We start from the raw sequence: 115,734 nt of genomic DNA on the forward strand, positions 1-115,734 counted from the left end.
CCCCTGAACTCCTACTTTCCTCCAACGAATTTTCATGTAGAACACCCCCTCCCAACTCCCCCCTTTTCCCTATAAAAGCAGACTCCCTTCCTTTGCTCTCTAGACTTGCCTGTAGTTCCTCATAGATTATGACCCCGGAATTGCAATTCTTCTGTTCCTGGATAAACCCATTTTGGTGATAAAATAACCCGGTGTTTTATTGGTTTTAGTTCAGCATTATACAGCTTGATAGGTTTACATGAAGTGAACATGCCGTGTAATCAGCACCTAAATCAAGAAACGGAAAATTATTTTTTTAAAAGGGGGTAGGGTGGAAAAAACAAACAAGAAAAAAGAAAACGGAAAATGATAAGCCAATCCAGAGTCTCCTCCTGTCCCCATCTAGTCACTACCTCTTCCCAGGGTAATAACCCTTCTGACTTCTAACCTATACTCTTTGGTATCTGGCTTCCTTCACTCAACATTAGATTTGTGACATTTAGTTGAAGTTCATTCATTCTCATTTCTGTGTAGTATGGCACAGTGTGACTAAACCAGGTATTGGTGCTAATGAGGAGCAACTAGAACTCTCCTACACTGCTGAGAGGACTATTAATTGGTCTAACCGTGTGTATTGTGATTTATATTAAGAAATACATATTTGGCCTTTGTCCCTGTACCTTGCACTGAGCTCCTAAAGCCCTAGGACTTTCCTAAGTGATAAGAGCTATAGATAAAGGTGCCTTTTCTTATTCATACAAGCCCCTTTCAACCACACCTGAGTTTATGTTAATGAGGTGACTTTTGGAAAGCCACAAAGCTGGTTGCCAGGGGAACCAATCAGGACATAAGAGGTTTGCAACTTTTAGTCCTACTCCCCAACCCCTAGGAGAAAGGAGAAGGGCTGGAGATTAGCTTAATCACCAATGGCCAATGATCTAATCTAATCAATCGTGCCTATATAGTGACACCTCCCTAAAAATCCCTGAGCTCTGGGGTTTGGAGAACTTCTGGGTTGGTGAATAAGAAAACATCCATGTTCCCAGAAGGTGGTACACTCCAAACTTCAAGGGTTAGGAAGCTTCTGTGTTGTGTGTTTTTTTGTTTGTTTGTTTGTTTTTTGGCCTCTCCACATGGCTTGAGGGATCTTAGTTCCCCAAACGGGGATTAAAGATTGAACCCGCACTCTCGGCAGTGAAAGCGCGGAGTCCTAACCACTGGACCACCAGGGAATTCCTGAAGCTTCTGTGTTCTGTGCTCTGGATCCTTCTGGACCTTGCCCTATGCATCCCTTCATCTACCTGTTCTGTTAGCATTCTTTCATATCCTTTGTAATAAACTGGTAATCTTCTAAGTAAACTGTTTTCCTGAGTTCCGTGAGCCACTCTAGCAAATTAATTGAACTGGAAGAAGGGATTGTGGGAACCTCCAATCTGTAGGTACTTGCCAACTTCACTTGAAGTTGCAGGTGGGCCGTCTCCTGGAACTGAGCCTGTTAGGGAATCGTTGACCGAAACCGCCCGCCTTGGCTAGACATGACGATAACCACTTGCATGAGTTGTTTCGCAGCAAGAGGTCCCAGTAAGGATCAGGGTGCTGCCACCGAAAACTAACTGGGAGAATGCGGGAGGGGCCCAAAGGAGGGAGGACACGCCAGCCCATAGTATGTCTTGTAAAACTAACCCAGAAGAATTCAGGAGGGGCCAAAAGGAGGAGGGAGGAGATGATATGTCCTGCCAACCTCCCAGAAAGCCTCATGCTGGAATCCATCTTGGCTGAGAGATGTGTGCGCCTCCAGGAAGGACCCTGAGTCAGAATAATTGGCCAGAGACAATCGGAAACTAACCCCATCACTGTAAAACTTGAGACTGCGAACCATGTGACAGAGCAGTTCTCCTGGGTTCCCTTACCCTGTTGCTCTCCACCCAGGTGCCCCTTCCCAATAAAGTCTTTTGCTTTTGTCAGCACGTGTGTCTCCTCGGACAATTCATTTCCAAGTGTTAGACAAGAGCCCTCTCTCGGGCCCTGGAAGGTGTCCCCCTTCCTGCAACGAGCCCTTAACTTGCAGGATCTCATGCTAACTCCAGCTAGTGTCAGAACTGAATTGAAGTGTAGGACCCCATGCCGGTTGGAGAATTGCTTGGTGTGGGAAAACCTCCACGCATTTGGTGACCAAAATACAGAAGTATTCTAGTAGTGGAGAAACACAGGAGTTTCCTTAGAGCCACTTTGAAAAATAGGCTGGCAGTTATCAACTACAGCTGAACATACACCTACACCAAGATACAGCAATTCCAACCTGTGAAATAAAATTCATGTTTTATGGCAAGATAAGAAAAATTTAAACATAAAAATTTTTTTCTCTGCCCTTTGGCCTCCTCTCTCCCCTCTGCAGCGCACTGTGTATCTGCATTAGGCATCGACCAAACCTCCCCCATTGGCAGAAATACCTGCTCTACCATAAAGAGAAACATTCTCCAGGCATCAACAAGACAACTCCTTAAAAGATAACATTCCTTCTGGATCTTGTAAGGGGCCACATGACACACCACTTTGTACTCACAGATGTGGATTGTGCAAACTATCTATGTCATTTAATGTACAGTCTTCTGTCTCAAAAACCTGTATAACTGTGCTTTGACCTGTAATGGGTGGAACAGTTCTCAGAGCTTTCTGAGAGGCTGTTCCCAGGTTATAATCTTCCATTTGGCTCAAATAAAATTTTCCATTTCTTTCCTAGATCAACTGATTAATTTTTTTCATTGACAAACCCCAAAGTATATATCCAACAAGTGCATACAAAAGGCACAAACAAGATTAGGGTTAGTAAATGCAAACTATTACATATAGAATGGATGGACAATAAGGTCCTATGGTATAGCACAGGGAACTATATTCAGTGTGATAAACCATAATGAAAAACATGTAAAACTGAGAATATAAAAAGTATAGGGCTTCCCTGGTGGCGCAGTGGTTAAGAATCTGCCTGCCAACGCAGGGGACACGGGTTTGAGACCTGGTCCGGGAAGATCTCACATGCCGTGGAGCAACTAAGCCCGTGCGCCACAGCTACTGAGCCCGCGTGCCACAACTACTGAAGCCTTTGCACCTAGAGCCAGTGCTCCGCAATAAGAGAAGCCACTGCAACGAGAGGCCCACGCACTGCAACGAAGCGTAGCCCCCGCTCGCAGGAATTAAAGAAAGCCCGTGCTTAGCAAAGACCCAAAGCAGCCAAAACTAAAATAAATAAATAAATTTTTTAAAAAAATAACATATATATAAAACAGTCACTTTGCTGTACAGCAGAAATTAACACAACATTGTAAATCAACTATACTTCAATTAAAAAAAATTTTTTTTTAAAGGTACAAACAAGAATGCTTACAGCAGCACTATTCGAAAGAGCCCCTAACTGGAAACTTCCTAAATGCACATCAATAGTAATCCAGACAAATTGTAGTGTAGTCACCACTTTTGAGAGCCCCTGGATCACTGCATTATAAGACCCAAATGGCAGAGTCCTTTGCACTTGTAGGGACCTAGGGCAGGCCATCTCAAAATATACCTCAACAGCATATTGATTATTTCGAATGAAAGTTACTGAAAAAATGACTGATACAAGAAGGACACTTTGACCTTCCTCTCTGTCTCCCTGAAAACAGGAAATATATCTCCCACGTGAAAGGTGTCTTCCCTGTACTGAGAGGTAGAAAGACTCCCTTATCACCAGAGACAGGAAATTCAGGGCCAAGAAGGCTATATAAACAATATAAACAGTTACTTCTTTACTAATTTACTACCCAAGCCCAAACTTTGCTTAAATTCCTTAGTAATGAAGCACCGAAACCTAAGTTTCTTTGTTTTGTCAATTTCTCTCCAATTTACTGTTTCTTTGTCTAAAAGAAACAATTTTGTCTAGAAGTTGCCTGTTTTGGCCACTTCTTAGGTTCCATTTCTATGAGACCTCCATGGGCAAGGATTAAAATGTGTCTCTTTTTCTCCTGTTAATCTGTTTTGTGTCAATTTTATTACTAATCCAGCCACAAGAACTCAAGAGAGGTGAAGAGGGAAATTTCCCCTCTCCCATACACTATATCTTGGACCAGCTAGAGAACCTCCTCTTGCATGGGGCTCAGAAGCTTTAGAGTTTTCTTTGCTGATGAGTGAGAGCAAGTCTCCCAACCATGATGCAAATTGCCTCCAAAACTCCAAGAAGGCCTCCAAACATTTTGGCTTTTTTGTAGTGCGTGGGTGGGGGAGACACAAGTTTCAGCAACTCGCCTTTTGTTTTGGAAAAAAAATTGCATTCCAACATACCTCTTCTTTTGGATCTCCAAAACATCTTTGAGCTGGCAGGTTCCTGTATTTTTCTGAGACAGAGCCTTCTGTAATGCCCATAAGTCTAACCAATGCCTCCACGGCACCTGTTTCATTGTACTCTTGGAATATCATAATTCTGGCAAAAGATTTGTTTTTTCTAGTTCCTGGGGTGGCTCTAGGATGGGTTCTTTGCGCCACGGATGAGCAGCCCTTTAGAGAGAAGACACATCACACGGTGTAGAAGCAGCACCAGAAGCTGGCTCCAACCTCTGGAAACCCTGGGGAAAAAAGGAGACCATTGGCCAAAGAGAGACATTATGGTGTGTTGGATCCTACTGATTGCCAACCCAATAGCGATTTCCACCTTTCTTGCTAATCCAACCTTGGATTTATTGGGGAGGTTGGAGGTAAAGAAGTCCAGTTTAGGAGGTGATCCTTGGTCTACCTAGTTCTTGAGGAGATGATGTCGCCCCCTAGAGGACATTTTGAAAATTATGGAGGGAAATTATTTTTGGTTGTCAACTGATTCTCAAGGGGACAATATTGCTCCCTTGGGGGTGTTTTGGAAATTTGCGTGAACTTTTGGGACATCACAATAATGAGGAGGTTGTTACCGGCACTAGAGGATAGGGAGTGGGGATGATAGGATGTCCTGCAACATTACACTGGTAATGAATGATTACCTAATGAACGCAGTTAAAGATAGTTCATAAATAATGGAAAGAACAGCTTACACTAAGGTATATTAAGCTGTCATGCTGAACTTTTCCAGTTCTTTTGGAATTGTGTGCATAGCAAAGTCATGGTAGACTCCTGGAAATTTACAAAATGTATACCACTATGTTTGGGGTAATAAAATGTTTTGGAACTTGATAGAGATGGTGGTTGCCAATGGTGGTTGTACTAAATGCCACTGAACTGGTCACTTTAAAATGGTTAATTTTAGGGACTTCCCTCCCAGTCCAGTGGTTAAGACTCTGGGCTTCCACTGCAAGGGGCACGGGTTCGATCCCTGGTTAGGAAAATAAGATCCTGCATGACATGGGGCGGCCAAAAAATAAAATAAAATGGCTAATTTTATGTTATGTGAATTTCACTTCTGTAAAAAAAAGTTTAAATAGATATAAATTTGAGAATATATCATTACATTGAAATTTCTCTATAAGCTTTAGAAAAGTATAAGGGGAAAGAGGGAAAGGGGACACTTAGATGTTGAATGAGTCTAGAAGTGCAGAGAAAATAATTTATAGAGCAGTTAGCTTTACTTTTCAGGGCTCTTTTTAACAAAGTGATCATTTGACAAGAGTTACTAAATACTCACAGGTAAAGACTCAGGTCACTCCCTAACCAAATGCAAATGAGTACATGCCATGGATCTTTAAGGTCAATTTCAAGGTCAACATATTAACAAATCATTCAACGCTAAGGATCTGTTTTCGCTCTTCAAAAGAGATTGACTCCTTTATTTTCCTTTCTATGATCCATTTACATTTCTCTTTAATAATATAAGGCAACTCAGCAAAAGTGTTTATTTCCAAAGGTTTATGCAAAAGATACTTGATATAGCCCTCTGCTGCCCAGTCATTCCATGACTTCTAAAAGTCTTTCCTGCACAGAGATTATTTGATCCTGTCATTGGATCATTTGATCCTGTGATTGGAAATAGTAGCATGGCATAGTTCGATAGCTTTAGATCAGAACTTTGAAAAAAGTTAAAAAAAAACCCAAAACCTTTTTATTATGGAAAAATTCAAAGATACACAAAAATAAAGGGAAGAGTAAAATGAACCCTCATGTCCCCATCATCCAACTTCAACAATTATAAACTCATAGCCAGATAACCAACAAGGACCTACTGTAGAGCACAGGAACTATACTCAATATTTTGTAATAACTTATAAGGGAACAGAATCTGAAAAAAATAGATATATATGTATGTAAAAAATGATACAAATGAACTTATTTACAAAACAGAGACTCACAGACATAGAAAACTGTAATGGAAAAGAATCTGAAAGAGAATATATATATATATATATATATATATATATATATATATATATATTCAGAATCACTTCGCTGTACACCAGAAACTAACACAACACTGTAAATCAACTATATTTCAATTAAGAAAGAAAGGAAGGAAGGAAGGAAGAAAGAAAGAAAGGAAGGAAGGAAGAAAGACACCAGTCCTATTGGATTAGGGCCCACCCTAATGATTTCATCTTAATTTGATTACATCTGCAAAGACCCTATTTCCAAGTAAGGTCACATTCATACGAAGCAGGGATTGGGACTTGAACATAACTTAGGGGACACATTTTGACCCATAACACTTCATACAGATGTGAATTCATCAATCTGTATAATGAAATGTATGTACTTTATCATATTATACTTTTATTAAAACATATTATTTTTTGGGACTTCCCTGGTGACGCAGTGGTTGGGAGTCCGCCTGCCAGTGCCGGGGTGGGGGGGGGGGCACGGGTTCGAGCCCTGGTCTGGGAAGATCCCACATGCCGCGGAGCAACTAAGCCCCTGCGCCACAATTACTGAGCCTGCACTCTAGAGCCCACGTGCCACAACTACTGAGTCTGCATGCCACAACTACTGAAGCCCAATGCGCAAAGCCCTGCTCTGCAACAAGAGAAGACACCACAATGAGAAGCCCGTGCACCCCAACGAACATTAGCCCCCGCTCGCTGCAACTAGAGAAAGCCCACGTGCAGCAATGAAGACTCAACGCAGCCGAAAAAAAAATAAATTTATTTTAAAAAATTAGTTTCTAAATCTCCATGTATTATTTGACTCTCATAGCTTCTAAACAGCAGACCGTGTGTACAGAGTGGCTCAGAAAGTGTATTGACTCGTAATTTCCTGGTGGTTCAGTGGGTAAGACACTGCACTCCCAATGCAGGGGGCCCAGGTTCGATCCCTGATCCAAGAACTAAATCCCACATGCATGCCGCAATTAAAAGGTCCCATGTGCTGCAACTATGACCTGGTGGAACCAAAATAAATATAAATTTTAAAAAAATTTTTTTAAAAAGCAGACCCATGAGAGATACCCAGAGCTTAAGCCAATGTCTTTTTTTTTTTTTAATCAACGTATAGTTGGTTTACAATGTTGTATTAGTTTCAGGTGCACAGCAAAGTGATTCAGTTATACACTTTTTTGGAGAATGTTTTCGCTTATAGATTATTACAAGATATTGAGTATAGTTCCCTGTGCTATACAGTAGGTTCTTGTTGGTTATCTAGTTTTTATTTAGTAGTGTGTATATGTTAATCCCAAACTCTTAATTTATGCCCCCAATCCAATGTCTTTTTTTGTTTGTTTAGTTAATTTTTCTTTTTTTATGGCCTTGCCACGCGGCTTGCAGAATCTTAGTTCCCTGACCGGGGATCGAACCTGGGCCCACGGCAGTGAAAGTGCTGAGTTCTAACTACTGGACCGCCAGGGAATTCCCCCCAGTGTCTTTATTTATTTATTTATTTATTTATTTATATAAATTTACTTATTTTTTTATTTTTGGCTGTATTGGGTCTTCATTGCTGCTCGTGGGCTTTCTCTAGTTGCGGCGAGCGGGGGCTACTCTTCCTTGCAGCGTGCGGGCTTCTCATTGCAGTGGCTTCTCTTGACGCAAAGCACCGGCTCTAGGTGCGCAGGCTTCAGTAGTTGTGGCACGCAGGCTCTAGAGCGCAGGCTCGGTAGTTGTGGCTCACAGTCTTAGTTGCTCTGTGGCACGTGGAATCTTCCTGGACCAGGGCTCCAACCTGTGCCCCCTGCACTGCCAGGCGGATTCCTAACCACTGCGCCACCGGGGAAGTCCCCCCAGTGTCTTTTAAATAGCCCTAAGGGTTACATGGTTCTAACAGGAAGAACAGGAAAAGAATTCAGGCTAGAATGAAGCAGGACTTAGATCTTTCTTCCACTGTTCTCCACAGTGACTGCAATTTAGAATCATCTGGGGAGCATTTTGTAAAAATCCCAATGTCTCAGCTCCACCCCGGACCAATTAAGCAGTCTCTGAAGGTGGGGCCTGGGCACTGCCTTTGCTAAAAAGCTCTCCAGATGATGCTAATGTGCAGGTGGGTGAGAACCGCTGCCTTGGTTAACGGTGAGCAGTCACCTGGGTGGAAGTAATTATGTAATCCTTAAACCCAGGAGCCTGCTCTACTGAATCACTGGTCTCCAACCCTTTTAAGTTACACAGTCTCAGTTTGGGCAGCTGTTCTGATTAGCTGTTGCTAAAAACCAAACTGCCCATGGGTGTATATCCAAGAGAAGTGAAAGCTGTCTCAAAGAGATATTTGTGCACCCGTGTTCACAGCAGCACTATTCATCCTAGTGGAAAAGGTAGAAACAACCCAAATGTCTATTGATGGATGAATGGATAAACAAAATGTGGTACGTACTTACAGTGCAATATATTCAGCCTTAAAAAGGAAGGAAATTCTGGGCTTCCCTGGTGGCGCAGTGGTGGAGAATCTGCCTGCTAATGCAGGGGACACGGGTTCGAGCCCTGGTCTGGGAAGATCCCACATGCCGCGGAGCAACTAGGCCCGTGAGCCACAACTACTGAGCCTGCGCATCTGGAGCCTGTGCTCTGCACCAAGAGAGGCCGCGACAGTGAGAGGCCCGCGCACCGTGATGAAGAGTGGCCCCCGCTGGCCGCAACTAGAGAAAGCCCTCGCACAGAAACAAAGACCCAACACAGCCAAAAATAAATAAATAAATGAATTAATTAAAAAAAAAAATAAGTGTGAGCTACTAATAATAACTACCATCCTGTAGGAAAATCCAAATGAAAGTCTCCATTTAAAAAAAAAAAAAAAAAAAAAAAGGAAGGAAATTCTGACACATGCTACACATGGATGAACCTTGTGGACCTTATGCTAAATGAAATAAGTCAGTCACAAAATGATAAATACTGTATGATTTCACATATATGAGGTATCTAGAGTAGTCAAATTCATAGAAACTAAAAGTAGAATGGTGGTTGCCAGGGGCTGGGTGGAGGGGAAAATGGAGAATTGTTTAATGGGTATAGAGTTCCAGTTTTGCAAGATGAAAAATTTCTAGAGATTGGTAGCACGATGAGGTAAACATACTGAACAATACCAAACTGTACACTTAGAAATGGGTGAGCTAGTACATTTTATGTGATGTGCATTTTACCACAATTAAAAAAAAAACTTCCCTGAAGTTTAGTGGCTTGAAGTGGCAACAATCATTTGATTATCTTTTTTTTTTTTAAGGTGGCTGACATTTATTCTTTTTTTTCAAGACAATTTTTATTGAAGTATAGTTGATTTACAATGAGGTATTAGTTTCACTTGTACAGCAAAGTGATTCAGTTATACGTATATATTCTTTCTCAGATTCTTTTCCATTATAGGTTACTACAAAATATTGAATATAGTTCCCTGTGCTACACAGTAGAATCTTGTTTATTTTATATATAGTAGTGTGTATATTTTAATCCCATACTCCTAATTTATCCCTTCCCCCCTTCTCCCTTTGGTAACCATAAGTTTGTTTTCTATGTCTATGAGTCTATTTCTGTTTTGCAAATAAGTTCATTTGTATCTTTTTTTAGATTCCACATATAAGTGATATCATATGATATTTGTCTTTCTCTGTCTGACTTGCTTCACTTAGTATGATAATCTCTAGGTCCATTCATGTTGCTGCAAATGGCATTGTATCATTCTTCTTTTATGGCTGAGTAATATTCCATTGTATATTTGTACCACATCTTCTTTACCCATTCCTCTGTCGATGAACATTTAGGTTGCGTCTATGTCTTGGCTATTGTAAATAGTGCTGCTATGAACATTGGGGTGCATGTATCTTTTCGAATTAGAGTTTTCATCTTTTCCACATATATGCCCAGGAGTGGGATTGCTGGATCGTATGGTAACTCTATTTTTAGTTTTTTAAGGAACCTCCATGATGTTTTCCATAGCGGCTGCACCAATTTCATTTTATTATCTGTTACAGTATTTGTGAGTCAGGAATTCAGGATGGCTGATTCTGGCCTGGGACTTCTCATATGACTGCAGATCATATGATTAGAACTGGAACAGTGGATGAATGGAGAGCTAGGGGCTGGGCAGGGACCTCTCCATCTTTGTGTAGTTTCAGGGTTTCTCCACACGGTGTCTCCTCATGGGCTGGTTGGGCTTCCTCTCAACATGGTGGCCTCAGCGCAGTAGGACTGCTTATCTGGCAGTTCAGGGCTCAAACTCAAGTGTTCTCATGAACAGGGTGGAAGTGGCCTCCTCTTTCCTGACTTAGCTCGGAAGTTAAGCAGTGTCCCTTTTGCCACATTCTATTGGTCAAACAGTCGCCAAATCCAGTCCAGTTTCAAGGAAGGAAACATAGACCTCCCACCCCTTCAATGGGAGTAGTGTCAAAGGGATGTTGCGAGAAGAGTATGTAGGATGAGAGATATTATTGTACCCATCTTTGCAAAATGCCATCAGCCACAGTGATGATCAAGACAACTTAGTGAGGGACTTCCCTGGTAATCTAGGGGATGTGGGTTCCATCCCTGCTTGGGAAACTAAGATCTCACATGCCACGGAGCAGCTAAGCCTGCGCACCGCAACTACTGAGCCCGCGTGCCACAACTAGAGAGCTGGTGTGCCTCAACCACAGAGCCCAGGTGCTCTGGAGCCTGTGTGCCACAATTAGAAAGAAGCCTGCATGCTGCAACTAAGACCAGATGCAGCCAAAAATAATAAATAAATAAATATTGATTTAAAAAAAAAAGAGAACTTAGTGAATCCCCTTGTCGCCATAATTTTTTCCCTAGTTGAAATCATTTAACCCTGGGGAATATCTGGAGTTAAATATAGAAATGTTCAAGTGATCCAGACCTCAGGAATGAATTTTTTAAAATTAATTTATTTATTTATTTTTGGCTGCATTGGGTCTTCGTTGCTGTGCACGGGCTTTCTCTAGTTGTGGCTGAGGGGGGGCTACTCTTTGTTGCAGTACGCCGGCTTCTCATTGTGGTGGCTTCTCTTTTTGCGGAGCATGGGCTCAAGGCATGCGGGCTCAGTAGTTGCAGCATGCAGGCTCAGTAGTTGTGGCTCGTGGGCTCTAGAGCACAGGCTCAATAGTTGTGGCACATGGGCTTAGCTGCTCCGTGGCACGTGGGATCTTCCCAGACCAGGGCTCAAACCTGTGTCCCCTGCACTGGGAGACGGATTCTTAACCACTGCGCCACCAGGGAAGTCCCAGGAATGAATCTTTTGGTTTAAGGAATTTGTGCATATTTGGTTTTTTATGTACCAGAAATGTTTAAGAGAATCTGGCCTTTCAGAGTTTCCTGGTGAGATCTGTAGTTCTCAAAAAAAATTCTCAAAACTTTTCCCTGCATTTATTTAAAGACCTGGGATGACTAACTCTAAAATGGTTTAGCAAAAAAAAAATTATATATATATAAATATATATATAATGTGTGTGTGCATGTGAGAGAGAATAAACGTGTCAAAACTTAAAATTAATGAATCTACATAAAGTTATGTAAATATTCATTGGACTATTTCTTTTTTTTATAAATTTATTTTATTTTTATTTATTTTTGGCTGCGTTGGGTCTTTGTTGCTGCGCATGGGCTTTCTCTAGTTGCGGCGAGGGGGGCTCCTCTTCATTGCAGTGCGTGGGCTTCTCATTGCGGTGGCTTTTCTTGTTGCAGAGCATGGGCTCTAGGCATGCGGGCTTCAGTAGCTGTGGCATGTGGGCTTCAGTAGTTGTGGCTCGCGGGCTCTACAGTGCAGGCTCAGTAGTTGTGGCTCATGGGCTTAGTTGCTCTGCGGCATGTGATATCTTCCCGGACCAGGTCTCAGACCCATGTCCCCTGCATTGGCAGGCGGATTCTTAACCACTGTGCCACCAGGGAAGCCCTCGACTACTTTCTGTAAGCTTGAAGATTTTTTTTTTTTTAAGCTTGAAGATCCAAGTTTTTTTAATTGGTTAACTTCATCTTTGATTTATTGGTGTCACTTTTTCCCTTCATTAGAATTAAAAATTAACTATAATGATACAAACATATCAGTTATATAAATCAATATCATAAACCATAACTTAACTAATTATGAAGATACAGTATACTATAACTCATAGGACAAAAAAGGGCCCATTAAAAGTCCCAAATATAAAATAAAAATTTTTGACAGAATAAAATAAAATTAAAATGATCAAATGGCTCTTCTCATTCTGTCCCTGAACTTCAAACCGTCTGCACCTGCATCTCATCCTCTAGAGTAAGATAAGGGGTAAGGTCATGATTGGAGGCTGAATTGGGGGTCAGGAAAGCAGTTAGGAAAGGGCCTTTCTTAGGGGGCCCAGCAATATTTGGAAGAAACATGACAAATCTGAAGAGGCATGTGCTTCCCAAACTTGCTCATTTCAAAGACAGCGTCAAATTATTCTAAGCAAAGCAGTGCTCATTCTGGAAGAGTTGACTTGCATCTTTAGTGCTCAGGATCCTGAATTTTTTTTTTTTTTTTTTTTTTTTTTTTTTGCTGAGCCAGTGGCTTGCAGGATCTTAGTTCCCCAACCAGGGATTGAACCTGGGCCCTCCGCAGTGAAAGCACAGAGTCCTAACCACTGGACCGCCAGGGAATTCCCTAGGATCCTGAATTTTTTACATTCTCTATTTGCCTCAAAGTACAATGATCACACTATTGCAATTATCAAATAGATTTCCAGGCTTAAAAAAAAATAAAGGGACTTCCCTAGTGGTGCAGTGGTTAAGAATCTGCCTGCCAGTGCAGGGGACATGGGTTCGAGCCCTGGTCCGGGAAGATCCCACATGCCGCAGGGCTACTAAGCCTGTGCACCACAACTACTGAGCCTGCGCTCTAGAGCCCGTGAGCCACAACTACTGAGCCCCTGTGCCACAACTACTGAAGCCTGTGCACCTAGAGCCCATGCTCCATAACACGAGAAGCCACCACAGTGAGAAGCCCACACACCTCAACGAAGAGTAGCCCCTGCTCGTTGCAATTAGAGAAAGCCCGTGTGCAGCAAGACCCAACGCAGCCAAAAATAAATAAATACATAAATAAATTTATGAAAAAATAAAATAAAAAGACCATACACAAAACTAATTCAATGTTATATGTCAATTATATCTCAGTTCTTTAAAAATTCATGATCTGGTTTCTCAATGATCCCTTTGTCCCCTGGGGTCACCATGGCACAGTCACCTGACTTCTTTTCGTTCCTCCCGAGTCTGTTTGGTCATTACTTCCTCTGAGAGATGTTCCCTAAAACCACAGTACAAAATACTCCCCCTAGAGGTTATATATTGCCTAGCACAGGGCTGGGCATTGAGGACGTCCTCAGGGAAATGTAAATGAATGAAACTATCAGAGAGACTAAATTCAGAAAAATGGAGAGTGAGTTCACATTCTCAGAATATTATTTCCTGACTCCTACACTAAGCCAGACACTGTCATAGCTCCTTCTTTTCCTTGACAGCACTTCTCAAAGTTTCTGTTTATTTTTCTGCCACTTTCAGCAGAGAAAGGAACTAAAGTCAGGGAGAGAAAGAGAATTGGGGTCGGGCAAAAACGGAGAGAATAGAAGAGAGAATTGGGTGGGGAGAATATTCGGGTTATCTAATGCTCTGTAGCAAGTGATCAGCAACCTTGCGCCGCAGGGCTTGCTGGTTCTTAGTTCCCCAACCAGGGGAACTGGGGCCCCAGCAGTGAAAGAGGCCAAGTCCTAACCACTGGACCACCAGGGAATTCGCAGCAAACAATTATTTTGCTTACAGATCAGCACTTTGGGCATGGCTTGGCAAGAATGGCTTCTCTCTCCTCCCTCTGGGGTGACTTGACTGTCTGCCAGAGGATCTCCTTCCAAGACGGCTCACTCACGTGGCCAGCAAGACGGTGCTGGCTGTTGGCTGGGGCTGTTGGCCAGGCTGAGGGTCAGAAGCTTTGGTTCCTCTCCATGTGGACGTCTCCATAAGGTGCTTTGTCTTGTGCTAGTATGGAGGCTGGGGTTAAGAGCAAGTGTCCCAAGAAACAGAAAGTGGAAGCTGACCACTTCCTTTTTTTAAAAACAGCTTCACTGAGATATTTGCAGACCATGCAATTCACTCATTTAAAGTGTACAATTCAGTCATTTTGGGTATATTACATTATTAATTTTTTAAAAATTGTGGTAAAAATGTATAACATACAATCCACCATTTTAACCATTTTTAAGTGAACAATTCAGTGGTATTAAGTACATTCACAGTGTCATGCAACCATCACCACTACCTACTTCTTTTTTCATCACCTTTTGTATCTGGGTTCTTTCACTTAGCATAATGTTTTCAAGGTTCATCCAAATTGTGGCATGTATCAGTGCTTCATCCTCTTTTATGGGTGAATATTATTCCATTGTATTGATTTACCACATTTTATTTATCCATTCATCACCTGATGGATGGATTTCGTTGTTTCACATTTGGCTATTGTGAATAATGTTGCCATGATGATTGGCATACAAATATCTGTTTGAGTCTCTGCTTTCAATTCTTTGGGTATATGCCTAAGAGTGGAATTGCTGGGTCCTATGATAATTCGATGTTTAGCTTTTTGAGGGGAGGCTGCCCATTTCTTAAGGGCTGGACTCAGAAATTGGCCCAGCATTCACTTCTATCATATTCTATTTTTTAAAAAATTTATTTATTTACTTATTTATTTTTGGCTACGTTGGGTCCTTGTTGCTGCACGCGGGCTTCCTCTAGTTGTGGCAAGCAGGGAATACTCTTCATTGTGGTGCCAGCTTCTCATTGCGGTGGCTTCTCTTGTCACGGAGCACAGGCTCTAGGCGCACGGGCTTCAGTAGTTGTGGCAGGTGGGCTCAGTAGTTGTGGCTCATGGGCTCTAGAGCGCAGCCTCAGTAGTTGTGGTGCACGGGCTTAGTTGCTCTGCGGCATGTGAGATCTTCCCGGACCAGGGCTCAAACCCGTGTCCCCTGCACTGGCAGGCAGATTCTTAACCACTGCGCCACCAGGGAAGTCCTATCATATTCTATTGATCAAGCAGTCATAGAGGACAGATTCAAAGACAGGGGACATAGATTCCTGCCCCCCCCCATACAAATGAAGATTATCAAAGGATTTGAGGACGTTTTAAACCTCCCACAGAGAGTCTGGGAGGGAGGGGTGGTGGTGAGGGCCAAGAAGAGACCCTCAGGGAGGCAGAGTCAGACAAAGAGGACGAACTTAAACTCTGGGTCTTGGCAGGTGCAGCCCATGCTCTCTGCCTGGGGTTCTTTCCCTGCTTTGGTAGTTTTAACCTTTATTGACTCTGTAAAGCTCAGCTGAGAGTTTACATTCTCAGAATATCTTTTCCTGACTCCTACATTAAGCCAGACACTGTCATAGCTCCCTCTTCTTTTTCCTGACAACACTTCTCAAAGTTTCTATTTCTTTTTTTTCTTAATTGAAGTATAGTTGATTTACAATGTTGTGTTAGTTTCATATGTACAGCAAAGTGACTCAGTTATATATATATATATATATATATATATATATATATACACACATATATATATTCTTTTTCAGATTCTTTTGTATTATAGGTTATTACAAGATACTGAATATATTTCCCTGTGCTATTCAGTAGGTCCTTGTTGTTTATCTACTTTACATATAGTAGTGTGTATATGTTAACCCCAAACTCCTAATTTATCCCTTCCTCCCCTTGCCCCATCCCCCCTTTACTTTTTCTTTGGCTGTGCTGTGTGGCATGTGGGATCTTAGTTCCCAGGGATGGAACCCGCACCCCCTGCAGTGGAAGTGCAGAGTCTTAACCACTGGACCACCAGGGAAGTCCCCCTTCATTTTTTTTTTTTTTCCCCTTCATTTTTATTCGACTAATTTATCTCTCCTACTGGGCTGTGACTGCCTCTTAAGCAGGAGAGTGTCCATTTTTATCATGACTGTATCCCCAGGGCCTGGCACAAAGTCCAATGCATAGTCGCGATTTGGTAAATATTTGTTGAGTAGCTGAGTTTGTGAATAAGTCTTTGACTGATGAAGAACTGTCTGTCTCCGCTACTAGAGTGTCAGCACCACTCAGGGCAGATCTGTTTCCCTTGTTCACCTTATTTTCACCGGGCACGATGCATAGTCGATGGGGTAACTTGCCTTCAAGATGGTCCCCAAATGATCCTTGCCCTCTAGTAGTAACACCCTTCTTGTCATCCCCTCCCATGATGAACAGAGCTGGCCAGTGTGTGGCCAATATGATATTGGTGACAATGTGTGAGTTTCAAGGCTGAGGTATAAAAAGCATTCCCGCTCTCAGCTTACTCTGAGGATCACTTGCTCTGGGGGATGCCAACGCCACGTCAAGAGGACACTCCAGCAACCTGGTGGTTAGGCCCAGAGGGAGAGGAATTGAGGTCCCCAGCCACCAGCCAATATCAACTCGCCAGCCATGTGAGTGAGTCGCTTTGGAAGGGGAGCTGCCCCACCACCGCGACCATGCCATCAGAACACTGTAGTCCCACGTGTCATCTGACCACATCCCCATGGGAAACCCTGAGCCAGAACTGCCCAGCCAAACAGCTCCTGAATTCCCAATTCACAGAAACTCTAAGAGATTATAAATATTTATTGTTGTTTTCAGTCCCTAAATGTTTATATAATTTATTCCGTATCCATATATATATATATATATATTTTGGCTGTGTTGGGTCTTTGTTGCTGCGCGCGGGTTTTCTCTAGTTGTGCTGAGCGGGGACTACTCTTCGTTGCAGTGTGCGCGCTTCTCATTGCGGTGGCTTCTCTTGTCACGGAGCATGGCCTCTAGGCGCGTGGGCTTCAGCAGCTGTGGCACGCGGGCTCAGTAGTTGTGGCTCACCGGCTTAGTTGCTCTGCGGCATGTGGGATCTTCCTGGACCAGGGCTCGAACCCATGTCCCCTGCATAGGCAGGTGGATTCTTTTTTTTTTATATATAAATTACTTCAGTTTCATTATCTGTCTTAATTTTTATTTATTTATTTTTATTTTTGGCTGTGTTGGGTCTTCGTTTCTGTGCGAGGGCCTTCTCTAGTTGCGGCAAGCGGGGGCCACTCTTCATTGCGGTGCGCGGGCCTTTCACTGTCGCGGCCTCTCTTGTTGCGGGGCACAGGCTCCAGACGCGCAGGCTCAGTAGTTGTGGCACACGGGCCTAGTTGCTCCGTGGCATGTGGGATCTTCCCAGACCAGGGCTTGAAGCCGTGTCCCCTGCATTGGCAGGCAGATTCTCAACCACTGCGCCATCAGGGAAGCCCAAGCAGGTAGATTCTTAACCACTGCGCCACCAGGGAAGTCCCTCCATATTTTTTTGAATGATATATTTTTTTAAAATATTTATTTATTTATTTGGCTGTGCCGGGTTTCAGTTGTAGCATGAGGGATGTTTACGTGTGGCATGTGATCTCTTGGCTGCAGCATGTGGGATCTAGTTCCCTGACCAGGGATCGAACCCAGGCCCCCTGCATTGGGAGTGTGGAGTCTTAACCACTGGACCACCAGGGAAGTCCCTTGAATGATATTTTGACCTCTGATGAATCGCTACCCTTTTCTGATTCTCAGAGTCATACTGTAAAAGCGGAGGAAATATCTATCTCTGAGGTTCATAGGGTATGTACCTCACTGGACAAGGTCAGAGCACATAGTAGGAGCTTAATGTACCACCAGCAGTATAACCTCCTGAGGAAGCACGTGGGCCTGCATTTGAATCCTAGCTTCACTACTTCTAAGATATAAGACTTTGTTCAGGCCACTAATATCGATACTTAACTTTGCTGGACCTCAGACTCTTTAGCTGTGAAATGGGAATATTAAGGAATTTATCCACTCTTGCAAGGGTTAGAGAAATAATCCATGTAAAACCCATTTAAACTCCATGAGAGGGCAGCTATTTTAAATTCTTATTTAAAAATTTTTTAAAAATTTTTTTACTGCTCTATCCCTAGCACAGAGACTGATGGTTGACAAGCACTTTTTTTTTTTTTTTCGGGGGGAGAGGCCTGTGCCAAGAGGCTTGTGGGATCTTAGTTCCCTGACCAGGGACTGAACCAGGGCCCTCGGTAGTGGGAGCGCAGAGTCCTAACCCTGGACTGCCAGAGAATTCCCAAACAAGTTCCTAATAAGTATTTGTTGAATGAATAATAAAAAGGTATTTTGTCTAGGGAAAATACATATTAGCTATTACTAACCTACAAGATTCCCCACCTGCTTCATATTATGATTTAATCTCTTGCCACCCTCTCACTCTGCTCCAGCCACCCTGCCCTCTCCACAGCTCAATTACATTAGCATGTGCCAGCCTCAGGGCCTTTGCAGCTGCTGTTCCATCCAGGAATGCTACATTTCCCAGTTATCTACCCAGCTTGTTTCTACGGTTCCTTCAGATCTCTGTTCAACAGTCACTTGTCACCCTGTAGTCCCATATCCTGTTTTCATTTTCTACAAAACATTTATTGAGGGCCTGATTTATATATTTTTTCCTTTGGGCCCTCCTCAAGGGAACGTAAGTTCCATGAGGGCAGGATTTTATCTATTTTACTCGCCACCCTATTTCACAACATCCCCGTTACCGGGATTTCCGCAGACGCTCCATTTTACTTACTGAATTGAAGGCCTCATAAACGACCACTTGGGTATCCTTGTGGGGCCAGAAGCCGCGCGGATTTTTGGCCAGGATTGGCAGGAGACTCCATCACGTGACTGGCTGATGCCCGCCCACCTCGGAGGCTAAGGAGGTCCACGTGGTTCCAGGGTCCAGGAGCGGGCGGGGCTTGGAGAAGGTACTGCGCAGGCGCGATCCCTGGCGCAGGCGCAGATGCGGCCTGGGCGCGCGGCCCGCGGCGGTTGGCGGCTTGTGGGGCCGGCGGGCGGTTGCCGTGAGCAGGACCAGAGCTGCGGCGGCGAGAGCCGGCGCCATGGTGGAGAAGGAGGAGGCGGGCGGCGGTATCAGCGAGGAGGAGGCGGCTCAGTATGACCGGCAGATCCGTCTCTGGGGATTGGAGGCCCAGAAACGGTCAGGGCCGGTGCGGCTTGCGGGACTGAGGGTTTGGAGGGTGGTCTGGCCTGAGGCGTTGGGGAGCCGGAGGGTTTAATTTGAAGAGAGGAGGCGGGAATCGTGTACCCGGCCGTGGTCGCCTTCATGAGAGGACTGGAGGGGTTGATTTGGGATGTTTCCTCGGAAGGTATGGGAAGAGGGAACGTCCTAGGTGGTGGGAGGGCCGTTCCGAGGAATTGGCGACCTCTAGAAGGGGAGCTGGGGGAGTTCTGAGAGATCCGGAGGATGCAGACTCAGGAACTCGACGCCCGAAGGGAGCGATGGTGGCGTTTGGATCGGGGTTGGGGACTTAGGGAAAAGGGGGGGCCAGGAATGCATGGAAACGATGAAAGTGGGGGGGCATAGTTCATTCATTCATAGGTAGTGGAAACCTGTTCTCTGCTGGATGCTGGAGAGACTGGCGAGCCCAACAGATGCGAGCTTACATTCATTCTTGTGGCCTCTAAGGGGTGGGCCAGTCTGAAAGAGTGAGGGTTTTTTTCGAGGAGTTTTGGAGCAAGTAATTTCAAGTGAGGTTCCTGAGAGGCTCGGAGAGTCTGGCGGGGCTGGAGGTACCCGAAGAGATTGCTTGTGTCTAGATCTGGGGGTGTGTCCCGAGAGGACAGGATTGGGGATACCTTGGGCATGGGGGAGTAATTTTAGGAGGGGATGAGGTCTTTGAAAGAGGTGGTCGATATGATCAGATATTTATTGAGCACCTGCCACCGGCGCTGAGCGGGTATTAATGAACTAGGCAGACTCCTTGCCCACTTGGAGCTTACGTTCCGGTGGGGGAGGCAATACACATAAAGAAATAATAACATATTAGGCAATGCAAGTGCTAGGGAGAAGAAATAAAGCAGGGAAAGAGGATCAATAAAGGATGGTGAGGTGGGAGAGCTATTTTGATAGGGAGGCCAGGGGAGGCCTCTGAAGAGGTAACATTGAGCCTCGGACCTGTATGAAAGGAAAAGCCGTGTGGCCATCTGGGAAGACCTTTCTAGCATCGGGGACAAGTGTAAAATCCTAGAGGCCAGACAGAGCATGCTTGACAAATGAGAGCAACAGGGTGGCTGGAACCAAATGAGGGGTAGCTTTTTTTTTTTTTCTGTTTTAAATTAATTAATTGATTTATTTTTGGCTGTGTTGGGTCTTCGTAGCTGCGCGCGGGCTTTTCTCTAGTTGCGGCGAGCGGGGGCTACTGTTGATTGCGGTGCGTGGGATTCTCATTGCAGTGGCTTCTCTTGTTGCGGAGCACAGGCTCTAGGCGTGTAGGTTTCAGTAGTTGTGGCACGTGGGCTCAGTAGTTGTGGTGCGCGGGCTTAGTTTCTCCACGGCATGTGGGATCTTCCCGGACCAGGGCTCGAACCCGTGTCCCCTGCATTGGCAGGTGGATTCTTAACCACTGCGCCACCAGGGAAGTCCCAGGAGGTAGCTTTTGAATTCTAAGTGTGCTGGGAAACCTGTTGGAGAGTTTTGAGCAGAGGAGTAACACGATCTGAGTTGTGTTTGAAAAGGATTGCTCTTGCTGCGTGGAGAACAGGTGGAAGTGGGCAGAAGTGGAAATAAGGATTCCGCTTAGGAGGCTGCTGCGGTAATCTCCTTGAGATGCAAGTAATGGTGGCTTGGAACTCTAGGGAAGGGGTCAGATATAGATTCTGGATATAATTTGAAGATAGAGGGGACAGGCTTTGCTGAAGGATTAAATGTGTGGAGTGGGAGAGGCAGAACTCAAGGTTGCCTCCAAGGTTTTTGGCCGAAGCAATTGGAAAGATGGAAGTGCCTTTACTGACTGAGGTGGGGGAAGAATCAGCAGTTCTCTTTTGGACTTAACGTTTTAGCTGTTTACTATACATGTAAGTAGAAATATGTGAGTGGTTGAGTTCAGTGATGAGGTCTGGGTGATGGGGGGTGGTTATGTGATGTGCGTGAGTACAGAGGGCAGAATTAATTGATCGAAGGGTTGGGGAGGCAGGCAGGTCAAGAGGTTTGAGGGGCGGGAGCTTCTAGAACTTTTTGGTGAGAGAGCGTGTGTGGTGGGTGGGGTGAGGTGGGGGTTACTTCAGGCTCATTTCAGGTGTATGGAGCCTTCTGTGACTGGGGAGGAGGGCGCATTAGGAGGCATTAGCAAGCACTGGTCTGAGGGTTGAAGGCACCTGAAATAGAAGACTGGGGATTAAATGATGAGAATGGGCCTGAAGACATAGTGTCGAATGAGTCTAGGAACTGCCGTTTGAAGGAATGGTAGGGGTTCCTGAAGGGTTGAGAAGGGTATCCTAAGTGTACTAGAAGGGTTGAGAAGGGTATCCTAAGTGTACTAGAAGGGTTGAGAAGGGTACCCTAAGTGTACTAGAAGGGTTGAGAAGGGTACCCTAAGTGTACTAGAAGGGTTGAGAAGGGTACCCTAAGTGTACTAGAAGGGTTGAGAAGGGTATCCTAAGTGTACTAGAAGGGTTGAGAAGGGTATCCTAAGTGTACTAGAAGGGTTGAGAAGGGTACCCTAAGTGTACTAGAAGGGTTGAGAAGGGTATCCTAAGTGTACTAGAAGGGTTGAGAAGGGTATCCTAAGTGTACTAGAAGGGTTGAGAAGGGTACCCTAAGTGTACTAGAAGGGTTGAGAAGGGTACCCTAAGTGTACTAGAAGGGTTGAGAAGGGTACCCTAAGTGTACTAGAAGGGTTGAGAAGGGTATCCTAAGTGTACTAGAAGGGTTGAGAAGGGTACCCTAAGTGTACTAGAAGGGTTGAGAAGGGTACCCTAAGTGTACTAGAAGGGTTGAGAAGGGTACCCTAAGTGTACTAGAAGGGTTGAGAAGGGTACCCTAAGTGTACTAGAAGGGTTGAGAAGGGTACCCTAAGTGTACTAGAAGGGTTGAGAAGGGTATCCTAAGTGTACTAGAAGGGTTGAGAAGGGTATCCTAAGTGTACTAGAAGGGTTGAGAAGGGTACCCTAAGTGTACTAGAAGGGTTGAGAAGGGTACCCTAAGTGTACTAGAAGGGTTGAGAAGGGTATCCTAAGTGTACTAGAAGGGTTGAGAAGGGTACCCTAAGTGTACTAGAAGGGTTGGTCCCAGGCGTTGGGGGCAGCAGGTGGTTTTGTCTGAGGTAGGGTAAAGTTGGTGAGGATTAAACTGGAATTAGTGAGGGAGCTGTCAGAGGGGTAGGAATGAATGATTTATCTGAGGAGCATTAAAGAATGGATGGAGGGCTCCTGAGGGAGAGGTGACCTAAGGGGCAAGTCAAAGTCGGGGTATGGAATTCTTGGGAGGTGGGAGTTATTCTGAGGAAGTGAAGATGTCCAGAACTCAGCGGAGAACCTAAAAAGGATTGGCTGAGGGTCCTGGGAGGGTAGGAAGGGGTTAGCTATAATTTGGAATCTATAGATTTGTATACAGTCTTACAGAGTTGATTAAAGTGCTCTATTGTCCCTTTTTCAGCTGAGTCTCATAGCAGCTCTTTGGAGAAGGAAAGGCAGTGATTTCCTCCTCTGTACAGAAAGGAAGGAGGCTCCACAAAGCAAATTGACTTGTCTCTAAGGGAACTCCAGGTGGGATAGGAGAACTTCGGGGACTGGGGTTCCTTGTGAAGTAGAAAGCAGCCTGGGAATCAACAGACTGCATTCTGGCTACAGTTTTGCCTCTGACTCTATAATGTTGGACCAAGAGAATTGGAAGGGAGACAAATAATAATAAAAAGGGTCTTCAAGGGAACTCATACAGTCTGGAGGTTAAAAACTGGTGTGTATCTCTCATACAATGTTTTAAGTTTTTTGAAATTAGTTGCCAGCATTTAAAAATCTAGAGAATTGGCCAAATTTGGGACAGTTTGAGCATCAGAAGGAATAAAATCGACTTCACTTAGAAATATTTAATAATGTGTCTTCTGATGTAATGAAATAAGAACCTCAGTGCATCATCTTCAATGTTTTCTGCCTAGATATCATGTTTTCACAGAACAGAGGAACAAATTAAAGGACACCATTGAGGTAATGATGAGATGTCCAGAATGTGGGACATTTTACAAGACGACTGCCCTGGTTCTCTTCCAGAAGTCAATGTCATGGAAAAAACAAGCATAGGGACTGTTCTAGATTAAGAGAGTAAAGGGTGGAGCCAAGTGCAAGGTGTAACCCTGACTGGATCCTGGTTCAAAAAGAAAACTTCCCTAAAAAACATCTTTTAGGCAATAGGGGAAATTTGAGTATTCAGTCCTGTTAGATGATATTTGGGAATTATTTTCTAGATGTGCTAATAGTGTGGTTATGAAGGAGAATGTCATATTTTTGGAGCTGCGTGCTAAAGGTGTGAAGTGCTGTGATGTCGGCATATGGGTAAAGCCAGTAGGGCAAAATGTTAACGGTTCTTTCTATTTTTCTGTATGTTTGAAATTTTTCATAATGAGAAGTTGGAAAGATGTGTCTGTCTCCCTCCCAACCAACCCCCACCCTCCCCACATATGGAGATTTCACAGTTTCTGATTTCTGTCTTTTGAAAAATAGTAAGGTCAGACATCTCCACATTGGTTGGAGCTAAGCAGAGGCTGCCTCTTTTTTTTGGCCGCACCGCGAGGATGCGGGATCTTAGTTCCCCAACCAGGGATCGAACCTGCGTCACCTGCATTGGAAGCGCAGAGTCTTAACCACTGGACCGCCAGGGAAGTCCCGAGGCTCTTTTACACAGAGCCTGGGCTCTCTACTTGGCCGTTGTCTCCCGCAGCTCTGCTTCACTCATTGATAGAATTGCCTGGCCCCTGTAAGCACGTGAGTTTGCATCTCTTGCTGTGGCGCCGAGCCCATTTTGTGGATGAGGTTCAGAGAAGGGAGCCACCTGTCCCAAGGTCACACACCAAGTACATAGAAGAAGGAGGACTTGAATCTAAGCCACTAACTTCAGGTTCACTGCTATTTCCACAATAGCTCATTTGCCACAATGGGAGGCTCATTCTTTCAATCAAATGAACATAAAGGAGAGTGTTGAAGCTGGCAGCCCTGTATGTTCTCAGACTGCGTGCTTCAGCAGTTTTTGCACCGACTTTCACGACAAAGCCATGTCTAATTTTTCTCCTTCCACTCAGCGGTCATTTATCCCCTATCTAAGAGTGAGAAAGGAGGGTGACTGAGAAGAGAGAAGTAGAGGATAAGCTCCATGAGGACAAGCACTTTATAAATGTCCAGTAACTAAGATGTGGGGTTTGACTGTTCTCTATTAAATTCCCAGTGCCTGCAAGTATGTAAACATTCAGATATTTGTTGAGTGGATGAAATGATTGTACACTGCAAAGACCTAGGAAGTTCAGAAACCTGGGTTCATTTCCCAGCTCTGCTAACTAGCTCTCTGACCCTGGGTGAGTCACAACAGTTTCTTTTTTTTTTAAATTATTTAATTAATTAATTAATTTTTGGCCGTATTGGGTCTTCGTTTCTGTGCGCGGGCTTTCTCTAGTTGTAGCAAGCGGGGGCCACTCTTCATCGCGGTGCGCGGGCCTCTCACTATCGTGGCCTCTCTTGTTGCGGAGCACAGGCTCCAGATGCGCAGGCTCAGTAGTTGTGGCTCACGGGCCTAGTTGCTCCGCGGCATGTGGGATTTTCCCAGACCAGGGCTCGAACCCGTGTCCCCTGCATTGGCAGGCAGATTCTCAACCACTGCGCCACCAGGGAAGCCCCAACAGTTTCTTGGCCTTAGGTTCCACATCTGCAAAAAAGGAGGGGTGAGTGAGACTAAATCTTTAAGGACTCAACTGAAGTTTTGACTTTACAGGAAAGGGGCTCCAGAAACTTCCCTGTTTTCAGGCACTCATTACCCTACACTGCTGCTGTTCAGACAGTGCTTCAGTTGGTTCCATAGGCACCTACTTGCCATGAAAGTGACTGAGCGTGTACTGGAGGCCAATCCTGGTTGTTTCATATAAGGATCAATTTTTTAGTGGTTAATAGTTGAGTTTGAATCTCAGCTCCAGAACTTCATAGTTATCTAACCTTGGATACGTTTCTTAACTTCTCTGTGCTTCAGTTTTCTCACTTATCAAATGGAAATAACAGAATCTGCATCATAAGATTATTGAGAAAGAAATGAGATTATGCATGAATAGAGTCTACGCACAGAAAGCATTCAGTAAGTTATAGCTACCATTATTTGACAAGTATAAATCACCAGCCACAAAATAAGGGAAACTAAATAGGAAATAGGTTGAGATAAGTGAGATAAAGTAGGCGTCAGTGGGATGAGTGGAAACTCCAAAAGGACAAGGAAGACTGTAGGAGGAGCAGATTTGCCCAAGCAGATCGAGGTGAGGAACAGTCTTAAGTTCTGTCTTGGATTCTGACAGGACATTTAAGTAAGTAAAATGAATGGGCAGTTGGATGGAGCAGGATTGTAGATTTAAGTGAAAAGTACTGTACTGTAAGTGAAGAAGAGAGTATTTTTAGAAGGAGAAAATGGTCAGATCTTCCAAGTGGCCCCATCATTTTTCTGGTCACAGTGACCAGAAACCTAGGAGCCTCTGTCCTTTCTGTCCACATCCAGTCTATTGGGAATTCCTCGAGGCTCTGCTTCAAGCTCTGTCTCATTCTCCTTTCTTAGTCCAAGCTACACCCATCGTCTCAGATCACCTCAGCAGTTCCTCCCTGGTCTCCCCTGTTCCACGTGTGACTCTTTATAATCCATCCTCCACACAGCAGCCAAACTGATTTAAATTTAAAAAACAGATCACAGCAGTCCTGCTTAAAGCCTTCCAGTGATTTCCTGTATACTCAGATATTTTAAGATCCGTTGCCTTTCCTGCCCTGCCTTGTCCGACCTTGCCCTGCATCTCCCTGGCTCACTCCATTCAAGCTGCTTGTATCTTTATGATCCTCAAATATGCTAAAGCTCTCTCTGGCCTCGGGGACGTTGTGCTCGCCCTACTCGAAATCATCTTATACAGGATTTTTGCATGACTCACTCTCACGCATTAGACTCTCAATGTGGTTGGAATATGAATTTGGTCGTCTTCAGAATTTTTAATCATGAGTGGAATTCATTGGCTTGACTTACCTTACAGTATGTATTGTGAATTCAGATTGTGGTGTAAAGACTGGTTCCTTCCCAGAAATTGAAAAGGTATTCTCATGGCAGCAGAAGTAGAGAGGAGAGTAAATCAGCAAGTATTTATTTAGAAGCTACTATATGCAAGGCAGCATGGGGGAGACATTGAGAGAGGGAAAAAAAAATCACAGATCCTGGTTAGAATTGAATTTGGGATCCCAGCTCTGGCACCCGTTAGCTGTGAGAGCTTAGACACCTTTTCTGAACCTCAGTTTTTTTCCTTTCTCAAGGCAGACGTGGATCCTTTCCTATGGAAACGTGATGGCCTACTTGGGGGCCTGTGGAGCCACTTGGCCTTTTAGGGAGAGAAATTGTATGCAACATTTAGGATGTGTGCTTTTTTTCTGAGAGGAAAACGGTGAAGAACCATAATCAAGGTTTCAGTGAGGCACTGTATGTACTGTACCTAGCTCAGTGCCTGGAACTTAGCCCTCTGTGGTTGGTAATTACTGTCACTGTTGTTACCAATAGACTCTATACCCAGTATGTCACAGTGTAATTTTTTTATAAATTTATTTATTTATTTATTTTTGGGTGTGTTGGGCCTTCGTTTCTGTGCGAGGGCTTTCTCCAGTTGCGGCAAGCGGGGGCCGCTCTTCATCGCGGTGCGCGGGCCTCTCACTATCACTGCCTCTCTTGCTGCAGAGCACAGGCTCCAGACGCGCAGGCTAAGTAGTTGTGGCTCACGGGCCCAGTTGCTCCGCGGCATGTGGGATCTTCCCAGACCAGGGCTCGAACCTGTATCCCCTGCATTGGCAGGCAGACTCTCAACCACTGGTGCCACCAGGGAAGCCCCATGGTGTATTTGTTTTAAAATAAATTTTATTTATTTATTTATTTTTGGCTGCGTTGGGTCTTCATTGCTGTGTGTGGGTTTTCTCTAGTTGCGGCGAGCGGGGGCTACTCTTCGTTGCAGCGCGGGCTGCTCCTCGCAGTGGCTTCTCTTGTTGCGGAGCATGGGCTCTAGGTGCGCAGGCTCAGTAGTTGCGGCGCATGGGCTCAGTAGTTGCGGCTCACGGGCTCTAGAACGCAGGCTCAGTAGTTGTGGCGCCTGGGCTTAGTGGCTCCACGGCACGTTGGATCTTCCCAGACCAGGTCTCAAACCCGTGTCCCCTGCATTGGCAGGCGGATTCTTAACCACTGCACCACCAGGGAAGTCCTGGTGTATCTATTAATTCAATAGCAATTGGAGTAACAGTGTGGTAAGTCCCGAGCACAGTCATAGATGCTAGAGATACCATGGTTTCTGGAGCTTACTGACATTATAATGGAGGAACGAGCAACGAACACATAAACAAGTAGCAAAATTCCAGATAGAAAAGATGTAGACCTATTTTGGATTAGGTGGCCAGTGTGGACTTTTTTTAAGGAGGGGCAGTTGAGCTGAGACCTAAAGAATGGGTCATGTGAAGAGTTAGGGGAAGAAGCAGAGAGAACAGCTAATGCTAGAGTCCTACGGTGGGAGCAAATGTGACACTTTCTGGGATCAAGGAAGGCCAGCCCAGCTGTAGGCAAGTTACTGGGGCGAGAGTAGGATGAGACAGGCAGGAGTGGTATGCAGGGCTGTTGGTAAGGAGCTTGCATGGGAACCATTGAAAGGTCTGAGCAGGAGAGTGGCGTGGTCAGGTTTAGAAGCTCTCTACCTGAGATGGGGACAGTGGATTGTTGGGGGGCAGGAATTGGAAGCAGGGAAGCCAGGTGTCAGGCTCTTGTGGTTTTATAGGTGAGAAATGGTGGCTCAGAGTAGGGCTGTGTGGCTGTGAAGATGGAGGGAAGTGGTGGACGACGCTGCTGTGAATAGCATTGTACATGATTTTTGTGCCCACGTGAGTATTTCTGTAGGATTGATTCCAAGAAGGGAATTGCTGCATTAGAGTCTGAGTAATGATAGCCAACATCCTTCAGTGCTGACTATGTGCCAGGTACTATTTTAAGTGCTTTTCATGTAATTGAGCCATAAATAAGCAGTAATCTCAGGGCCCCTAGAATGGTTAAGGATTAAAAACATAAACATGATATTCAGTGTTTGTTGGCAGTTGAATTAAAAAACCTCCCAAGGGACTTCCCTGGCGGTCCAGTGGTTAAGCCTCCAAGCTTCCACTGCAGGGGGCATGGGTTTGATACCTGGTCGGGGAACTAAGATCTGGCATGCTACGAGGCATGGCCACAAAAACGAAACAAAACAAACAAACAGAACCCCAAAACCCTCCCGAGCAGTCAGAGTCTATGGAGCTCTCTAGGATGGAGGGATCCTAGAGAGGCCATGGGCTGCATGTGATTTATGTCAGAGGCATTTATGTGGAGCAGTTGCTTGAAGAGTTTAGAGGGTACTCGCCTGAGTCTGCCGTGATAAGGACTTTTTGAGGAAATGGCATTCGAGTTGGGGTTTGAAGTCTGGAGGAAAGGCTTGACTAGGCAGAGAGAGGAAGACAGGGTGCGTTTCAGGTGTGTGGAACGTTGTGTTTTAAAGTCTGCAGGGTTTAAAGTCTGATTTAAAGTTTGCAGCTGGCAAACATGTATGCAAAACCACCTGGCATCCTCCCCATCATAGAACAGGTGCTCCATAAATGTTACTTGAGGGGCTTCCCTGGTGGTGCAGGGGTTAAGAATCTGCCTGCCAACGCAGGGGACATGGGTTCGAGCCCAGGTCCGGGAAGATCCCACATGCCGCGGAGCAACTAAGCCCGTGCGCCACAACTACTGAGCCTGCGCTCTAGAGCCCGCGAGCCACAACTACTGAGCCCATGTGCCACAACTACTGAAGCCCGCGCGCCTAGAGCCTGTGCTCCACAACAAGAGAAGCCACCACAATGAGAAGCCCGCACACCGCAACGAAGAGTAGCCCCCGCTCGCTGCAACTAGAGAAAGCCTGTGCACAGCAGCGAAGACCCAACGCAGCTAAAAATAAATGAATGACTGAATGAATGAATGAATAAATAGCTTCTCTTGTTCCTGCACTGATTCTTTTTTTTTTTTTAAAGACACACACACATACACATTTGAGGGTTTTTTTTTTGTTTGTCTGTTTTTTAAATTAATTAATTAATTAATTAATTATGGCTGTGTTGGGTCTTCGTTTCTGTGTGAGGGCTTTCTCTAGTTGTGGCGAGCGGGGGCCACTCTTCATCGCGTTGCGCGGGCCTCTCACTATTGCGGCCTCTCGTTGCGGAGCACAGGCTCCAGACGCAGAGGCTCAGTAATTGTGGCTCACGGGCCAAGTTGCTCCGCGGCATGTGGGATCTTCCCGGACCAGGGCTCGAACCCACGTCCCCTGCATTGGCAGGCAGATTCTCAACCACTGCGCCACCAGGGAAGCCCCTCAAGTAACTTTTATGGAGCACCTGTTCTGTGATGCCAGGTGGTTTTGCATACATGTTTGACCAGGTCGTCGAGGAGATTAAATCATGAAGTCAGAATTGGTATCTCCATTTTACAGATGAATAGACTGAAGGTCAGAGAGGTCGTGCAGTTTGCCCGGGTCACCCAGTTAGGAAGTGGCAGAGCCAGAAGTCAAGCCCAAGTCTTCACACCTGGAGGGCATTAGTGATGGGCCCTGCCCGTTGCTGAAGGAGCAGCAAGGAAAACAGAGCCTGAGGAGAAGTTAGTGGGTTTGGAGATGAGGGAGCCATTGGTAACGTTTGAGGGTACAGATTTCCCAGAAGTGAGTGGGGCCGGTCTAGCTGTATCCTTGAGGTAGATACAGCAGTCAAACAGCAAAAGACTGTCATTCAGAATGAGAGGGACCGTGGAACCTGGAGTTCCAGGCACATCAGTGTTAGGACCAGGTGAAGGGAGGGCTCGCAGGCTAACAGTGATAGAGCAGAGACCTGGAAGGTACAGCTAAATGCACGGCTGCTCAGCCTTTCTAATGCCACAGGTTTGGTATGTGCACGATGTTGTCTTTGGAAACATTGCTTATTTATTATATGTGCTGATTCTCAAGGGATTGGAGTGACTCTGGAAGGCTGCGTGGCTTCCTTCCCTCTCCCCTCTGCTGGTGTAATGCTATCAGTCTGTGATAAGAGACCTGCTCATTGCTAGCATCTCTGTTATTTACCTTGCTTGTATGCCCTAAGCCCTCTGCCCAATTATTCTGGTGAAGTGGAATTGTCACTTGAAAGGCTCCTGTCAGCTAGGCTATGGTTGGTAGTGGAAGGGCCGTGTAGAAAAAGCAATAATGGAGAAGCTGAGCCCCAGACATATGCCTATGTCAATGTTCTCTCCCTCCCCCCCATCCCCCGCTATTTTACCCTTTGGTCATATCACTGAAGGAAATCCCAAATCTGCTAGCATCAAGAATCAGTGCAGGAACAAGAGAAGCCACCGCAATGAGAAGCCCGCGCACCGCAACGAAGAGTAACCCCTGCTCACCGCAACTAGAGAAAGCCCGTGTGCAGCAATGAAGGCCCAATGCAGTCAAAAATTAAAAAAAAAAAAAAAAAGAATCAATGCAGGACTCGATTTTATCAGCCATCATTCCCATTAAAGACTTCTAGCCTGATGACATGCAAGTGTCCATAATTATTAGAACCATTTTTGGAAAAGAGTTTCTGCATGTTCTCCTTAGTAGTGGTACTTGATGAGAATGGACTCATTTCATAAATTAGGAGCAAACTCATTGGTCAGCAGAACTTGAATTTAGGTGAGACTATTCTTAGTTCTTACTAATGCTTTTCAGTGTGAATAATCATACATTTGCTGCAAAAATATTAATGAGTTTGATTACAAGGTGCTGCCTAAGATCCTGATGGGGTTTTTCATGATATATGATGCAGACTCTTTATTTCCTTTTTTTTTTTCTTGTTTTCTTTTTTTGGCCTACGGCACGGCTTGTGGGATCTTAGTTCCCCAACCAGGGATTGAACCCGGGCCCTCAGCAGTGAAAGCACGGAGTCCTAACCACTGGACCCAAAGGGAATTCCCTTTATTTCCTTTTTCAAATATGAAAAATTCTGATTCTGAAACACTTCTGGTTCAAGGGATTTCGAATAAGGTATTGTGGACCTATACTGCTTTCTGCTGACCTCAGAGTTAAGTCCAGACTTCTCTGACTACTTTTTTTTTTTTTAATTTATTTATTTAATTTATTTATTTTTGGCTGCATTGGGTCTTCCTTGCTGTGTGTGGGCTTTCTCTAGTTGTGTGCGTGGGCTGCTCTTCATTGCGGTGTGCGGGCTTTTCATTGCGGTGGCTTCTCTTGTTGCGGAGCATGGGCTCTAGGTGCGCGGGCTTCAGTAGTTGTGGCACGTGGGCTCTAGAGTGCAGGCTCAGTGGTTGTGGCGCATGGGCTTGGTTGCTCTGCAGCATGTGGCATCTTCTCGGACCAGGGCTCGAACCCGTGTCCCCTGCATTGGCAGGCGGATTCCCAACCACTGCGCCACCAGGGAAGCCCTACCATTTTTTTTTTTAAGCCTCATCTTCTGTCACTCTACAGGCTCAGAATGAGCTAAACGCTTCCCAGATGCGCCCTCTTTCGTGCCACCTTGTGTGTTATAGCTTAAATAGTACCCCTTCTCCCCTTCTCTTCTGCTGTCACACTAGTCCAAGCCGTCATCCTCTCTCACCTTAACTGTGACACTCTTCCCCTTCCAATCGCAACCCCGCCCCCACCGCATGGCTTTCCGTCATGTTTAGAATAAAATCCAGAATCCTGACAGTGCCTGTAAGAGCCTTCATGATGTGGCCCCTGACTCTGTCTACAGCCTCATCTACCATTCTTCCCTTTTTTAAGATTTTTTTGATGTGGACCATTTTAAAAGTCTTTATTGAATTTGTTACATTATTGCTTCTGTTTTATGTTTTGGTGTTTTGGCAGGGAGGCATGTGGGATCTTAGTTCCCTGACCAGGGATCAAACCCTGCACCCCCTGCATTGGAAGGTGAAGTCTTAACCACTGGACTGCCAGGGAAGTCCCCCATTCTTCCCTTTGCTCACTGCTCTTCAGCTGCTCTTTCTGCCTTCCTGCTCCTGGAATATGCCAAGCACTCCTGTGCTTCGGGGCTTTTGCACTTGCTTTTTTCTCTACCTGGAATGTTCCTCTCCCAAGTATCTGTATGTATGTCCTTCATTTCATTTTGATTTTTGCTCAGCACCTCCGTGGAAAGGCCTTCACGATCAGTCTGACTAAAGTCACATCCTCCATCATTCCTGATCCACATCATGCTTGATTTTCTTCACTTTTTGAGATATTACATATCTCTATTTGTTTGTCTGTCTTTACAAAATACAAGCTCTGAGGGCAGGAATTGTGTCTGTTTATTCACTGCTGTATTTCCACACCTTGGAGGGGGGCCTGGCATAATAGGTGTTCAATAAATATTTGTTGAACGAATTGTTCTCAGCAGGATAGATTGGAGCCTGTCTCTTTTTCAAGATTTGAGGCCTGGATGCTTAAGTGCAGTTAATGAAATCCAAGATCATTTCCCTGTTTTTGTCTTGTCTTGTTCTTCAATGATTCGGGGAGCTTCCACTGTCCTCTTTCATCCGTTGACAATATCTGCCTTGTAGGCTGCGGGCCTCCCGGGTGCTTCTTGTTGGCATGAAGGGACTCGGGGCTGAAATCGCCAAGAATCTCATCCTGGCCGGAGTGAAAGGACTGACCATGCTGGATCACGAGCAGGTGAGATGTTCTGCTGCCTTATCACTCTCCTTCGCCATCTCCCCTCTTTAGTATAAACACGTGGAGATTTCGTGCCTTCCTACTTGCCCCTTCTGGGCTGTGAAAGAGGAGGGCTGGCGTCCGTGGCACTGTAGCCCTTGGAGACTGACAGCGCCAGCACCGGGTTTGAATTCAGCTCCACCATATCCTACGTGATCAACCAGTGGAGGCTCTCGTCTCCTCGCTGGTCTTGCCTGTCTGTAAAGTGGAGTTAGCATCTCCCTTGGAGGGTGATTGTGAGGAGTAGAGGAGTGCTTTTCCAACTTGTACCCATAAATCACCTGAATCACTCATTTAAAATGCAGAATTGCCTCGGGGCTTTATTTTGGTGTAGCTTTCACCCCTAATGATTCTACTTTATAAAGTCTGAGATAAGGCTCAGGAATATATACATTTAAAAGGTATCTCAGAAGAAAAACAAAGGTATCTCAGGAGATCTTGATGGAGATGCTTCACAGGCATTACCTTGGGAAATGTTGGATCAGAGAGAATGTATATGGACCACTTAATGTAGTGCCTGTATGTAATAAGCCTCCAATTGTTAATTATATGATAAAATGTTATTTAATTGATAATAGAACCATAGTGCCCAACTCCTATGTGGCTTTCTCTGACCTGTCTTTTCTCTAAAGTGAAAATAACTGCTGCTTTGTCTACATTCTCATGCCTCAATGACATTTTGGTTTTCTTTTATGGAAAATTTCAAATATATACAGAAGTAGAATAATATTTGATACCCCACCTACTTGGCTTCTACAGATACCAGTGTTTTGTTGATCTTTTTATTTATCTTTTCCCCTGTATTTTTTGGGACAGTTTTTTAAAGCAAATTCCAGAAATCATGTATTTTTTTTTTTTTTAATCATGTATTTTTTTAGTTAAAAATATTTCAAAAATTGTGTTGTCACATGATATTATTTGTGTCTTTTTTTCCTTTTAGGCAATGAACAGGGGTCCTGTCTCATGCTAAGTAACTAGCACACACAGTGTGAGGTATAGGCTCTGTAGACAAAAGTAAATGTTAATGAAATTTTTAAAAGCTCACCTTGTTTGGAGTTTCAGGAGAAAATAATATCTAGAATTTTTGTTGTTTTAATTCTCCTGCAATACGAAGAGACACATAGGTTGGCTCACTTAATATCACAGTCACAAATTGATTTTTGACTTGAATTCAAAACTTTCTAAGGAAAGAAAATCCCTGCGAGCAAGCTGCCAGATAATTAACTGAACCCACCCAGCTTTGACATCCCCCCGCCCACCAGCCACAGTGCCCCCTAGTGACAGGAACACCCCATCCAGGGGAAGAATTTGTTTGCCTTGTGTAGAGAGGGTAAGAGTGGAGACCCAAGGAAGGATAGTTCCAAAACCTGGAGGCCCTTGGTGTGGAAAAACGAAACCACAATGGGATGGTAGCTTCCTCATTTGGTTGGGTAATCTGAGAGTGGGGATGAGAGAACACTGAGGGCGTGTGATGTGGTTCCCTCACTGCCTCAGCGCTGGGACGAATGCCACCCAGAGCTGGAGTCAACCGTTGCCTCTTCAGTTTAAAGACTGATAGTGCCTTCTGCTTGCCTTCTGCTGTAAGGCCTGACTCCTCTGACTGGTTTTCAAAGCCTGACACAGTGGTTCTCAATCCCATCTGTGCTTTAGAATATTTGGGGAGTTATTTAAAAATAAAAGTTCTCCAGGTGAGTCTAAAAGTCAGGGAGGGTTGAGAACCACTGGCTTCATATAACCTGGTTCCAGTCAGCTTACCCAGCCTGACTCCCATCTCATAAATTTCATAGTTCATGAACACTCTCTGGTGGTTCTGCCTTTTGTAGTTTGCTTGTGCTTTTGTCCCTGACTAGGAACGTCCCAGGAAGATGGGGCTGCATTATGCAGAAGCTTTGGAATCGTGAAGGCTTGGGCTCAGATCACACCTTCTGAAGCTGGGAAAGGGAATTAACCTCACAGAGACTTAGCTTGTTCATCTATAAAATGAAGATGATAATTCCTGCCCCTTAGAGTTTTTCATTTCGTTTATGTCAGCAAGCATCCAAGAGCACCTGCTGCCTACCCTGAAGTAGTCTAGGTACTAGTGATAGAAAAATGCACAAGATTTGCTTCCCATCCTCAATTTTTTTCCAGAAACCAGAGCAGGCTACCTGACTCAGGTTGTGGCATGGGGACATGAGAGAGACTTCCTGGAGTGCTGAGCTGAGTCTTAAAAAACAAGCAGAGTTTTTTCAGGGTTTGAGGACCTGTGTTTTAGGCAGGGGACATTAGCACAAGACAGCGTGGTAGAAATTGAATATAACAGTTTGGTGTTTTTAGAGTGTGAAGCCCGCGGTGCGGGGACGTTGCAGATTGCAGGTGAGGTCCAAGTCACGAAGGGCCAGCTGGTAAGCTCTGCTGTAAACTTACTTAATTCTCTAGGTGGTGAGGAGTCATTGAAGAGTTTCAGATGGGCGAGGGGTGACTTCAGCTTTGGGCTTTCTGTAGATCACTAATACTGTGTAGACTGTGGTTGGCACAAGATATGGGGCAGAAGACTACTTAGAAGGCTGCTTTAATAGTTTAGGTGAGAGATGAAAAGGGTCTGCGGAATGACAGTGGGGACAGAGATGGCGAGAAGCACCGAGAGGTGAGAGATGCTTCGGTGGTATAGTCAGTAGGATTCTATATGGGAAAGCAAGGAGGAAGTACAACAGCTGACACTTACTGCAAGTGCTGGACGCTGTTCTAGGAGCTGTAGTTGTAGTATCTCATTTAGGCCTCAAAATAACTCTGAGATGTAGGGATTATCATTCCTGTTTTACACATAAGAAAACGGAGGAAAAGGAAGTGAAGTATTGGCCCGCCCAAGGTCACAGCGGTTAGTGGTACCACCAGGACCCAGGCAGTCCGACTCCTGGCAGAGGCCGTGCGCTTAGCCACGTCACCTGGTGGCTGCTATCAAGGAAATGCAGAGGATAGGAAGGCCAGGTTTCTGGCTCTGGTGACTGGATGCGTCAGAGATGTCTCTGTTTGTTAACAGAGACAACAAACATAGGAATCGGATTATGATTGGCCCATGGGATCTCCAGGGGGAACTTTCTGGTGGGCAATTTAATATAAGACTCAAGATGGATCAGGAAGCAATCTGTACCAGTAAGAGCAATTTGAGAAATAACAGCGGATTTTGGTAGAAACTATGAGGCATGGAGTTGGTTTATGGAGCTATATAGAGTGAAAAGATGAATGATTCCGAGGTAGAATCCTGAGAACAGCTGGACCTAAGAGGGCCCATACAGAAACTGGAATGTCCAGCGGGGGAGAAGGAGAGCCGGGAGCTGTGAGGCCAAGGAGTGGGGCACAGGTAGTACTGACTCCCCTGGCGGAGTGATTAGTAGTGCATCACTTTTAGTAACATCCTCATTTTACATGTGATTCCCTCATACTCACTCAAGGTCACACATTTAGGTGGTTGAGCCAGGATTCAAATCACAGCTGTGAATCCAACCTGAATTATCCCAGAGCATGGCTTTTAACCACTATGATGTACTATCTCTCTGCGTGTGGTGAGATCCCTGGGACGAGATGGGATGGGTCGGGTCGGGTCAAGCATACTGTTAGAGGGCTGGCCTTGAACGGGAGGAGGACCAGCTCATTTGCTTGGAGGAAAGATAGTGAGGGAGAGTGTATACTGTGGATAGTTGGCAGGAGAGGAGGATTACTGCTGTTGAACCCAGTCTTGGTGAAGGTGGCGGGGTCATACCTGGAGATTCATGATTAAATTAGATGTCTGATGTGTGAAGAAATGCATTTTGAACAGTGGAATCTGTAATCCTACTGGTGGCTGTCAGGTGATTATATTGTCTGTCTTTGAGGCTCTCTTCTGCTGACGTCCAGCCTTACGAGTGGAATTATCCCTCTGCTCCAACCTCCGCTCAGCTGTCCTCCTTTCTGAGTTTTAATTGAATTTAACAGTTCGTTTCAAACATTCTTAATTGTGTCTAATTTTTGTGTTGGTCTGATTTTAAACCACTTGTAGGCAGGGACTATATCCTTTAAATTACTTAATGTCTCTCTCTGATTGCTTAGAATTGGGCACATGGTAGGGATTTGGTCAACTCTTAGCACTGATGATTATGTCATTTTGTTAGCAGTTAAGAATTTACTTAAGAAAGCATGGACTTCTTTTGTTTAGAGTGAATTTTCATTATAAACACAAGGGGGTGCTCTTTAACCATCAGTGCCCAGTTAAAAAAAAAAAAAAAGTTAAATGTCTGTTTTAAAGCCTCAGAAGGAAAGAGTATAGGGAGTCTGCATTGGGCAGATTCCTATAGGAACAGTAGTACTACAATTAGATGGTAGATATTTTAGTTATTCTTTAAAATGGAAAAGTTCATTTGTTTTTCCCCCCAAATTCAAGTATTAAAAAAAAAAAAATTATTCCTAGGTATCTCCAGAAGACCCCGGAGCCCAGTTCCTGATCCGTACTGGGTCTGTTGGCCGAAACAGGGCCGAAGCCTCTTTGGAGCGCGCACAGAATCTCAACCCCATGGTGGATGTGAAGGTGGACACTGAGAATATAGAAAAGAAACCTGAGTCATTTTTCACCCAATTTGATGCTGTAAGTTTCATAGAGAATGTAAAATCTGCTTCAGGAATTCAGCAAATTAAAGCACTAGTTGTATGTATACTAGGTACACTGGAGCATTAGAATCTCACATCTGAGCTTTTTCCCAATTAAGTTTTTAAGCTGTTCCATTCTTTAGTTTTAATATATTGCCCTAGTAGATTGAAGTCTTATATTGCCTTAGTGTATATGCCTTATTAGTGTATTGCCTTAGTATGCTGAGTGTGTTGGTAGGCAGATCCAGTCTGTTGAATCTGCTCTAGCTGCTTGTGAGTTGCTGCCTTTTGGTTTCTTCTTTGGGCATATTTTTCCCAAGACCAGGTTTTATCATTGGTGTTTTGTCTTCCTTCCAGAATTTTTGCACAGAGCTTCTATTACATTTTATTGCAAATGTTTTCTTCTGAAAACTTAACAAGTTGGTGAATTTCTGTAGCAGAGTCTTTTTTTTGTTGTTAGAAATACCAAACTACAGCTTGTGTTTTGTCTTTAAAAAGAGCACACCTGATCTTGGTCTGTCTCTGTCTCTTTCTTGCACACAGCCACTTTGACCACGTTGCCATGGATAACTAGACAAAATCACTGTAGTCTTAAGCCAAACGAGGCATATCCAGCCTCATTTGATTTCACTGCCAACTCTTTGCAGAGGTGAAAGGATAAGTTAAATTCTGTTTCAGTGTCTGTGACCTTTCAGACATGGCTCCCTGTACCCTGGAAAAGCTTAACAAATGTTGGATAACCGTGCAATAGTCACAGATGATCTACTTGTTTTTTAAATGAAGGACCCATTACGTGAGAGGTTAGAAATTGGGTCTGGTAGTTCTGTTTTTCACACTGTTGTATTTCATATGTGCATCTGTTCAAATGTGGGCTTGGAACGATGGATCATCTGTGCATTTTGTCCCTTAAAAATTTTTTTTTATTCTATTTTGTAAGTCCAGGTATTGGAACATTTTCCATTTGGACGTAAGTCATCTCTTCATTTCTTTATCCGTAGTAACCACATTTGGTTTACTCTAGGTGTCCTTTGAACTTCTAGCAACTAGAAGCTTTGTTAGAACTGAAGCATGGGGCTGTTGCTTGTATAACGCATGTGCACAGGGCAGGCGTGACTTCCTCATATTTGAGTCACGTTTGACTGGTCTTCATAGGTTTTCACGCTCAGTTTTGACTGCAGGGCTCCATTCGGTCAGTTGATTGCATGTTCAGCTGCACCTGTCTTATCTTTTCGATTTGACTTTTCCTCGGGTGACTGCATCCTTTGAATGGCAGCAGAGACACACGTTGCTCTGTGAGCGTTATTTCAATATTCAGGCTGCCAGAGAACAGCAAGAGGTTTATCAAATGAAAATCCTTCTCCAACTTTCTATGTTCAGAAGAAAACACGTGCAATTTAGAAGTTGTCTTCTTGCCCCTGATCACAAAGCTTCTCCCGAAAAGGTGTTCTGTGTTCTGTGCAGTAAAACTTAGCCATGTCTAATACCTCAACTTACTGGAACACAACTTAGAGGCCTCAGAGCAACATTGATAATTCCACTGAGTGAATCACCGTCTCATTGTCTAAGTCTGAATGGGAGGTCACTTGGGCTGTAACCTTTTCTTTTGTCCTTAAATTCAGATAAAGTTTCACATCGAAAACTGTGGAAAAATAATCTCAACAGGACTTGTTTATTTTCTTTATCTTAACATATCAGTCAAAAGAAGGGGGAAAAATGCCGTTGTATTTAAACATGACCTTTGGGTAAATTTTAAAAACTGGTTTTGTTTCTTGCCGTAGCTTATTCAGATATTAATAGGTTTAATGATTTAGAAATAACTTCCTCTAAGTTATATTACTGTCTTTTCCTTTTCCTGAAAACTGTGAAATGTGGTTTATATATGTTCATGGTTTAGGGGAAACAAATTCATCGAGTGCCTTTTACTTAATAGCTAAACACGTTTCATTTTGGTTGCAGAAGGTGAAGTGACCGTCTCATGATTTACATTTTCTACACACTGAAACCTGCAACTTTTCTTTTGTCTTCTAACCATAGCATCCAAAGAACCTGTTGTACCAGTTTGAAACTGGCTTTATCCATGCCCAGAGAGACTGTTCATTAAGGTGTATTTAGACATCAGGGCGGTGATTCACAGTCTGCACAACTCACATCCAGCCACTTTCTTTCTTTCTGCAGGTATGTCTGACTTGCTGCTCCAGGGATATCATAGTTAAAGTTGACCAGATCTGTCACAAAAATAGCATCAAGTTCTTTACAGGAGATGTTTTTGGCTACCACGGATACACGTTTGCCAATCTCGGAGAGCATGAATTTGTAGAGTAAGTCTGGGGAGAGGAGGAGAGAACATAAAGCCTTTTCAAAATGTAGTCCTATTTACTGGTAGGAAATGAACCATTTAAGGAAAGTATTTAACTATAATACTTAGAACTTTGGGAAACCAATTCATTAACAGCTTACTAAATATATAGATTGTGTGCTCAGAATTATAGGAGATGCGGCCCCTGCCTTCCAAATTGATGGTCTCCTCTAGAGCATTAGGAAAGCAGTTCTAAGGCGATCGAAACACACCACGTGGGTATCTGATCAGTTTGGACTTCAGGTGGTGAAGCCACACTTTCTATTCAGGGACAACCTGCTCGGATTGTAAACATTTGTTCCCCAGCTGGGGCTTGCGTGTGTTCAGGTTGAGAGATGGTAAAATGAGTCCTAGTTAGATGGGCAACTCTGTAGGCACGCTCAGCCAGAGTCTACCTTGGAAAAGCTCCAAGGTCTAGAGACTGCTCTGGTGGAACAAACAGACCTCCTCTCATTTTGAACATTGAGGTTACAGACCATGGTGATTCTCACGTAATGAGACCTGCGGTGTTTTGAACTTGTAGCTTCTAGATGAAAGATGGCAGATGATACCAGTACTGTAAAACTACAAGAGTTGGTTTTGGGGCTGTAACTTTGACCACCACCCTTGCCGATGAGAGGTAAAGAGAGACCCTGTGTGGTAGGTGAAGCCTCCTACCAAGAGTCAAGAACTACTTTCTTTTGTTCAGCCTCTTAGGCAAGTCACTGAACTTTGTCCAGTCTGCAAGTTTCTTGCCTGTAAAGTCGAGATGGGGGAAGGACAAACATGTTCAAAATCTCTTGTATCTCTAATGTTTTATGGCTTTAAGAAAATCTAGTTTTTTGGGCACCTTATAAATGGATAAAGAAGTCACAGTAGAGAAAAGAAGGCCAGATTATTTTAATGTGAGCTCCCCATGGCAGAGAGGAGGAATTGAGTTCAGCTCTTTATTTCGTGATTCAGGTGGAACATTTACAAAGTTTATTGAGAGTATACTATGTGCTAGGCAGTGTGCTAAGCAATTTGTTATTTCTCTTCTAATAATTCTTCAGGGATTATTATTCCCACATAGCAGGTAAGTGAGGCATCAGGTAATCAGTGGCCGGGCTGGGATTTGAGCCAGATCTGTATGAGCTTTTGCTCTTAACCACCATCCTATTCAGTGAGCCACTGATGCTCTTTTTGTTCTCATGGCATGATTCATAGGGTAGAACTCGATTCCCTCCCCTTGTCACCCTCTAGGGAGAAAACCAAAGTTGCCAAAGTTAGTCAAGGAGTAGAAGATGGACCTGATTCCAAGAGAGCCAAACTTGATTCATCTGAAACAACCATGGTCAAAAAGGTATGTGGAGGAGAGGGGTGGTGTCAAGGGTCAGAAGCCCTGGGGCCTTGTAGGCTACGGGCCATAACCATTGCCAGCAAGGGAAGCAAGCATGTAGTCCTGAAGGGAGGAGTCTGGACAGACTAGGCCAGCGCTTGTCCCATTTAAAGGGGCAGCTGTGCTTGGTGCCAGTTGGCTGTTGCTGTGAGGGAATGTGGACCTAGTGATGTCAGATGTGATTTTTCAAGAGAATGAGAAAGAAAGATTTTTTTTAATATGCTCTGTCCCAAACTTTTTAATACCGGCAACCTTTTTGCATGCTGTTTCCATCCACCCTGTAGAGACTAAAGAGGACATGCCTGCAAGACTTACCTGCTCTGTGGGCCACAGATTTGCACCTCTGGTGTATGGTGCAGCATCAGAAAGACTGTTTTTGAGCACAGGCCCTGACTCTTTTTTTTAACTTAGGTCACTTTTATTATTGCTACATCTATTTTTTTATTATTAATTTATTTATTTGGCTGAGTCAGGTCTTAGTTGTGGCATGCGGGATCTTTTGTCGCGGCGCACGGACTTCTCTCTAGTTGTGGCACGTGGGCTCTAGAGCGCAGGCTCAGTAGTTGAGGCGCGCGGGCTTAGTTGCCCCAGAGCATGTGGGATCTTAGTTTCCCCACCAGGGATGGAACCACCTTCCCCTGCATTGGAAGGCGGATTCTTAACCCCTGGACCACCAGGGAAGTCCCCACTCTTATACAAAATTTTTTTTTTTTTTTCAGATTGATAGACAATTTAGTAAGGTCCTAAGTGGGCAGGGAGACAGTTTAAACTTGAATTGCTTAATTGCTTTTTTGCTTTTTTAAAATAAAGTTTTTGGTTTTTTCCCACCAAATAACCTTTTAAGAAGAAAGGTCTCAATGTTGACAAGTGTTATCAGATGTGTATATATATATACACACACATATATATATATTTTAGTGTAGTTTACGTTAGGGGCTTAGTCTCTACTAGGATTGGTGCTGTAAATTCATTTTATAGAAAGAGGAGTGGGAAGGGAATCAGTAGACAGATGATGGTTTTGTAGCTAGCGTTGTAATTTGAGAAGGGAATTCATGCGATCGGGAAAAAAACAAGATGAAGTGGCCAGAATTGGTTTTGTTGAACCGAGAGGAAAGACATGGCCAAGCCCTTATTTACTCTTTGCTTTGTAGATCTAAATGTTGAGAAAGAAAAACAGCTGGTCAGGGCCTCGAGTTAAAACTGCTCTAAAGGGGGGATTCTAAGAGTGCAGAAACCACAAAAGAGACTGCAGAAAACCACAAAAGTGGAACTCTTTTGAGTTTCCAGCAAGACTGCGTTGGAGATTTTCTTTTTCTTGCTCTTTATGTTTGTATTGGAATAGTTTGATGCTGTGAGTGTAATACAGAGGAATTATTAAGCCCTAATTTTAGTGTCTATTCACAGGACCATAATTATCCAGAGTGAACACTGGTGTTTTGGCCAAAACTTGGGTCTTTTTCTTTCTTCCTTTCTTTCTTTCTTTTTGAGGCCCAGTCAAGCTTTATCTGAATAGCTCCGTGAGTTTGGTGGGGGGAGATAAATTGTTAACTAAGGGAGGAGTACAAAAGCAGCTTTGTGGGTGCTGTCAATTTATAAATCACACCCGCTTACAAGTGTGACACTTGGCCTTGGTGTGAAGGGTTTTATGGCTTAAGGGCCTTCTCTGATTGGGGCAGGTCTTTCACATTCAAATGGAGAGAGCCCTAGCTTTGTTTGCCCTTCACAGCTGGAAGTTTCCTGGGAGTCAATTCTGATGGTGCCCACTGGGGCAGATCTGGAAACCTCTTTTGGGAGCCACTTTAGCTAGCTATGAGGAGAATGTGGGCAGCCCTGGCAGGCACTCGGCGGCCTTCGCGTACCATTCCTAGGGCTCTTCAGTCACACAGCTCTTTGTGCGGCCTCTTCCTACATGGGGCCCAATTTGAAGGTATCAAAATATTCCCCAGCTGACATTGTTAGTCAGCTGTTTCACTGGGACAATTCAGGCTTGGATTCCAACCCTGAGCCCTTAAGGTTCGGAGGCATTCAGTGCATTCCTGATGACAATCCCTGGGATTCCAAACCTTGTCTTTGTGCGGCCTCACCGCGAGCGCTGTGGAAGGGACCGGGCTGAGCAGGGTCTGGGCCTTGGCTTTGCCACCTTGCAATAACACGCCAACTCCATTTTGGCAGTGACTGCTCCACGATTTCGAAGTTTCCCTCCAATTCAAAAATCCCTTGATTTAGATTCTGCCCTTTCAACTAGTTGGGTTATGCTCAGCGTGCAGGATGGGGGTGGGGAAGCAACCACTTCCCGTTTCCTGTGAAAGGCTTCTGGTTAGGGTTCCCTTCCCCTCCCCCTTTTCCTTAGGTTCAACCCAGTGTTGTAAAGCCACTTTTGCTTCAAGGTACACATTGTGCTCCTAAATTAGAAACGTTAAAAAACAAAGAGGAAAAACAGAGCTTGTGGTTTTCACACCGTCTAGGAAGACACTGGCTGGGCCTTTCTAGCACCTGTGCCATCATGATAAATACGGCAGTGGGAAAATGCCCAGCCCAGAGATAGGGGTGCAGTAGTAGATTGTTTGCTTCCTTTGGTGCCCAGGAGAAGTGATGAGACAGATTTCGTCAGAAACAGGTCTTGGGCATAGACCTGATGTGGGCTCTAGTATGCAGTAGATAAAGGAGATTGCAGTGGTTTTGTGATGAGGAAGTGTCCGGAAAGGCTTCCCAGAGGAAGAATTGTTAGAGTTGGCATGTGAAGGACAGTCTGCCAAGCACCAAAGCCAGGACCGGCATCCAGTCACAGGAAATAGGGTCAAGAAAAAGCACAGCTGTCGAGACAGAGTGACTCTGGCTTCCCTCACTCCAAGCAACGAGCCCTTTCTGTATCTGCGAGTTGCAAAATGCCTACTGTGGACAAGGCACCACTGTATTGGGTGCAGGGAAGCAAATTAGCCCTCTTGTCTCCGTTTACAGCTGACACTAAAGCCAAGAGAAGCTAAGGAACCTGCCCAAGATCACCCAGCAGTGTAAGAAGGAAGGAGTAGGTGGGGAGAGAGCATAGGCAGTGGCGAAGGGCGCAGGCGCACCTTACCACCCACAAGGTGAATCCCCTTGGAGTTTCTAGGATAACTTGAAGTTTTGTGAGGATGGTGGGATGAAATACGTGGAAATTGGGATCACTCCAGAAAACTTTGAGGATGAAAAGCCACCAGTGTGCTCCCGTGCTGCCGCTCGTATTTCTTTATTGTTAGGGGGCTGCCAGATAGGAGTGGATAGATGCCTGGTGGTGGGTACTCTCCATAATAGCTCTTTAAAGGTTAAACATGAAGTAGGATTTGCTTCTGACATGCTAAGAAACTACAGATTTAATTTTACCACTGCTTCTGATGTAGTGGGTGACTAATTTGGGCACTGGTAATCCTTTTTTCATGTATTAGTTGTGAAATTCCACAGTTGAGGAGTGATTCATTATTTTGATTTCCCCCTTTCTGAGCAATTTGTTGACAACTCTCTCATCCTCCTCTCACCCCCATCCTTAAAGCAGCATTCCTGATGACTGACTAGTGTAGTTCCTCCTCTTTTCTGTGGCACGTTGATTTGTAACGCTGGTTACACCTCAGATTACTTGTCAGGGTCTCCCTCATTAGAGTTGAAGCTCCATACGGGCTGGGCAGTTCTGTTCGCTGCTCTGTTCCTGGTGCGGTGCCCCGCACACTTGTGTTCAGGAGATTTTTTTTTTAATAAATTTATCTACTTATTTTTGGCTGCCTTGGGTCTTCATTGCTGCGCATGGGTTTCCTCTTGTTGCAGTGAGCGGTGGCTACTCTTTGTTGCGGTGCGTGGGCTTCTCATTGCAGTGGCTTCTCTTGTTGCGGAGCACGGGCTCTAGGCACGTGGGCTTCAGTAGTTGTGGCACGCAGGCTCAGTTGTGGCTCGCGGGCTCTAGAGCGCAGGCTCAGTAGCTGTGGCGCACGGGCTTAGTTGCTCCGCGGCATGTGGGATCTTCCCGGACCAGGGCTCGAACTCATGTCCCCTGCATTGGCAGGTGGATTCTTAACCACTGCGCCACCAGGGAAGTCCCCAGGAAATGTTTGTTCAGTGTAGTTGTGGCTGTTCCAGCATCATAATGTGACCCAACTCTGGAGGAGATTATTGTCATTGTAAAAAGGATTTATTCAGTTAACTTTCTTTGTGATCAAATAAATGGATTAATGTTGTAGTACATTAGTTCTCATAGTTTAGGTTATTTGAGCTGAGCTGAGAGAACAGACTTTTAAAGAAGAGAAGGTTCTTGGCTAGGAATATGTAGAAGTAAGTCATTGGGTTGCCTAGACCAGAACCTGCATGCCAGAGAGGTTCAAAACTAAATTGTCAGGGCTTCCCTGGTGGCGCAGTTGTTAAGAATCTGCCTGCCAATGCAGGGGACACGGGTTCGAGCCCTGGTCTGGGAAGATCCCACATGCCGCGGAGCAACTAAGCCCGTGAGCCACAACTACTGAGCTTGCGCGTCTGGAGCTTGTGCTCCGCAACGGGAGAGGCCACGACAGTGAGAGGCCCGCGCACCGCGATGAAGAGAGGCCCCCGCTCGCCGCAACTGGAGAAAGCCCTCGCACAGAAACGAAGACCCAACACAGCCAAAAATAAATAAATAAATAAATTTATTAAAAAAAAAAAAAAAAAAAACTAAATTGTCAGAGAATCACTTGGTTCGGGGGAGGGGAGCAGGCAGGGAGGTGCAGGGTGCAAATCGCAGAGAATTTGGTGGACTGCTGATAGTAGGTTTTGCAGGTAGGACAGTTGTGGAGTGTGGGGTGGGTGCTGGTGGTGCCTTGTCTCACCCGAGAGAAGTTTCTTGGCTCTACGGATGAGGAAAAGGAGTCCCTCCCATCATCACAGCACAGTCTAGTCTTGTGTGTATGTGTGTGTGTGTGTGAGAGAGAGAGAGAGAGAGAGATATTCAATATACAAAAATCACGCGACATCAATGCAAGTTATGGAGCATAACGGTAAAACAAATACTATCCAACTTAAAAACCAAAACGTTCCCAGTACTGTTGTACCAATCTGGGTGTTCTTTCTCTGTCTTCTCAGGGCTGCTGGTACATTTGTGTGGATTTAATAAGGTATCCAGAAGGGGTGGATATAGCCCTGCTTGGCATGGTGTTTTGTCATGTGTTTGTAAATCTAAACAATGGAATAAAGCTTATTAGGTGGTGTTGTAGGTATAAATTAAAAATGAAATTAAGAACGATAGAGCTAACCACCGTGTACCCACCACCCAGTTTAAAGCATAAGACTTTACTGATGTGATCGAGGCCCCCTGGTTATCGCTCGCCAGCATGAGTAACCACTGTCCTCAGTTGTGGTTCTTATTCTGGGCATTTCTTCTTACTGCACATGTTTGTTTTTCCAAGTAATATAGAATTGTTTGGTATGCTTTTTAACTTCTTAAAAATTGGTTTTGCATTTTATGTATGCTGCCATGTGCTTTTTAAGAGCAGCTTTATGTTTGTGAGGCCATCTGTGTTTGTGTGTGGTTCTGGGGCTTCGCTGTCCATTATGGTAGCCACCGTCCGCATGTGGCTATTTAAATTAAAATTAATGAAATTTAAATTAAATTAAAAATTCAGTTCTTCAGTCTCACCAGCCACATTTCACATGCTCAGTAACCACAAGCGGCTGGTGGCATCCATATTGCAAAGCACCAACATGCAGAATGTTCTTGTCATCGTTGCAAGTTCTCTTGGATAGCAAGCACTGCAGTTTTTTTTGTTTGTTTGTTTTGTTTTTGTTTTGACCATAGAGTATTTGTTGTGTGAAAACATTACTATTTATTTATTCTCCTATTAATGGGCATTTAGGTATATAAGTTTTTGCTCTTACAAATTGTGCTGCAGTCATTGTGTGTGTGTGTGTTTGTGTGTGTGTGGGGGTAGATAATCTCCTTGGGTAAGTGTGTGATTTCTCTAGGATATAGGAGATTTAGGATGTGCACATCTTCAACTTTACCAGACCCCGAAAAATAACTCTCAAGTAGTTTCCTCAATTTACATTCCAAACCCAGCAGCATGTAACAGTAACATTTGGTAACTTCAGGCTCTTTTGCCACTCTGCAGAGTGTGAAAACTGTCTCGGGTTGTGGTTGTCAGTTGTTAAAATGCTTTTGAAAACTATAGTCTCCCATGAGTAGTTGTGGAAATTAGACCTAGAAATCTGTAGTTTGAAAGTTGTTTCAATTCTGATTTACATTCAGCTTTACATCCAGATCTGTATCACTTGTTAATAGATGTTCAGCCTGATATAAAAAGTAAAGTAGGTTCACAAGTCCCAAGTGTGGAAAATACAGAAAAAGTTGAGAAAATGTGAACCCTGTTACCCAGTGATGTCAGTATTCCTTTTATGCATGTACATAATAAATTAGAGCACTAATTAATATATATCAGTACATGCAAGACATGTATAATGAGCTAATGTAATATGTGACATATATGTGTATTGTCTTTTCCTTTCTTCACTTCATATATTTTCATAAGCACTCCTCAAATCTTTACTTTGGAGAGCATGATTCTATTCTATTCTTTTTATTTTTTATTGACATATGGTTGGTGTACAATTGGAGCACATGATTTTAAATGGCTGTATGTGTCGGTCTTCCCCTTTTTGCCTTGCCATGATCTATTGAGCCAGTTTCCTATTGCATAGAGGTTATTGCAGTCTCCCACTGTTCTAAATGGCCCAGCACAACCCCTTAATTTGATAGCTGATAGACTGTGTGGAGAATTCATCTTTATATTTATTGTTGGGCTTTTCGGCAAATGAAAAGCAGGTAGGTCCTATCAGCTCAAGGGTATTTACTGAAAATCTAGTCCATTCAATGCTGTGCCTTTCACTGTGGTCCCTGCCTCAGGAAGCTGCTACCCATCTGAGGAGAGGGGATCCGTTAACGGTGTGAGGGAGCTCATTATTAGTCTTAACTAGACTCTCAGATTGAAATCCTCAAGGCCCAGAATCGTCAGGGGAGAAAATGGACAGTGGAGGGGAGTGGGTTAGGCATTCAAGGCAGAGGGATCCATGAGCCAAGGGCATGGAGGAGCGGGAGGGATGAGCGAGGTGTGAAAGTTACCTTCATCCAGGGGGGTGGTGGTTGCTACTGCCTGGCAGGCGCTGCCGGCTGCTTCGTCTGAAAGGCTCTTCATTCCTTGAAAGCACCGTCGAGCGGGCTTTTCTCTTTGTAAACTCAATGCCAGTGAGGTCGGTAAGGCAAGCACCACCTTTTGCATCTGTGCTACTACAGATTAGGCAGCTTGGTTAAGTTTTGTTTTATTTTTAATAGTTATGAGCCATGATAGTAGATTTTGGGTACCTTGAACCAGAAAAGGGGGCGTTAATTGAAGGCAGGCTGGAGTAGCACAAGAAGCATGGAGTAGCTCCTGTGATCTGAGAAGGGGAAAGACCAGGGCAGCTGGGGAGCCTCGGAGGCAGCCGGAATTTGGCCTTTCTCTTTAGAGCTCTGACGTTAATGTGTCTCCATTTCCAACTTTCATACTCTCGATTCCCAGGAGAAACAACCTGATGGGTCTGGCTTGGGTCATGTGTCCACCCCTGGCTTTGTCACCTGTGGCTGGAGGACTGGTACACATTAAAGACAAGGCCACAGGGGGCCTCCTCCTCAGATACCAGGAAACTTCTCTAAAAGTTGTCAGCCACAGACAGGCCCAAGAGAGGTTAATTCATTTGCCTAAGGTCACAAGTTAGTGGCAGAACTGAGTCTAATTCTGCCCTTAGAGTTGAGGAGGGAAAAGGGCCTCTATCCTTGGCCCTGGTGCTATAGAAGGTCCCACTCTGGCCTTCCTCCAGCTATTCCCCTCGCAGGGTAAGGATCCCATGGGATGAAGGAGATGCATCTGCCTGGATCTTGTAGCCTTCCTCCAGTTCTAGACCACATTCTGGATACCTGGACCCCTGGAATCTCCTGCCCAGATAACCCCAGGCTACTTCCCGGGCTTTTGTGGGCTTCCTTCCCTGATCTGCCTCTGGAGTACAGACCTTGCCACAATGTCTGCATGCCTAGGCCTGAGGGGTGGATGTTTTGGGGGGGAAGGATGGGCAAAGCCTTTTGCCAAGTTAAGTGCAAAGCCCCTTGCATTTTGGGTCAGAGCCAGAGCGAGGAAAGGGTGTGGGTATGGCCTTCCCAGGGTATCTCGTTCTGGCACAGTACTCCCAAGGATTGTGAGAATTCCAAATTTGAACCTGGTCTTCCAGGTGGTTATGAAGAAGGTTTATTTGTCAATGCAGGAGAATATAATATACTTAATAACTTATTAGTGTGATTTATAACTAAATATGTAGACATGGGTTTTCATTTGTATTCTTACCCTCAGGCCCTGAAAGTGTTAGAGGTGGGCCTGCCTGGGACTAAGACTGTAAAAACAACTTTTTTTCCCTTCATTTGTCATATAATGGCCTAACGAATCAGTGGATGCTTAGCATTGGTCTTTGCCAGACAAACTACAAAAATTCTGAATTAAGGTCTTGGTAGTTTCTGAAGCCTGGTTAAGACTGTTTTCTTATTGTGATGGCATTTCCAGACCATACTGCTGATGGCTTGATCTGCATTGTAAGCCTTGCTAAGAAGGGTCTGGCAAGTCTGTATCAGGCACTAAATGTCACTCCGCTAACTACGTGACTTATCTGTTAAGGTCAAACAGACCCATTGACCAAAAGGTTTGAGGGCAATACAAACATCTTGTATGCTAGCTTTTACAATGGATCCAGACCCCAAAGGAGTGATTATGGGGAGGCAGAAAGCCACCTTGAAAACCACGACTGTTTTATCTTCACCAGCAATTTGAACTTTCATCTTTCAAATCCGTTATGGTCTTCAGCAAGCTGCCTGGTAGCTGATAGATCTTGGTTCACTTAGCCTGCTAAATTGTACCTTTGTTGTCTTTTTTCTCTTTTATTTTTAAAATATCTGATGTGTGTGTGTCTGTGTGTGTGTGTGTGTGTAGAGAAGACAGGAAGAAAGACGCACAGCTCTGTAAGTTTGAAATTATTTATACACTTACACACATATACCATCTTAAACTTGGTAAAAGTAGCTAGTACTGACAAAAATTTGAGAGTAAGGTGCTACCACCTTACTCCCAAATATTTCAGTCTGTATTTTCTCAAACAAGGCATTCTCCTTAATCAGAAACCAACCCTCAAAATCAGGAAATACACATGGGTACGTCGCTGCCATCTAATCCTCAGACCCCATTCAGGTTTTACTAGTTGTTCCAATCATGTCCTTAACAGCAAAAGGATCCAGTTCAGAATCATGTGTGCATCTAGATTTTCATGACACCTGAAGGTTGCAAGCCAGTTATTTTGTAAAATGTCCCTTAGTTTAGGTTCATCTGATGTTCCCTCGTGATTAGACTCTAGGCTACACATCTTTGGCAAAAATATCACGACGTGGATGCTTCTCATTGCATCCTGTGGTCTGGTGCATGGTTCTCACATGCCCCTTTACTGGTAATGTTAACTTTGATCATTTGAGTAAGATTGTTTGCCAGAATGCTCCTTTGAAAACAGTTTTTTTCCCTGTGTGACTAATAGGTATTCTGTGGAGGAGTATTTTGAAAATATGTAAATACCCCATTCCTATCAAACTTTATTAATTAGTTAATTTTAGGTCTGTGGACTAATGGATTATAGTTTACTTAAAGTAATATAATCTATTTTTATCCTCAAATTGTTTTAGTATATTTATCCTCAAATTCGACCAGTGGAAGCTTCTTTAAGCTGGCTCCTATTACCTCTTGACATGGCCCATCATTCTTTGAGGACTTTCCTTGTTTCAGGCTCTTCTTGTGTTCCTGCTGCCCCAGTTTTGAAATCAGTCATATCTCCAAGGAGAAATGTTTCTCGTAGTGGTGATTAGAAACCAAAATCTGGGTGTTAGATGTGCTCATTGCTATCAGAGTATCATTGCTTTTAGACCTTCTCAGTGGACACAGCAGGGAAATATTTGTATGTGTACACATACACACACTTGCATCTACATTTATTTCTTTATCTGCCTATATATATAGAAAACGAGTTCATGCCAATAACTCTCACCACAGGCTTCATTCTACTTTTCTCCTTTTCCATATTCCTAATTCTCTTCTTCTCTGACAGTGAGAAACCTGGCTCCCCAGATTCTCAGTGTAATTTCTTGTTGGAACTAGGTCTTTAGCTTTGCTCTGTCTTTCTTCAGTGCAGGGAGTACATATCATTGATTTCTGTGTCCCCAGTGCCCAGAGGAACACACAGTAAGTGCTCAATAAACACTTATTGGATTTGAGTGGGCCTCAGCTTCTTTTAATGAACAGTAAACCTTATAGAATGACATTTCTCCTAGAAATGGTGAAGAGTTACTGCCTTGTGATTTAAAGCCAACATATTTTATCCCTAAGCAGTTTTGTCTTTTTTCAACAGAAGGTGGTCTTCTGCTCCATCAAAGAAGCGCTGGAAGTGGACTGGAGCGGTGATAGAGCAAAGGCAGCTCTCAAGCGCACGACTCCGGATTACTTTCTCCTTCAAGGTGAGGGCTGGAAGCAGAGCTTCCCAGCGAGCCATCTGTGCTTTGATTTCTGCACATGTGGCTGCCGAGGCCAGAAGATTTCTTGAGGTTTGCCGTGCGTGGAGTTCCCCCTTAGCTGGTTCTCAGTGGCCACTTAGAACAACAGAGTGAATGGAGAGGAGGCCTATCACCGAGCTCTGGTTTCTTAACGATTTTTGCTTTTTTTATTATTTGTTGAAGTGAACTGCCCTCTAAAGTTGAGCCTGAGATAACAGTGCCAGATATCAAGCTCTTTTCATCACTGCTTTCCCTCTTCAGAGTTCTTCCTGGGCCTTAAAACCAGTCTTCCTCTCCTGAAGTCTTTTCCCCCACTCTCACCATCATTGCTGGTGTTCAGGAAGCATTAGCTAGGTATTGGTTGCCGTCTCAGTGTTCTTGTGCCTGGCACTTTTATTTTTTAATATTATTTTTATAATAATCATAAACATTGAGTGCTTACTAGCCAGAGCCATTGGGAGTTGATGCTATTACTATCCCTACTTCACAGACAAGGAGACTGAGGCACAGAGAGATTAAGGTTGCTCGTGTTCTCACAGTAAGCCAAGTAAGTGTATAAATAACATCGGTTTGTTAATAAGTGTAAAAATAATCCATATTTGTTATAGAAAATACCAGAAAAAAAGCAAAAGAAGTCACCTCGACATTTTTGTACTTTTGGGGATGTGCTTCCCAGCTTCTCCCCCCCCCCCATGTTGGCACATAGAAAGCCCTCAGTAAACAGCTATTAATATGGAAAGGTTTGGGGTATAGCCTGAGCATTTCTAACTGCTGCTTATAAAAGGAGTCAACCAGTATTTGAGTTTACCATAACCTGGCGGTTCTCAGCCAGGGGCAGTCTTGTCCTCCAGGGAACACTGGCAGTGTCTGGAGACATTTTTGGTTGTTATGACTGGGGTGGGATGGGGAGAGGGCAGGGATGTTGTTTAATATCCTATGACACATGGCACAGGACAGCCCCCCCATGACAAAGAGTTATCTGGCTGCCAGTGTCGATAGCGCTGAGGTTGAGAAACCCTGATCTGACCCTTTGCAGTTTCCAGAGTATTTTCTTGTCCATCTCATCATCACAGCTCCCTTATGAGGTGGACAAGGTGGGAATTATCCCCAGTTCGGTTTCTTGGGATGAAGAGACAGAGTCCCAGAGAGGCTCATGTTTTGCCTGAGGACACAGAATGCAGATGGCAAAAGAGCAGCCCAGGTCTTTGAAGTCTAATTAATTAAATACTGTGAGAGGTACCAGGTAATGAAAGCATCCGGGCTCCATTCTCAGTGCTCTGTGGGTATTACCTCGTTGGATCCTCACCACATTCACATGAAGTAGCTGCTGTACCCCCACTTATAGGCGTTTTAAAAGGTATAGATTGATGAAGACACAGGCGTGTGGCCACCCCTGCCCTCAGGAGCCCATCATTGAGATGGGGAGGCAAAACTAATGGCCTGGAGACAGTGTGGGGGAAAATGTTTATTGAATCCAGATAGATTCTGCTGACCATCGCTATCAGAAGTTACAAGGGGCTGGGGAGTAGACAGGTCGTGAGGCAGAAGCAGGAGCTTTAATATTGTGACCCAGATGGCAGGCAGTGGTACACAGTTCAGAACTAGTGCTCTGGAATCAAAACAGACCTGCCTTTCAGTCCTGGCTCTGTCATTTTCTTAGGTGAGTGATGTTGAGCCACAGACTTAAATTCCCTGAGGCTCCCTCAGATTCCCCTCTGACCGTGGGGGTGTTAATAGCGCTTGCCTCAGAGGGCTTTTGTGAGGCTTGCATGACACACACGCAAGGGGCTTAGCACGCAGCAAGTCCTAGAGACCTAATCCAGTTATGTGCTTGGAGATGGGAGGTACTTCGCAACTGTGTCAAGTAGAATTTTAGGATTGACTCAATTTACCCTTTTTAAAAAAAATTTATTTATTTAAAAAAATTTTTTTGGCTGCGTTGGGTCTTCGTTGCTGCATGCGGGCTTTCTCTAGTTGCGGTGAATGGGGGCTGCTCTTCATTACGGTGCACGGGCTTCTCATTGCAGTGGCTTCTCTTGTTGCGGAGCACGGGCTCTAGGCACACGGGCTTCAGTAGTTGCAACACGCAGGCTCAGTAGTTGTGGCTTGCAGGTTCTAGAGCGCAGAATCGGTAGTTGTGGCGCGTGGGCTTAGTTGCTCCGCGGCATGTGGGATCGTCTCAGAGGAGGGCTTAAACCCGTGTTCCCTGCATTGGCAGGCGGATTCCTAACCACTGCGCCACCAGGGAAGTCCCTCAATTTACCCTTAATTCCATACTTGAGTAAGTATTATCATAGCAGCAATCCTATTGGATTTTAGTTTTTTGCCTGTGACACTTTGTTGGATAATATACTCCATATGTTTACTTCTCTTTTCTTTTTTATTTATTTTTTTTAATTTTTCAATTTTTTTTTAACGTTTTTATTGGAGTATAATTGCTTTACAATGGTTTACTTCTCTTTCTAAATGGTACTAATTGTCTTTTTAGTTTCAAGTTCCAGGGCTTTGGATTTGGTGATTGAAACTATGTTCATAAAGCAACTATACTCCAGTAAAAATTAATTAAAAAAAAAACTGTTCATAATTAATAGTCATTAATTATGACTATTTCTTTGTTATGGTAAAAACCACATACCATAAAGTTTACCATCTTAACCATTTTTATGTGTATAGTTTTGTAATAGAGAATTTTATTTTCTTTTTCTTTTTATTTTTTTTGCAGACTTTTTTTAATATATATATAAATTTATTTATTTATTTAATTTATTTTTGGCTGCATTGGGTCTTCATTGCTACGCGCGGGCTTTCTCTAGTTGTGGCGAGTGGGGGCTACTCTTCGTTGTGGTGCACAGGCTTCTCATTGCAGTGGCTTCTCTCGTTGCAGAGCACAGGCTCTAGGTGCGCAGGCTCAGTAGTTGTGGTGCACGGGCTTAGTTGCTCCGTGGCATGTGGGATCTTCCCGGACCAGGGATCGAACCCGTGTCCCTTGCGTTGACAGGTGAATTCTTAACCACTGCACCACCAGGGAAGTGTCCCTGTAATAGAGAATTTTAAAAGGAGGCAGGGGCTTCCCTGGTGGCGCAGTGGTTGAGAATCTGCCTGCTAATGCAGGGGACACGGGTTCGAGCCCTGGTCTGGGAAGATCCCACATGCCACGGAGCAGCTGGGCCCGTGAGCCACAACTACTGAGCCTGCGCGTCTGGAGCCTGTGCCCCGCGACGGGAGGGGCCGCGATAGTGAAAGGCCCGCGCACCGCGATGAAGAGCGGTCCCTGCACCGCGATGAAGAGTGGCCCCCACTTGCCTCAACTAGAGAAAGCCCTCGCATGAACCGAAGACCCAACACAGCCAAAAATAAAATAAAATAAATAAATAAAGTAGCTATAAAAGGAGGCAGCCCCACATATCATACCGTCTAGACCAAGGCTGGCAGCTGGGCTCTTCCCACTCTCCCCTCCATCCCTCACCTGTGGCAGACGTGGCTAATAAGGCCTCATCATTGGCTGGCCACTTTTCTCATAGCCTTGGGATCCTTTAAACAGCACTGCCTGCAGTTCCCTCTCTGATTTGGCATACAAATACAAATTAAGCTAACTCTCTCCTTATAAGAATGAGGCCTAGAAGGGAAGTGACTCCCCATGGCCTAGGTCTAAACCCCAAGTCTCCTGATTCTTCCAGGATCTAGTTCTTTTTACACCATCCCCAGTGTTCTTCCTGAGTTTTTTGGATATCCAGCATAGCCTTTCCTGGGCTTTTCTGTTTGTAGCAGATGACATGTCCTAACTTTTCTTGCGTGGCGTCATATGCATATTCCTGATGATATTCTTTTTGCCCTCTTGGGTCGTTCTGAGCTCTGTGTGTCTTTCCAGAGGTGCTGCAACTGGAAGTATAAGGAGTGTTCCAAATGCAATGAGCATGAGGGCCTGCTTTGCGGTCTGGGAGTTTTTCTCCTGGTGTATATTTGATTAACTCCTTTGACTAGGGACTGGACTAAGCTTCTGGAAGTAGAGGGAAATGGCTCTCGTGATCTCTTTCCCTGGGTCCTGCCGGCAGCTTAGACTTCTGCCAGAATTCAGCTTGTAAGTATTAAGCTGACTTTCTGAGCATATCACCTTCTTCTTTTTTTTTTTTAATGTTTGAATTTTATTTTATTTATTTTTTTATACAGCAGGTTCTTATTAGTCATTAATTTTATACACATCAGTGTATACGTGTCAATCCCAATCGCCCAATTCATCACACCACCATCCCCACCCCCCCACGGCTTTCCCTCCTTGGTGTCCATACGTTTGTTCTCTACATCTGTGTCTCAATTTCTGCCCTGCAAACCAGTTCATCTGTATGATTTTTCTAGGTTCCACATACATGCGTTAATATACGATATTTGTTTTTCTCTTTCTGACTTACTTCACTCTGTATGACAGTCTCTAGATCCATCCACGTCTCAACAAATGACCCAGTTTCGTTCCTTTTTATGGCTGAGTAATAGTCCATTGTATATATGTACCACAACTTCTTTATCCATTCGTCTGTCGATGGGCATTTAGGTTGCTTCCATGACCTGGCTATTGTAAATAGTGCTGCAGTGAACATTGGGGTGCATGCGTCTTTTTGAATTATGGTTTTCTCTGGGTATATGCCCAGTAGTGGGATTGCTGGATCATATGGTAATTCTATTTTTTGTTTTTTAAGGAACCTCCATACTGTTCTCCATAGTGGCAGTATCAATTTACATTCCCACCAACAGTGCAAGAGGGTTCCCTTTTCTCCACACCCTCTCCAGCATTTGTTGTTTGTAGATTTTCTGATGATGCCCATTCTAACTGGTGAGAGGTGATACCCCATTGTAGTTTTGATTTGCATTTCTCTAATAATTAGTGATGTTGAGCAGCTTTTCATGTGCTTCTTGGCCATCTGTATGTCTTCTTTGGAGAAATGTCTATTTAGGTCTTCTGCCCATTTTTGGATTGGGTTGTTTGTCTCTTTAATATTGAGCTGCATGAGCTGTTTATATATTTTGGAGATTAATCCTTTGTCTGTTGATTTGTTTGCAAATATTTTCTCCCATTCTGAGGGTTGTCTTTTCGTCTTGTTTATGGTTTCCTTTGCTGTGCAAAAGCTTTTAAGTTTCATGAGGTCCCATTTGTTTATTTTCGTTTTTATTTCCATTACTCTAGGAGGTGGATCAAAAAAGATCTTGCTGTGATTTATGTCAAAGAGTGTTCTTCCTATGTTTTCCTCTAAGAGTTTTATAGTGTCCAGTCTTACATTTAGGTCTCTAATCCATTTTGAGATTATTTTTGTGTATGGTATCACCTTATTCTTATATTCAGAAATACTTCTTTTGACTTGCTGTGGGGCCATTCATATAACTAGCTGTGAGATCCTCCTGTAATTTGACTTCACTGGTTATCTAGGAGAGCATAGTAGCTTCCAACGCGTGAAGTTGCCTTTTGCCAAGTATACTTGCCGTCAACTGTCTTTGCGACTTTGGTTAGGTAAGTCAGTTTGGCGCTAGGCTTTTGTTTCCTCACCTGTGAGGTGTTAGGACTGAGTTAGCCTGCCTGTTTCTAAAACCTCTTCTCGTTCTAGGTAGTCAGTGGCTCTAATAAAATAAAAGTTCCTCCTTGTGTCTTGTGTTTCTGTATTTTTAATTTTTGCACTTTTGACAACTTGACTGAGGTGCGATTTATGCCAGAAAATTTACTCATTTTAAGTGTATTTCTTTTTAAAATTTCTAGAAATTATTTCGTGAATTTGAACAAAATGTCCTCCAGTTTGTCCTAAGGTCTAACTGTAGTTTTGCCCAGCCAGTTTTGATGGTCAGCCATAGCAGTGGAAGTGTAGTCCAAGTAGAGTAGTGGGCAGTCTTGTGTCAGGGAAAAAGACGGGCTTTGGGGACTACCAGAGTTGAGCGCAGGTCCCAGCTCCTACCTGAAATTGATATAATTTAAAAAGTGGCCTTGATTTTGTTATTCAAGTCAAACATTGGTAACATTCTACTGGGTTGGCCAAAAAGTACCTTTGGTTTTTAAGTAAAAATAAAAGACACATTTTTCATTTTCACCAAGAACTTTATTGAACAATGTATTCACCCTTTTGTTCCACTACCTTCTGCCATTTTTCAGGCAACTTCATAATTCCATCTTCCCAAAACTTTTTATCTTTTTGAGCAAAGAACTGTTCCAGGTGCCTTTTACAGTCTTCCAGGGAATTGAAATTTTTTCCATTAAGAGAATTTTGTAAAGACCGAAATAAATGGAAATCCAAAGGCACAATGTCTGGTGAATACGGCGGATGAATTAGAGCTTCCCAGCCAAGCTGTTAACAGTTTTTGCCTGGCCATCAAAGAAACATGCAGTCTTGTGTTATCCTGATGGAAGATTATGCGTTTTCTGTTGACTAATTCTGGATGCTTTTCGTCGAGTGCTGCTTTCATTGGTCTAATTGGAAGCAGTACTTGTTGGAAATAATCGTTTGGTTTTCCAGAAGGAGCTCATAATAGAGGACTCCCTTCCGATCCCACCATATACACAACATCATCTTCTTTGGATGAAGACCTTTGGTGTGGTTGGTGGTGGTTCATTTCGCCTGGCCCATGATCTCTTCCATTCCACATTATTGTACAGTATCCACTTTTTTTTTTATTAATTAATTAATTTTATTTTATTTATTTTTGGCTGCTTTGGGTCCTCGTTGCTGCATGCGGGCTTCCTCCAGTTGCGGCGAGCGGGGGCTGCTCTTCGTTGCAGTGCATGTGCTTCTCAATGCAGTGGCTTCTGCTGTTGTGGAACGTGGGCTCTAGGCATGTGGGCTTCAGTAGTTGTGGCACACAGGCTCAGCAGCTGTGGCTAACAGGCTCTAGAGCACAGGCTCAGTAGTTGTGGCGCAAGAGCTTACTTAGCTGCTCCACGGCATGTGGGATCTTCCCGGACCAGGGCTCGAACCTGTGTCCCCTGCATTGGCAGGCAGATTCTTAACCACTGCGCCACCAGGGAAGCCCGTACAGTATCCACTTTTTATCACCCGTCACAATTTGTTTTAAAAATAGAACGTTTTCATTACATTTAAGTAGAGAATCGCGTGCGGAAATACGGTCAAGAAGGTTATTTTCGCTTAACTTAATGTGGAACTCAAACATAAAAGCGATTAACATAACTAAGCTGGTGCAAATGATTTTCAACGCTTGATTTGGATATTTTGAGTATGTTAACTGTCTCCTGTGTGGTACAACATTGATTGTTCTCAATTAATGTCTCAATTTGATCTCTATCCACTTCACCTAGTCTACCTGACTCTGGAGCAACGTCCAGTGAGAAAATCTCTAGCACAAAACTTCGCAAAACACTTTTGACATGTTTGATCAGTCACAGCACCTTCTCCATACACTGCACAAATCTTTTTTTGCATTTCAGTTCCGTTTTTACCTTTTTTGAAATAATAAAGCATAATATGCCAAAAATGTTGCTTTTTTCTTCCATCTTCAGTATTAAAGTGGCTACACAAAAATTCACCAATTTTGATAAGTCTTTTTAAAAATGCACGCTGATATGACAGCTGTCACATACAATCTAACAAAATTGTTTCTAATGAAGTTAAAGACGACTAAGTGCTACTAGAGCCATCTTACAGAAAAAAACCGAACGAACCTTTTGGCCAACCCAATAACTTCGGGCTGTGGGATGGCCTTGGGGAATATCCAACTTGAATGATCAACTTTTTTAGGCAGTACTCTAGTTTTCATGTTTGCTTTGGAAAAGATCTTGGAGCATATATAGAGTGACCTCATTTGTCTTGTTGGCTGCAAAATGTATTTCTTTGAGTGTACTATCATTTGTGACCAGTCTCATCAAATGTAGGTTGTTTTCAGTTTTTCTCAGTCCTTGAAATTTGTTCCCAAGAGACTTTCTGGGAATGTGACTAATATACCTGATGACGCCTTAGGAATTCCTCATGAAGTCAGGGTGCTTGGCTGTGATACACACGAGAATACCTTTGTTTCACCATTGCCTAATGGAACACTTAGTAGGTGCTCGATAAATAAATGGGTGCTCGATAAATAGCTTTTGCCTGAGTGACTGGTTTGCTTCTCTGGTCATTTCTTCACCCTAGAGAGAGAGCAGCCTGCCCACTCGTGTCCCTGCAGGCTCCTCTTTCCTGCCTGCTTCCCCGAGCACTTGTCAGGATTTTGATCCCAGTGTCACCTTGGTCCTGGACTGCCCCTCGCACGTAGATGGTTCTTTCTGCCCCATTCAACTGAATTGTGAAGCAGCTGCCCTGCCGTCCATGTGCGTGTGTTGTCCATGTGCATGTGTGTGCCTTGTTTGGGTGTTGAGTGTTTTTCCAGTTTACTTAATAAGATGGTGGCCAGACCGAACGCTTCCTGCTGCATTTTTCCACCATCTTGAGAGTCGGCCTCACCATCTGTGAGCCAAAAGTCTCATCTTTTTATTATTCTCCCATGGCATGTTGCAAAACATTAAGTGTGAGCTGGTTTCCTGTGGCAAAAAGTTGACTTTGATTTGTTCTTTTTGAGGTTACTGTGAGTTTATCATAACAGGAGTGCTAAAAATATCGGGTCTAGTATGGAAACAGCATTCACTTTCCAGCATGAATAATAACACACAGGTTTAGTCCAGAGCAAGGAAGAAATGGGCTTCATCTCAAGATGTGAACTACTTAGCAGAGAATCCTTGGCAATCTTAACTTTCTCAGTCTGTTCTGACGAGTCGTGGAAAAGTACTTAGTCCATGTTTGAGCCACAGAATTAAAGCTGAAAATAATCTTAGACCATTTTTGGAGCACCTGATACGTGTCAGATCCCGTGCCTGGGAATCATCACGGGAAGAAGAAGTCATCTCCTTGCCAATGCAAAACTCAATCACAAATAATTCTACTCCTTGTGAGGAGAGCTGTAACAGAGAGCTATTGACAAAGCTGTCGTGTTGTGCTGGTCTGTTTTTCAATATGTGTGAATTATTCTACCATCAAAAGCAAACTGTTATGGGAGCTCAGGGAACTGAGGGTCTGGCTGTCTGGGGAGTTGGGAAGTCTTCAGAGAGGAGGAGACATCTGAGCTGGATTTTAAAGAATAGGTATTGGCCAGGTGGTACAGGGAGGTGAGAGTGTTGCCGGCAGAGAAGCAGTGCTGGCAGGCGGCCAGTGGTGCAGAGACCATGGCACAACGAGGCTGGAGCTTGGTGGGTGCCGATCAGAGATGAGATCAGGGCCTTGCTTTTTTTAGGTTTTTATTCTTACAGCCAGTGGTTTCCCAGCTAAGAGGATGTCAGGCTCACTCGTGGAACATTTGAAAAATACAGATTCCCTGGTTCTAGCTCAGATTTACTGAATCAAAATAATTAGGAGTGGCTGGAATCTGCATTTTTGTAAACCTCCCAGGTTTCTGAAGGATCAGCCAATTAGAGGGAAACCACTGCCATAAGGAGAAAAGGAACCCATGTCCTGTGTCAAAGCCATGATTCACTCATGTGTGGGGTTTTTTTAAATGTGTTAAGTACTGTATTTCAGATGAGGGCATGACTGATGCAGGGGTAAGAAGGAGATAACCCATGTAGCTGTTTTTTTTTTAAATTACTGAATGTGTTTTTTTTAATTAATAAATTTATTTTTATTTATTTATTTTTGGCTGTGTTGGGTCTTTGTTGCTGTGTGTAGGCTTTCTCTAGTTGCGGCAAGCAGGGGCTACTCTTTGTTGTGGTGTGCGTGCTTCTAATTGTGGTGGCTTCTCTTGTTGCGGAGCACAGGCTCTAGGCGTGCGGGCTTCAGTAGTTGTGGCATGAGGGCTCAGTAGTTGTGGCTTGCGGGCTCTAGAGCGCAGGCTCAGTAGTTGTGGCACAAGGGCTTAGTTGCTCTGCGGCATGTGTGATTTTCCTGGACCAGGGCTCGAACTCATGTCCCCTGCATTGGCAGGCAGATTCTTAACCACTGCGCCACCAGGGAAGTCCCCATGTAGCTCTTGAATACAGAATTTTGACTGTGTACCCTCAGATTAAAAAAAAAACTGTAAACAAATATGAAGTCTAGTAAGTTGGTTTGTTTTTTACAGTGGTGTGGGTTAGCAATTCTGAAACTATTTACTACTTATTCTAGGATTGAGCAAATAGGCAAATATATTGTGGATGATGAGACTCGGACTTTTTTATTGCCAGAAAAGGGAGTTAGTTAGTTTCTGTAAATACGGAAGGTGGGAAAGGCTAGAAGGAGCCCTGTGGGGTTGGATTGGTATTGCAGTCATCTGGATGAACTCATGGTTTTTTAGATGTAGGTACAGAAATAGATGTGTGTATGTCCGTGTATTTACATTCGTACGTATGTACTTCCTAGCTCTGGCTGTTGAGGGGGCTGAGGAACAAAAACACTCTAGTAGCAATGAACAGACTTCATGCCCAGATCATGATTGCTAATATCCAAGGATCCAGGAGTCCTTGGAGAAATGGCTGATTCCGGGGCTGGGGTAGGAAATTTACAGGTGAGTTTGGAACATCCTGCTGTGCCTGAAAGTAAGGAAGTGCTCAAAGAAAGATGGGTCATGTCAGAAGGTCACAGGAGTCAACTTGAAAGGGCTCCTATTGGTCAAATCTGGGACAGTTTGAGGATCAGATAAATGATAGTAATAGATTGTAACCCATAGACTAAAACAAGAACCCATGAGTCTATACTGATAATTGAATAAGTGAATGAGGGAAAGGGGAAAGTTCTTTTTTTTTTTTTTTTTTTTTTTTACAGAATAACAACAATAAATAAAGCAGGAATGATGAAGATTTTCAAAAATCTGTATTTGGCCATCATCATAGTAGTAAAAATTGTTTTAAGAATTATTGATGGATGCTAAAACTAATGAGAAAGTTCACTGTGAAACAGGGTAGATGTCTTCTCAAGATATGTTTTAATTAGTTGCAAAGAAAGACTAGAGAACCCTGGCAGATTGTTCCTCAACCGAGAGATCACAGTTAACATTCCAAGAATAGGACAGTAGGTCTCATGCGTCCTGATAGGATGCACTGAGCAAGACACGCCACCGCTCTGGTTCCCTGCCCAAAGTGGGTAATCTCAGCCTAATTATGAGGAAACATCGGACACGCTTGGATTGAATAAGACTCTAGAAAGTAAATGGCCTGTACTCCTCAAGGACCCAGGAACTCCATTTCAGATTAAAGGAGAATGAAGAGACATGATAGCTCAGTGGAACATAGACCTCCCAGATTGGATCTGAGAGCAGGAGATTTTTTTTTTTTTTTCTTTTGCTCTCAAAGACATCAGTGGGACAGTTTGTAAAATTTGAAAAAGGTTTGTAGATTAGATGGTAGTACTCCATCCATGTTAATTTCACAGTTTTGGTCATTGTTTTGTGGTTCTGTGAGAATATTCTTTTTTTTTTTTTTTAATAAATTTATTTATTTTATTTATTTATTTTTGGCTGCGTTGGGTCTTCATTGCTACGCGTGGGCTTTTCTCTAGTTGTGGAGAGCGGGGGCTTCTCATTGTCGTGGCTCCTCTTGTTGCGGAGCACGGGCTCTAGGCGCTCAGGCTCAGTAGTTGTGGCGCCTGGGCTTAGTTGCTCCGCAGCACGTGGGATCTTCCTGGACCAGGGCTCGAACCCGTGTCCCCTGCATTGGCAGGCGGATTCTTAACCACTGCGCTGCCAGGGAAGCCCCTGTGAGAATATTCTTGTTTGGGGGAAATACATAGTGAAGTATTCAGGGGCAAATTTCAAATCAGTTAAAAAAATGTGTATTTATAGATATAAAGAAATAATGACAAATGTGGTAGAATGTTAGCATTTGGGGAACTAGGTGAAATTATGCAGGAATTCTGCATACAGGTTTTCTGTTAAGTCTAAAATTATTTCAAAATAAAAATTAAAATAACGAAAAACAAAAACAACCTCCAGAAACCCCAATTCTCAGCCCCCGGAAAAATCCCGATATTGACGGCTGGTGAGTAGTACCTGCAAAGGGCTCTGTCAGTGCTGGGCCCATAGGAAGGGCGCGTGTAACAGCACATCCTCATCACCTCCCCACAGGCACAGTTCCTCTGCAAAGGAGCCATAGCGTTCCCCCAGATGTTCAAGGGCGCCTGGAGACCTCTGCTGTGGGAGGAACAGCACACCTCTGTGACTGAGAACAGAAAGCCTTCCTGCTCAGGCAGGAGATAGTATAGTAAATAGCACCTCCCTGCTGAGCCAGCCTGGGGTGGTCTCCACTTAGGGTCCTTGCTCTGCAAAAGGAATTTCCTCTTCCAGGCAGTAGTGTTGGGCAGACTGTAGGGGGTGTATTTGCATAGAAACACTTAACCCGTCTTCAGCTTTCATGTAGAGCCAAGCAGGACCTTACTAGGAACAAATACAAATGGTGGCTTGGGGCCGGTACTAGGGGTATGGAGGGTGAAGGGGTGGCCTCTTCCGAGTCACTTTCCCCTGCTGAGCCTCATGGTTGGTTGTTGGGCGGATTAAAGAGGAGCTGTCAGAGCTCTTAATATGCTGCCTGTGTTGGAAAACCAGCGGAGCTCTTCTAACGCATTTGCCATTTTCTCTTCTGCACTGCATTCATCAAGTTCAAGAACTTGACTGGCCTCTCCTTTCACCCAGAAAGCACTCTGTATGGGGCTCGCTGGGACTGGAGTTCAGCCTAGACATGACCATGAGTCCTCCCGTGGGGCTGCCTCTCAACCTCAGCCTTCATTGGTGGCTTAGCCCTTTACCAGCCTCCTCCTTCAGATCTCTTCCTTCTTTTTTTTTTTTTTTTTTTTTTAGTATTTATTTATTTGGTTGCACCAGGTCTTAGTTGTGGCAGGTGGGCTCCTTAGTTGAGGCTCGCCGACTCCTTAGTTGTGGCATGCATGTGGGATCTAGTTCTCTGATTGGGAAGCGAACCCGGGCCCCCTGCGTTGGGAGCGTAGAGTCTTAACCACTGCGCCACCAGGGAAGTCCCCAGATCTCTTCCTTCTAATCCATTTTCAGTCACTAGTCCGATCTGTCTAAAAACTAAAACCCTTCCATGATTCTCTTTTGCCTTCAGGATACCATTTAGACTTCCTGGATTGGCATCCCAGACCCGGGGCCCACTGACCTCCTTTTCTCCTTTCCACTCCCTTCCGCCCTCCATGAACCCTGTGCTCACATTGCTGTCCCCAGACACCTGTCAGTCCCTCGCTTCTACATGTTTTTATTCCTTCTGCTTGGAATATCCTGCTTCGTCCCTTCCCACTTATCCTCACTGCTCACTCTGATGTGACCTCCAGGAATGTAGCTCCCCTGATGTGAGTTGGGTTTCCTTCCTCTGTGATCCCATACCATCCCCTGGACAACAGAGTCACTTGAGGGCAAGGACCACAGCTCACCATCTCTTGACTGGGCCTGATGCAGAGCAGGGCCTTGCTAAATGTGGATTGATTGATTGCTGCGGCCACCTGTCCCAAGCTTGGAGAATCTTGCCTGTTCTTAACCTGTGGCTTCATTCATTTATTTTAGGCCCCTGTAAAGCCATCTAGGTGGTGCTAATTTGCATAGTTGGCCTTTGGCCTTTTCCCTACTGTGCCACAAGACACACAGTACCTCAAAGCCCCAGACCTGGCTGTAGGACTGTGCCTAAATCCAAAGGATCGGGGAGCCCTTCCACTTTCCTTTAACTCCCCATGTGCGGGGAACAAGGGCTTATTAATGTCTGGAAGCTCCTATCTCTCCTAGGTGCTGGCAAAGTCAGACCTAGGGCCCTCCAAGGGAGGAATTCGAATCTTTTCTAAGATGGCTGATTGTTCTTGGTTCATAAATCTAGCCAAACAAGTTTGGAGTTCATGTCTACTTTCTCCTGCCACTAGAACCTTGATGTCTCCAGCTTTGGATTTGAAAGAAAGGCATTTCGGTCCCACTCTGTCATATACTGCCAGGCCTTGAGCAAGCCTCTTTGCCTTGTGGCCTCTGTTTTCTTTTATAGAAATGAGGGAGATGTTGATAATCTCCTCCCAGTGACCATGTATAGGAGAGCCTTAGAAATAGCCCTATTTTCTCCTTCTTTTAATTGTAAAAGTAAGACATCTTCTTAGTAAAATATTCAGATACCTCAGAGGAAACTGCCATTTCTTGTGTATTCTTCCAGAACTTTCTAGTATTTTGTACCTCATTCTTCCTCATCACTGCAAGGATTCTCTCTCAAGATTTCTTAATGGTGGACACTTTATAACTTTTTTACTGTTAGAAAACTTAGTTTGATTCCTCCTTCCTCAATTTTCCCTGCGCTCACCGCAGGGAAATTTTATGATTTTTTAATTGACTTTCTCTCTAGACCTCAGCTTGATTGGGTGATCAGTTCTCTTCAGAAGGAACTTCTTATTTTAGAACTTGTAACCTTTGCAAACCAGCCATTGCCACTTGGGCCTGGCGTTCCCCAGCGGGTGTTTTGGTGTCCAGCAATGACAAGAACTGCTGAGGCAGAGACAGCCACAGGGAAATGGGTTCCGATAATGGGGCGTCAGCTGAGTGCTTGTTGATTTGCTGCTGTCATAACCACAAATGTTTAAAAATAATATGTGGGGTGGGAGGAAGAAAAAAGCAGTGGGTTTTGTTGTGTTTCTTTTTTTGTTTGTTTTTTTTTCTGGTGCCACTGCCTTATCAGAGGTACAAAACGCAGACCACAGTCATTCAGAAAGGAAGAAGGCACTGCCGTGCAGAGAAGAGAGGTGAGGGGAAGGGCAGAGGTGACCCATAAGTGCAGTTCTGGGCTTTACCGCCGTCAGCAGGTGTAGAGTCTGGTCAGAGAACCAGCTGTGGTGAGGCTCATGCTCCACGCCTCAACCTGAAAAAGAGGCATGACCCCAAGTCTGCCACGTAGGGTCACAGGGATTAAACGATGGCCGGGCACATCTTGTGCATTAGCAATTGTTGATTAAGTGCTTTGTATCCATCGTGATCACATTACGTCTTCACAGCACCCTCGCGAGAGCAGATCTACTATGATCATGTCATTTTCACAGGAGGAAATTGAGTCTTGGAGAAGCTAAGTCATTTGTCACCAAACCTAGTAAGTGTTTAAGCGTTGCCCAATACCCCGTCTCTCAAAGCGCTCAGTCAGACTTTAATTATTAGCCTTACTAGTACTAATAGCATTATGTCCATTTTTCAAGTCTGAACCTCACAAGAGCCCTGTGACATTCTCTTATTCCACTTTTGCAGATGGGAAACTGAGGCCCACCGAGACCAGATTGTAATAATGGGCAACACTGTCAGCAGGCTGCCTTGTTTTCTTCTTTGCAGGCCCACATCTCCCCCACCCCCGCAGTAGCCTATGTTTGAGCTGTTCTCGGGCCCCAAGCCCAGCTGCAATTCTTGTTTAAAGCCTCACATCTTTTCTCTGACTGTCAGACAACAGTCACGGGAATGTCCTGTGCCATCTTCCCTGGGTAAGAGCGGTTGGCAGAGAGCAGCAGATGCCCACAGTCAAGGTCATGTGCCACTCAAGTGCTGGCCTGGAGAAAAGACCCTGTCTCTCTGCTGCTTGTGACCAGGCAGGGTGAGTGTGAATGGAAAGGGCTTTGTCAGAATAGCTCTGTAAGCGGAGGGTGCGGCTGGCAAAGCTGGTAGATAGGGGCCCTTGCAGTAGGGGACCAGCGATGTCCATACTTGGCCTCTACATCATCTGCCTCTGCATTTTAGAATGTTTTTGTCCCGTTCTCTTTGTAAATTACAGACTTTTCAGGATGTTCCACTTTATTTTCATTTAAATAAATAAATTTATTTATTTATTTTTGGCTGCGTTGGGTCTTCGTTGCTGCACGCGGGCTTTTCTCTAGTTGCGGCGAGCGGGGACTACACTTTGTTGAGGTGCCTGTGCTTCTCATTGTGGTGGCTTCTCTTGTTGCGGAGCATGGGCTCTAGGCGTGCGGGCTCAGTAGTTGTGGCACGCGGGCTCAGTAGTTGTGGCTTGCGGGCTTAGATGCTTTGTGGCATGTGGGATCTTCCCAGACCAGGGATAGAACTGTGTCCCCTGCGTTGGCAGGCGAATTCTTAACCACTGTGCCACCAGGGAAGTCCCGAATGTTCCACTTTAAAGGTGAGAGTCAAGCTTGGGAATCATTAGACTTTTTTTTTTTTTTTTAAGAGGAGAACTAGAATATTTGGTCAGACTAGAGTTTGAATGGGTGGTTTGCATTATTCCAAACTGGTGGACTCTAAGGTGGGAAACTAAGGTCACTTGAAGTGATTTTCTTTTTTCTTTTCTTTTTTTAAACTAGCCTGTCTTCTATCTTCTTTCTGCTTAGAAGTGTGCTGACTTTGGAGTCCATCGTGATCCTGAGCCTCAGTTTCCCACCTCTAAAATGAGGATGGTAACAATTGTACCTACTTCATTTCTTTTTTTTAATTTATTTATTGATTTTTGGCTGAGTTGGGTCTTTGTTGCTACGCGGGCTTTCTTTAGTTGCGGTGAGCAGGGGCTACTCTTCGTTGCGGTGCACGGGCTTCTCACTGCGGTGGCTTCTTTTGCTGCGGAGCACGGGCTCTAGGCGTGTGGGCTTCAGTAGTTGTGGCTCGTGGGCTCTAGAGTGCAGGCTCAGTAGTTGTGGTGCGCGGGCTTAGTTGCTCCGCGGCGTGTGGGATCTTCCCGGACCAGGGCTCGAACCCGTGTCCCCTGCATTGGCAGGCAGATTCTTAACCACTGTGCCATCAGGGAAGCCCTAATTCATTCTATTTTATTTTACATAGGAGAGCTCATTCTGAATATAGGTTATTTATGCCCCCCCTTTTTTTAAACCTAAATGCTATTAAAATTTTAAAATGTGACTAAAAACTGCTTAAACATAATTTTAATAGCTGAATAATATTCCATTCTGTCAATCTATCATGTTTCATGTAATCATCGTGTTATTGGATATGAGATTATTTCCAGATTTTTTGAAATACACATAAATAACATGGCAGCGACCGCTTACACATAATTAAATCACTGGCCAAGGAGCATGACCTTTTGTAAAGATCCTCGATACCACATCTTCACATGGTTTGGTGAGCATTCTCACTCCCACCAGCTCTGGGTGACAGAGCCAGCGCCTCTGCCTCTCGCTCAGGTTGAGTAATCGTGGTCTTTCATTTGGTAGGCAAAAACCGGCAGCTCATTTCTGAGAAGTGGGACTCTCCTTTCTCCCATCAACAACTTTCATCCAGCTGCCTCAGGTTCTTTTCAGAAGAGAGTGAGCTGTAAATAACAAGAGGCAACTTTCTTTCTCTGTTTTGAGCTGATAGTGATGAGATCAGAGACTGGCCTTCATAGGAGGGGTGAAAGGGTGGGCAGGGCTTGGTGCTTAGAAGGGGTGTTTCAGAAAAAGTCTTCAGGGGAGGCCAGTCTGGAGGTGAAGTTCTCTGAGAAAGAAGTCAAAGGACTGTGTGGCCGTGGTGACAGACGGGGGCTTATGCGAGTGCCCTCCGTGGATCATGAGCTCTGCCTTCTGGTCCCCAGCACAGCTCAGCACAGGCGGTGGGGGTGGAGTGCAGGTGCTCAGGAAATGTTTGTGGATGAAAAAATGAATGAATGAGTATATGCACATGCATACTTTTAAGTTTCTGGGTTAAAGAGAAAAACTAAGAGTGAGGTAGATGAAGGGGGGAGTGGTGTGGAGCTGAGCTGAGCAGATGGCCAGACGCCGCAAGGGGTGAGAGGCTGAGAGCCAGCAGAACTCATGGTGGCTTCCTGGAAATGCCCCGCCTTCCTCAGTCCAGCTGTGTCCCTCCTTTGAGCTTCACCCCCGTGGGCTGGCAGTTCTGTACCTTTAGCCCTCGGATACAGCCTTGAAAGCCAGGCTTCTATCTTGTTTCCCTCTTGAGGGCAGATGTGGTACACTGTGTATCATTTTTTTGTTTCTTGCTGGATATTCCATGTTAAGCATGTTTGTAAATAGTTGATAAGAGAAACAGATCCATCCTCGGTATCTTGAGGACTCCATTCAGTTCGATTAGTAATAGAGCAGGCCTGGTTAGGATCTGTGAGGGCCTTGTGTCGCTTTGTTGTGAGCCTTCTCCCCACCCGTGTGATGATTTTCCTTCCTTCTCCAAACATTGAAGCTTCCCGTGGAACAGATACTTTCTCAGTGCCTACTATGGGGCAAGCCCTGTGCTAGGCATTAAGTAGATAATAGTGAACAAAACAGATATGGTCTCTGCCCCACGGAGCACCAAAATCTGGTGGAGGAGACAAGTCAGTCCTTATACAAGTGAATTTACACAGATGACTGTGAAATCACAAATTGAGATTAAGACCCTGAGGGAAAGAACAGGGTGCGGAGAATAAAGAGTATAGTTCAGAGCCGAGGCGCTGTAGTCCCCGGAGCTCACTGCTGAGTTAGTGGTGGTCACACAGTCACATGAGGAATCACAGCATGAACAAGTGTGTCAGCTTCTCTAAGGGCCATCCGTGCAAGCTGGATTTATGGAGGTGCGGACAAGCAGTGGCAGTTCTGGAGTAGCGCCATTTACCTGATGCTTACCTGGCACCGTCCGAGGTGCTTTACGTTTATCAGTTCCCTTAATCCTTAAGCCCCTTAATAAGGTCAGTGCTCTTACGATTCCCATTTCACAGAGGAGGCTTGGCGTCGTTGTCACTTGTCCAGGGTCACAGTAAGTAGGAAAATAGGGGATCCAGATCTGTGCTCCTCACTGCTGCACTCTGCTGCCCGCGGATTCCAAAGCTCCCCAGGCCTAGGCAGGGCTTTGCAGAGAGAAGGCGCAGCAGGCCCTGGCAAGCAGCATGTGAGCGTGCTGAGGGCGAGAGGTGGGGAGGCTCAGCGTTTGGGGCTGGGGGCCTGTGAAGATGAGGTGGTTCCGCCCACTGGGGAGGGAGCTTGGCAGGCTGCTTGGTGAGACCACTCCCTTCTACCCCATCACGCTCTCTCAGAGCTCCTTTTCCAGTTCCCACCTTTTGTTATTTCATAGGTAGTTTTTGTTTGTCACCCTCACGAAATGCTCTGAGAGGCAGAGCATGCATCTTGCTCTCCCCTGCCCAGCTCAGGCCCAGCACAGAGTCCGTGCTCGCTACGTATTCATTGAATGAACAGTTGACTAAATGTGAGACCTAGCGTCTTGCCTGAGCAGATAAGCTACCAGCTAAGAGGATAACTCTATTTTTCATTTTCTTGGAAGTTTATGTCACCCAGGAGTGGATCTGATTTCCAGGCCATTCCCAGCGATAATGAGTCGCCATTAAGTGAGCCACTTTGGGGAGAATGGGTGGGGAGCACCAGAGAGATGGGGCGAGGGTGTCTGGCACAGAACAGCTTTAGGCATCAGCCAGGCAATTTTATATAGATTTGACTTTGTCTCAGTTGAACTGTTTTGGGAAACAGCAGTTGAGTTGGAGCTAGTTTGCAACATTGATTTCATTTTTTTCCTATAAAAATACTGGAGTCTTTGGATGGCCTTAGTGATTATGCTAAATATAATCATGCCATTTAAATGCAATAAGAAATGTTTAGAAAGAAATAGAGTGATTAATAACATTGCTTCCCAAATTCCTGTTATAACACTAATCTGGTATTCTGATTCAGATTGAATTTGAGTTAATTTCTTTTTGCAAAAGTAGTAGTTTATTCACACGTACGCAGTTTTTCTTCTAATCCATGAAAAGGTGCTTGGTTTCCCCTTTTCAAAGTTTGTCTTCTCTGTTACATGGGCAAGTCCTGAACTATAGCAGAGACCCCAGCCTATCCTCCGTAGCGGTGAATGTCATCCCCCCCGGACTTCTGCAACCTGAGTTAATTAAAAGGTGCAGATGAAGTTAATCAAGTTTGGAACTCTTATTTTGTGCAGTGTTTTAATATGTTTCAATGAGTCATCTTTTGGCATCCCTGACAGTATTTGATCTTCATGGAATAGTTTCATAATCTGGAAACTGGTGGGGAGGTGCTCTTCAGAAATGCACAGTCAACAGTGGTATGTGTGTGTCTGGCTATTTGGGAGGGCGGACAGCAGAACAAAGAGGAGAATTTAATAAGCGAGAACTCGTTCAGGGCTAGGGTCAGTTCTGAGGCTGCTGCCCGTCTAGAGCACTGGGCTTCTTCCCACCCCCCCTCCACCCCTGCTAACTGGAGTGCTGACATTAGAAAAAGAGTGCAAAATACAGCCTCTGTTTGCTTTGCTGCAAATAAGTGGCCGGACTGACTGGCCCCCTTCCCGGAGGCCCTGAGCGGACTTCAGATGTGGTCAGCAAGGTATCTGGACGGTGCCAGGCTGCCGGCCCACGTCCAGGCGGCCTGCACCAGGAACAGGCAAGGGGCCCAGAGGAACAGCGGGGCCAGCTGCTGGCTGCCTCTGCTCCTCCTCTGAGTGCCGTCTTATTTCTTTCTGAGATGAAACTGGTCTTACCCTCTGAAGATTGATGGGCAAGGTTTCGTACGGCCTCCACCTCCACTTCTCACCCACTGAACTAGTAACTTAAAATTAATGGACCAGGGGCTTCCCTGCTGGCGCAGTGGTTAAGAATCCGCCTGCCAATGCAGGAGACACGGGTTCGAGCCCTGGTCCGGGAAGATCCCACATGCCGCGGAGCAACTAAGCCCATGTGCCACAACTACTGAGCCCATGTGCTTAGAGCCCGTGCTCCGCAACAAGAGAAGCCACCGCAATGAGAAGCCTGCTCGCCACGACTAGAGAAAGCCTGTGCGCAGCAACAAAGACCCAACTCAGCCATAAATAAATAAATAAATAAATAAATAAATTTATTTATTTATTTTTTATTTTTTTAAAAAGGACCAGTTGAGAGAGGGCAGGGCCCCGTCATGAAAATGCATCTCACAGAAATGTCGAATAGGAGTCTTCCTGAGGTGGGGGGCAAAGAGCCAGACCACTTGGAATCCCTGGGCTGCATTCCTGATGGTCCTGACTTTCTCCTGGATCAAGAAGCACAGATTCCGAATGCCAGCATTGGCATTTCTACGCCACTACTCATTGGCCGTCCCACTGAACAAGCCGCTCAATCTCTGGACTTCGGTTTCTTCACCTGTAAAGTAGGAAGAGCATTCGGACCTACCTACCTCCCTGGGTTATTGTGGATGTAAAAGGTTTAGAATGGTGCCTGGCATGGAGTAGGCATTGTTTGTTTTGCAGTTGTTATAATTGTTTGAGTATGCTTCAGGAGCTGTGTTTCATAACCAAAAGATGAAAAGTTTTGTGGTGAGGGCTGAAAAAATGATCCTCTCTCCTCTGTGCCTTGTGACAGTTGGTGCTTCTGTCCCAGTGGCACAGAAATAAGAGGACTGCACAGGAGGCAGCTAGGGCGGGACTCCTGCTGCTGTCCAGCAGCCTCCTTCCGTTCCCACGTGCTTGCCACTGGGCCTCGGACTGTGCATTTCAAGCGGCCTGCCCTTGGCACTGCCTCCGTCATCTGCTCAGGCAACACTGATGCACATTCTGGGTCCATCTTCTCAGGAGTGATTGACAGAATTAGTGCTGACATTCGATACAGTCCGCTCGGAGTATTATCCTCTTTTGACTGGACTAGCAGATTTCCAGGTTCCTTTGTCTTCACAGGACATTGTTGGGAAAGAGGCTTGGTGTAAACAGCGATGACCTGCCACTCTGCAGTCTTTTCTCCACCCTGTCCCCAAATGCTTGCTTGATTGCATTTGTTTACTCCAAATTGGAATCCCAGTGACACATCTGCAGAGTTAGAAGTTGAGCTTAGGTGATGGCAGGTCTGCGTTAGCCAGCATCCAAATTGTCATCGACTTTTGAGTTGTCTGCCAAGTGGTCAGGTAGAATTGAGGGTTGTAGAAGCTGTGTTCTTGAAAACGAGAGGAGAGTAACAGTCCCAGACAGCAAACAGTATTCAAAACAGGTGTTCTGGAACCTTTTTAAAATAAAGAATAGAAAACCTCTGATGTGCAGAGCCCTATGCTGGGCACATGACAAGCGATCTTCCTCTGACACCGGCACGGAGAAAAGCATAGCCCAGAAGCAGGTTGCGTCTTCTTCTACCTGGGCCTCCACGTTTTGGGATCTCAGAACACTGTGTAGCCCACTGATGAACTTCTCTCAGGCTTCAGTGGAGCCATCTGTCTTGACCCCTAAATTCCCCATCCTCCCCCGCCATCGCTTTCAGACTGCAGAGACCAAGACTCCCTTGCTCACCATCGGACCTTCGGCACGTAGGTCAGCCGCGCACACTGAGTGCTCGCTCGTGCAGGTGAATGAATGAATTCCTACTGCTTCTTGGAGGGCGGTTCTCACCGCACTGCTCGTCACCAAAACTGTGAGTCTTAAGAAAACAAAGAGAAGGACAATGATTCCTTAGTCTGGGGCAAGTTCCAAATACTTGCGTTTTTAAAGAGCCTCACAACAATTGCCTGAGTTTTCAGTCCACCTTATCTTTTAGGGAAGAGCCCCTTGTACTGAGGGAGAGTGTAACTTGCTGGATAAGTTCACTTTTTCAGTCAGCAAATGCTGATGAGACTTAAATGGAAGCAGTTTGTGAACTGTGAGCGTGAGGGGCTCTCCCAGGGCACCCGGGGATCTACCCCGCTCTACCTCTGCTCCGGAACAGCCCGTGTGGTGTGGGAGGAGGACTGCCCTAGAGACGAGGCTCCAGGCTGACTGTGCGCCTGCCTTGGGGGGCATGTGGGGAACAAGAATGCCACCCAGCCAGCCTGCAGTGGGCACCCAGACAAGGCATTGTGGCGGTAGAAGGTGCTTGTATTTTGATCAGTCTTCTGCTTCTGCCTGTGTCTTTTCGTTTGCGCTACAATTTCAAGCCTTGTTAGGGTCTTGTTATACAGTAGTGCTGATTTGCTGCCATCATCTGAACCTTGCCTCTGGTTCACATCCGGAACAAAACGTCCGTTTCTGGAGGTTGACATAATGGTTGTAGTAAGTAAGGGAGGTTTTGTTTGTAATGATCTGCCTGTCTGATGAGTCTGAGCACTTGGCTGGCCTTTCTGGCTGAAGCAGTTCGTCCTTTGAACTGATGCCTGGAATGCATGCCTCCTCCACCTGACCTCTCTTTTCCCTCTGCTGGAGGTTGCCCCCACCCTTCTTCCCAAGCCCACACATACTTCGCTCATGTTGCTTCCTCAGGGAATCTTTACTTGACAGCACCCTATAGAGGATGTCACATCCTCTGTTGTACTGTCATGGCACTCATCACAGTACTTATAGTCATTTTTGCAATATTCGATTACCTTTCTGACTATATTTGTTGAATAAATGAAAAGTATTACCTTTCACTTGGCCCACATTTTAATTTTTATATTTATTTATTTATTTATTTATTTATGTATTTATTTTTGGCTGCATTGGGTCTTCGTTGCTGCACGCGGGCTTTCTCTAGTTGCGGCAAGCGGGGGCTACTCTTCGTTGCGGTGCGCGGGCTTCTCATTGCGGTGGCTTCTCTTGTTGCAGAGCACAGGCTCTAGGCACGCGGGCTTCAGTAGTTGTGTCACGTGGGCTCAGTAGTTGTGGCAGGCGGGCTCTAGAGCACAGGCTCAGTAGTTGTCGCGCATGGGCTTAGTTGCTCCGCGGCATGTGGGATCTTCCCGGACCAGGGCTCGAACCCGTGTCCCCTGCGTTGGCAGGCAGATTCTTAAGCACTGAGCCACCAGGGAAGCCCCCACATTTTAATTAATGTACTACTTCCTGTAGAATGAAAAAAATGTGTTTAATTATCAACATCTATAAGGATTTATTTATTATGAAAAGGCTTGCTTTTTAAAAAATTTATTTTATTGAATGAAGTATAGTTGATTTAAAATGTTGTGTTACATATGTATGGAATCTAAAAAAAAAGAAATGGTTCTGATGAACCGAGGAGCAGGGCAGGAATAAAGACACAGACGTAGAGAATGGACTTGAGGACACGGGAAGGGGGAAGGGTAAGCTGGGATGAAGTGACATATATACACTACCAAATGTAAAATAGATGGCTAGTGGGAAGCGGCTGCATCCCACAGGGAGCTCAGCTTTGTGCTTTGTGACCACCTAGAGGGGTGGGATAGGGAGGGTGAGAGGGAGGGGATATGGGGATACATGTATACATATAGCTGATTCACTTTGTTACACAGCAGAAACTAACACAACAATGTAAAGCAATTATACTCCAATAAAGATGTTAAAAAAATTTTTTAAATAAATAAATAAATAAAATGATAGTACCATAATCATTGCTAATTTATGTCAGCCTCAATTCTAATACTTTCCACTAGTCTATGTTTAGTTGCTGTCTTGATATTGTGTTTGCAGATAGTTCTAGTCTTTAAAATAGAATTCACCAATAAAGAGAGATGTGATGCCAAAAAAAAAAGTCTTAATTTCTGCTGTACAGCAAAGTGATTCAGTTATACATATATAGACATTCTTTTTCATATTCTTTTCCATTATGGTTTATCACAGGGTGTTGAATATAGTTCTCTTGTGCTATACAGTAGGACCTTGTTGTTTATCCATCCTATATATAATAGTTGGCATCTATTAATCCCAAACTCCCAATCCTTCCCTCCCCCAAACACCTTGGCAACCACAAGTCTGTTCTCTATGTCTGTGAGTCTGTTTCTATTTCATAGATAAGTTCATTTGTGTCATATTTTAGATTCCACATATAAGTGATATCATATGGTATTTGTCTTTCTCTTTCTGACTTCACTCAGTATGATAATCTCTAGGTCCATCCATGTTGCTGCAAATGGCTTTATTTCATTTTTTTAAAATAAATTTATTTACTTATTTACTTATTTATTTATGGCTGCGTTGGGTCTTCGTTGCTGTGCGCAGGCTTTCTCTAGTTGCGGCGAGCGGGGGCTATTCTTGGTTGCAGTACGCGGGCTTCTCATTGTGGTGGCTTCTCTTGTTGTGGAGCACGGGCCCTAGGTGCGTGGGCTTCAGTAGTTGTGGCGCGTGTGCTCAGTAGTTGTGGCGCACAGGCTTAGTTGCTCCACAGCATGTGGGATCTTCCTGCACCAGGGCTCGAACCTGTGTCCCCCACATCAGCAGGCAGATTCTTAACCACTGCACCACCTATTTCATTCTTTTTATGGCTGAGTAGTATTCCATTGTATATATATACCACCTCTTCTTTATCCATTCATCTGTCGATGGACATTTAGGTTGTTCCCATGTCTTGGCTATTGTGAATAGTGCTGCTGTGAACATAGGGATGCGTGTATCTTTTTGTATTATAGTTTTGTCTGGATATATGCCTAGGAGTAGGATTGCCGGATCATATGGCAACTCTGTTTTTAGTTTTTTGAGGAACCTTCATATTGTTCTCCATAATGGCTGCACCAGTTTACATTCCCACCAACAGTGTAGGAGGATTCCCTTTTCTCCACGCCCTCTTCAGCATTTGTTATTTGTAGATTTTTTTTATGATGGCCATTCTGACCCGTGTGAGGTGGTACCTCATTGTAGTTTTGATTTGCATTTCTCTAATAATTAGCGATATTGAGCATCTTTTCATGAGCCTGTTGGCCATCTTTATGTCTTGTCTGGAGAAATGTCTATTTAGGTCTTCTGCCCATTTTTCAATTGGGTTGTTTGTTTTTTCGTTGTTGAGTTGTATGAGCTGTTTGTATATTTTGGAAATTAAGCCGTTTTTGGTCACATTATTTGCAAATATTTTCTCCCAGTCTGTAGATTGTGAAAAGACTTGCTTTTTAACCTGTCTTCTTCCTTTCCCAGTGCTCCTGAAGTTCCGCACAGATAAAGGAAGAGATCCTAGTTCTGATACCTTTGGGGAAGATTCTGAGTTGTTGCTTCAGATTCGAAACGATGTGCTTGACTCCCTGGGTGTTAATCCTGACCTGCTTCCCGAAGACTTTGTCAGGTTGGTCTCAGTACTTATCACAGTTTAGCCTGGATTGATAAATGTCTGTTTTCAGTATTTGCCTTAATTTGGGGAGATGCTTTATTAAGACCGAAAACCCTGAGGAGAGCCTCCTTTGCCACGTTCTGCCACCTCCTGTGGCCCTCTGTCCTTCTGTTGGTACAACAGCAGTATATGAAAAATCGAGGTGACCTTGTATGTGTGCAGGTATAACTGCACGATAAATGGAGTGGCGGGGTCAGGAGAACGGGTTAATCATTTGGTAGACATCGCCCCATTGCCCCCACTGATGACCTACCAGTTTATACCCTCAGCAGCAAAGGCATCCCTGTTCCCCGCGTCCTCGCCCTTAGGCGCTGGGATGCTTTCACCTTAGGCGACCAGTCTTTTGCTCTTATACACAATCAGGTTTAGGATTTGATTGGATCGGTCCAAAGGGAGACTGGGTCAGGAACCCCTTCCAAGCAGTTCTGGGGTCATCTCATTACTCTCACTCTCTTTTGCTGTATTTGGGGGGCTCCCTAAACTGCTTTGCTGTGCTCCAGCTTGTAGCAGTAATAATGATGGCTAGAATTTACTGAGCAGCTGTTATAACACCAGGCATTGTGGTAGTTGCTTTCTGTACATGCTCTCTCTTGACAACAGCCCATTTTATAGGAGAGGGAAAGTTAATTTAGAGCTCAGAGAAGTTCAGTGACTAGTATGGGGTTATACAGCTAATAACAACAGCACCACGTATTGAAGACTTTCTGTGCTTTACCAACACAGCCACGTTTAATTGTTACAATAATCCTCAAAGTGTGTATTATTATTTTCCCATGAGTTAAGTGAAGAAACTGAGGCTCAGAAAGATAGTCACTTGTCCAAGGTTTTAGTAAGTAGCCAACCAAGATCTCACCACACTGCTAATCGCTGGTAACAGCACAGTACCTTGGTTCCTTTTCAGCAGTAAAGTAAATCGGAGTCCCTTCATTCCCTAGTCCTTTCCTTGTTCACTCGTGGCTGGGAGCCTCGCTTAGACACCAGCAAACCTCAGCCGATTTAAGACCAGCAGTGGGCTTTGAATCCCCTGCCGGGCCCTCAGCCAGAAAGAGGCAGCTGTCTACAAGGTGCTTTTGTAAATTAGCACTGGGAGGTCGGGGCTGATGACACTGCAGGCTGGGACGGGGTCCCTGTTTCGGGCTAACAGCGGGCACACTTCTCTTGGTGGAGGAGCAAGTGGTGCCTGCTCTGCGCTTCATGGCAGGAGGCGGGCAGGCTCTGCAGGGCTCCAGCTTCAGTGGACGTAGCCAGACCGCAGGGCCGCCGAGCACACCCAGTGCCGCGTGCCGGGCCTGAGAAGCCGCCGAGTGACTGATTTGGGTGTTTAGAGTGATGAACGGCCTGCCTCTGCATCGCCAGCCAGTGGCAGAGGCCCCGCTTCCCAGAAGGAGAAAGCCACAGCCTAACTGCTAACAGCCGGACGAGCTGCCGGCTAGTTTCCTCTCCAAAGTGTCCCCCCTACCCCTTTGCAGAAACCGCTTTCCCGTGACTACGCCTCATGTGCTCAGGCGCTCCCTCTCTATTGCCTTTTAAGTAAGAGGTGGTTGACGGCCTCTCGAAGTCCGTCTGTGGCTGGTGGAGATGAGGCTGGTGGAGATGGGATAAGGATGCGGCGAGGAAATGAGCCGCCGTCTGGCAGCTGAGCTACCCTCACAAATTACCCACTGCCATCTCCGAGCAGGGTGTGCTTGCTTGAGTAGGAAAAGCTGTGCCCAAGTCTCCATTTCCCTCATCTGTCTGTGATCTGCTTGTCCTGTCCCTTCACGTTATGTTATTTATTCTCTTTACAGAGAGCTTTATTGCTTTTCTGATTATGAAAGTAACAGATGCCCATTGCCAGCAAATATAAAAGGGAAGAAAAGGATCATCCATAGTCCTCCCAGTGAGAAGTAGCCACTGCTAACTTGGGGTTTAATTTGGGGGTTTAGCCTCACAGACATCAGTATGTGTATTTATTCATGTTTTTTCTCTTTTTAAATATCGAAATGAGATTGTACCTTTCATGTGATAGCCTTCTTTTTCCAGCATATCATGGACTTGTTTGTGTCACAAATACAGATCCATAACTTCACTTGTGCTGCATAATGTTTCATTGTCTGCCATATGGTTATTTATTTAGCCATTACCTTATTGGTGGGTATGTGAGTTATTTATAGTTTTTCACTATTATAAACACTTGTGATGAACATTCATAATTTGTATGTGTAATATAACTTTTACTGTTTCAAAAAAATTTTTTTATTGTGGTGAAATACACACAACATAAATTATGCCATTTTAACCATTCGTAAATGGACAGGTCAGTGGCATTAAGTACATTCACATTGTTGTGCACCTGTCACTATTATCCATCTCCAGTACTTTTTCATCATCCCAAACTGAAACTCTGTCCCTGTCAAACACTAACTTCCCATTGTGTTGCCCCAGCCCCTGATAACCTCTATTCTACTTTCTGTCTCTATGAATTTGATTGTTCTACGTATCTTGTATAAGTGGAATTATACAATATTTGTCCTTTGGTGAACTTACTGGTTTTTAAGTTTCAGAGATAATATATATCTTATGGAAAAATCAGATAGTGTGGAATAAATTCAAAGATGAAAATGAGGAGGAGTGGGAGGCACAGACTATTGGGTGTAAGATAGGCTCAAGGATGTATTGTACAACACAGGGAATAGAACCAATATTTATTTATTTATTTTGGCTGCACCATGTATAGCTAATATTTTGTAATAACTGAATGGAAAGTAACTTTTAAAAATTGTATAAAAAATTTAAACAATTTAGAAAAAGGAAAATGAAAATTACTCATAATTCCGTAAACCAGAGAAAATCACTGCATTTGTTATTATATTTTTTATCAGTGATTATGTAAAATCAACAAAAATCCTTTGTAGATTAAAAAAAAAAAATTCACTGTTAGTAAGCATGATGGGAAAAGGTACAACCTTTTAAGGAGGCGGTTTGGAAATAAGTATCGAGAGTCATTTAAGTGTTCCCTCTTTAGCCCAGTAATTCTGCTCCTTGATAATGAGAATATACCCGAAAGAAATAATGTGAGCAAATACTTATGTACAGAAGATATTCATTATCATATTTATAAGAAAGAGAAATTGGAAAGGCATTAGAGAGTTAATACTACAGAGCAAATGCAAATACACAGATTAAAAATGATATGAAAAACGTCAAGCATACAGAAAAATGGCAAGAATAGTGAACAGTAGTAAACATCTATATACCACTCAGTTAGATTCAGTTGTTAATATTTTGCTTTTTTATTTTGGGGAGGGGGGCAGAATGATGACATGATGCTTAAGAATGCATCAGAGTTCATCTGTTGCGTTTGGTTCTGTGCTTCTTTTAATCTGGGAGTTGGCAAACTGTTCCTTGCCACCTGCTTTTGTAAATAAAGTTTTATTCCACACCTACTCATTTGTGTATTATTTGTGACAGCTTTTGTAGAGTTTTTACAAAGAGTTTAAACAGAGACCATATGGCCTATAAAGCCAAAAAATTATTTGGCTTTAAAGCAGAATGTCAATGTCTGGTTCTTTACAAAGAAAGTTTTCCAACTCCTGATCTAGAACAGTTTACTGCCTTTTTTTTTAGGAGTTCAGGCCAGTTATATTGTAGAATATCCCATATTCTGGACTTGTCTGATTATGTCTTGAGATGATGCTTGTTTTTGTCTTGTTTAGTTTTTATTACTTAGACTTATACAGTGAAATTTGTTCTTGTTTCCTCATGGTGTTTTTTTTTTTAAATTTACATACAGTCAAATTTATTCTTTTTTGTTATGCGGTACTGTGAGTTGTTTGTGTGTTTTGTTTTAAAGTTCCGTAAAATTTTACGAAGACACAGAGTTGTGAAACTACCACCACAAACAAGATATGGAAAAGTTTTGTCACACACCCCCCCACCCCCCAAATTCCCTCATGCTGCCTTGGAGTAATCAGCCCCTTCCGTACCTGCAACCACTGACCTGTTCTCTGTCCCTGTAGTTCTGCCTTTTTCAATAATGTAATATAAATGGAATCATACAGCATGTGTAGTCTTTTCGAGTCTGGCTTCTTTCCCTTAGCCTAATACCTTTGAGATTCATCCATATTGTGTGAATCGATAGCTCATTTCTTCTTATTGCGAGTAGTAGTCCACTGTATGGACGTACCACAGTTTATGCACCAGATGAAGGACATTTGGGTTGTTCCCAGTTTTTGGCAATTGTGACTAAAGCCAGTATAAACATTCATGTGTTTTTGTGTGAACATAAGTTTTCATTTCTCTTGGATATGTATACCAAAGGGTGGAATTGATGGCTCATATGGTAACTCTGTTTAACAATTTGAACTCTCTTTCACAGTGGGCACACCACTTTACCATCCCACCAGCACTTCATCCAGGTTCCAATTTCTCCACATCCTTGCCGACAAGTGTTATTGTCTGTCTGTTTCAGTGTTAGTGGGTAATGAGTTGCATCTCACTGTGGTTTTGATTTGCATTTCCCTGATGACTAATGATGTAGAGCATCTTTTCATGTGCCTACTGGCCATTTGTATATGTTCTTAGAGAAATGTCTATTTAGATCATTTGCCCATTCTTAAATTGGGTTATCTTTTTATTGTTAAATTGTAAGGGGTCCCTGGATACAAGTCCTTTTGTCAGATACATGATTTGTAAAAATTTTCTCCGATTCTGTGGGTTGTCTTTTCACTTCCCTGATAGTATCCTTTGAAGTAGAAATGTTTAACTTTTATGAAATATAATTTATCTTTTTTTCCCCCGTTTTTACATGTATGTTCTCGTCTGAAGAGTTTTACAGTTTTAGCTTTTGCATTTAGGTCTGTGATCCATTTTTGAATTAACTTTTGTACATGATGTGAAGTAGGGGTCCACATTAATTCTTTTGCCTTTAGAGACCCAGTTGTCCGAGTAACATTTGGAGAGTATCGCCATCTTAACAATATTAAGTCTTCTGATCCATGAACTTGGGGATATCTTTCCATTTATTTAAGTCTTTTATTTCTTTTTTTTTTTTTTTTTTTTAATTTATTTATTTTATTTATTTTTGGCTGTTTTGGGTCTTCATTGCTGTGCGTGGGCTTTCTCTAGTTGTGGCGAGCGGGGGCTACTCTTCGTTGCGGTTCATGGGCTTCTCATTGCGGTGGCTTCTCTTGTTGCGGAGCACGGGCTCTAGGCGCGCGGGCTTCAGGAGTTGTGGCTCGCGGGCTCTAGAGCGCAGGCTCAGTAGTTGTGGCGCACGGGCTTAGTTGCTCCGCGGCATGCGGGATCTTACCAGGCCAGGAATCCAACCCGTGTTCCCTGCATTGGCAGGCGGATTCTTAACCACTGCTCCACCAGGGAAGCCCTAAGTCTTTTATTTCTTTCAACAATGTTTTGTGGTCTTCAGAGTATAAGTTTTACACATTTATTGTTAAATTTATTCTGAAATATTTTATTCTGTTGGATGCTATTGTAAGTCAAATTCTTAATTTCATTTTAAGGATGTTCATTGCGCATGTATAGAAGTAGATTGATTTTTGTATGTTAATCTTGTCTTCTGCAGCCTTGCTGAATTTAATAGTTCAAATAATTTTTCTGTGGTTTCCTTAGAATTTTCTATATACCAGATCATGTCATCTATGAATATATGTATTACTTCTTCTTTCCAGTCTGGATGCCCCTTATTTCTTTTTCCTTCCTTCCTTAAATGCCCTGGCTAGAGCCTCCAGTACAATGTTGAATAGAAGTGGTGATAGCAGACATCCTTGTTTTGTTCCTGATCTTTCAGTCTTTTGCCGTTAAGTAAGATGTTAGCTGTGGATTTTTCGTAGATGCCCTTTATCAGTTTAAAGAAATTTCCTTCTCTTCCCAGTTTGTTGAGTGTTTTTATCTTGAAGAGGTGCTGGATTTTGTCTCATGCTTTTTCTGTGTCTGTTGAAGTGATCATGTGTCTATATGTTGCTGGTTTGGTTTGCTAGCATTTTGTTGAGATGATAAAAAAAAGCAGAATGTTAAATTTGTATTGTACGATCACATAGAATGTAGGTGAATTTTTTTTAAAGGAAAAATATTCCCACATTTGACTGTCTTTGAGTAGTAGAATTATGGTGACTAGTTTCTCTTTGGTATAGTTCTCTGCGTATTTTATAGTTCTGCAGTGAACCTTGGTACGCGGGAGGAAGAGCTGCCTCTGTGGATGGACAGATGGGAGTGCTGGGCCCGGCCAGGGGGTGAGGAGATGGGCATCCCCAAGCACAGTTGATGCGAGCTGAATGGGTATAGCCTTTCTGGAGGGCATTTTGGCAAAATATATCAGGACTCAACAATTCTATATTTGGGAATTTGCCATAAGGAATTGTTTGGACACCACTGCCAAGATGTATGGTCACAATGTTGAACAGCTTAAATATCCATCAGTAGGTTACAGGGCACAATGAATAATAGCTGCTATGACTTGGGTTTTAAATTATATATATTTAGATATGTGCCCTTTTAAAAATGTCTAGAAGGGTATGTACCAAACCAAGAAGACGGGAGGTGGTCTCCTCGTGGTAGGGTTCCGTAGGGAAGCTTTCCTTTTAACTTGCCTGCACCTCAATTTGCTCATTTAAAAAACCCTTTTGTGTTCAGGGATGGGAACTGGCGAGGCATGGTTCCTCTGGGGAGGTGGGGGGAGAAAGCGTTTGGCTGTCCAGGATGGGTGATTGGGGCAGGTGACAATATTAGCTAAAATTTGTCCTCTGGATGCCCATCCTGGCCCGGAAGGGTTGGTATCTACGTGGGTAGTGAAGGCTTTTTTCTGCTCCCGTGCTTTAATCTCAGGCCCCGACTTTCCCATGCCTCCTGCATGTTAACACAGGCCTACTCCTGACATTTGTCTGGGAATAGCATATAGAACCCACTGCCCATTGTGGGTCAGGAGAGAATTGCGAGAATGTGACCAGGGCACTGAAACATCTGATATTTGTAGGACTTTATTTTTAGGACGCACAGATATAGCCTTTCCTTTAACTTAAAAAAAAAAAAAAGTTGTGAAACAATTCTTGCCTGCCAAGGTTCAGAGGTCATTCCCAGCCACCTACTAACCTGGATCAGATTTAATTTTCACGCCTAGTTGCCAGCATTAGCATTGCTGTCTGAATTGACTCCTCCTGGTAGGAGATGTTTTCATTCAGGTGAACCCACTACTGACCTTTTCCAGATGTCCTTACCAGCCTTCCTGTTCCTCGGTGCTCCATTTCATTTGTCTTCTCTTTTAGGTACTGCTTCTCTGAGATGGCCCCAGTGTGTGCAGTGGTTGGAGGGATCCTGGCCCAGGAAATTGTGAAGGTAAAAAGTCACTGTGGCATAGAAGATCGTTGACCCTGTGCACCATGACCTTGGATGTGCCAACAGAGGGAACCCAGGACTGTCTTAGAGAGCCGCCTGGCTTCTCTGACTCCACTCACTCTGTCTCCTGCCCTCCCCATTGCCTTCCTTCCTTCCTTTTTCCACCCCATCCTCTTCTCTCCAGCCCATCCAGGTGGGCCTGCAGCAAATGATCTTTGAGTGCCTGCCTACTCAGAGCTGGACAAAGAGCTTGTGAGGTGCTGTGCACCGTCCCCTAACTATACCAACCAGTTATCTGGTGCTTATGATATTTGTCAGGTATTCTGCCTCTTACAGCTCTATGAAATGGGCACTGTCCTGACCCCCATTTAGGGGGTGGACACCGAGGCCCAGAGAAGGGATTCCACGACCTGTACTTCTCCACCTCTGCTTCACAGTTTCTCTCCACCCATGGCCATGGCGTCAAAGCACCCTCTCGTTACTGCACACACCATGGGCGTGTATAGAGCAGGGGGAGATCAGTACCAGTGGGGCCCGTGCACTGTGCCAGGAGCCCCACAAGGCTCTATCCAGGGTGACCTGTGCCCACGTTAGGCAGGTGCCGTTGTCCCTCTCAGAAGGGAAGCATTTCATGTAGGGTCATGAGATAACCAAGTAACTAGCACAGCCTTTTGAGTCTCTTCTGGAACGTTTGAGTTGCCAGAACTATAGCATACCCCCAGATGTATTTTACTTTCTTTGGGGACTTTGATATTTGCCCAAAGATATTGAATTTGCCTTTTGCAGGTTCTTAACTGCTTTAGTGGACTTGCAGTGATGGGGTGTCCTTTTCTTTCATGGAGCAGAGTCGTGCCTGGTCAAACAATTCTCCACGTCCATTTACACGTCAGGTTTGAGCTTAGGAGGACGATTTGGAGACCAGCTCTCACTACTTTGTCCTGCTCTGGAAACATTTGACTCAATTTGATGGTCCCACCATCCTCTCAAGGCCTTTTTTTTCTCTCTTCTTTCCTGCTCCTTCTCTCTGGATCTGTTCTTTCCCTAAATCTAACTTTCTATGTCATAGGCAGCAGGGGTGAGCACCGAGGAGGTGCCGTGGGAGAAGAGGAGAAGCATGGGATGCCGTGCCTGCTTTCTTGCTCTTGCCTTCTGCTTAACCCAGGCTGATAAAAAAGTTCAGCTATGTCCCCAGTCTGAGAAGTTGGCTGCCCAGAGGACTGTGTTGAGAAGGATTCTGAGGCAGGAAAGAGAACAGTGATGGAACAATAAGGGGGGCAATGGGAACATCATATATTTTTTGTAGCCTACAGTGACGACGACAATAGTAGATAACATTTATTGAAAGCTCAGTGCGTACCTACCGCACAGAGACCGTGTTCCCTACGTGGATAGACTCATTTGATCCTTACGACAACCCAAGAGGTAGGAGCTGGTGATCCCTGCTGTGTGAAGGGGGCACTGAGGTGCAGAGAAGCGGCGGAGCCGGGACTGGAGCCCGTGCCATCTGGTTTCTGAGCCTGTGCTCTGCCATCAGGCCTCAGGTGCCCTCCCTAAAGGCCCTCCCGTCCGGCGGGGCTCTGTGTGGACCCGGGGCCACCGTCCTTGCGCCCTTAGCCTCACCTCCATACCTCCCACTGAGAAGCTGCTCCCTGCGTTTTTCACGTGGGCTGGAGACGGTGGGTCAGGCAGGCGGCCTTGACCCCACTGTGTGCAGGGGCTTCTCTGCGTCCCAGGCCTAACCTCTAGTGCAGCCCCCTCCTTCCTGCCTGCAGGGGACAGCTGTCGCCCAGCATCTTGTTTCTGTTTATCCCAGATAGCCAGAGTACTCTGCATTCTTGGTTGCTGGGTGTGTTTGGAATCTCCTCCTACCCCCATCTTGCTTGGGAAGCACTTTACCTTTTGCCCCATGTTCACCCCATGCCCTGCTGTCTTGTCCCCGCCACTCCCCCTTACTTAACACCGTTCCAGCTTCGGCCAGCTGGCGGTAAAGGCCTACAATCTGAGGGCCGTAGACCTCCCCCTTTTCCCTGGTGGGACCATCTGACCACCCGTAAAAAGTAAACATCGGGAGATGAGGGGGGCAAATGTATAAGTCTGTTCCCTTGGAATCATCTTTGTTTTCCTCCTTCCTTGCATCATTCCAGACACCACATGTTCTATCCATGTCCTCTGTCATGTCCCGCTTCCTTGGGTTTAATCATCCTTCTTTTCTCTCCCCACTGTCCGCGGTCGGTCTCCCCACCTAGAGTACTAGAGGTGAGAGTGACAGCAGCAGCCTTATCAAGCTCCACGTGAAAACGCCTTGTGTCATCTCCTGGAACTTGGGTTCTCAGGTCTAAGATCCACCTGTGGGCTCTTGGGCCCTTCCACCTGGCTGAGTGCTTGGGGCCTCAGATACTGGGAAAGGACCTCTGGCCCCCGTTAGTCATAGCAGCTCCCATTTATTGAGAATTTGCTACATGCCCGACACATTACAAGCTTGATCGCATTTCATACTCACCAGGGGCCCTAGCAGGCAGGGGCCATTTATTTGCCATTTCATATGCCAGCCCAGAGAAGCAAACCTCTGATCCAAGCCCCAGGCAGGGAGGGACTTCAGAATCCTTAATATCTAGCACAATACCTGACACAGAGTAGATGCTCAATACATTTTCCTCAGAAGAATGGTTATTTACGGAATAACCACTCGGAATAGGTATAATTGTCTCCATTTTACAGATGAGAAAGTGGATTGGGATTGGCACTCAGTGCAAGGAGGAGAGGTTCGGGATGTTTAGAGCACACTCCCAACCTTGTAAAGAGGTCCTGCCTTAGGGACGACAGCACGGTGCTCCCGGAAACCGTGACAGCCTGCCTAGCAGTCTGCGTGGGTGATGTCTTCCTCTTTAAACAGTAACCCTTCTTGCGTTGAAAATGTCCACTATCGCCTATGGACCTTTCCCCAGTACACACAGGTACACACATGGTTCAGCATGTAATTTCAGGGACCCTTAACTCCATCTCTAACAGTGCTGTGAACTTCTGTTAACCCCACGAGATAATCATCATTTTCATGGCTGACTGGCATGTCCCAGGCCCTCTGGACCCCAGCCCTGGCCTGTCCCGTGGAGGGCAGGCAGCACCGCCTTCTCGTGGAAGCGCCGCTTCTGCATCAGTGAGCGTCCCTCCAGGTGACGGAGGCTGCAGCCTCAGACGTGTTGGACTGAATCAGTGCCTTTCTCAGTTGAATAGTCATAAATAATTATTGCTGCCGTTAGCCAAGCGGTGCTTCTCCATGTTAGGCATTGTTTTAGACATTTGAGGTACAGCATCTTTTTTAATCCCTAGGATAAAACATTTGTTATTTTCCTTTTACATGGGGAAAGTAAAGGTCAGAGAGGCTAAATGATCTGCTCAAGGACACACAGCTGGTAAGGGACAGAGCAAAGGGACATGACAATTACAATCAGAAGTGTTTCCCAACATAGCCAAATAGCCCCTGGGGAGCAAAATCAACGTCTCTTGCGACCCACTGCCCACGTTGCTTTTAGAAGATTTCAGCTTGGGGGTTTATTCTCTTTTCTCCATTTTATCCCTTTTAAAGCACTTGAGCTGAACCCTCTTCTTGTTTCACTCCCCAGGCCCTGTCTCAAAGGGACCCTCCTCACAACAACTTCTTCTTCTTTGATGGCATGAAGGGGAACGGGATTGTGGAGTGCCTCGGCCCCAAGTGAACCCAAGACTTGGCAGCCGCGGCGATGCTGCCCGCGGCTTGCTCACATGTGATCCTTGTCCCCTTCCCCCGTGACGGCCCTCTTCAGGCGAGGGAGAGTGAAGTCACTGAACCCATGCAAACCGTTTCCTGTGAGCAGTGAGGTCGTACAGATGTGCTGCTTCTCAGCGCCCGGGGCTGCTAAGCAAGGGGCGTACGTAGGTCCTGGCTGTCGCCGTTCCCGTCCCAGGCCTGCGCGGCCAGCACCTGACAGCCTCCTCTGACTCCTCGTCACGGCGTCGCCAGTCCCCCCGGCCACGAGCCAGCACGCCTTGTTGCTTAGGAGCCTCTTGCCACCTTCTCGGCCTTAGTCTCCGCCTGTTGTCACACAGAGAGGAGCATGACTTCAGGTGGGGAATAAGGCCTAGGACCGATGAAACACTAGTGGAACCACAGTTCCAAAGGCCGACAGGTGCCCTTAGAGAGGAAAAAACATGGCAGGCGGAATGTATTTCCTCCAAAGTTTGAGACTCTGAAAAACAACAGGTGGCATCTGGTGTGCTATTCTTGAGTTTTAGTTTAGGATTAGTTGAGTTCCAGCCTGGATTTTGGACGAGAGGAAATATCACCAAGTCCTCTTGGGTATGAGGGTGAGACCTTGCAAATGGAATATTAGCGGGAAAGCTCATTTTAAAAAGACAGATTCCCTGGTCCCACCCCCTGGGGATTCTGACTCCTTGGCCGCGAGCTGGGACAGAGGAGACCGCCCTTCCCACGGAGCCCCGTGCCGATGCCGTACCGACCCTCGCTCTGGAGGCTGTCGCGTGTTAAGGGCTGTATCGGCCCTTCATTTACCCCCCTGAATTGCAGCTGTTCGTGTTTTTTTTATATTTTCTATATTTCCTTGGTTCTTTAAAAAGGAATGATTGAAATAAAGTTATTTGCTTTAGGATTTGTTTGTTTTTCTTCCACATTAGAAACTTCTTCCTCTGACAGGGAGCGATCCAACAATTGCCTAAACCTGAAGAAATGTCCCTGGATGCTTTAACGTGACACAAAGATCCTCCCCTCCGTCACCATTCCTGCCACCGTTTTTCTGGGCAATGCAGCAAGAGAGTGCTCATATTCTAGCATGCAGAAGCTTCTGATTCTTATTGTCTGTTGAATAATTCAGTTAAGTAGTGGCTGTTCTCAGGGATAGCAATTGTAATAATAGTGGAAAAGGAGTAAAAGTGAGTGATAGTTAAGAATCTGCCTGCCAGTGCAGGTGACGTGGGTTCGAGCCCTGGACCGCTAAGATTCCACGTGCTTTGGAGCAACTAAGCCTGTGTGCCACAACTACTGAGCCCACGCGCCGCAACTGCTGAGCCCACGTGCTGCAACTAGTGAAGCCCCCGCACTCTAGAGCTCGTGCTCCGCAAGAAGAGAATCCACCACAATGAGAAGCCCGCACACCGCGGCAAAGAGTAGCTCCCGCTCACCGTGACTGGAGAAAGCCCGCGCGCAGGAACGAGGACCCAACGCAGCCAAAAATAAATAATACAAATTTAATTTAAAAAAAAAAGTGAGCGATGTTCTCATAACGGTTAAGTGACACTTAAGTAAAATGCCCCAAGTCCCACAGCTGGACGGGTCAGAGCTGTCGTTGGAGCGCCAGGTTTGTCTTGACTCAGCAGCACGTTCCAAGTCTCCTTACCCTCACTTGGCTTTTCCACGATGTAAATCGTCTGGCTGGTTTGAATGAATAAATCAGCTCCTTTCCTATTTCAGCCCTGTTGCAGTCAGTGAAAAAAAAACTGATCTCCTCTGAGAGGAAGAACTCAATTCCCCCAACCCTCCTGGTCACCTCTGCTCCGACCCTAGGTGAAGCTAGGGCTGCATTTTTGGAGCTGCCCCTTTCTGGGCCCTATTAGTGTTGAGTCAGGGAATCCTTGCATGAATCTTGCAGGGTCTCAGAAAATTTGAGCTAATTACACCCTTTACTTTGCAATGTGGGGCCTTGGTCACAAGGGGGAGCAGGCGGGTCTGCATGGATTAAAAACAAAATTGTTGTTGAATCTTCTCTGAAGATTCTTTCAAACTTTTCCACCCCTGTACCTGTAATGGCAGAGATTGAGTGATCCCAAAAGGACCCCTTGGGAACCTGGGGGGTGGTGCTGGAAGCTGCCAGCCCTGGGCAGGAAATGTCTTTATTCTCTTTGCTCCAAATTTCATATTTTCCCATATTACATGTTGGTGTTATCATAAGAATGGATTTCCCTAAGTCTCCAGGAAGTCCACAGTGATTATCCTGTGCTTTCTAGCACCTCAGGAGATAATGTAGCCCACTTGAGAAAGGGGATCTGAGCTGAGAAGGTAGCAAATATTTTGGGTGTGCTGGAGTTATTAAATGAAAGGAAATGGGTTCTCTTTGGGGCTGCCAGCCTTCTCTACTCTGTACCCCACTTCTCTTGTCTCTGGTATGTGTAGCAGCCAAACTTCATTAGGTGCTCAATGGTTGAAGTTTCAGACAGAACGTTCTAGTGAACAGGTGCTACTCAAAACGAAAAAAAACGCTCTTGGTCCCATCGCAGCCCCACGTTCCATGATTTCCCTTTGCAGTGCAGACACTTTTTGTCAGTTTCTTGCTTTTTTTTTCTTTTTGGTAAGTATAAATGTATATCTATTGAGGTATCACCTATTTGCCCCTTTACAGGTGGGGAAACGGAAGTTTAGGTTGTAGTTGGCAAGCAAAAGAGTTTAAAATAATAGCTTACATGCTCACACTGCTTGCCTGATACCTTTCAAAATACTTGTACTTTAGCTAAATGGTTTGAATCCTCACAGCAACTCCATGAGGGTAGATACTGTCGTGCCCATATTGCAGGTGAAGAAAGAGCCTCACCCAACAAATCAAGGGTGGAATGTGGGCAGAGGGGGAAGGCTTCTGTACAGGACACCTAGTAAACATTCATTTAGTGGCTCAGCTTCTTGTGATCTTGGTGAAGACAAGAAAACTCTGGCTTTTCCTTCCCAAGGTCCTGAGACCTAGGAGTCACCCCTGAAAACCATCAGTCAGGCCCAGGTGCTCAGCCTTCAGCTGAGTCCAGAAGAGAGTGGCTTTTGTTTTTAAGCTTCTAGTAATAAACATTCAAGCAATATTTGTGCAAGTCTAAGAGTCAAAAGATTCCTCTTCCCATGCCTGTCAGCTCAGCGTTGGCCACATAGCAGGAGCAGCTGACTTAACAGCTAAACTTGATTTTGGAGAGAAATGTGAGATGCTTTTTGTAGATGTTAGCTGTATCCCTTTTCATATTTACCTCCCAGAGGGCACCCTGGCAGCCACTGAGAGTGAATCCTTCCAGACTGTCAGGTTCAAACCTGGACTCTACCACCTAGCCACATGACCTTGGGCAAGTGACGTTTTTGTACCTCAGTCGCCCCATCTGTAAGATGGTAATAGTAGAACATTCCTCTGATATGTTGGGATTAAATGACTGAATATATTCTTTGAGTAGAAATCGCTCCGTGTTAGCTGCTATTACGCAGATTCACAAAATAACGATTTTTCTGCATTTTGCTTTTCCTCACTGTGTCTTGGAAGCCTTGTCAGTTCAAGTTTGGGATTACCTTGCTGGAGGCTGCACGGTTTGCAGGTGGCAGTGTATTAGCTGAGGGCTTCATTGCCAGGTCCTCTGAGCCTCGACTCTGCTACGTTGCAGAACCACTTGGCACCTGGGTTCCGAGAGCGAAGGCCACACAGATGACTTCAGGTGTTTCCCTCTGAACGACTGATCCCTCCTTTGTTTTTCTGGGAGCCCTTTGGACTTTGCTAACAAAATGTGGCCTTCTCTTGGCCTCGATTATCCCTGGGTCTCTGCTTCTTTCCCTCCAACCTGGATGATAGGGTGGAATTCCCCACTTTCAGTCCTTAAAAATGGTAGGTTTGGTTCTATTAAAAAGAAAATACAGGGCTTCCCTTGTGGCACAGTGGTTAAGAATCCGCCTGCCAATGCAGGGGACACGGGTGCGAGCCCTGGTCTGGGAAGTTCCCACGTGCACAGAGCAGCCAAAAATAAATACATAAATAAATAAAGCAAAAGTTAATACATGTCTTGCGGAAGTTAAGGTGTGCAGATGTGATCCGTATGACAACTATAGCATGAAATCCATCATTTCATGGAGAAGTAGAGGGTCAGCAGGGATGTGCAGTGGCAGAGCTTCTGTATTTTAAGTGATGTGGTACAATAGACACATAGCAGATAGGTTAAAGATGAGTTTGTAATCCCTAGAGCAGTCCTAAAAAAATGCTGAAACACCAAAAGATACATTTAAAAGAATTCTTAAAAAGTATTCAAATAATCCAAGAGAAGGCAGGAGAGAGGAAGCAGAAACAAAAATCTGACGAAGAGAAAACAATAAAATCGTGACCTAATCCAACCAGATCAATGATTCAGCGACAGGAATTCCCTGGCAGTTCAGTAGTTAGGACTCAGGGCTTCCACTGCAGGGGGCCTGGGTTTAATCCCTGGTCCGGGAATCGGGATCCCACAAGCTGTGTGGCACGGCCAAAAGAAAAAAAAAATTAGTTCAGCAAACTGCTCCTGGACAGGGGAGGCTGTTGGTGGCAGGAGGAGGGTGCATTCTTTGCCAGGGGAGCAGTGAGGACCAAGTAGAGCTTCCCTGCCAGACGGTTGGGTGGGCACACCACCTCCCACCCCACCTCAGGGCCTTGGGCCCCATGCACAAGTATGTAAGCATGACGAAAATATGGAATAATACCATAGGATATACACCCAGTACCCAACATCATTTTGCTACTTGCTGTTCTTGCTATTATTTGTTGTTTATTCATAGGGATAAAGTTCTAGTTCATTCCAGTTCACTACTCTCTATTGTCCTGTTGTACAACAGCAGACTTGGTTTACCCTTCCAACCGCTGTTGGTACTTAGGTGGTGGCTTTGCGCGTTGCCAACTCTTGGACACCTGTGCACGTTCACTTCTAAGGGAGACACAGCCAGGAAGGCACTTGCTGCCATAGGTATGTACATCCTCAAAGTTTTGCCAAATTCCTCTCCAAAATGATGGTTCCCATTTCCCTCGGCCTGGCCTTTTAGAAGGGCCATTGCCTCTGAACTGCCCCTTTACCAGTGAGGACAGCCAGGAGAAGGGGCAGAGCTGGGTCTGAACCTCTGTCTGGGGCAGTCCTGTATGGAAGACAACACAGGGGAAGCATTCGGCTGGTTGCCCTATTTTCCCGAAGATCATGGTAGAAGTTCCCCTTCTTGTTTGGTGTTCTAATTTTTTGGCCACGCCGCGTGGCTTGTAGGATTTTAGTTCCCCCACCAGGGATTGAAACTGGGCCCTTGACAGTGAAAGCACTAAGTCCTAACCCCTGGACCTCCAGGGAATTCCCTCCCCTTCTTGTATTAATTCAACACAGGTTTTTAATGCTAGGCCTTACAACCGTAAGAGAGTATGCTAGGGTGGCTACGTGGGTGAAGTTTCACCTTGATCCCAGATGTCACCTCTGTCTCCCTGAGGGCAGGGGCCAGGTCCGTCTCATGACCGACAGTTCCCCAGGACTCCTCCCAGTGGGACTTCTGAGTAAGTTATAGGTCATTCATTTATTCCATAAATATCAAGCCCCCCTGACATACTTTATCCAGTGGGGATAAAGTGAGGAGAAAACACCCAAAAAGGCCCTGTCCTCAGGGGCTTAGCTTTTAGTGGGAGCTGACGAGGGGTGCATGAAGGCTGGGTGCACACAGTGGCACCGGGGCTGTCCTTTTTTTTTAATTTTCATTTATTTATTTTTGGCTGCACTGGGGCTTCGTTGCTGCGCGTGGGCTTTCTCTAGTTGCGGTGAGCGGGGGCTACTCTTTTCGTTGCGGTGTGCGGGCTTCTCATTGCGGTGGCTTCTCTTGTTGCGGAGCACAGGCTCTAGGCGCGCGGGCTTCAGTAATTGTGGCACTCGGGCTCAGTAGTTGTGGCGCACGGGCTTAGTAGCTCCGTGGCATGTGGGATCTTCCTGGACCAGGGCTTGAACCCGTGTCCCCTGCATTGGCAGGTGGATTCTTAACCCCTGCGCCACCAGGGAAGTCCCCCGGAGCCGTCCTTTAAACACAAGGACACACACCTCAGGGGGATCTGCGCACTGCCCCGCACCTCCTCCGAGACAGGGCTCACAGATTCTGCGCAGGCCCCTCTGCAGGGAAGGAGAGCAGGAAGAGTATCCACTGTTCCAATCTGATTTTATTGAAAAGGAAACATACAAAAATCATGTACAAAAAAAATTAACCAAACATGTACAGAAAATTCATTCCGGTATCTACAGCAGCGCATATACAGTATCTTACAGGCTGGGCCATCCCTCCCCGCTCCCAGACTCCTCCCTCTTCTGAGATTCCCCCCCTCCCTGACTCCCCGTTTCCCCCCAGCGCTTCGCCCTGGGGACTAAGGCTGGGGCGGTTTCCGCCAAAATATCCCACCCCCCAAATGAATGCCAGTGGTCACACGTGCTCTCTTCTAAACCTATGCAATGGGATTGATGGGGGGGCGGGGGGTGGTCTCGGGCAGAGCACAGGATTCACAGTCTGGGCCCCTCCTGGCCACCCCCAGATGAAGGTGAGGCGGGCATGCCCACCACCCGCCGGCTGGCTCAGGGAAGATGGCTGGGCGCTGGGCTGGGGCGGCCGTCACACGCACCCCACTCTCTGGCTCCAGGAGGCTAGTGGTCACGTTTGGCTCATTTGCTCTTCACGGGCCCCCTCCCCGGGAGGAGGGGGGGAAGCACCAGGGGCCTGAGGCCAGGCCCAAAGTGAAGGAGCACTGGGAGAGAGAGAGAGAGACCCCCCCCCCCACCAGTGTCACCCCTGCAGCTGGAACGGGCAGCCAGCACCAGCAGCCTTTCCTGAGATGGTGATGGGCGGCAGAGGCGGGCGGCTCAGTCCCCACCGCCTCGGTCACCGCCGCCTTCAGACTCTGAGTCCGTCAGCCCTCTCTCCCCTGGCTCCTAAGCCAGGGACCCAGGAGTCCACATCTCCGTCAGTGCCCCCCAGGCTAGGCCGGGGCTGGGTCTGGAGTGGCTGCCCTGGCCCGCCCCTGGGACAGGCAGGGCTGGTAGTCCAGTATGCTACATGGTGCAGAAAAAGTCCCCCGCACTGGCCAGGGCGTCAGGAGGTGGGAGGGTCCTGCCCCCCACGTCCCCGACGTCCACCGGGCGGGTGCAGGCACCTAATTGGGCTCCATCTCCGGGGCTCCGCGGCCCCTGGGTAAGGGCAGGAGTCCCATGATGAGATTGTACAGGACCCTCCAGGGGGAGGGGCGGTGTCGCTGCTGCTCCTCTTGTCTCTAGGGAAAGAGAGCGAAGACCAAGTTAGAGTGGGCTTGAGATTGGGGCGCCTAGGTGGTCGGGTCGAAGGGCAGCGAGGAACGAGGCACGGTTCTAAGAGTGAGCTACGCCCTCAACCAACCCTCTGAGGTCGGTACTATCATTATTGTTCATCGGGTCCAGATACATTTCTCTGCCCACCTTGGGCCAAGGGCCTCTGGAACATGAGACTAGGACGGAAGGGATGCAGACAGCGTCTTCAGCACAGGGCCTGCACATATTAGCTGTGGTCTCCTAGTCCCTGGTCTCCAGATGAGAAAGTTACCCAACCAAAGTCACACGGGGCTGAGGGGTGGGGCTGGATTGCAGCCCATCTGCCCTCCTATAAAAGGCTGGTGAGCCACACAGAAGGGAGCAGGGAGCCCATAGTCTCAGCAATTCTAGAACAATCCGTGGAAGAACTGGGAATGGTTCACCATCTGCACTGAAGCTGCACGGAAGTATGTCGAGGTAAAGCTAACCTTTCCTCAGTGGCAGGATGAAGGCTGGGGGTAGCCTCTAGGACCATCTCAGTTCCACAGTGTTAGAAACGAAGGAAGCTAGATACAAGAAAAGACTTCCCACCAATAAAGATTAACAATACTAAAAAACTTATGAATATCTATAGTACTCTCCACTCCCTGTACTGAATGCAGGGCTAAATCCGGTGCTAGTTAGCAGGGCCCACCTAATCTCATCCCCACAAGGTGGGAAGGAGAAATCCATTTTATAGATGTGAACAAGAAGGTCAGATAAACCATCCTAATGATCCTAATGGGTGGCTGGGGGTGGGCTGCCTGGTACCAGCCTGCCTCCGTATCACTCCCCACTAAACTCTGCAGCCAGGAGAAGGTGGCCAAGGGGGCACATCAGATTGGCAGAAATTTAAAAGCCTGCCGCTGTTTCACTGCTGTGGAGTGCCACCTGGCACAGTCACCTTGGTGAGCAGGCTATCATTTACTAAGGCTGAGGGCCGGCAGACCAGCCAGGTATCTGCTCTGGAGACACATGCGTGCACCTGGAGATGTGTATTTTTTGGAAGAGCCAAAAAAAAAAAAAAAACCCAAACCAACCAACCAACAAAAATAAATAAATAAATAAATAAAATTTTGAGACATTTCTGGAAAGTCCTAAATACCCACCAATGAGAAAATGAACAAGGATACTACATGTCGATCCAATAAAATGCTACATGGCCGTGAAAACGAATGAATTAAAGCTCCTTTGCCCATATGGATGAATCTCAAGCATAACACTGAGAAGCGGGGAGTTTGGAGAGGAACACATACTATATCACGTATATTAAGTCTGAAACGCCCCACAATCCTAAGCATTGTTTGTGGCCTGGTAAATATGTAGTAAAAGAATCAACACCTGCAGAGGAATGGACAGGCCAATTTGAGAGGTTTGAGAGGTTTCCTTTGGAAGGGGTGAGGGGAAGAGGGTCAGGGAGGGAAACAAGGAGCTTCACAACATCCGGTTTTTGTTTTTTCTTTGAATAAGCAAGCAGTGTGGGTGTAATGTTCAGGTTGGACAGATCTGGGTGGTGGGCGCCCTGGTGTTTGTTATTCTCTGTTCACTGCTGCAGGCTTCAAATATTTTGCTTTAATGAGAGGCCTGGCTGTGGGCCTTGGGGGCGGGGCCTCCAACGGGGCGGGGCTTCCGGCGGGGCGGGGCTCCCGGGCCCGCCCCCGGCCCGCCCGGGAAGCGGGGTGGCGCGCCGCAGCAGCGCGGGCGGGTGGGAGGGGCGGGCGCGGCCGCGCCGCCGCTGCTGACTCACCGGCTATAAATAGCCCGGGATATATGAGCCGCTCAGTCGAGCGCCGCCCTCAGTCCCCGCGGCCGCGGACCCCGGGCGCGCAGCAGGGCTCGCGGATACCCCGGCCCCGGCCCTCCCCCGGGCCATGACAGCCGCGGCGCGGGCCCTAGCCCTACGGCGGCTCCGCGGACACGCCGTCCCTCCCACCTGCCTGTCCCCAGAGCGACCCCGCCGCGCAGGGCGGCAGCTGCCGCACATCTGGCTGGGCTGCCGCAGCCCCCTCCCCGGCGGGAAGTCCCACCTGCCGTCTACCCCTCCCCCAGCACTCACCCGCCGCTCGTACAGCGCGTTGAGATCGTCCGCCATCCGCCGCAGCTGGGCCCCGATCTCTCGGGCCCACTGCTCCTCCTCCCCCCGGACTCCCGGGGCCGCTTGGGTGGGGCCGCCCGCCAGGGCCCCCGGGGCGCTGGGCACTGGCGATTCCAGGTGCTGCTCCGCGGGCGAGAGTGAGGGCTGAGGACCTGGGAAAAGCCGAGGGCCGTGGTCACACCCACCACCCCTCTAGGCCCTGAGGTGTCCCGGGGGGGACCAGTTATCCAGGGCCTACTTCTCCCTTTTCCAGCCGCCTGATTTCTCTCCTGCTCCCCACCTCATTTTAGAGATTCTGTTTTCCCCTTTAAGAGCCAGATTTCTCAGCTCCTACTCCCCAGGCAAAAAAGAAGTCCTGGGGAGGCCTTCCTGGGGTCACCTGTCTAGCCAGCTACCACCTCACTACCCGTGTGAGTCTGGAAGTGCTTCCTCTTATCCTACCTAAATACTTCCCTTCCAAAACGGTGCCAAATTTTGACTGCTCCACTCAACAGATGGGGAAACTGAGGCTCACCCTAAGAAGTGGCCCAAGGTCACACAGGGCTACGGTGACTGACTACACCCAGAGTCACAAGCCTCAGGTCTCCTGCCCTCTAGTGTCCAACCACAGTGAAGCCACACCCCCGGATGTGGCCGAGGCCTGGAAACCAGAAGGCCAGACTGTGGCTGCCTCTGAGCAGGGGCCTGGGGGCTGGGATGCGGGAGATGCCTTCCTGCCTCCTCCCCACAGGCACATTCTGAGCTCCCCTGGCGTCTCTTCCTCCCTTCTGTCACGCCAGGTCCTGGCACGAGGGATCCCTGAGACCTAAAATCAGGGCCTCAGTTTCCACACCTGTGACTCTGGTCTAGAAATCGGGTCTCCTCTTGCCTCTGCTGCCAGGGAACAGAGCCGGGGAAGTTTTCTCTCTCCTGATCTCTCTGGGGTCCGGGGACGGGGTAGGGAGGGAAACCGGGACAATCTTTCCATTGCCACCGAGTGTGCCGGCTGGGATGGGGCTAGCCGGGCACCACGGAGTTAACAGCCCATCAGGCAGGGGACCTTTAACCCTTCCCTCCCCAAGACCCGTCTCCCACCCTTTCCCCATACCATTGCCCCTCCCCCTCTCCTTCCTCCGGCCGGACTGCAGAGAGGGCGGGCCCTGGCCAAAGAGATGCAGATAAAAGGCAAAAGGCCACACTCGACCCCTCCCCACTGTCCAGAAGTGACAGTCATCTCTGCCCACTCTCTCCAGCTACAGCCCTCAGGGGGCTTCAGGGGACCCAGACCGGGAGAAGGGGGGCTTGGAAACAGCTGTTGCCCCAGGCCCGGAAAAGACCGTGGGCTGCAACTCGGGGACTGCAGTCAGATTCCAGGAGGGACTTCCCATTCGGCCTCCCCCCACCCCCTGCCTCCCACTCAGTCTTCCTGCTTCTTGCAACACAAAGACCACACTGGCCACACCCTCCCCGTGGCCCGGCCGGCTCGCCACCTCCCCCCCACTCGCTCCCACTTCTCCGGTTCCTCCGTGTCTCTCTTTCCCGGCTCCCAGCATCCCTGGTGCGGGGCGGGCACTCACCGTCGGGGCGCGGGCCTCGGGGCCGGCTGCGAGGACCCCCAGGCCAGCGGGGGGCCCCCAGGGCGGCGGTGACGGCGGGCGGGGCGGTGGGGGCGCAGAGGTAGGCGGCGGGCAGCAGGGCGGGGGCGGCGGGGGCGGCAGGCAGGCCGGGTTCGCAGAGGCCGCAGGATACGGCCGAGGGCACCAGGCGGCTGAGGGGGAAGGGACGCGGGCCGTCGCGGGCCAGGCCCTCTACGGGCTCGGGAGAGCTGCCCTCCTGGCGTGCTCGGGCCATGGCGCTCCCTGGGGCCTGCAGGACAGGGCAGAGGGGTGCGGTCAGCCGGGAAGTGCAGGGGGCGCAGGGCCCCACGACGCACCCACCCCACCCGGGGTACACAGGGCACCCCACTCCTGTACGCATGGCAGGCCAGGCAGCCCAGGGCTGGCGCCCACAACACACGCAGGGCCCAGACGGAGGGGACCGTAGGTGTGCGTGATGGCCCCTCAAGACACACCCTTCCGCAGGGGCTGACCCGAGGCCTGGGCTGGCCGGAATAGCCTCCCGTGCACATGGTGATGGGCACACATGAGGGACAAGGAGGCACAGGATGGCTGTCACAGCAAGGACAAGGGCTCAGGCAGGACCCAGACTTGTGGGTCTGTCAGGCGTGTGTGTGTGTATGAGGGCTGACAGCCCCGCAACACAAACTCACCCAACGTGGGACTCACACAGGGCCTGGGCTGGTGGGATTAACTTCCGGAACACAGTGATGGGCACACAGGGAGGGCAGCCAGGCACTGTGATGCCTCGCAACACACACGGGGACTCACACAGGACCCAAAGGGGTGTGTGTGGAGGGTACACAACACACACACAAAGGCCAACGCAGGACTGGCCAGCCAGACCTCCCACCTCGTCTCCCATTTGCACAAAAACATTGAGATGTCCCAGGACACACGCATACAAACACTGACCAAAACGTGGACACACACATACACACAGACCACAGGAAGAACTATCCACACAAGGCGTACTGGCCGGCACAACCCATCCCCTCCACCCCATACACACACATATACAACTGTCAGGGTCTCACCCGCCGAGCCACTGTTAATAGGCCCACAGACACACACGTACACACCATGCAGCCATCAGAAGCACAGACAGAAACACACACCAAATAGGCACTGCCACACTTCTCAAACACACATGCCCCTCCCGACAACACACACGCAATAGATAAGACCTACACACCTCAGGACTCACACACATATCAACACAAAACAGACCTCCATGGACACACACACGGACCGACACAACCGAAACACACCCACTTGTCACCAACTCTCAGACCCCAGGACACATGTAAAGCTGGCACACACAGACACATGTCATCAGACCCAGATGCATCACCACATGCCGGCAACAACACAGAGACGCAACAGAACAGCAGACATCAACCCTCCCTCCTCCCCCAACCTGCAAACACCATCACCAACTGTCAGCCCCGGACACACGCGCAAATGCACGTGTGCACGCGCGCGCGCACACACACACACACACACACACACACACACACTACAGCTAACTCTAATCCTACACTGCCCTGGCAGCGCGCACACCTAAAGCACCCACAGAAAACACTGGTCTCACGTGACTGACATAAACACTACACACACGCAGCCCACATGACACACATGAGCCAGCCGATCAGAGACAAGCCCCTCAGACCCAACACACACACACACACACACACACACACACACACACACACACACGGGCTCAGACACAGCCCCATACAAGAGGCTGCCAGCAACATCCACTGACTGCTCTGCTCAGACCCCCCAGAGCCCAGCTCCTCAATTCCCAGACGCCGATGCCAGACACACAAGGCAAACACAGACCAGACAGCCCCCAGCACACACACACACAGACACACACACCACGCAGAACTCACACAGACACCTGGAGAGAAAACAGACATCGGCACTGGGCAGGCACACCATCACAAACGCTTAGCTGAGCCACATGCCCTGGAGATATACACAGACAGTCACAGACAGTACACACAGGCAAGACACACAAGCATACACAAACACAGCACATCGGGCAAGACACACACATGTAAACACAAACAGCTCACTCAAGCAACACACCAACACACTACAACCACACACTATAACACAGGCAGGCAATACAGACCCACAGAATCACCCCCAAACAGCACACACAGACAACTCTCACAGAGGACACAACACAGGTACACCACACATAAACAGAGCACCCGCCTTCAGGCGCGGCGTACACAGACAGAACCCCACACAAACACGCATGGGGACGGCGCGCACACCACGACGGGCCACAGCCCCACCATTCCCCGGGACTGACACAAGCACTCCCTGCAGACCCCAGCACAAACTCGGAGCCAGACACACGCACACACCCAGGCGAGACACCTGCAGATCCACAACCCCGCACACGCGCGCTCCCACGGCGGGCCCAGAAGCCCCCCTGCGCTGTCACAACCCCCCCCCCAACCCCGCCGCCGCCACGTGCGCCCGCCCCGCCCGCCAGGCGAGCGCGGGGCCAATAACAGGCTGTTGCTGGGGCGCAGCCCCCGCCCGCAGGAGCCGCAGACTTCACGGCCCGCGAGCCGCCCCCTGTCGCCGCCCCCGGCGGGCGCGCGCGCCCGGGGTGTGGCCGCCCCTCCACGCCGTCCCCCCCTACCCCCCGCCCCTCCCGGACTGCAGGGGCCGGGGCAGTCGGGGTCGACTCACTTCCCCGGGGCCGCACTGGCCGCCAGGGGGCGCTGCCGAGCCCGCACCCCATTGTTTGTAAACAAACCCGTCAGACCGCTGAGGCACCTGCGCTCTCGGACCCTCAGTGCCTCCCGCCCAGCGACACCAGCCTCATGGGGGGTGGGGAGGGCAGGGAGAGAGGGAGGCACGGTGTAGGGACTCAGCGCCCCCCCACTGCTCTCCGAGTGCACTCCCGCCACCTCCTCCAGGGAGCCCACCCGGCCTGGCCAATCGCCGCTGGCTGGGACTTGGGGCGCGCACACTCACCCCGGGGGCATGAACACGCCGGAGGGGACGGTGATGGGGGGCGGGCGGCTTCCTTCAGGAGGGCGCGCCCGCCGAGCGCCGCTCGCTGCGGCTGCTGCTGTGGCTGCTGCTGCTGCTGCTCTAACTGCAGTGGCTGCCGCTGTTGCCGTTGCTGTTGCTGCCTCGGCTGCTCCTCGGGCCGCAGGCGCGTCCGCGTCCTGGCCGCCGCTGCTGCTGGTTTCGCTGCCGCCGCCGCCACCAGGCACCCGCTCGCATGTGGTTCGCGCCGCGTCTCAGGCCGCCCGGCGGATCCCGGGCCCGCTCGGCGGCAGCCCCGCCCCGCCCCGCCCCCGCCTGGCGGGTCCCACGCCCCGCCCCCGCGTGACGCCACTGCCCCGCCCGCCAGCCGCGGACAAGTCGGGACTTGCTGGCGCGCGCCGCGCCCCCAACCTCGGCGCGGGGGGTTTCCCTGCAGCCGGGGGCGGGGCAGGGCCTGGCCCGGGGCTCGGAGGCGCGCTGATCGGCCGCCCAGACAGCGGGACAGCCGGACACACACATTGACACACTGACTGGGACCCACAGACACACACACCCAGAGACGTGTACGCAGACTGACCGTCTGGCGCTCCAGGGTACACAAAGTCACGTGCTGACAGGGCCTCGGGGACAAGCCGACTCGCAGACACACAAATGCACACCCTGGACAGAGGCGTGGACGCACAAACTCACACGCTGACGGAGCACTCACACATCCAGACACAAATACATAACCTGACTTGCTAACAGGGTCACTGGGACGCACAGACTGACATAATGTCAGGGACACACACAGTTGCACAAACACCCACACTGCTGAGCACACGTAGACCCACAAACCTATCAGGTTCACAAGCATGCCCACTGAGCAGGTACCCACAACACACACACAGTCGCGGGCCCACATAGACACAGGCTGAGAGCTTCTCAGGAAATAGAAACTTCCTGATAGGCTCAGCTGAACACACACACAACACCTGTCACAGGGACACTTGGACACACAGCTTGATCTCGATGAAACTCCTACAGAGACACACACACACACAAACACACCCACCCCAGCTCACAGCTGACACATTAAAATTGTCAGAAATTGACCCTCACAGACACAGATCAAGTCAGACATAAAAAGACTGACTCCCCCCACCAACAGACAGTCACAAAGTCACATCTGTGACAGGTTCCTGCTAACTGGCCCACTGATGGGACACTCCAGAAGCGTGCACATCTGACCACACTCGCCACGAGTCTGGCGGGGGAACGAGGGCTATAAGAAAGCCCCGGGCACCTGGCACGGGACATGCCCGGGCAGTCCCTGCAGTGACTCTCACCCGGGTTTTCTGCCTTTCAGTTCCCTTTCCTTTCTCAGTTTCCCATTGTCACTCCTTCCCCCACTCTGATGCGGTCACTAGGTGGTGTCCTGCCCTCCCCTAAAGACTCTGGGGTTCTGTCTCCCCTGCACCTTCCACTTTCCATTTCCTCTATGTCACACCGCAAACCAAACTGTGTCATCACAGGGCAAGTAGCCTCTGAGTGCCCAGCTCTGGGCTAGCCGAGAAGGGGTGCCAGACCCCAGCAAAGGTGGGCGTGTCCAGGTTCTCAAATTTGGCTCCCTCCAGGGCCAGACCCTTCGATTTCTCAAGAGCAGAAAACGCAGATCTCACGGGTAATCTCCCTACTTTAAATATTGGGGACTAATTCAGTCTCCCTCTCTCCTTCCCTTTCCTTCCCTCATTCATTCATTTCCCCTTCCTTCCTTCCCTCCAGTGTTTTTTTTTTTTAATCTTTTAAAATATTTATTTTAACTTTTTTGGCTGCACTTTCCAGCTTGTAGGATCTTAGTTCCCTGACTAAGGGATTGAACCTGAGTTCTCAGCAGTGAAAGCGCGGAGTCCTAACCACTGGACCACTGGGGAATTCCCCGTCTGGTGTTTTTCAAACTATGGGTCATGACCCACACGAGCAAACCATGGACTGTGAAATCACTTGTGTGGATCTTACTCTGTTTTATTGAAGTTCATTGAGATATATTTACATGCCATAAAATTCACTCTTTTTAGGTGTATAGTTTGGTGAGTTGGGACAAATGTACGCTACTGTACACCACCACAATTGAGATTTGGACCATTTCTATCATCCCCCAAAACTTCCCGTGTGCCTCTTTATAGTCAGTCCCTTCTACCTGCAACTTTAGCGGCTCTTGACCCGACTTAAAACAAAACAAAACAAAACAGAATATCATTTAAAAAAATTATGTAGTCAGAGGAAATACTGTTTCCTGAAAATTTTATGTGTAGTGGATAAATACCAAGCCACAAAGAAAATGGATGTATTGCTGACTGTAGATCGAAGTTAACGGCGCTTGAGGGATGCTGCTTTAGACATTTATTAAATGAGATCATTCATGGAAGCCACTGAATACAGTGTCTTACATGTATAAGTGCCTAATAAATGTTGGCTACTATCACTAGTATAACTAATTATTGTCAGTGTTTGCTCTGTGCCTGGCAGTGATCACGGTGGGAGAGAGGCTCACGGACCAGCCTGTACCCCTTACTCACTGATCAGTGCCCTAAAGCTGCCTAGTTTAGGACTGGACACCAGGAGGCCAGATGTGCTGGAATGTTCTTCTGAGAAGAAAATGAGTGTGAAGGAATCTGGCTTTGGTGGGTAGGAGTGGGAGAGGAGAGGGCCAAGAATCTACCAGGCCATAAGCATTGGCACCAGTCAAGATCCTCCCCACTATGTAGTCCAGACCCTGTTCCAAATTCTGGCATCCTCTCACGCCCAGACCGGGGATCTCAAACTCAAGAGCCAATATGAAATAAATGAGAGAAGTGAGTCCAGTGTAAGACAAAAGGGCATGGTGGGGACTGTGGATAAGTAGAGAAAGCGTGTGCCTCCTAGAGGCATACAAAGTCAAAATTAAAAACTATATTGTGACTGGCTGAAGGGCTGCCTTTTTGAGACCCCCTACCCTAGGCGCCCAAGGAAGGAGAAGCCCCAGCCTCTGTCTTCCAGACTAAATTCCCCTCCACCCCTACACCAGCAGGTCTCCTGAGGGACCAAGGGACTTCCTCCTCTAAGTTCTTGGAGGAGCATTCTGGGCCTCCCTCCAACCCTGCCTCTGGTCCCTGCTCCCCTGGAGAGGGGACGAGAGGCTCTGAAGATCTGAGGGGGCACCAATACCTCTGATAGAGGGTGAGAAACAGAGGCGAATAGAGGTACAAACAGACAGAGGAGGAGTCAGATGAGGGGAGCGGAGGGAGTCAGAAAGAGAGAGGGAGAGACCAGATGGAGAGAAAATGAGAGGGGTCAGGGATGGAGGGATGGCTTGGCTGAAGTTGGCAGTCAGGCTTGGCAGAGAGCGGAGGTTGTTTTTTTGGTTGTTTCTGTTTTTGTTGTTGTTGTTTTGGGCTGCTGGCATGCAGGATCTTAGTTCCCTGACCAGGGATTGAACCCGAGCCCCTTGCAGTGGAAGCACGAAGTCCTAACCACTGGACCACCAGGGAGGTCCCTAGGGCAGTTTCTTAATCTCTTCTCTACTGACATTTGAGGCCGGGTGATTCCCTGTTGTCTTGTGCTTTGTAGGATGTTCAGCAGTCACCCTGACCTCTATCCACTAGATGCCAGTAGCACCCCCTCCCTCTGTGACAATCCAAAATGTCTCCAAACACTGCCAGATGTGCCCTGGGGGAGGCAAAATCACCCCAGGTTGAGAACCATTGGCTAAAAGAAATCCGTCAGGGTCTCCATAACTGTGTCTCAACCCCCCCAAAGCCTACACAAAATCTCACCCAAGAGCCGGAGCTCTGGGGACTTGAGGGTCTGACCTAGAATCCCCAGCTCGGCCACCTTCTGGCTGTGTGACATTGGGCAAGTGGTCACGTCTCTGTGCCTCAATTTCCTCACCTGTGAGTTGGGACAGCACAGGTCCCTAACTCATAGGATTTTGCAGAGTAAGAAAGTCAGTAAAAATAAAGCACTGGGGCCTCGTGGGTCTTTAATACATGTTACCCATCATTACTACTACCAGTGTGGGGGGCTATTGACTCTCTGAGAATACAATCAAGGTCTTCAAGCTAAGACCCTCAGGTTGGGGCAGGGGTTTCAAACCGGGCCCGCAGGCCAGCCACTAAGGTGTTTCTCTGGGCCGGCACAGTTTCTCATTTTGAATATTAATGCCTCTCAAAGGGACATTCAACACAGTGAAGAGATAGAGCTTCCAGACTTCGGAGCCAGGACGCCTGGGTTCAAATGATGAACGTGAGGAAGTAGCTTCCTCTCTCTGAGCCTCAGTTTCCACACGTGTACAAAGGGGATCACTGTAGGACCCCCAAATGAAACGTGAAGATTAAATGAGTCCCTATTCGTAACGCACGTAGAAGAGTGCCGGCAGCAACTGGCTCCATGTGAAGTCCTGCTTAGAGAAAAGAAATGTCCCAGCTAGTTTACTGTAGCCCCATAACCTTCCCTAATGTCTTGAATGCTGTTCCGGGGAAGTAGATTTCTCAGCACGGCAGAGGGAGTTGGGAAGGACTTAACTTTTCACTGCAGGCTCTGAGTCCTGGCTTTCCGCGGTGGGGAGGGGGCCTCCTGGGTCCCCTCAGTGCAGCCGGCCTCCCAGGCCCGGAGGCTGGACGGGAGCCTGGTGGGGGCTGGGCGGGGGCGCCGGTGTCCGCGGGGTCCGAGCGGCCGGCGCGTGTGAAGGTTACCGTTCCCTGGCGGGGCGGGGGCCGCGCGCTGTTGCTGGGGTCTGCGGGGCCTGCCTGCGCCCGCGCCCCCCCTCCTTCCCGGCCAGCCAGTGAGCGGTACCCGCCGCCGTTGCCAGGGGAAACTCGCCGCCCCGTTACCCAGCAACAAGCCTGGCCCAACCAGGCGCGAGGACCCCCCAGGCCCCGCCCGCCGCTGCCCACCGCGTGCCCAATGCCAGGCGGGCAGAGCCGGCCCGGCTCCCGGAGACGGCGAGCGCGCTCATTGGCCGCCGCAGCGCCCGCCCGCCCGAATCTGGGGGAGCCCTCGGCGCGGGGGGCGGGGAGCCGGGCCCCGGGGAGCTGCCAGGCTCACTGCCTGCAAGCCTGCGGCCGGCTGGGGTGAGGCCCGGACTGGGCACTGTCCACCCTCCCCCCACCCCGCCCCATACTCGCACTCTCGGGCGAGGATGGGCACTTGGGATGGGCTGGAAAGAGAGGCTGCGCCTCCCATCCCTCCCCAGCAAGGTACGCTAGAGATGGCCTTGTGAAAACAGGGAGCAAGTGTTCCCCGCCCAGAAGGAGTCCTGGGCATCCTGACCTCGTGAAGACAGGGGCTGGTTGTCCGCACAACATGCCCCCCACCACGCGCTCCAAACAGGATTCAGGCATCGTGACTTTTAAAAACGGGCTGAGGATCCCCCACCAGAAAAGGACTCAGGTGTCCTGAGCCCATAAAAATAGGGGTCCCCCCCCAAAGGACTCAGGGTGCCCTGTCTTGTGACAACAGAGATATGAACCATCTCCCCCCAAGGGGATGCTAGTTTCCCAGTCCCTGGAAAGAAGGGTTGAGGATGCCCCCAGAAGGGGACCCAAGCAGGTCTGATTTTGGGAAAGTTAGAACTAAGCACTCCACCCCCACAGGAAACAGGGGCTCAAGCCTTTGGGCCCCAAAGCATAAGATGCCTCAGAGCCTCTGGGCATCCTGGTCCCTCACCGTATTGATACTGGAAGACCCCACACATACACCAGTTACCAGACCCTCAGGTGTCCAGTTCATCCAGAGGACCACCTGCCTAGCCCCAAGGTGTGGACTTCCAGCTCCCCTCCCCTCTGAGTCATTTCCCCCAGGGTCTAGCTTGTTGATCTCCCAGGAAACAGGCATCTGACCCCACAGCCACTCCCTCTCCTCCCTAGTACTCAACCTACACCCCTCCCCCTGCCCACACACATGCCAAAGACCCAGGAGTCTAAGCCCCAAGTGTCTCAGACGCCCCATCCAGACACCTGGCGAGGTGACCCAGCCCCTCACCGTGTGCAGGGGGCCCCTTCCCCGTCCTGGGGCCCTGGGATGCCCAAGACCCTAGATCTGGTAGATCCAGTCTCCCAGTGCCTTCAGTTGGCCACCGGGGATCCAGAACTGGGAGCCTCCAGCCTCAAGGGGCCCTGATGTGAGCTCCCCGGCCACTCCAGAGAGGCTCAGATTCCTCAGTCCCCACCCCCGGGAGACCCAGGCAGCGGAGCCCCCAGCTCCAGACCCTGGTTGAATCCAGGTGCGGCCCGCCCCTACCCTGGTACCTGGGGGGGTGGGGGGGCGGAGTCAAGGATTACTCAGCCTCCAGAATGAGACGATGACATCATCCTTGGGGGGGGGTTGACTAACGGCCGCGCTGGGGGGGGCGGGGAAGTTTACCCGGTAACAGCGGCTGCCGCACGGCCCTGCCGCCCCCCCCCCCCAAGGGCCGGGAGAGGGAGGCATAAGCACACACACACACACACACACAAGCCCACTCAGCATCTCCCCCTTCCCCCTGCAGCACCCCACATCACACACATCTGACTGGGGCAAGGGCAGGGATGTGTGTGTGGGTGTTTGTGTGACTGTGTGTGTGCTGGAGAGTTCTCTAAGTCTGCTGGGCCAGTGTGCTGTGTGTCGGGGGTTGACTTATGAGAGTTGTGGTTGTGTCAGGGTGCGATGTGTGGTTGTGTCAGTGTACTGTTGTGTATCAGTTGGTTGTGTCAGTGGGATGATGTTGTGTGTCAGCATTTGTCCCATGGGATGGCTGTGACTATGTGATTGTGTGTCAGTGTGCTAATGTATGATAGTTGGGCATGCTGTGTGTGAGTGTGATGGTGTATCTGTGTGTTAGTGTCCATGTGCTGTTTTGTGCAATGTGCTTGTGTGCATGGGTGAGATGATGTGTGTCCATGTGATTGTGTTTGTGTGACAGGGTTGGAATGATGTTGTGTGTTAGCAGAAATGTTTGTGGACATGCTGTGTCTTACTGTTGGGTTAGTGTGGTTGTATGTATCAGTGTAACACTGTGTCAATGTGGTTGTGTCACTATGATTGTGTCTGGACAATGCTGTGTATAGTGGGATTGTGTGTGTAACACTGTCATTGTATCTCAAATGTTGTGTGTCTGTGGGACTGTGTTACTGAGGGTATGTGCGTCAGTGCAGTGCTATGTGTCCTTGTGATTGTGTGTGTCATTGTAATTGTGTGTCACTGTGATTGTGTTTGTCAGTGTGATGTTGTGTGTCCATGGGACTGTATGTTAATGAGATTGTGTTTGTGCAATGTTGTGTGTCACTGTGATTGAGCCATTGTTGTGATTGTGTGTGCCACCGTGATAGTGTGTCAGGACCAACTGGCTGTGGGATTATGAGGTGTCACTGAGACTGTGTGTGTCACTAATATTGTGTGTCTTAGGGACTAACGCATGGAGATTGCATGGGTCTGGGCGACACTGGGTGTCATTGTGGTTGTGTGTTAGGGTAATGCTGTGTGTCATTGTGATTGTGGGTCTGGGCAGTGCTGTGTGTCCTGGAACAACGTCTGTGCCCCGAGATGTTGTGTGTCTGTGTGATGCTGTGTGTCTCTGCGTGTTCCTGGGACTGTGTATGACACTGTGTGTGTCACTGTGATTGTGTGTGTGTGAGGTGATGCTGCGTGTCCCTGGGACAGTGTGTGTGAGCCACTGTGACTGTGTGGCAGCGTGCTTCACTGGGTGTCGGGGGAAGGTGCATCTCCAGGCCTCCTGCCCGAGAACAGCGACGCTGCTCTCTGATTGGCTGCGGCCTCGCCAGTGAAAAGCTTCCGAATCCTGCGGTAACTTGGTAACTCGGTAACTCGGCCGCCGCCGCCGCCGCCGCCGCCGCCGCCGCTGGGATGGGGTGGTTGGGAGGGGCCCCGCCGAGGGGCCCCGCCCATATCCCGCAGGGCCCGCCCCTGCAGGCGACCCTAACCCCGAGTGCCCCTCCCGGATCCCCCTCACCCCACCGGCTCCCCAACCTCACCTCCGTCTCTACAGCCCTGACTCCTTCTCCCTCACCTCTGCCTCTCGGCTTCTGCTTCCCCATCTCTGCACTCGCTAGCACTCTCTCTCCGCCTCTGTGTCACCCCTGTTTGTCTCTCCCTATCTCTGTGTCCCTGCCTCTCTCTTTCTCTTGTCTCTGTCTCCCGCGTCCCAGCTCTGTCTCTCCCTGTCCCTCCACCATCTCTGTCTCTCCTTGATCTCTCTACCCATCTCTCTCTTCTTTTCTCTGTCTCTCCACCTCTGTCCCTCTAGAGACTTTCTCGGGCTTTCTCTCCGTCGCTCTGTCTCTGTCTCCCCCTCCTCTGCCTCAGTCTCCCCATCTTTGTGTCTTTCCGCTTCTTGGCTCTGTCTCCCTCCCTTCCCCGTCCCCTCTCTCTCTCACTCCCACAGCCAAGCTCAGAATTCACTTTTCATTCTGTGGAGACAGCCAGGGGACCATTCGCTACTTCACCCTCGCCCCTCCCCGCACGCCCAGGCTTCTGCCAGCAGGCCTCACGCAGGTCAGACTTCAGGAAGGACTTCCCGCCCTGGTTCAGCACCGGAGTTTTATCGCTTGGGCCAGGCGGAGCCCCGGAGGCCCCGTGGCTTCCGGAGGCGCCCGAGCGGGATGAGCTCACTGTAAGTTGGCTTGGATTTCATCAGCTTCCTCTGCCGGAGTTGCCCCCGCTCCTCATCCCGCGCGGGCCGAGCGGACGAATCCGCCGGGAGCCTGCTGCCGCCCAGCGGCGAAAGGAGGAAGCGCAGGCGCCGCGTAAAAATCCCACCTCTGCAGTTCACGATGTCACCAGCTCACAAGCGCTGCAAATACGAACCCATTTCACCCTCACGACAACCCCATGAGATAGAGATGATTTTAAATCCCACTTACAACTGGGAAACTGAGGTCAGAGACTTGAGGTCGGCCGTCTGAGGTCTCATTGCTGATGAATGGAGCCCTTTGGAGGCTGGAAGGGCTGGAAGGGAGTGAGCAAGGCGGGGGGGAGGTGAACTCCGATACAGGATTAGATCGTGGTGAGGACTTTACTTTTTACTCTGAGTCAGGTGGGAGCCACTGGAGAGTTCTGAGCAGAAGAGGGGACGTGAGCTGACCTAGTTCTTAAGGCGCCCCCTGGCGGCCAAGTGGGAAACAGGTCGTGGGCAGAGAGAGCTGTGTACCCAGGGAGGAGGCGATTTTAATAACATAGGTTGAGGTGCTGGAGACTGGACCAGAGTGGATACTGTGGGGTCAGGTTGAACGTGGAGCCGATGGGATTGGCTGAGGCATTGGGTGCGGACGTGTGCGAAAGAGAGGAGTTTAGGGGTTTCCCGGTTTCCGCCTGAGCAGCTGGAAAGATAAAAGGGCCAGGACGATGATGATGGTAATAATAATGGCAGTTCTCACATTCTGTGCACCTATGTGCCAAGCTCTGTGCCAACTCACTGCTTTACACACCTGACGTCGTTAAATCCTTACAACCATCCTGAGAGGCCAGAGCTGGAGGTGGGTGATGTAGGATTCTGGATTTACTGAGATTTTATTTTGCAAGTAGAGTCTACATGATTTTCTCAGTAACTATGTGTGGCTTTCATGGATAATAACAATAATAACCTACAAATAGAGTGTGTGTCTGGCATGTTCTCACAGCGCTTTAACTATATCATCTTATTTAATCCTCGCAGCCTGCCATGATTAGCAGAATTTTACACAGGGGGAAACCGAGGCAAGAAAGATTAAGTCCCTTGCCTAAGCACAATGCAATTAATAATTACAATAATTTACTATAGAGGTGGTAGAGTGGGCTCCAGGAGTCAGAAGGATCTCTCTGGGTTCAAATCCCGGCTGGACATGTGACCTTGGACAGCTTACAGGGACTCTGGGCTTTGGTATCCCGCTTTGTAAAATGGAGATTGCAGGAGTACTGTTGACACTGGGCTTTTGTGATGAGTTCATGAAGAACAAAAGTGAACCCCAGGGGACTTCCCTGGTGGCGCAGTGGTTAAGAATCTGCCTGCCAATGTAGGGGACACGGGTTCGAGCCCTGGTCTGGGAAGATCCCACATGCCGCGGAGCAACTAAGCCCGTGAGCCACAACTACTGAGCCTGCTTGTCTGGAGCCTGTGCTCCGCTAAGGGAGAGGCCGCGACAGTGAGAGGCCCGCGCACCGCGATGAAGAGTGGCCCCCGCTCGTCGCAACTGGAGAAAGCTCTTGCACAGAAACGAAGACCCAACGCAGCCATGAAAAAAAAAAAAGTGAACCCCAGAAGTAGAAAATGCTCTTTAAATGCTAGTACAGACTCTCTTTAAGGGCTGGGGCTACTGAGATAGGCAGGACCTGAAAACAATCATGATAAAACAAATATTCAGTCAGTCACTTCAGAGGGCCTACAAGGTTTGAGTCTTGTGATGACTCCTCCAGGCAGGACCCCCTGATTGCCTCCCTGCCTCCCCAGGCTCATAGGAGCTCATCTTGTCTGCACCTCAGCCTGCACTGCTTGTGTCAGGGAATGTGCCGCCCTTTGCCTCCTATTGGGCCTGGCTGGGCCTGCCTCAGCCTCCCTTTCTGTCTTACAGCTGGGGAATGGAGCCACCATATTCCCTTTCTCCACCTGGGACACGCCTGTATTCACCTAGCTTGCCCCCATGTTTCACTCCGGTCTCTGCTGAAATGTCACCTCCTCAGAGAAGGCTTCTAGGACCATCTCTGTCCCCTCACTCTGCCTAATTTTGCTCCACAGCGCTCTTTTTACATATTCATTTGTTTAGCTACTTACTGTCTGTTTCCTTTTGTTGAAAGTGAGCTCCATGGCGGCAGGGACATGCCTCCAGCATAGCGGTACCTTCTAATCCCCATTTCACACAGTGAAAAACCAGACCAAGGCTCTGCAAAGCAGGTTTCATGGTTCAAGGACTATTTGTTGAATGAATGCGTCTGGGGTCTCAAGCGGCAGGGAGTGCGCTACACCGCCCCCTGGTGGCGAGTGGGAAACTCGCACCGCGAAAGTCGCCTGCACGGCTAGCAAATTTCGTACATTATCTTCGGGTAGCCCGATATTACCTATGTACTAATGCTAGAACTGAACTCCATTTCACATTAAACACAAAGTATTGTTTACGATTATTTTTTGAACTTTCAAATTTTACTTTTAAAATACTTTAAAACGTTGTTTCACCTGAGGCATAACTTCCATACTTTTGTAAGACCCAGAAATCCCAAATGTAAAGCTCCAGGTAATCACTGCTTACCTGGGCTGAGGGCGTGGGGCGGGGGGTGGTGGTCTAAGAAACAGACCTTACAAGCTCCCTAGGACCTTCCCTCAGACCCCCTTCTAGTCACTATCCCCCTGGGTAATCACTATCCTGGTGGCTAACAGCAGAGGTTAGTTTTGCCTTTTCTAGAACTTCATACAAATGGAAACATGCAGTATGTGCTCCTTTGTGTCTGTTTGGCATTTGTCACTCAGCCTCATGTTTGTGAGTTTCATCGTGTTTTTGTGCACGGTTAGAGACGGTCGTTCATTTTCATCTTTGTATAGTATTCCTTGGTGTGAAGACACCACAGTATGACTATCTATTCTGCTGCTGACAGGCATTTGACTTGTTTCCAGTTTGGGGTTGGATTAGTTTGCTTAGGGCTGTCATAAGAAAGTAGCACATACTGGATGGCCTAAACAACAGATATTTATTTTCTCATAGTTCTGGAGGCCAGAAGTCTTAGATCAAGGTATCGGTGGGGTTGGTTTCTTCTGAGGCCTCTCTCATTGGCTTGTAGATGGCCACCTTCTCTCTGTGTCTTCCCATGGTCTTGCCTCTGTGTGTGTGTGTGTGTGTGTGTGTGTCCTAATCTCTTCTTATAAGGACACCAGTCATCCTGGACTAGGGCCCATCCTAATGACCTCATTGTCACTTAATTACCTCTGCAAAGGGCTTATGTTTTTGTTTCTGTTTTTTTTTTTGCCACACCGCACAGCATGTGGGATCTTAGTTCCCCGACCAGGGATCGAACCCGTGCCCTCTGCAGTGGAAGCGTGGAGTCTTAACCACTGGACCACCAGGGAAGTTCCAAAGGGCCTATGTCTAAATGAGGTCACATTCTGGGGTCCTGGGGGTGTTTAGGACTTCAACATATATCGATACATTTTTGGGGGCCACAAACCAGTCCCGTAAGAGGGGCTATTATGATAAATCTGCTATGAATGTTCTTATACATGGCATGTCTTTTGGGAACACGTGTATGCAGTGCTGTTGGGTAAATCCCTTGGAGTGAATCTGCTGGCTCATAGGTTATGTGTGTACGCTGTGTTGTAGTAGAACTTGCCCAGCGGTACCTCACAGTGATCGGAGCATTTTACCTGCTCCACTCCAGGAGGGGTTGGGAGTTCCAGTTGCTCCAAGTCCTCGTCAGCATTTGACATTGTCGGGCCCTTTAATCTGAGCCATTCTGTTGTTGGTAAACGCAAAGTATTATCTGCATGGTAAAGTAATATTTGCATGGTTTTAATATAGCCTGAACTTCCCAGGGTTGCAACTACTTCTTTCAAGGGAAAATTGTACCTTGTTTTGTTCAGAAATCTGTCCAGGGTTCATGTCACCACTGCAATCCCACTTCTGGTTTCAAAGTCACATCAAAAGTGTCTCACCGCAGCATCTTGTGTCAGGCTGCTGTCCCAGCTGCTGCATCCAAGTTGAGTTTACACACACACACACACACACACTTAGCCATTTCTCAAAATCTCAAATATAGAAAGGTTGTTGA

At 46.9% G+C, this 115,734-nt stretch overlaps 2 protein-coding genes and 1 long non-coding RNA gene across 6 annotated transcripts; 2 read left to right on the top strand and 1 right to left on the bottom strand.

Moving 5' to 3' along the window:
- The first annotated feature begins 19,147 nt into the window (after nt 1-19,147).
- On the top strand, nt 19,148-89,846 carry SAE1 (SUMO1 activating enzyme subunit 1). The gene is made up of 9 exons (XM_082370188.1): nt 19,148-19,360; nt 32,969-33,080; nt 37,543-37,716; nt 39,894-40,036; nt 41,296-41,395; nt 51,884-51,989; nt 77,688-77,832; nt 85,134-85,203; nt 88,824-89,846. The coding sequence occupies exons 1-9, from the start codon at nt 19,263-19,265 to the stop codon at nt 88,914-88,916; spliced, it is 1,041 nt and encodes a 346-aa protein (XP_082226314.1). The 5' UTR covers nt 19,148-19,262; the 3' UTR covers nt 88,917-89,846.
- On the top strand, nt 23,533-30,906 carry LOC309617670. The gene is made up of 2 exons (XR_014238106.1): nt 23,533-23,671; nt 25,557-30,906. It is a non-coding gene; the product is annotated as an uncharacterized lncRNA (long non-coding RNA).
- A 5,265-nt stretch (nt 89,847-95,111) lies between the features above and the next one.
- BBC3 (BCL2 binding component 3) lies at nt 95,112-107,011 on the bottom strand. Of its 4 annotated transcripts, none has more exons than XM_082370174.1 (4): nt 102,976-103,114; nt 99,931-100,219; nt 98,336-98,526; nt 95,112-96,227 (listed from the first exon to the last, which is right to left on the bottom strand). In XM_082370174.1, the coding sequence occupies exons 2-4, from the start codon at nt 100,202-100,204 to the stop codon at nt 96,111-96,113; spliced, it is 582 nt and encodes a 193-aa protein (XP_082226300.1). In that variant the 5' UTR covers nt 100,205-100,219; nt 102,976-103,114; the 3' UTR covers nt 95,112-96,110. The 4 variants fall into 4 exon arrangements, with proteins under 4 accessions (XP_082226300.1, XP_082226301.1, XP_082226298.1 ...); XM_082370175.1 differs by lacking the exon at nt 102,976-103,114 and adding an exon at nt 100,623-102,421; XM_082370172.1 differs by lacking the exon at nt 99,931-100,219 and having other exon boundaries at nt 102,976-107,011.
- Nucleotides 107,012-115,734: the final 8,723 nt, after the last annotated feature.

The sequence above is a fragment of the Balaenoptera borealis genome (assembly GCF_965194805.1).
Source record: "Balaenoptera borealis genome assembly, chromosome: 19".
In the NCBI taxonomy this organism is placed as follows: Eukaryota; Metazoa; Chordata; class Mammalia; order Artiodactyla; family Balaenopteridae; genus Balaenoptera; species Balaenoptera borealis.

Bases quoted from the DNA above. Each gene is read 5' to 3' on its own strand.
- SAE1 (XM_082370188.1), top strand. From the start codon at position 19,263: ATGGTGGAGAAGGAGGAGGCGGGCGGCGGTATCAGCGAGGAGGAGGCG. The intron at 19,361-32,968 runs GTCAGGGCCGGT...TCTGCCTTGTAG, and splicing joins GGATTGGAGGCCCAGAAACG to GCTGCGGGCCTCCCGGGTGC. The intron at 85,204-88,823 runs GTAAAAAGTCAC...TTCACTCCCCAG, and splicing joins TGGCCCAGGAAATTGTGAAG to GCCCTGTCTCAAAGGGACCC.
- BBC3 (XM_082370172.1), bottom strand. From the start codon at position 103,897: ATGTGGGCCCGCGACTGTGTGTGTGTTGTGGGTACCTGCTCAGTGGGC. The intron at 98,527-102,975 runs GTGAGTGTGCGC...GGCTTTTCCCAG, and splicing joins GGCGTGTTCATGCCCCCGGG to GTCCTCAGCCCTCACTCTCG. The intron at 96,228-98,335 runs GTGAGTGCTGGG...CTCTTTCCCTAG, and splicing joins ACGCGCTGTACGAGCGGCGG to AGACAAGAGGAGCAGCAGCG.